General features: G+C 38.6%; 5 protein-coding genes across 6 annotated transcripts; 3 read left to right on the top strand and 2 right to left on the bottom strand.

Moving 5' to 3' along the window:
- Positions 1-8,845: 8,845 nt before the first annotated feature.
- LOC306867521 (fetuin-B-like) lies at positions 8,846-14,956 on the top strand (the record flags this gene model as incomplete). Its single annotated transcript, XM_079413198.1, has 7 exons — positions 8,846-9,050; positions 10,415-10,524; positions 10,641-10,722; positions 12,305-12,471; positions 12,544-12,657; positions 12,773-12,868; positions 14,816-14,956. 7 exons carry the CDS (start codon positions 8,846-8,848, stop codon positions 14,954-14,956), a joined length of 915 nt encoding a protein of 304 aa, XP_079269324.1.
- Positions 14,957-44,008: 29,052 nt separating this feature from the next.
- Positions 44,009-68,127, bottom strand: LOC306867657 (ELAV-like protein 2). 2 transcript variants are annotated; one of them, XM_079413451.1, is made up of 8 exons: positions 67,902-68,060; positions 59,083-59,172; positions 55,382-55,625; positions 48,398-48,501; positions 48,162-48,315; positions 47,190-47,415; positions 47,068-47,106; positions 44,009-44,837 (listed from the first exon to the last, which is right to left on the bottom strand). In XM_079413451.1, the coding sequence occupies exons 2-8, from the start codon at positions 59,152-59,154 to the stop codon at positions 44,525-44,527; spliced, it is 1,152 nt and encodes a 383-aa protein (XP_079269577.1). In that variant the 5' UTR covers positions 59,155-59,172; positions 67,902-68,060; the 3' UTR covers positions 44,009-44,524. The 2 variants fall into 2 exon arrangements, with proteins under 2 accessions (XP_079269577.1, XP_079269578.1); XM_079413452.1 differs by lacking the exon at positions 59,083-59,172 and having other exon boundaries at positions 44,010-44,837; positions 67,902-68,127.
- LOC306867658 (ELAV-like protein 2) lies at positions 44,117-119,321 on the bottom strand. Its single transcript, XM_079413453.1, has 7 exons — positions 119,084-119,321; positions 112,827-112,930; positions 112,591-112,744; positions 111,619-111,844; positions 111,497-111,535; positions 108,602-109,270; positions 44,117-44,560 (listed from the first exon to the last, which is right to left on the bottom strand). The coding sequence occupies exons 1-6, from the start codon at positions 119,310-119,312 to the stop codon at positions 108,961-108,963; spliced, it is 1,062 nt and encodes a 353-aa protein (XP_079269579.1). The 5' UTR covers positions 119,313-119,321; the 3' UTR covers positions 44,117-44,560; positions 108,602-108,960.
- Positions 79,726-85,816, top strand: LOC306867390 (fetuin-B-like; the record flags this gene model as incomplete). The annotated part of the gene is made up of 7 exons (XM_079413010.1): positions 79,726-79,930; positions 81,288-81,397; positions 81,514-81,595; positions 83,165-83,331; positions 83,404-83,517; positions 83,633-83,728; positions 85,676-85,816. 7 exons carry the CDS (start codon positions 79,726-79,728, stop codon positions 85,814-85,816), a joined length of 915 nt encoding a protein of 304 aa, XP_079269136.1.
- A 10,281-nt stretch (positions 119,322-129,602) lies between the features above and the next one.
- Positions 129,603-131,417, top strand: LOC306867520 (general transcription factor II-I repeat domain-containing protein 2-like; the record flags this gene model as incomplete). Its single annotated transcript, XM_079413197.1, has 1 exon — positions 129,603-131,417. The coding sequence occupies one exon, from the start codon at positions 129,603-129,605 to the stop codon at positions 131,415-131,417; it is 1,815 nt and encodes a 604-aa protein (XP_079269323.1).
- Between the last annotated feature and the right edge of the window lie 1,176 nt (positions 131,418-132,593).

Here is a 132,593-nt window from a genome sequence, read left to right as displayed (position 1 = left end):
TATATGGGATTACGCTGAAATGTTTTACATAAGACACAAATCGTCTAGAGATGTGAATGCAGCCCAATGGAGGACTCTGCTTCTGAGCCAGAGAGCGCCCTCTGAGGAAACATATATATATGATATAGTTCATAACAATCTACATTTACTACACAACCAGGAATGTGCTTTATAGTCTGATCAATATCACATGCCTCAGTCTTGTGACGATCAGCCCAAAAACATTAACACCTCAGACGTCAGTTCATGTTTATTAATCGAAAGTCAAATTAAGCTTTCTACTAAAAATATGTGTGAATCTTAAAAAAAATGTTAACTGTACTAACTTCCAGACAATACTCAGAACACTTTGGTTTTCATACCTGTTTTGTCACATTGTTTGTTATTTCTGGATGGATATCACAGGGAGAGGACACATTTTACCCAAAACAGAATGAAATGTAAGGCTGATGATACACGGGGCAGCTATATCTGAGCAGTGCTAGATAAAAATAGATAAAATATAGATTCAAATTAACTTTCTTGTGAAGCATAAAATGTGACCCTGGACCACAAAACCAGTCATAAGTGTCAATTTTCCAAAATTGAGATTTTTACATAATCTGAAACCTGAATAATAATAATAATAATCTTTCCATTGATGTATGGTTTGTTAGGATTGGATAATATTTGTCTGAGATACAACTATTTGAAAATCTGGAATCTGAGGGAGCAAAAAAATCTAAATATTGTGAAAATCTCCTTTAAAGTTGTTCAAATGAAGTTCTTAGCAATGCATATTACTAATCAAAAATGAAGTTTTGATATATTTACGGTAGGACATTTACAAACTATCTTCATGGGACATGATCTTTATTTAATATCCTAATGATTTTTGGCATAAAAGAGAAATGTATAATTTTGACCCATACATATGTATTGTTGTCTATTGCTACAAATATACCTGTGCTACTCATGACTGCTTTTGTGCTCCAGGGTCACATATGTGTATAAAAGCAATGTATTTGTGTGTATACTTACGTGCAATGACACCCAGTCATTTTTATGAGTTTTGTGGGGGTGCACTTGATTTATTGTGAATAAAACCACTTCTGATTAGGCAGTGAACACGACATGACAAATACTGGTGAAGTTCGTTGAAAATAAACTGGGAACTCACAGCTGCTGCATATCAATTTTAATTGACAACACATGTTTCTTGTTATTTTTATTGTTTCATTTTTTTGTGCTGCATACATTTAAATAATAAATTTTTTTTATATTTTGCTAAAAAAAAAAATAGCACATGACTGTCTGATGAAACGTTCACCACCAAAACCTCTTTCTATATAGCATTATCTGTGTTGTTAAGGGGTTTTAACGCATAAATAAATAGCCATATCACTTATTGGGTATTTTACTTTTATGGATAATTTCTCTGAAGTGTAGCATTAAATAATATATGGACATCAACAACCAGACACATGTTTAAAAAGAACTTATTTTTATTTATTATCTAAAAACCATAGAAATCACTCTATTTACTTGTTTTCTTTTTATTTATTATAAAAATTAACCCTCTAACACTAGCACTCTCTATTCTTTTTCTATTCTATTTACTTGTTTCCTTTTAACTATTAAAAAACTCTAGTATTGTCTATTCTATTTCTATTCTACTTGTTTTCTTTTTATTGCGTCTGCTTAATTACTAAATGCAATGTAAATGTAAATGTAAAGCTTAACAGATCATTAGAGACACAGCGCTGATTATGTCCATCATTAAAAGATACTTGAAAGCGTTGCATTCATATGAAAATCAGGACCAATTCAGTGCCATTCACAGCAAATAACACCAGGCCAGACCGAAACCGGAAAATGTGCTTTCCTTTGAAATATTGCAAAGCTGACCCCTCTATTCCATTATAAAGTTATTTACATTTTTTACAAATGGCCACACTGGTCCTTTAGAGGTCTGTTCGGGTTCATGAACTCCAGAAAATTTTGAATCATTTTGTCTCTTCTGGTTTCCATCTAGTCCAGTGTTCTTCAGCCGACTCATATTATTATATTACCATGTTGTTTATTCAGTTCAGTACTGTTCAATAACTGCTTCGTTTTCTGAACATAATTTAGAATTGAAAAATATGACAGTACTTGATCTCTATGGAGAATGATTACCTTACATCTGACCAGACACCACACCTGCCTTCACTCTAGAGCCGACTTTTGAACCACGGGTGCCGTAAGATATGCTCTAAAGTCGGCCGCTTCGCTGGATTGCGTTTCAGGCACTGGCCACTCAGATCACGGCATGCTGCAAAAGTTTGGAGGAGTTAGTCAAGACGTATGAAAATACCCTCTGATAATTTAGCATGGCATCTGTTTCCTCAGCGATGGATACGCTGGACTTCCAAGAATTAGGAGAGGCCTGTTCACCATCAAAAACAGTGTAATGCCCAGAGTTCGATCAGTCCCGACGAATCGTTGATGAACTTTCGCAGGACCATGCACGGTTGAGGGTATTCCAGAACAAGAAGATCTTGGGCCGATCAAACCACTCGTACATTTGTATTCCATACATAGGGGCTTACTGGAGGACACCTCAACATGAGCATCAGCGCCACTTCTGTAGAGGTCTGGAACAAACAGGCTAGAGAAAAAGACAACAAACGCTTAGTTAGCTATCCACCTTTTTCTTCAACGCGGAAGTAAGCCTATGGGCAAGACTTCCGGTTCATTAGCCGCTATAACGAGGAGAATAACAATGTGCAGTAAACGGTAAAACTGTTTGCACTACAAACAAGTGTGTTCATAGTGAAGATAAGACATTCAAATAATATGGTAAGACAGCATAAGCAGCAAAACAAACTGTTTTGTACAGATAAAAATAGCTGGACGCGGATGAGACCAGAAGCTAGACCCATAGAATTTACAAATGGCCCATTTTTACGGCAAGAAAAAGGTGGATAGATTTTACAATCAACAGAGCCTTTCCAGCTCAAAGTTCTTTGGTGCTTCGAGGCTTTACCTTTTACTTTTATTTGTGGTGTGTTAACGACAGTAAATACAGTAAAACTCTTAAGGTTCGGTCACATTAGCAGAAAAGAAGGTTCACTATTGTCTATATGTATAAAGTGCAGCTAAATTTCGCAGAGAATCTGTGTGCACCTTTAAATGTGTCAGCTAAGTATTCTTTAGTCTTTGCCAAATTACAATTTCAATACAACGGCTGTTGTTTCATTTGCACAGTCTTTTGATGGCAACCTGCAAAGATCTTTTTTTTTAATCAAATTCTTCATTATGTACTTTATTTTAAACATACCTCTTTGGATGGAGTGGAGTGGTTCTGTACATAAGGATAATGCTCAGTGAAAGCATGCTACCTCTTGGCCGTCGGATGTTCGTGTTGCCTTGAACACCTTGCCGAAGCTTCCCTTTCCGATCAAATCCTGCAGTGTGTAGAAACTGTGCAAAGACTCTGAAAAACACAAGTTGCTGCAGAATTACAGGTCTTAGCACTGCTGGCTGTAAATACAATCCATGTAAGGTATATGTCTCTTAGGCAACGAGCAAACTATATGCGCATGGTTAAAGTTTACATGTTAGGTGATATCAGAATTACAAAGTAAAAATAATACTTTAAAAATAATAGAAAATAAGGTAAACTACAATATTTGTCACAAAAAATATAATGCAAGTATTTTGTGACAATAAAATGTGGCTTATTTTACAACAATTTGAAAGTTAAGTTGTAATAATGTGACCTGTTGGGCTTTTCTGAGCAGAAGGCCGTGCACTCACTGCTTCTGCTGCTGAAGCCCTTGTTGACTGGACAGGCTGCTGTGAGTCCGCTTGCAGTGAATCCACGCTCAACTCTTCGTCTATCCACGTCCTTTTTTTTATTGTTTTGTTGTTGTTGTTTACGCCGTCGCTCCGCCATTTCTCTTGTTTTGAATCTGAATAATGTCTTCTGTTCATTTTGGTTACAGCTGTAGGCTATATTTGGAGCTGTATGATAATGTTTGATTATAACTATGTAAACATACATTGCAATATCCAGAGGTGGAGCTAGAGTTTTATTCATGGGGTGGCCAAGGCTAATTCAGGGGGTCCATGGACCGTGACAGAAAATCAGTGTATAACTCCAACATGGCATAAAAAAAGCATGAATAAATCCAACCAGTGGCACGCAGAGGGATAATCGCTGGCACGCGAGCAATAGGGAAAACTGCATACTCATGTACATTTTTATGCAATAACGTCTCATAGTCACAGCCTGTTAGAATCAGAATCAGAATGAGCTTTATTGGCCAGGTATGTTTACACATACAAGGAATTTGTTGTAGTGACAGAAGCTCCACAGTGCAACAGAGAGACAGCAACAGGACAGGACACAGATAATAAATAAATAATATACAAATATCCAAATAGGCAACGTACGAAGCAGCAAAAACACAATATATAATATAGACAACTATGTATGTACAGGTCAAGTATGTGCAAATTAGAAATGAGAAAATAAAACTAAAATAAGTGAGTGTGGTGAATGGATAATATATTATAGTTGTGTGTTCCACGTTTATTTATTGAGTGTTCATGAGATGGATTGCCTGAGGGAAGAAACTGTTCCTGTGTCTGGTCGTTCTGGTGCTCAGAGCTCTGTAGCGTCGACCAGATGGTAAAAGTTCAAAGAGGGAGTGTGCTGGATGTGAGGGGTCCAGAGTGATTTTACCAGCCCTTTTGCTCACTCTGGATGAGTACAGTTCTTGGAGAGTGGGGAGGGTTGTACCAATGATTAGCACAGCAGTCCGGACTACCCTCCGTAGTCTTCTGAGGTCAGATTTGGTAGCTGAGCTGAACCAGACAGTTATTGAGGTGCAGAGGATGGATTCAATGATGGCAGAGTAGAACTGTTTCAGTAAGTCCTGTGGCAGGTTGAACTTCCTCAGCTGGCGAAGAAAGTACAACCTCTGCTGGGCCTTTCTGACAATAGAGTCAATGTGAATATCCCACTTCAGGTCCTGAGAGATGGTGGTGCCCAGGAATCTGAATGACTCCACTGCAGTCACAGTGCTGTTCATGATGGTGAGTGGGGGGAGAGCAGGGGAGTTTCTCCTGAAGTCCACGATCATCTCCACCGTTTTGAGCGTGTTAAGCTCCAGGTTGTTAAGACTGCACCAGACAGCCAGCTCCTTAACCTCCTATAGGAGCTATAAATACTATTAAAGTGTGAGAATTAACTTGCACTAATCTACAGATGCGCGAGTGACTGCTGCTCTTCAGATCAAATCCTCAACAGCACTCGTCAATGTCAAAATGATTGAGATGGCCAATCAAATCAAAGTAGGCGGGGTTTACTGTAAAACGTCAAAAGAGAGCGAGGTAATAAAATCATGGTTAATTTCCATGTGTTTTCTGATAACCCTAAAACACAATGCAGTGCAAAATTCAAAATACATCATACTGAATTTATATAGGTTACACTGTCAACAATTTTGAAAGAATCTTTTTTTTAAATTAATTAAATTCTATTTATTATTTATTTAATATGGAGTGTATAGAAAACCCTGACACAAGTAGCCATTATATAAAATTGCATTGTTAAATAACATTACCTTGGACGTTCCCTGGTCTTTAGAAGAAGAAAAAAATCCTGTGAGCTGGGTGTGCTCCCCAAGAGGACTATATGGTCTATGGACTATTGTAAATTTATTAAAGTCTTATTAATTATATGGGCTATTATAAGGCAAGGTGTGCAGTTCTTCAAAGTAGCTAAAACAACTGTTAATGTCTTAATATGAAAGATAATAAGTAAAAGAAATGTAAAAACTTAATACTGATCTTCATTATGTTAACGTGCAGGGATAAAACACAAACTTCTTTTCTTGGTGTGTGTGCGCGCGCATCAATTAAAGCAGCGCATTAATGGTGATTAAACTGAACTCAGGTGTGTCTCACTCGTCCTTAAAAGTGAAGCTGCGGGCTCTTTGATCACCCCTGGTGGCCGGCTGCAGTACAGGTCATAAACCTCACCCTCTCCATATAAACGAATGGGACTTCCGTCAAAATAAAAACATTTACACTTCCAATACAATTTTCCCAAATATGGTTTTGGTCATTTAAGGTAGTTGTTATCACGCTGATATATGTTCAATTGTTCGTTTTTGTGATAAGGTTGATTTTAGTTAGTAATTTGATGCTATAAAAACGGGGCGTGTTGTTATGGTTGATTGGATCAGCGGGAGTTTGATTCTGCGGCTCCATCTCAATTGTATTGGAAGTGTAATCTCTCAGGAGTGCATTCTTATTGTGCGTGTGCGTGAGAGGCTAAAATAAATGCTTATTTCAGTATGATTTAACAAAGAAAATGAAATCATAGCATATTCATTTTTGGGGTGGCACCCAGGGTGGCTGATCCGATGTCAGGGGTGACACCCTGGACACCCCTCTGGCTCCGCCACTGAATATATCATGTGCTGGTCAATTACCTGCTCGCCAGTGCGGAGTAACATTTCCGGTGGCTTCACCGCTCGGAGTCGAGAAGGGATGGATTCAGTTCATTGAAATTGGGCTTCATAAGACCTCAATATATCGTCAGGAGCCACAGTTATTAATTTGGTCTTGCCTGGTAACATTATGCATTTTTGGACTCTAAAGTACTGGTAGCTGCTAACTTGCATTTTATGAATCACCAAGGACCATGACTTAAGCTAAAAATGGTGAGTACATTTCTATTTTTGGGTGATCTATCCCTATCTTTTAGTAAGTTCTGCTGTTCATTTTCTCATTCATTCATGATTCTTCACTCTAATGTGCCAATAACTTAAGTAGTCCTGCCCACTAAACAGTAGACCCTGACTGCAGAACAAAGATCCAGGGGGCGTGGTTGGATCCACATCTAGGGGGTGGAGATGGGTAGGTTTAGGGGTGGGGATGGGTAGGTTTAGGGATCAGGGGGTGGAGATGGGTAGGTTTAGGGGTGGAGATGGTTAGGTTTAGGGATCAGGGGGTGGAGATGGGTGGGTTTAGGGGTGGGGATGGGTAGGTTTAGGGATCAGGGGGTGGGGATGGGTAGGTTTAGGGGTGGAGATGGGTAGGTTTAGGGATCAGGGGGTGGAGATGGGTAGGTTTAGGGGTGGAGATGGGTAGGTTTAGGGGTGGGGATGGGTAGGTTTAGGGGTGGAGATGGGTAGGTTTAGGGATCAGGGGGTGGAGATGGGTAGGTTTAGGGGTGGGGATGGGTAGGTTTAGGGGTGGAGATGGTTAGGTTTAGGGATCAGGGGGTGGAGATGGGTAGGTTTAGGGGTGGAGATGGGTAGGTTTAGGGATCAGGGGGTGGGGATGGGTAGGTTTAGGGGTGGGGATGGGTAGGTTTAGGGATCAGGGGGTGGGGATGGGTAGGTTTAGGGGTGGAGATGGGTAGGTTTAGAGATCAGGGGGTGGAGATGGGTAGGTTTAGGGGTGGAGATGGGTAGGTTTAGGGATCAGGGGGTGGAGATGGGTAGGTTTAGGGGTGGAGATGGGTAGGTTTAGGGGTGGGGATGGGTAGGTTTAGGGGTGGAGATGGGTAGGTTTAGGGATCAGGGGGTGGAGATGGGTAGGTTTAGGGGTGGGGATGGGTAGGTTTAGGGATCAGGGGGTGGAGATGGGTAGGTTTAGGGATCAGGGGGTGAAGATGGGTAGGTTTAGGGGTGGAGATGGGTAGGTTTAGGGATCAGGGGGTGGAGATGGGTAGGTTTAGGGATCAGGGGGTGGAGATGGGTAGGTTTAGGGGTGGGGATGGGTAGGTTTAGGGATCAGGGGGTGGAGATGGGTAGGTTTAGGGATCAGGGGGTGAAGATGGGTAGGTTTAGGTGTGGAGATGGGTAGGTTTAGGGATCAGGGGGTGGAGATGGGTAGGTTTAGGGATCAGGGGGTGGAGATGGGTAGGTTTAGGGGTGGGGATGGGTAGGTTTAGGGGTGGAGATGGGTAGGTTTAGGGGTGGGGATGGGTAGGTTTAGGGATCAGGGGGTGGAGATGGGTAGGTTTAGGTAAATGTAGGGTAAATGTACAAATCTAGATCCAACCACGCCCCCTGGATCTTGTGTTCTGCAGTGAGGACCATCTCCCACTAAAAGCTGCACTTGCTACAGGAAACAATATAGCAAAATTATGATGCTAAATTCACAATTGTCATGTTGCCCAGGCCTAGTCCAACCCATGTATTAGCGTTACACAAAAACCCAATCGGATATTTTCATTGGCTTTTGGATGATTGGTTACAGACAATAAGCTCTTTGACCAACAAGCTTATGATTCTAACATGCTTTGTTCATGATAATCTTCACAAATGAACACAACTTTATTCATTTGATATTTTTTTATACATTTTGAAGAAGAAGTTAAAAAGCTAAATGGTCGCATGACTTCAACATCACTAAGTTTTCATCAACTCTTTATTAAAAAAAAAAAAAACTTTTCCCTGAAAGATTTTACTAGAAATTGTCAAAAGATAGAACTGCCAGAGTCACGTGATTTTAGTAAACAAGGCTTAGTGGAATATCCATCGGTAATTTAGTTAATGATGGAAAATGTTAGGTCAGTGCATGCTAATGTAATGACAGTTTTCTGGATATGACACACACGTTAATGGAAGGCGATAGCATGGCTGTGTCAGCTTCAACTCTTCACTTCTGTAGTTTTGACCTGTATTGCGTTACTGTTCAGAAGCAGGCAGACAGGAGCATATAGAGCAGTAGCAGATAAAAACTGTGTTTGCTGATAGCTGCAGGTGAAAGTTCAGTGCTTTGTGTAAGAGTTTAACTGTATTTTTCTTCTGCCTTCTCTTTCACGGCTCTCTAGCAAAAGTGTTCCAGAAACACAGAGATGAGGACGCAGCTTTTGCTCTTGGTGTTGCTGATGTGTGTGTTCTGGCAGCACTGCAGCGCCTCTCTCATGCCCGCTGAATGCCAAGACGCCGCTGTGGTGAAGGCCGCCGAGGAGACCCTAGAGCAGATAAACACAGACAGACAGGAAGGGTATGTCCTCTCACTCAACCGACTTTATGATGTCAAACAGGACATAAAGGTGAGTGTTGATACTAGTATATGGATGCTTTTGAATGAAAATGGTAAATGGGTCAGTGGTGAATAAAGATGTCCAAAATTACCAGGAAAAAACTTCTTGGAGCTTGGAAAAAGTGAAAGATAAAGGGATAATTGGCCCCAAAATTTAAATTCTGTGATCATTTACTCTCTCTCAAGTTGTTTCAAACCTATATGAGTTTCCTTCTTTTGCTGAACACAAAGATGATATTTTAAAGAACGTTGGTAACCAATCAAGTTGGTTTTAAATCAGTTAAAAAGTCGACTACATCTGCATCTCGTGTCTTTCATATCTAAAAACTGAAACTACTTTGTTTATCCTTTAATTGTGTTTTATTTACTAATTATTAACTTTTTTTCAAACAAAAAATTGTTTCCTGAATATATTTCAATTGCTGTCAAGTGCTGTCAAACCATAAATCACGATTTATCGCATCCAAAATAAAAGTTTTGTTTACATCATATATGTGTGTGTACTGTGTATATATAATGTATATATAAATACACAGACATGCTGGTATATATATATATAAATATGTATATATTAAGAAAAATGCTACGTTTATATATTAAATATATTTATATATGATATATTTTATATTAATATAAATATATACATGTAAATATTTTCAAAATATATGCTGTATGTGTGTGTCTTTATAGATACATAATAAATATACACAGCACACACACATATTATGTAAACAAAAACTTTTATTTTGGATGCGATTAATCATTTGGCAGCACTAAATTCAATATTGATTTTATAACTTTTCAAATTGTCTGTACATTGTTCATACATATATTATTTTCCTATCTGATCCTCTTCTTGGGTTCATACATGCTGTTATGTTAAAATACACTATATTAAGCAACAAGAATGATTGATTGATGCCCATGGTGGAGGGAATTGCATGCTGCAGCATTAAAATGAACTTCTGTGTATTGAAAGTACTCCCAGCACTAACAAATACATTCCAACACCACACAGGCTAAATCAACAGATTCCCATTAGAGCCTGAGTCCTGGTCCATCTCATGCTGACTCACAGCTGCTTCAAGGCATCAATCTAGTTGCTAGTGGTATCTTTTTTAAACAAAAACAAACCGCACTGGAAAAACTGCAGAGCAATCTATATCAAAAATATAATATATATGTTTATTTTTATTTTCAAAAAGATATGTAATAAATTTACAAACATTATTAGCTTTGGACCTCAGAATTGTAAAATTTTCATTTTTTTTTCCCCTTAAAAAAAGATACAATTATCATAACATTATAAAGCTTGGGTTATTGAACCATTATTTCATGATAGTTTGATTAATGTCATGTTTGCTTCTAACAAAGGCAGGAGGCGTGAACCATTTACACCTGTTGATAGATGTTCTGGAAACAGAATGTCATGTGATCAGCAGGAAAAAATGGAAATCCTGTGCTGTGAAGGGGATTGGTCATCTACCGGTATGTGTTTTACTCTATAGACCAGACCATTAGAACTTCACTGGCTAAGTCAAATACTTATATAATATACTTTAGTTTACATTTATATCCTGTTATAAATGTTTACTGTTATCTAGGTGTTCGGGACATGTGATGCATCCCTTGTTTCCCTTCAGAGCTCCATCAAAGTTAAGAATTACAACTGCACCATCCAACAAGGTGTGCTGTGACTGCACTAACTTCTCTTACTTTAATGGAATATTCTGATCAGTTACACAAAAAATAACAACAAATTGTCACATACCTTTAAAGTCTATGTGGAAAGGCATTCTGGAGAGTTGCAGAAATGTGCTGCTCATGTTTTTATCAAAGGGTTTAAATAACTTCTTCCATACAAAAATGTGTCATTTGCTTTGTGAAGTTACCTAAAATCTACTTGTAGCAGTTAAGATAGTACATGTTACCACATATATTTTTGCAGGCATTTATTTGAAAGTTACTACATGCAAGAAACCTTTGGTTAGATGTCTAGAAGCTCAGGAGTCCCCAGACGTATCTCGAAAATTAAAACATAACACAGCAGTAACTACAAAGAGATGTATAAAAGAAAATTGAACAGAGGAAAGCATGTTAGATGTTATTTAGGCCCAATCCCATTTCTACCCCTTAGCCCTTCCCCAGATAGCCCTTCAAACGAAGATGTTTCAGGACCACACTTCAAACGCAGGGGTATGAGCATACACTGTCTACAGCAGCAACATGACTGCCCGAGCGAACAAAAAGACACATAAATGTAAGCATTTTGGCAAGAATAAAGACTTTAATGAAAAGTAATAATTTGTTGTATGTCACATTCAAACGTGTTCAGGTACAGAAATTGAATAATTACTTATAAAATAACATTTGCATATTCTTCACTCTGTGTTGCACCTTGATTTTGCATTGCCATTTGAAATTAGTGGCAAGGCAACCACTGCATTTTAATCATGAATCAATCCAAAAACAAAAAAAAAAAGCAATGTTTTTAATTTATTTTAGACTGCATAATTTCAAAATCTGAAGAAACAGAATGGTGTGACTTTAGCTTTGTGAAATGATGCTACGTGAAACAGAAACAGAAACAGCAGACGGGCTGAATGAGACTCTGTGACAGCAGGTGGCGCTTATGGAACAGTGATACAGCGTTTCCTTGGTTACACTATAAACACAGCAGTGCTGGCGTATTAACACTCATTTAAATGCATTATACAGAGGCAAGATGAAAAGAAAACGCCGTCTAAACTTTTCTGAAAACAACCAGTTCCCCTCAGAAACACATTCAAATAAAATTCAATGTTTAGGATTCCTATATTTCGCACATTTTGAATCTTGTTCTGCCTGATATGGTATGTTCTCCTCTTTGCGTCCGTCTTCAGCATCTCTGGCCTCTGTTAATGGCCGTTTACAGACTAATTAAATCTAGATTAATCATTGTTAAAGCTACAAAGTTACTTGCCAAGACGGGCATTTTTATACTTTTGTATATATTTGTCCATTCAGGCGCAAGAAAGATGCTGTGAGAAACTCAATTCAGGGCTCGCGCGTGTCCGAGACGCTGCTGTTTACACAGGTCACAGCGCACAAGTACTGAATGGAGTTGACCAACAAAAATCCCTCATATTCCATGACTTGGACAAAAAATATATAAAATTCCCTGACTTTCAATGTCTGGAATAGACCTTTTAAAATTCCATGATATTCCAGACATTCCATGACCCGTGGGAACCCTGTAATATGCTGACTGTGTCTCTCTGTTTCACAGTGGCAGCTCGAGCGATAGTAAACACTTGCCCTGACTGTCCTACTGCAGAACGCTTAGATGACCCAGTTATATCTGAGACCACAAGACTGGCCCTGCAGAAATTTAACAAGGAGAACACTTCCCCACATGTCTTTGCTCTTCTGAATATAACAGCAGCCAGCATGCAGGTATGCCAACGCCAGTAAATCAGTCAATCGATTGGTCCTGTCCTGCATACATGTGTGTTGTGTGTGTCGCAGTGGGTTGTGGGTCCGTCTTATTTTGTGGAGTTCACCATTCAAGAGACTGACTGCAAGAAAAGCACTGCTGATGTCGAGCTCACGCAATGCAAGCTGAAGCACTCAGAGTCAGCAGTAAGAACTGATTCAGATCAAAATGAAATAAAGAACACTCTTTCAACTTGCTTTATATTGCCTTTGCCATTCAAATGTCTGTAAGTGCAGTAACCTTTCTTTCTGTTGGCTAAAGCACAAGGGCTTTTGCACTGGTTCACACATCAATGCTGATGACGGGCTGGAGATGAAGGTTCCTGTTGAGGTCAAATGTGAAATCTTTCAACCAATGGTGGGTGGTTTACATTGCTAAAGAGTGAGTAAAAGTAGCTATATTAATCATTTTAACCACGTTATACAGTACTTGAGATTTTTTTCAGTAACAAGGAAAGCAGCGTGTACATGTAGCTTGACAATGGCCCACCTGACATATTTACTTTAGAAACATGAAGTTTGGTGGGACATATCTATGAGAAAACAGTACCATTCAAAAGTTTGTGGTCAGTAGACAAGGTTAACGGAGGCCGTAAATGGTTTTTTGAGGGCGTAAACGATTGTACATTGCACGTTTTTCCGCACATACATGTGATATTCGTATCGTATGATAGACCTCCTCATTCCGAACAACTTTGCCTCTAGAACCACTGCTGTCAATCAAACCATTTATTATATGATTGAGAAGACGTGAAAAACCCACTTTTGAGAACTAGTCCTAGGTTTTTCGCTCAATCTGGAAAAAAAAACACCGCAGTGCAATTCTCTGGACTCTCTAGGCCTGGGGTCGCCAACAGTGACACACAGAGGGATTATCACTGGCACGCAAGCAATAGGGAAAACTGCATACTGATGTATGTTTTGATGTAATAACTTCTCATAGTCACACAGCCTGTTAAGGAAAGGAAAGGGAAGTGGTGTGTGGCCAAGTATGGTGAGCCATACTCAGAATTAGTGCTCTGCATTTAACCCATCCAAGTGTACACACAGCAGTGAGCACACACCCGGAGCAGTGGGCAGCCAATGCTGCGGCGCCCGGGGAGCAGTTGGGGGCTCGGGGAGCAGTCGGGGGTTCGGTGTCTTGCTCAAGGGCACCTCAGTCGTGGTATTGAGGATGGAGAGAGCGCTGGACATTCACTCCCCCCACCTACAATCCCTGCCGGACCTGAGACTCAAACCCACAACCTTCGGGTTACAAGTCCGACTCTCTATCCATTAGGCCACGACTGCTCCAGGAGCTATAAATACTATTAAAAGTGTGAGAATGAACTTGTGCTAGTCTACGGATGCGCGCGTGACCGTTGCACATACTAGGCACTTCAGATCAAATGCTCAGTGGTCTAACAGCGCTCATCAAAATGACTGAGATGGCCAATCAAATCAAAGTAGATGCTGAGCGCGAAGCGTCCGTTTGAAAGAGAGCGAGGTGAGATGAAGCTGCAAATCATGTAATATTAGTCAACTGTTTTACGATAGAAAGGTTAAATGACTGACAGATATATCCAGTGATGCAAACTACTTGAATTAGTTTTTTCTCGAATATGGCCATTTTGAGAGTGTGAGAGAGACAGATGTGAGATGTGTCTGTGTCTCTCTCTACAAAAAATGAAGCTGAGTTTATGTACTTTAAAAACAGAGATTTTACCCCCTCGTTGCTGAGAAATATAATGTAGCGATTCAGTATCGATTAATAACAGTCACGTGGCAGCACTGACAGAATATTAATACATATTCTGTATTTATACGGGGCTTGCACTGGCACAGTGGTTGACCAGAAAAATAAAAAATGGCACGCACGTCATGCCGAAAAGGTTGCTGACCCCTGTTCTAGGTCAATAATTATCAAAAACATGTTGACATTTACCCTTTGTGAAGCTATAATGGGGTCCTTTAGAAAAGGGGCCTGTCCAAATATACCCAAAAGCCTATAAAGCCTAAACAAAAACTCAAAACTTCACGAAACCCGCTGAGCACATGCAACAGGTGATTCTAAACAAGCATGAACAGTTTCAGGGAGATCGGACCACAGCTGGCGCTACAACAGTGATTAACATAAAGACATCATATTTCTATGGTATCACCTGGATTTGCCAAAAGTGCTTTTTTAATAATTGATTTAGGGGGTTACAGGCTTGCTAAATAATATGTAATGTCTTTTTCCTTATGTGCTTAAATACCTAAAGCGCTTGAACTCCGGTAATCGCTGCTTGCAGCTATATTTCATTTTTCTTTTGTTGTTCTCCAGGCTGTTCAACAAGGAGCTTTTGGATCAGTACATGTTCTCTCTCCTCCACCCATTCAACCTGCCCCCAGAGTCCAGCCCATGGCCAGCAGCTGCCCAGGGGAGAGACGACACAACCTTGGATTGACAGAGCTGAATCTCTGATTGAAATCACTTACAACCCAGCCATCCAGTCAAAACAAGCACTGCAGATGTTCACGTTTCCCAAAAGACAAATCTGCTTTTCATATTTGCATTTTCCCAGTATATCGTTTTTTGCCTATGCACAGTAATATATCAATAAAGATATGTCCAACTGAAGCACACTGCTGCTGGGTGAGTTTCATAAAACCTTTTCAGAAAGAAAAAATGAAATATTTCATATTTCACCTTAAAATTAAAAAATAAAAAAAGTTATTTCACTGAAAAATGAAGCCTGGTATTTATTTATTTTTTTCTTTTGCAGTGTGACGCTATTTTTATGAAATTACACCTAAACCCTTTACGTGTTCTCATTACTGTAATGCTAAAATATGTTGTCAGCGTCAATACTGTAAGTTGAAAATCAATTATCAATAGTCAAAAAAGTGATGGTAGTATTTAGTCATTTTTATATTGCATTTAAACTTAATTAGAATTCTGCTCATAATTATGAATTAATTATTAAATGTAACAATGGAATGATTGTATTAGAATAATGTATTAATAATATTTTTAATTGAATTGTTATCAGGCTAGCTAATCAAATAGCTATGTTTTTGTGATATTCACGCTTTAAAAAATAAATGGCTGAGGAACATACGGTATACTGTATGTACATACATACTTAAGAAAACCTGTAAGATTTGAATTGAATTATTATTTAGCAAAGTGGAATTGTGATTAGAAGACTATGCCAGTTGCTAGAAGACTATGTTAGATTTTGCTAGTTGCTAAATTTGGCTGATTCAATAAACAATGAAAGCAACCAATCAAAATTCAGGCTGTTTCTTCCTGTTCATCTGGACGATATCACTTCTAGTTGACAGTTCAGTTGAAATAGTGCCTTTGCAATCAAATTGACGATATCGCTGGAAATGAAGTGTCCCCAACTGAGCGAGCCAGAGGCGACCACGCGAAGGAACTAAAACTCCCTCTGTGACAGAATGGAGAAAAAACCTTGGGAGAAACCAGGCTCAGTCGGGGGGCAGTTCTCCTCTGGCCAAACGAACCAGCAGTTCAATTCCAACTGCAGCAACGTCAGATTGTAAGGTCTCAACTGGTTCCAGTGGTCTTTCCCGATGGCTGTTTAAGTGGCGGGGTCCTCACTGGGGATCTGTCTCTGGGGCTCATCTAGGTGTCCTGGTCTCCGCTGACGTTCTGGGCTGTAGAGGTCGTCTCTGGGTGCTGATCCACCATCTGATCTGGATACGGACTGGATCTGGTGACTGCAGTGACCATCTGGGTGGATACGGACCGGATCGGGTGGCTACGGTGACCTCGGAATAAGAGAGAAACAGACTAATATTAGCGTAGATGTCAATCTTCTTACGATGTAATGAGTACATCAGGTGTTTTGGGAAGTGTTCCTGGTTCCGGTTGACCTAATTAATGCAGCCTAACAATCCTTTAACGAATTTGAATTATAGAAATGCGATAGTGTGTTATGTGTAAACCAGGTTAAAGAGATGTGTCTTTAATCTAGATTTAAACTGACAGAGTGTGTCTGCCTCCAGAACAGTGTTAGGTAGATTGTTCCAGAGTTTGGGCGCTAAATAGAAAAAGGATCTGCCGCCCGCAGTTGATTTTGATATTCTAGGTATTATCAAACGGCCAGAGTTGTGAGAACGTAATAGACGTGGAAGACTATAATGTGATAAGAGCTCGTTCAAGTACTGAGGCGCTAAACCATTCAAGGCTTTATAAGTAATTAACAAGATCTTAAAATGTATACGATGTTTAATAGGGAGCCAGTGCAGTGTTAACAGAACCGGGCTAATGTGGTCATACTCCCTAGTTCTAGTAAGAACTCTAGCTGCTGCATTTTGAACCATCTGTAGTTTGTTTATTAAGCGTGCAGAACAACCGCCCAATAAAGCATTACAATAATCTAGCCTTGAGGTCATGAACGCAGGTATTAACATTTCTGCATTTGACGTTGAGAGCATAGGTCACAGTTTAGATATATTTTTAAGATGAAAAAAGCAGTTTTACAAATGCTAGAAATGTGGCTGTCAAAGGAGAGATTGCAATCAAACAGCACACCTAGGTTCCTGGCTGATGATGAAGAATTTACAGAGCAGCCATCAAGTATTAGACAGTGATCTAGGTTATTACTTTTGGGGGTTTTAGGTCCGATAATTAACACCTCTGTTTTTTTCAGAATTTAGCAGTAAGAAAATATTTATCAACCGTTTTTTGTTTTTTATCGACTATGCAGTCCGTAAGTTCCTCAATGTGGTGTGTTTCACCGAGCTGCGAAGAAATATAGAGCTGAGAATCATCAGCATAACAGTGAAAGCTTACAACGTTATTCCTGATGATATTTCCCAAGGGTAACGTAACAAATGTGGACAAATTTTATATTTAAATTTGTACATGCATTACAAAAGCATGAGCATATAACAAAAGCAGTATGTTAAATAACACTCAGGCTTTGCACAGTCTGTACATTAATTTGCTAGTTCTTATGACTTATTCAAGCGTAAAGACAGCAGCACTTAAAGAATCTAATTAGATGTGAGGACAGATGGGAGGAGTACGATCACAATAAAGGAAACCTGAAGTCATGGAAGGAAGGAGAAACCATAGAAGTGTTGCATTATTGAAGAACAATGCTGAAGATAAAGGTGCAGAGCGAGTGAGAAGAAGACAAAGCAGGTCACAGAGGAGCAGAATGGACACTCAAAATCAGGTGAGGGTCTTTTACAAATACACCTGATCAGATAAATGTCTCAGTTTTAGAAATCCATTTGTGTACATGTCATTCAGCTAAGTGCTTTATACCTGCTTATGTATGTATTCGACACAAGAATAAATAGTAATGTTCAGGTCTCTAAAAAGATCAAATAATTCCACAATGATTTTACTGATGTTATTTCATGAAGCAAACACTGACACGATACCTGTCAATCAGAGACGATCAAACATCCTCCAGATCCCACAGGTAATGTGTTGTGAATGCGCACATGAGAGGAGAACGTGGTAAATAACCTGCAGTCAGGTGGAGTTACACTGGTGTCAGTTTCCCTCACGACAGGCTTCAGTATGTTTGACATTGTTTACAGACTAAATCCACTCATGCTTTCCTTTTTCAAAGCATTTATAATTGCAGCAATAATACTCATACTTGAGACAATATGCATTTAAATCAATGCTACATCTCAATTTAATTTTGTTTGCTAGAGCATTATAGACAAGAACATGGAAGCAGATGAGCAGATGGAACGAACAGAACAGAGGTATGTAAAGTGATGAGTATTTATTTGAACTGAAATCATTTTTCTTTGGTTACGTTTTCCAGGCTTTAATGTTTTAATTTAATGTACGTTTTGGCTTTAATGTTTCTAGTTGTTACCATTCAAGATTTACGCTGAATATGAATAGGGACCATTTGTGGATGATTTTAAAGTAGAAATGTGAGGCTTAGAATTTTATAAAAGCATTTATGTTCATTTTTCAGTTAAAAGTTTATTTATTTATTTATTTATTTTCCCTTGGAGCTATACAGTTTTAGTTTTACACTCTAAAAATGCTGGGTTGTTTCAACCCAACCTTTGGCCAAATGTGGACTAACCCACCTTTTGGGTTAACTATTTAATGGAAAAATTTAAACCAACAGCTGGGTTAGTCCATATTTGACCCAAAGTTACATTGAAACAACCCAGCATTTTTAGAGTGTAGCTGTTATGTTGTCATGGCAACAGAACAGATCAGTAAAAAAAAAAAGAATTGTACTCTAAAATCATGTTGCCATGCCTGTTGTTTGTTTCTTTTATTGTACAATATTTCCAGTATTACTGCTTAAGCCCACATATTTATTAATATCTATTTATTATTATATTTATATTTTTATTTAATATATATATTAATTATTTTTAACTTGAGTTTGTCATGACATAGTTTGAATGATGTCTGGATTTGTGCTATACAGATACTGTAGATCTTTTATTCTTTTACAGGTCATGTTTATTTCCACCGCTGAGCTCTCATTTAGTTCAGAAACGAGAAGAACCAGCTTCAGTTACACTGAATGATCAGCAAAGAAACATAGAAGATCAAAGATGTTTGCTGGAAGAGGTAATACATTTTGATCAGTTTTTGAAAAACATTAAATGTTGGTTTAATAAAGAAAGTATAATTTTACTAGAAAGTCAGATGATAGATGGGCAATATTTATTTATTTTGCACTAGCTGAGAAATTTTCTTTTGCATGATTGGTGTTTCTGAACTCTTGATGTCTTTAAGAGACGTTTAGACAATGTTAAATAGACTGTGTTGTACAGCTGGCCCGCATAGAACAGGACCTGAAGGAAACCATTCGGAGAGAGGCGAAGAGACAACAAGAGCTGGACCAAGTAAGACGTGAAGAGAATCGGATCCACTGGAGAAGTCTGTTGTTCCTCAGCCTCAACCATCGGACAGCGAAGTATGAACCTTCGCCTGAACTATTCTCTCAAAAAATATAAAACATCTTTATAAGCTTTCACATATCGAATATAAACTATAGTACCTCTAATGAGCTAATGAATAGTCTGTGGTTTGGGGTGCTGTGGTGTAAATGTTTGCTACTCCAAAGCATCATAAATCATCACTATTATGCCTTTGAGCACTTAACACTCCTGTCTCTGTGATAAATTCATATGGCTGTAATATTATGTGCATCAATTTACATGACACACATACATGCATTTATCCATGAGACCTGAAACCAAAAGATTTCTGATGATTTCTGTGTTTCTTGCTATAGGCCCTGGGTGACAAGCTACTATAAGAACATACCGATGCACATCTATTGCCTTCCAATAGAGACTGTTGTCCGAAATCAAAATAAGAAGAAGAAGAAGAAGACAAGAAGATGAGGAAATTATGCTGTTACAGCAAACAGTTACAATCTAAAAGAAAATCAGAGCATCATGTAATCAAACAGACGGTGAACACTATTAACTGCAATGATTATATGTTGCGATTAAACTTATAGCAAAATTTGGAAGTTTTGTATGTTGTTTGAGGGTTGGTATCATCTGAGGTTCTCTGAGGGGTTACCATCATCTCTTCTCAGGTGTTCGAAAAGCAGAAAGCAGGCCATAGCAATGCCACATGTCAGCCAAGAGCAAGGAAATAAACCACACTGGACCTTATCCGAGTCACAAAATCTGTGTATATTAAATATGGAGTCATCTCAGCCTTAATAAGCCCATTAACAAGCAGAATCACTGAAGGAAAGAAGAGAACAGATACACAACAACAACTGACTGCAGCCACAGCCTTAGATGAATTCAGCTGAAGATAAAAGACATCACATCTCTGAAGATCTCAGCAGAGGAGGATTAAACAACTCCACAAACAGCAGCACCAGCTTCACTCATGATTGACTTTATTTCTGTTAGAGGTCTACAGAAGTTATTTATTAAGAATTAACAGGGGTTTAAATCTAATGTGTTTTATTTGAAGTCACCATAACATTGATTAGTGTTTCCATCAGTTGGGTTTGTTTTGTTTTTTACTGTGGCTGAATTGTTATTTTTTAGTTGGCTCAGCCTTTACTGAACTAGCTTTAAAGTCTGTTCAACTAAAATGTTTTAATTGGTTGAACATTTAGAAAACTACAGCAAATGATGTCAATTGATATTTAAAGATTTACTCCGTATTTTTCATGTTACCTTAACTATGATTTATTATTTGCGCATCATAAGAAATTGCTGTGGAACTATTTATTACATTTTATACTAAGTTTAAGATCATTAACTATCAACCAGTAAAAACACACACATTATACACATAATAGCCTTTATTTAATAACAATCACAGTAAATTCCCCGGTGTATCCCCACGGTGCAAGTTATCACTAACGCTTGATTGCAGTTGTTGCTGCTAAGGGTGGCCCAACCAGTTATTAGGTTTAGGGGGCAAACACTTTCACACAGGGCCATGTGGGTTTGGATTTTGTTTTCCCTTCATAATAAAACACTTCATTCAAAAACTGCATGTTGTGTTTACTTGTGTTATCTTTGATTAATATTTAAATTTGTTTGATGATCTGAAACATTAAAGTGTGACATGCAAAAAAAATAAAAATCAGGAAGGGGGCCAACACTTTTTCACACCACTGTATTTACCATGTGTATACATTAGTAAGTACAGTAAAGTATCTAATTAGTTACCATGTAAGGGCACTTCCTGTAAGTTACCATTCTTACCCACAATTGTCTGTACGTACAAACTAATAACCATGCATGTACGACTGTTAAGTACAGCCGTGTTTCTTATTTGTTACCATGTACATACACCTCAGGTAAGTACCTTGTGTTACCACTCTTTTGCCTGTAGGTACAATATATTTACCATGTATGTACCAGGGAAGTACACATACTGTAAAATAAAGTGCTACCGACATATCAATATACAAATACACAAAAAAAAAAGCTAAACTCAAACATAAACTACTGCCAGGTAAATTATGCTTTTATGAAAGCAACAATGACACTTTCTTAATATGAATTCACATGTTATATTGCATAAACTGTCCTTAACATGAAAATAATAACTTTCCGTCACTTACAGACAAATAGTGTCCCAGGAACATTAGATTAGATTAGATTCAACTTTATTGTCATTATGCAGAGTACAAGTACAGAGCTAATGAAATGCAGTTAGCATCTAACCAGAAGTGCAAGAATATAGTGTTTTATATACATATAAGTGCAGAGTAAATGAAGATATGATTTACAGAATGTACAGCGGAATTGCTATATACAGTATTGAGCAGAGTATATACAGAGTATAAATAGAAATGCAATGTAGGGATTGTATGTACATTATGAACAGAGCAATGTAGATTATATAGATTACAGATTATATATACACATTATGAACAGCAGAAACGTGAGAACAGTGGTAATAAATAAATACAGCTGGAAGAGTGTGCAAAGTATTGATAGAACAATGTATTCTATGCAAAATAGCAGTAGTGCAATATTTTATAGAAATAGTTTACTGTGCTTTGTACAGTAACAACTTTATACAGTTTATAGTGTAATAACTTTAACAATGTGCAGTCTGTGCAAAATATGAGTAGTGCAAATGCATGTGTGTAAAGTACTGTGACCAGTGCAGTAATAAGCAGGTGCAGGAGTTAGATTTGTGGTGTAGCGTTCAGAAGTGTCACAGCCTCGGAGAAGAAGCTCTTCCTGAGCCTACTAGTGCGAGAGCGTAGGCACCTGTAACGCCTGCCGGATGGAAGGAGGGTGAGAAGTCCATGGTTAGGGTGAGAGGCATCCTTGATGATGTTTCTTGCCCTGCCCAGACAGCGCTTATAATAAATGTTCTCAATGGAAGTTAACTGGGTGCCGGTGATCCGTTGAGCAGTTTTCACCACCCGCTGGAGTGCTTTGCGGTCAGATGCGGAACAATTGCTGTACCATACTGAGATGCAGTTCGTGAGTATGCTCTCGATGGTACAGCGGTAGAATTCCACAAGGGTCCTGGGATTCAGGTGAACTTTCTTAAGGCTCCTTAAGAAGTAAAGGCGCTGCTGTGTCTTTTTGACCAGAGTGGAGGTGTTATGGGACCAGGTGAGGTCATCAGAGATGTGGATGCCAAGGAACTTGAAACTCGACACACGCTCCACTACAGCTCCGTTGATGTAGATGGATGTGTGTGCATGACTCCTAGTCCGCCTGAAGTCCACAATGATCTCCTTTGTCTTCTGGGTGTTTAGTTGTAGATTATTGGTGGCACACCACACAGCCAGGTGCTGCACCTCATCCCTGTAGGCTGACTCATCGTCATCCTTGATCAGACCTACCACCGTGGTGTCATCTGCAAATTTGATTATGGTGTTGGAGCCATAAACAGGAACACAGTCATGGGTGAAGAGGGAGTACAGGGAAGGGCTCAGTACGCAGCCCTGTGGCACGCCGGTGTTCAGGGTGATGGTGGAGGAGGAGAGGTTATCTAACTTGACGGACTGAGGTCTGTTGGTCAGAAAATCTAGAATCCAATTGCAGATGGGTGTGCTGATTCCAAGCTGGCTGAGCTTGGAGATCAGCTTGGAGGGGATTACAGTATTAAATGCAGAACTGAAATCTATGAACAGCATTCTCACATGTGTGTTTTGACTGTCCATGTGGGTGAGGACAGAGTGAAGTGCTGTTGAGATGGCGTCCTCTGTTGACCTATTGTGGCGATAGGCAAATTGGAATGGGTCTAGTGTAGCAGGGAGACAGGATTTTAAGTGGGATGCAACCAGTTTCTCAAAACACTTGGCAATGATGGGGGTGAGTGCAACAGGACGGAAGTCGTTAAGGACCGAGGCAGTGGAGTGTTTCGGTACTGGTACGATGGTGGAGGTTTTGAAGATAGTGGGGACAGTTGTTTGGGCCAGGGACAGATTGAAAATGTCCGTGAAGACCTCAGCTAGCTGCTCCGCACAGGCTTTAAGCACACAACCAGGTATTCCGTCAGGGCCAGCTGCCTTCCGTGCATTCACCTTACGCAGAGTGGAGTAAACATCTGATGTGGAGAGAGTGAGAGGCAGTTCACCGGGTTGATGCTCAGCTTTGAGTGAGATCTCCTTATTTTTTTGATCAAAACGAGCATAAAAGTGATTGAGCTCGTCTGGGAGGGAGGCAGAGCTGGAGGGGGGCACAGAGTTAGGTGGTTTGTAATCTGTGATAGATTGTATGCCTTGCCACATACGCCGGGGGTCTGAAGAATTGAAGTGTTCTTCAATCTTCTGTTTGTGTGTGAGTTTGGCCTGGCGGATACCCTTCCTCAGGTTGGCTCTGGCTGAGCTGTAAGCCTCCTGGTCTCCAGACCTGAAGGCTGCATCTCTTGCTTTGAGCAGGAGGCGAACCTCTCTGTTCATCCAGGGCTTCTGATTGGGGAAGATTTTTATTTTTTTGTGTGTAGTCACTCTGCTCACACATCTGTTGATGTGCTCCATGACAGAGTTGGTGTAAATGTCAATGTTGATCTGAGAGTTTGTGGTGGCCTGGGCAGCAAACTCACTCCAGTCTGTGTGCTGGAATTGATGTTGAAGAGTGGAGTCAGCACCTTCCAGCCAGATTTTAACAGTCCTTGTTGTAGGTTTCACACATTTGATGACCGGGGTATACTTGGGGAGCAGGAACAAAGAGAGGTGATCAGACTGACCCAGGTGGGGGAGGTGTGTGACTTTGTAGGCATCACTCACATTAGTATAAACGTGGTCCAATGTTTTATGTCCCCTTGTAGTGCATGAGACATTTTGATGAAATTTAGGGAGAACAGATCTAAAAGTGCAGTGATTGAAGTCCCCAGCAACAATAAAGGCTCCATCCGGGTGCAGGGTTTGTAATTTGCTAATAGCAGCACAGAGTTCTTTCATAGCCACGTTAGCATTAGCGTCCGGAGGTACATAAACTGCAGCAGCAACAATGCAAGTGAACTCACGTGGTAGATAGAATGGCCTGCACTTCATAATCAGGAACTCCAGATCAGCAGAGCAGTAGGTATCAACAATGACAGAGTCTTTACACCATGATTTATTTACATAAATGCATACTCCACCACCCTTGTTTTTACCAGAGGTTGCTGCTACTCTGTCGGCCCTGAAGAGAGAGCGTCCATCCATATGCACCACGCTGTTTGGGACATCGTTGCAGAGCCATGTTTCAGTGAAGAACATAACATTACAGTCCATAAGCCGTTTCTGTGTGAGGGTCCAGATCTTTAGTTCGTCCATCTTGTTCATCAGAGACCGTACATTGGCAAGGAAGATGCTGGGCAGAGCTGGTCGATGTGGGTTTAGCCTTAGCTTAGCACGCAGCCCTCCACGCTTTCCCCGTCTTTGTTTACGGTCTCGACGCCGAGCACTTCCGGACGGTACGAGTGATCCGCTTGTCCGCAGTGATCTCAGTAGCTCCGGCGGGAGTTCGCTGAAGTCGAAAGGATGATCTAAAACTATGTTGGAACACCGTTTGTTGATGTCCAAAAGTGACTGTTTACTATAGCTGTAGTTCGCATAACTGGATCGCGCGAACACGAATGAAATAACCAGGTAAATTAACACTATTTTCCAAAATCTGGTAAGACGCTGAGCCTCGCGATGTGTTCGCGCCGCCATCTTTGTCGTAATGTAACATTATAGGTGCTCCATCTATCAAGCCGCGTGCTCTGGCTAATCCCTGCATTTAACTAAACAAATGGCTGAACAGCTACTTGATGGCAGTGTTACTCAAATAATTCCAAAATAAAAGTCATAAAGAAGGCAACACAAGCCCTGTTACAATATTACCAACGCAAGATGCACTTTTAAGTGTGTGGGAAAATGTATGGTTTATTCAAACACCCTAAAGCTTAAACACAATCTCGGAGATCATTCATGTTCTTCACCTCTCTGCAGACTGTGGAGCTGCAGTATTGGGGAGGAAGGCTGTGCTGCTATGATTTCAGCTCTGAGATCAAACTCTTCACACCTAAAAGAACTGAATCTGAGTGATAATAAACCAGGAGACTCAGGAGTGAAGCTGCTCTCTGCTCTACTGGAGGACCCACACTATAAACTGGATAAACTAGAGTAAGTTATTGAGTCAATGCTTTAATTTATTATATTGTTTTAAAGCAGATCTTTTAGTGTATTTTGTCTTCCTCTTTATTTTTTACAGTATTTGACTTATAACAGTCACACTCACAGTGGAAACAAGCTCTTAACAAGTGAATCAAAACAACATTTCCTGAACAAGATTGTCATCTGGACAAATGCAGATACTGATCCAGTAGTCTCATTTGTGATATATTTAAGCTGATTTGTTTCTTACTGTATATACAGTCATGGCCAAAAATATCGGCACCCTTGGCAAATATGATCAAAGAAGGCTGTGAAAATTAATCTGCATTGTTAATCTAACCTTTCATTGGATAATAATTTAAAATGGGGGAAATATCATTACGAAATAAATGTTTTTCTCAAATACACCTTAGACACAATTATTGGCACCCCTAGAAATTCTTATGAGTAAAATATCTCTGAAGTATATTCCCATTCATATTCACAATTTTGAGCACTCCAGGATGATTATGAACATGGCTTCATGGAAATCCAACCATGGCTTCCTGTTTCACAGAAATAGGAGGGAAAGCAAAGCCCAAATTCCCTTAATCATCCATCACAATGAGAAAAACCAAAGAATATATTTCTGATGTGCAGCAAAAGATAATTGAGCTTCACAAATTAGTGAAGTGGCTTTAAGAAAATAGCTAGAGAGCTAATTCCCATTTCCACCATCAGAGCAATTATAAAGAAGTTACAATCAACATAAAATGTTATGAAACTGCCTGGAAGAGGACATGGGCCTATATCGTCCTAATGCACGGTGAGGAGGAGAGTTTGAGTGGCTAAAGACTCTCCAAGGACCACAGCTGGAGAATTGTAGAAAATAGTTGAGTCTCGGGGTCAGAAAACCTTAAAGAAAAGTCAAACAGCCCCTACATCACCACATGCTGTTTGGCAGGGTTTCAAGAAAAATTATCCTAGCTCATCCAAAAACAAACTCCAGCATATTCAGTTATCAGACACGACTGGCACTTCAAATGGGACTGGCTTCTATGGTCAGATGAAACTAAAATATGAGCTTTTTAGCAGCAAACACTCAAGATGGGTTTGGTGAACACAGGGATAAAAAGTACCCCATGTGTACAATGAAATATACTGCTGTATTTGTGATGTTGTGGGCCTATATTTCTGCTGGAGGTCCTGGACATCTTGTTTAGACACATGGCATCATGGATTCTATCAAATACCAACAGATAAAAAATCAATAAGTGACTGACTCTGTTAGAAATCTTATAATGGGCCATGTTTGGATCTTCCAACCGTACAATAATCCAAACACAAACCTAAAACAACACACAAATGGGTCACTGAGCACAAACCCAAGCTTCTGCCGGCCATTCCAGTCCTCTGACCTGAACCCTGTAGAAAATGAGTGAGGTGAACTGAAGAGAAGAAGCACCGTCATGGAGCTGTGAATCTAAAGGATCTGGAGTGATTCTGGATGAAGGAATGGTCTCTGATCTCTTGTCAGGTGTTCTCTAACCTCATCAGGCATTATAGGAGAACATTTAGAGCTGTTAAACTGACAAATGGAGGTTTCAAAAAGTATTGAATAAAACGGTGCCGTTAATTGTGGCTAATGTGTATTAGAGAAAAACATTTATTTCATAATAATATTTCCCCCCATTTTAAATTCTTATAATCCAATGAAAGGTTAGATTTTTGTGAATTTTTAAAATAAAAGATCAAAAGGATTAACAATGCAGATTAATTTTCGCAACCTTCTTTGATCATATTTACCAAGGGTATATACAGGTCCTTCTCAAAAAATTAGCATATTGTGATAAAGTTAATTATTTTCTGTAATGTACTGATAAACACTAGACTTTCATATATTTTAGATTCATTACAACACAACTGAAGTAGTTCAAGCCTTTTATTGTTTTAATATTGATGATTTTGGCATACAGCTCATGAAAACCCAAAATTCCTATCTTAAAAAATTTGCATATTTCATCCGACCAATAAAAGAATGGCTATTATGTTAATTTATGCACTCAATACTTGGTCGGGAATCCTTTTGCAGAAATGACTGCTTCAATGCGGCGTGGCATGGAGGCAATCAGCCCGTGGCACTGCTGAGGTGTTATGGAGGCCCAGGATGCTTCGATAGCGCCCTTAAGCTCATCCAGAGTGTTGGGTCTTGCGTCTCTCAACTTTCTCTTCACAATATCCCACAGATTCTCTATGGGGTTCAGGTCAGGAGAGTTGGCAGGCCAATTGAGCACAGTAATACCATGGTCAGTAAACCATTTACCAGTGGTTTTGGCACTGTGAGCAGTTGCCAGGTCGTGCTGAAAAATGAAATCTTCATCTCCATAAAGCTTTTCAGCAGATGGAAGCATGAAGTGCTCCAAAATCTCCTGATAGCTAGCTGCATTGACCCTGCCCTTGATAAAACACAGTGGACCAACACCAGCATCACTGACTGTGGGTACTTGACACTGGACTTCAGGCATTTTGGCATTTCCCTCTCCCCAGTCTTCCTCCAGACTCTGGCACCTTGATTTCCGAATGACATGCAAAATTTGCTTTCATCCAAAAAAAGTACTTTGGACCACTGAGCAACAGTCCAGTGCTGCTTCTCTGTAGCCCAGGTCAGGCGCTTCTGCCGCTGTTTCTGGTTCAAAAGTGGCTTGACCTGGGGAATGCGGCACCTGTAGCCCATTTCCTGCACACGCCTGTACACGGTGGCTCTGGATGTTTCTACTCCAGACTCAGTCCACTGCTTCCGCAGGTCCCCCAAGGTCTGGAATCGGTCCTTCTCCACAATCTTCCTCAGGGTCCGGTCACCTCTTCTCGTTGTGCTGCGTTTTCTGCCACACTTTTTCCTTCCCACAGACTTCCCACTGAGGTGCCTTGATACAGCACTCTGGGAACAGCCTATTCGTTCAGAAATTTCTTTCTTTGTCTTACCCTCTTGCTTGAGGGTGTCAATGATGGCCTTCTGGACAGCAGTCAGGTCGGCAGTCTTACCCATGATTGCGGTTTTGAGTAATGAACCAGGCTGGGAGTTTTTAAAAGCCTCAGGAATCTTTTGCAGGTGTTTAGAGTTAATTAGTTGATTCAGATGATTAGGTTAATAGCTCGTTTAGAGAACCTTTTCATGATATGCTAATTTTTTGAGATAGGAATTTTGGGTTTTCATGAGCTGTATGCCAAAATCATCAATATTAAAACAATAAAAGGCTTGAACTACTTCAGTTGTGTTGTAATGAATCTAAAATATATGAAAGTCTAATGTTTATCAGTACATTACAGAAAATAATGAACTTTATCACAATATGCTAATTTTTTGAGAAGGACCTGTATATTGACATTATCAATTTTAATATACAATGTAATATTTTTGAGTTCTAGGATTTTTAATAACAGCTATGTCATAATTATTCAACAATTATTCGACTTTTCCTGCAGGACAATCATCCCAAAGTATGCATCCAAATCTACTTATGCTTGGTTCAGGGATCAGTCATTGAATGTTCTTGAGTGGCCTGTTCAGTCTCCAGATTTAATTCTCATTGGAAATATTTGGTTGAATTTGAAAAAAGCAGTGGTTTGGTTCTATTGTATGGAACATATTATCACATATTATTCTAGATATTACAAGTGCCAAGTGTTTAGGATAAGGTGTAAGAATAAGTATAAAAACAATGTTCAGGAAAAACTTCAACTGCAGGAAAGCAGGAATAACACCTTCAGGAGAATATGTATTTTTATTGTATTATATTCTCCCTTGCCTGCCTTTTGTTAGTTTTAATTATTAAACATATGAATTAGGGCTGTGAATCTTTGGGTAGACAGTGAATTGATACGATTCATGATTCATAGATTGATTCAAGAAGAATTTTTTCAAATTCAGAACGATTCGATTTGAGACGATTCACAATAAAAATCAATTCGAATCAATTAACAATTTGATTCTGCATTCTTTAAGTGTATTCACATGATTATTTAAATGTTTCCCCAAAATTCTTTAAACGCTTAGTCAGGGTGCAAATTACAGAGCAGCCTTTATGGAGTCAGAGAATGAGGGCAAAATTTTTTTATGTAAGCCAAGATTTAAAAAAGGCTTAGAAAGTATTATTTCATGTTATCTATTGTCTACAGTGTTAATATATAGGCTATTATTTTATGACTCACCTTTGCATGATGTGAGCTTCTTATTTTCAAAAAATAAAATGCTACAGTATTTAAACGAATAATTAATTAATAGCAGCAAGTGATGATTCTGAAAGAAAATGCCCAATGTCTGTTTGCTGTATTAACAAACGCAACTTTTATCCATCTGATTAACAGATAAACCTTTCGCTCTTATTTCAAGGCTGTTGTTAATGGTGTGGTTATTTTAATAGTTTCCTTCGTACTTTCGGTGTAACAACATTGTTAAAAGTAATTTGTATCAGTAAGAGCTACGAACAGAGCGAGAGCACAGTCTTGTTATAGGCGATAAATAGTGGAGCGTGTTTCAGAGAAATCACGATTCATTCGATTCTTAATGTCTTAAGTCGATTACTGGCCAAAATCAATGATTCACGATTCAAAAATCATGTTTCAATATGATTAATATGAACATATAGGGTAAACAAATGTGAAAATGGCGCCGCTGTGTTCGGACGCCGTTCGGGCCGCTCCGCTGAGATTTTGCTTTAACTTACTTTTTAACTTACTTTTACTTTCTCTTTTTACACATTTCACGTCGGCACTGATCGGCACTGATCACCTACAACATAGAAACACTTTTGGACATTGGAAACCGCTACACCAACCTGTTTCAGGACACTTTATCCAGGAATCCTTCATGGAGATTCTTCGGAACGCAGAGATGCATTAACATTGACAAACATCATGACGCTGCCTTCATCATCGCGGGGGACTTTAACAAAGCCAACTTCAAGCAGGTCATGCTGAACTTTCATCAACATGTATCCTGTCCAACTAGAGGACCTAACACACTGGATCATTGCTACACTCAGTTCAAGAATGCCTACAAAGCCCGCTCACTACCGGCTTTTGGCAAATCGGACCATGCCGCCATTTTCTAACACCGGGATACAAACAAAGGCTCGTTCAGGAACCTCCGGTGCAGAGAGTAGTGACGCGCTGGTCCTCCCACTCAGAGGCTATGCTGCAGGCGGCTCTTGATGACGTCGACTGGGACATGTTCCGGGCGAGTTCTTCTGACGTCAGCGAGTTCACGGATGTAGCATTGAGCTTTGTAAACACGCTAACCGAGCAAGCTACAGAAACAATAACAATAAGGACATTCTCCAGTCAGAAACCGTGGGTGGACAGATCAATCCGTGCTGCGGTTAACACACGCACTGCCGCTTACAATGAGGCTCTTCTGACCGGGAATATGAGAGAGTACAAAGCATCGTGCTATGCTCTCCGACACGCAGTAAGAGCCGCTAAACACAGATACAGAGAGAGAATTGAGTCTCATTTCCAGCTCAATGACTCTCGACGGATGTGGCAGGGACTGAGGACCATCTGTGCCTTTGGAAACAAATCCTCCGTGGAGATGAGAGCAGATCCGTTGCTGGCCGACGAGTTAAACATCTTCTTCGGCCGCTTCGATGGCAACGGCGGCGGCGCGTCTTTGCCGCCCAGCGCGTCAGGAAGCAGCAGGCAGAGCAGCGATGATCCTGTAATCACCGTGTTAGAGGATGAGGTTCGGAGGGCGCTAAAGAAAGTGAACGTCAGGAAAGCAGCCGGACCTGATGGGATAACCGGCCGTATTCTGAGGTCCTGCGCCGATCAGCTCGCTGGTTTGTTCACGTCTATCTTTAATGAGTCCCTTGCTACCTCCGTGGTTCCCACCGCATTTAAAAAATCTGTCATTATCCCTGTGCCAAAGAAAAATAAACCCTCTTGCCTGAATGACTATCGCCCAGTTGCCCTCACTTCTATAGTCATGAAGGTTTTTGAGAGACTTGTAAAGAGCCACATCTGCTCCTCCATCCCTGATACTTTGGACCCTCTTCAGTTTGCCTATCGCCCAAACAGATCTACGGACGATGCCATTTCTCACGTCCTCCACTCTTCCCTCACACACTTGGACAGCAACAATGGGAATTATGGAAGGCTGCTATTCACTGACTATAGCTCAGCTTTCAATACTATAGTCCCCATCAAGCTGGCCTCTAAACTCACAGACCTCGGCCTAAACTCCTCACTCTGTGACTGGATTCAAGACTTCCTCACCGGCAGACCTCAAGTGGTGAAAGTTGGCCAGTTCACCTCAAACTCTATCACTCTGAACGTAGGAGCCCCACAGGGCTGTGTCCTGAGTCCCCTGCTCTACTCTCTCTACACGCATGACTGCGTGTCCTCTCACAGCTCCACATCTATTGTCAAATTCGCTGATGATACTGTGGTTCTGGGCCTCATCTTCAACAACGATGAGACCGCATACTTGGACGAGGTAGAGAGACTCACATCATGGTGCCAGGACAACTGTGTCTCTCTGAATGTGAGCAAAACTAAAGAGCTGATCATGGACTTTAGGAAGAGACAGCAGCAGCCCTACACTCCTCTTATGATCAGTGGGACCCCTGTGGAGAGGGTGAGTAACTTCAAGTACCTCGGCGTAAACATCTCCGAGAACCTGACTTGGACTACACACATCCAAACACAGGTTAAGAAAGCCAGGCAAAGACTGTACCATCTGCGACAGCTGAGGAAATTCAGGGTCTCACCAGCAATCCTGAAAACTTTCTATTCAGGGACCATAGAAAGTGTATTGACTCAGTGCATCTCAGTGTGGTATGGAAACCGCTCCAATCAGGACTGCAAAGCACTACAGAGAGTTGTGCGCTTAGCTGAGCGCATCTCAGGGTCTGCTCTCCCCTCTCTGCAGGACATCTACCTCAAACGCTGCAAAAATAGAGCTGTCAAAATCATCAAGGACTCAAATCACCCTGGTAACCATCTATTCACTTTGCTTCCATCTGGTAAGAGCTTCCGTAGCCTGATGGCAAAAACTGAGAGACTTAGGAGGAGCTTCTTCCCCCAGGCCATCAGGCTCCTAAACTCTAACTCTGTGTCATAATATCACTTGACTCCATGTTAATATCACCATATCAATAAGCTATTCATAATTTTTTCTACCTCATATTGCTGCTATTTAAATACCCTGGACAACTTTTTTGCACATTCCTCTTATTACTATTTAAGTCAACAACATACTGACCTGCACATTTATATTTATATTTTATTCTCTTATTTTTTTCTACTTTTCTTTTTCTTAATACTTGTATTCTATATAATTGCACTGTCCTTGGAGCGGACCTGACTTACATTTCACTGCTGGTTATACCCTGTATAATTGTGTGTGTGACGAATAAAAATCTTGAATCTTGAATCCCACCTATTAAGCTCAACAAAATCTGCATTGAGACATTTTTAGTGCACAAGATATCGGTTTCAGTACAAGAAGTTGTTAAACTAAAATATTAATCTCTCACACAACATTTAGTTTTATTAAAAGTTCTTGTTTATTTTAAACACCCTTTTTAAAGAATGATTTATAAATGTTTTATTTGAAGGTATAGACTCAATTACAAAAAAAAAGAGAATACAAAAATCAAGCAACAAGGCATTCAATTTGATCAGTTATATTCATAGTGGGGTGTCATTCAAACACATTGCAACATCTAGACTTGTCACAAAGTCAAATAACAAAACAAACCAACAAAACTCAAGATTCTCAAAAAATTAGCATATTGTAATAAAGTTCATTATTTTCTGTAATGTACTGATACACATTAGACTTTCATATATTTTAGATTCATTACAACACAACTGAAGTAGTTCAAGCCTTTTATTGTTTTAATATTGATGATTTTGGCATACAGCTCATGAAAACCCAAAATTCCTATCTCAAAAAATTAGCAAATCATGAAAAGGTTCTCTAAACGAGCTATTAACCTAATCATCTGAATCAACTAATTAACTCTAAACACCTGCAAAAGATTCCTGAGGCTTTTAAAAACTCCCAGCCTGGTTCATTACTCAAAACCGCAATCATGGGTAAGACTGCCGACCTGACTGCTGTCCAGAAGGCCATCATTGACACCCTCAAGCAAGAGGGTAAGACACAGAAAGAAATTTCTGAACGAATAGGCTGTTCCCAGAGTGCTGTATCAAGGCACCTCAGTGGGAAGTCTGTGGGAAGGAAAAAGTGTGGCAGAAAACGCAGCACAACGAGAAGAGGTGACCGGACCCTGAGGAAGATTGTGGAGAAGGACCGATTCCAGACCTTGGGGGACCTGCGGAAGCAGTGGACTGAGTCTGGAGTAGAAACATCCAGAGCCACCGTGTACAGGCGTGTGCAGGAAATGGGCTACAGGTGCCGCATTCCCCAGGTCAAGCCACTTTTGAACCAGAAACAGCGGCAGAAGCGCCTGACCTGAGCTACAGAGAAGCAGCACTGGACTGTTGCTCAGTGGTCCAAAGTACTTTTTTCGGATGAAAGCAAATTTTGCATGTCATTCGGAAATCAAGGTGCCAGAGTCTGGAGGAAGACTGGGGAGAGGGAAATGCCAAAATGCCTGAAGTCCAGTGTCAAGTACCCACAGTCAGTGATGCTGGTGTTGGTCCACTGTGTTTTATCAAGGGCAGGGTCAATGCAGCTAGCTATCAGGAGATTTTGGAGCACTTCATGCTTCCATCTGCTGAAAAGCTTTATGGAGATGAAGATTTCATTTTTCAGCACGACCTGGCACCTGCTCACAGTGCCAAAACCACTGGTAAATGGTTTACTGGCCATGGTATTACTGTGCTCAATTGGCCTGCCAACTCTCCTGACCTGAACCCCATAGAGAATCTATGGGATATTGTGAAGAGAAAGTTGAGAGACGCAAGACCCAACACTCTGGATGAGCTTAAGGCCGCTATCGAAGCATCCTGGGCCTCCATAACACCTCAGCAGTGCCACAGGCTGATTGCCTCCATGCCACGCCGCATTGAAGCAGTCATTTCTGCAAAAGGATTCCCGACCAAGTATTGAGTGCATAACTGAACATAATTATTTGAAGGTTGACTTTTTTTTTGTATTAAAAACACTTTTCTTTTATTGGTCGGATGAAATATGCTAATTTTTTGAGATAGGAATTTTGGGTTTTCATGAGCTGTATGCCAAAATCATCAATATTAAAACAATAAAAGGCTTGAACTACTTCAGTTGTGTTGTAATGAATCTAAAATATATGAAAGTCTAATGTTTATCATTACAGAAAATAATGAACTTTATCACAATATGCTAATTTTTTGAGAAGGACCTGTATAGTAACATCTACATTTTATCTTGAAGCTGTTATAATAAGTTATTAATCATTTTATATGCCAGTGACTGACTTTGTTTTAGCAATTTTTGGCCAAATTAAGTTTCCATTCCTACATACAGTTAGCCGCTGATCATAGAGAGTTACATTTTGCATTGCACTGTGCAGACTTTCTTTAGTTTTCTATGTAAACATGCTCTAGACAATAACATCATATGCATCAGTAAAATCATACGAGAGAAAATATTAATTCCATATTGTAAAAACAACTGTAACATACAAACATACACATACAACATACAAAAAACATACAAAAAAATAAATGCACACAGTATAATAATGAATTCTGCAGCTTGAGGCTTATCCAGGAAGATGCCAATCAACAAAGGACCACAACAGACTTCCATCCCCAGGAATATACAGCTTCTCGAAAAAGTTGCCTATCTGCCATTGACCCAATATTACAATGAAATGAGTTTTTACAGGTTAAGTAACAATATTTAACTTGCCACTGTCACCTTTGGCTTGCTTAGTATTTGGCAATATTATTGACTTGATTGCACAGACACTATTGGATGAGAGCTGCTTCATAGATTTAAACTCATTCTATAATTGATGGATTTACAGAGTTATGAAAACAGTAGGAAAACAAAGCCAAACCCCAGACATTTTAGGAAATGTAGAAATCCCAGCCAGTGCATGTCTGTGAAAAAGAGGATGTATTGATCACCCTAAACCACACACACAAACAGCTCAAGCCCAAACAATGGACTGCAAAAGAAACTCTTAAATACAGGTACTTCCTTAAACATCTGAAACAAAGTATTAACAGACTAGAGCCTGGGACAGTTTAGTGCAGGGGTGCCTGTTCTGTACAATCATGTTTCTGGAGATCTACCTTCCTGAAAAGTTCCTCTCCAACTCTGATCTAAGGCCGTTTCTCAAACGGAAGGCTGCATCCTCCGGAGGTCGCATTTGTAGGGTGCATACGTCATAAAGATTATTATTTTAGAATATTAAAAATTATAAATCTGACCATTATTCTTAGCAAAGCGTAAATTGTTGTTATATGCTTATGACTCACGAATATAATGCTCAGTTAACTGAAATAAACCATGCTTGACGTATGCAGCCTACAAACACGACCTCCGGAGGATGCAGCCTTCTGTTTGAGAAACAGCTAAAGACAACTGAACCAGCTAATTAAGATCTTCAGGAGCAATTGATAATTACAGGTGTTTTATCATGACTGGAACTGAACTCTGCAGCTAGATCTCCAGGAACAGGTTTGGACAGCCCTGGTCTAGTTGTGGACTCAGCATAAAGTAAAGTCGTGACGTATTGTCAAGTATGGTGACCCATACTCGAAATTGGTGCTCTGCGTTTAACCCATCCAAGTGCACACACACAGCAGTGAGTAGTGAACAAATGCACACACACACACACACACACACACCTGGAGCAGCGCCCGGGGAGCAGTTGAGGAGCAGTTGAGGGGTTCGGTGCCTTGCTCAAGGGCACCTCAGTCGTGGTATTGAGGGTGGAGAGAGTGTTGGTTATTCACTCCCCCCACCTACAATCCCTGCTGGACCTGAGACTCGAACCCAAGTCCAACTCTCTATCCATTAGGCCACGACTGCCCCCATGTAGCCTCACACTAGCTGGCATGAGTGTAGACATGGTGTCTCACCCGCCAACTATTTTAATGTTGCTTAGTCAGAGATTTGGAATTTTCATTTTTTAATGACGGTTAGTGCGGTACGCTGAGAAGTCAGAAGAGCCCAAAGTGGAAAAAGTCATTATAGGATCAGCTTGGGACAGAGAACATAAGTGAGGATTTGCACAAAGAAATGAGAAATTCCCAAGGTAGTCCAGTGTAATAATTAGTAGGATAAATTTCCCACACGCACACAGTCTGTAAAAATGAGTATCAACTTATGCATACCGTGGTCAGTATCACTAAGTTTGCTTTATCATAACTTTCTTTATCAAAAGTTCTGTTCAATAATTTCTGTGTGGCTCAGTCCAGTAATCATCTGGGCCAAATTTGACGAGAAAAAAAAGGAAAGTTGCGAAAAAAATAAATAAAAATACAGTAAATTTGATAATGGAGACTACTGTAGTGAGCGGAGTCCTAATGTAAGACACTGTCTGTGTAACGACTGGACAAGTCAGACACATTATTATTTGTTATATTTAACAAATAATCCAACAGACACCTCACCCAACAACTGGACTGGGTGCGGGGATGTCTGTGAACAACCCCCCAGGACAGGTGAGCGTGATTTCACCAAGTACAACATGTTCCTGGACAACATTCCAATCAACCAATCAGAATTGAGAGATAACATTTCAGGAAATATCTGTTTTAGGCTTACGATCAGGGTTTAGTGCTTCGACACCCTTGTTAATCAGCTATCATTTCACACTGATTTTAGGAATAAAGTATGGGTAGGGTTAGGTTTAGGTTTAGGGGTAGGGATTGGGTTAAGTCTATATTTTTGGACAGTAATGTTGATCCAGGCTCAACAAAAGATCACAGCGACCAGTAAGGGTCTCCCTCTTACTTCATTCCCTCCGATACGGACACATACTGCTCATAGAAAAGGACTTATTTCATTAATTCGCAGACAAACCTTGCTATGAGTTAACATGCATATCCCCAGGATATTGTGTGTATTATTACTGTTGTTGTATATTGGTTTTTGTATTGTATACTGTTTTATGCACGTGTTATGATATTAGCTAATGTGATCCTATTGATACCATGTTTGTTACCAAAATAACCATTCATTGGTCCACTTTACATTGGTGTACATCACAGCCTCGTAGTGTGCATTGTATTCTTGTTAAATTAATTCAGAGCATGAAGGGACACAAACTGCCAGCATAGTCTAATATGCAAAACACCCTGCTAGAAAACAAAGGATCGTAAACTTTTCCTCTGAAAGCAGAATTCATTATTGCTCACTCACATCTTGAGGGTGACAAGTCAAGTCAAGTCAGCTTTATTTATATAGTGCTTTTAACAATACAGATTGTGTCAAAGCACTTAACCGTATCAAACTGGAGGATTGAGTGTCAGTAATGTATAAAAATAAGATTAAACATTCAATTTTCAGTTAAAGGCATTTCTTTATTGAGTTCAGTGATGTTATTGTCCAGATCAGTTTAAATAGTATCTGTGAAATCAAATTGATGATAATCGCTAGAAATGAAGTGTCCCCAACTGAGCGAGCCAGAGGAGACAGCGGCAAGGACCCAAAACTCTCTCTGTGACAGAATGGAGAAAAAACCTTGAGAAACCAGACTCAGTCGGGGGGGCAATTCTCCTCTGGCCAGGATATTATTGTTTACTTATTGTTTTAATTAAAATTTTAAATGTATAAATGTATTATATTTCTATTTCATATTGTTGCAATTTCTAACAATAATAGTATTATGTAGATAGGTATTTTATTATATTTTTAGTTATTTTCTTTTACTTTTATTTTTATTGTATATTATTTAAGTCGAGGTCTTCACTGGGGATATGTCCCCGGGGCTCATCCAGGTGTCCCGACCTCCGCCGACGATCAGGGAGACATCATCTCCCGGCGCCGATCCACCATCTGATCCGGACACGGACTGAGAAACAGAATCAGAAAGAAACAGACAAATATTAGCGTAGATGCCATTCTTCTTATGATGTAACGAGTACATCAGGTGTTATGGGGAATGTTCCCGGTTCTGGTTGATCTAATTAATGCAGTTTAACAATCCTTTAATGGATTTGAATAATAGAAGTGTATTAGTGTGTTATGTGTAAGCCGGGTTAAAGAGATGAGTCTTTAATCTAGATTTAAACTGACAGAGTGTGTCTGCCTTTTTTTTTACCAGACAGTGTTAGGTAGATTGTTCCAGAGTTTGGGTGCTAAATAGGAAAAGGATCTGCCGCCCGCTGTCGATTTTGATATTCTAGGTATTATCAAACGGCCAGAGTTTTGAGATCGCAGCGGACGTGAAGGACTATAATGTGATAAGAGCTCGCTAAGGTACTGAGGAGCTAAGCCATTCAGGGCTTTATAAGTAGTTAACAAGATTTTAAACATTATGTTTGAGAGGGAGCCAGTGCAGTGTTGACAGAACCAGGCTAATATGGTCATAATTCCTGGTTCTAGTAAGAACTCTAGCTGCTGCATTTTGGACCATCTGTAGTATGTTGATCAAGCGTGCAGAACAACCACCCAATAAAGCATTACAATAATCTAACCTTGAGGTCATAAACGCATGAATTAGTATTTCTGCATTTGACGTTGAGAGCATAGGTCTCAGTTTAGATATGTTTTTGAGATGGAAAAACGCAGTTTTACAGATGCTAGAAACATGTTATCAAACAGCACACCTAGGTTCCTAACTGATGAAGAAAAAAGGGAAAGGAAAGTGGTGTGTGGCCAAGTATGGTGACCCATACTCAGAATTTGTGCTCTGCATTTAACCCATCCAAGTGTACACACAGCACTGAACATACACCCGGAGCAGTGGGCAGTCAATGTTGCGGCGCCCGGGGAGCAGTTGGGGGTCTCACCTCAGTCGTGGTATTGAGGGTGGAGAGAGTGTTGGTTATTCACTCCCCCACCTATAATCCCTGCCAGACCTGAGACTCGAACCCACGAAATGACAGAGCAGAGCAGTGTTAGATAGTGTTCTAGGTTATTACATGTGGGGTTTTTAGGTCCAATAATTAACACCTGTTTTTTCAGAATTTATCAGTAAGAAGTTACTCGTCATGCAGTTTTTTATATCAACTATGCATTCCGTTAGTTACACAATTTGGTGTGTTTCACTGGGCCGCGAAGAAATATAGAGCTGAGTATCATCAGCATAACAGTGAAAGCTAACACCATGTCTCCTGATAATATCTCCCAAGGGTAACATGTAAAGCGTGAAAAGTAACGGCCCTAGTACTGAGCCTTGAGGTACTCCGTACTGCACTTGTGATCAATATGATACCTCTTCATTCACTGCTACAAATTGATGGCGGTCAGATAAGTACGATTTGAACCATGCTAAGGCACTTCCACTAATGCCAACAAAGTGTTCTAGTCTATTCAAAAGAATGTTGTGGTCGATAGTGTCGAACGCAGCACTAAGATCCAGTAGAACTAATAGAGAGATACAACCACGATCAGATGATAGAAGCAGGTCATTAGTAACTCTAATGAGAGCAGTCTCAGTACTATGATACGGTCTAAATCCTGACTGGAATTCCTCACAGATACCATTTTTCTCCAAGAAGGAATATAATTGTGAGGATACTACCTTTTCTAGTATCTTTGACAGAAAAGGGAGATTTGAGATCGGTCTGTATTAACTAGATCTTTGGGGTCAAGTTCTGTTTTTTTAATGAGAGGCTTAATTACAGCCAATTTGAAGGTTTTGGGGACATATCCTAATGACAATGATGAATTAATAATAGCCAAAAGAGGATCTATGACTTCTGGAAGCAGCTCTTTTAGTAGTTTAGATGGGTGTGACATCTTCACGCTTTTAAAAGATCCCAGATCACAAGATGACAGGCCATTTTCTGATGATGGTGAATCTTAATTAGGACTCTTTGCTCCTCTTCTGCACTCTTACCCGCAATTCCAACACCACTGAACCTTCAAACCCTCAAGACTTTCAACCAAGATTGCATCTGGACGCTTGTTCAATGGCCAAGGGAATGAAAGTATTGTACATTTAGCCAAACGAAACGGAGGTAAAGTATAAGCTGTAGACCCCATTGTAAAATGGCGCTTATGGTTCTGTGCAGATGGTTTTACTCATTCTTTTCATAGCTTCATTCCCTGTTTCTCTAACGATTTTCTTCATTCTCACACGCCCTTCCCTCATGTATGTTTGTGTAGACTTCCCTAGTGAAAAAATAGTACACTTAAGTACAATTTATTCATATGTACTTTAGTATAACTAAATATATTTGTAGCACACTATAAATTGCTATACTTGGTCTAATTTTGTACTAAATGCATTTTAGTTGTGCAAAAGCGGTGCTGAAATTCAACTAAAGTTGCATTAAAAATACTTGTTTGTGCTAAAGTGGAACTATTCCACGTATACTTAAGTACACTTCAAATATCCATTCTTTTATTTATTTTTTGAAATGCAGAATTCATTCAGCATAAACTTCAAATGTATTTTGGTGACATTACAATTGCAATTCAGTTACATTCAGTTACACTGTAAGAGTGTTGAACATACATTAATATAATACTAATAACAAACTGAGGTCATACTATCCCTTACTTTTAGTGACTTTTAAATGCATTGCAATGGCATTCCAACTATGAATGAATGATGATGCATTTATATAGCACTTGAGCTCACCACACACCGGCTACAGGTGGAGAGGAGAGAGTGATAGAGCCAATCAAGTGGATGGGGATTATTAGGAGGCCATGACTGACAAGGGCCAGTAGAGGGAATTTGGCCAGGATTATACCCCTACTCTTTACGATAATGGGATTTTTCCATGGGATTTTTAATGACCACAGAGAGTCAGGACATCTCATCCGAAAGACGGTGCTTTTTGACAGTATAGTGTCCCCGTCACTATGCTGGGGCATTAGGACCCACACAGATCACAGGGTGAGCACCCCCTGCTGGCCTCACTAACACCTCTTCCAACAGCAACCTAGTTTTTCCACTAGATGTCTCCCATCCAGGTACTGACCAGGCTCAATCCTGCTTAGCTTCAGTGGGCAACCGGTCTTGGGCTGCAGGGTGATATGGCTGTGGCTAAACTTAAAGTGTGCAAACAGGACAATTATTGTGTGCTTCTAATGCAATAAATTAAACTTTATAAATAATGGCACAGCTTAAAAAATTGCCATTTACTAACTGTCACGAATCTGGTTCATGGAGGTCGCCCCTCCATCATATTGACCCTCACACTACACAGACTGACTTCAGTTCCCACAATCCATTTCACTCTGATTACGCACATGGCTGCAGCCAATCACACTCTCTACATAAGGCATGGACTTCCTCTCTCTCACTGCCAAGTATTGTTAAGCATACATCACTCTTCTAGCGATAGCTACTTTACGGAGCCAGCTCCCGGTCTGGTTCATAGTTCCTAGTCTAGTCTTGCCTTGCCTGTTTTCCTGTGTGAAGATCCTTGCCTGTATATTTCGGATTGCCCTATTGTCTTGCCGTTTGGACTCTGTTTGCCCATCTGGACTATTGTTTGTTTACACAGATTACCCCTTTTGGCAAGCCCTCTGGATTCTGTTTGCCGATCGAAGACCCACGCTTGCACTAGGATTACTCTGTCTTGCCTGTGTTGTACCCATTTACCATTAACTGAATATTGCCTGTTTCATGACCACATCTCTGAATGAGCCTTGCAAATGGATCCACACGTCTCATTCGCCCCGTAACACCAACACCCTCAGCATACTAGTAAACTCAATTATCCAGAGAACATCAGTGGAACATTGGGCACAGACATTTGAACTTTGGCTGAAGGAAAAACCACAGACTGGATTCGGACCCGGGTCACTGCCACACACGTGTGTGTTATGGATTATGGTTTGTGTCCGTCGTGCTACTGAGAGGTTTGCGATTGTAGCTTCGCTTTTCGTTGAATCTCTCTTACTTTCACTCTCTGTTGTTTAAGTGGTAAAATATAACTTAATTCCCACCATATTTCTGATATTATCTATCAAACTAACCTGACTAATTTGATCGTTCGCTTTTAATCTAAAACGGAGAGTGTAGTGCGTTAGCATTTGTTAGCTTGTCATAAGTGTTTCTACTCGTGTCTATTGGGGACACTTAATTTCCAGCGATATCGATCTGATTGCAAAGACACTATTGAATTCAGTGATGTCATCATCCAGCTCAGTGCAGTTTAAATAATGAAATGCTTTTAACTGAAAATTGAGTGTTTAATCTTGTCATTTTACATTGACACTATTTTGATATTGTGAAGTTGCTTTGACACAATTTGCATTGTTAAAGTACTATCTAAATAAAGAGGACTTGACTTGCGTGTCTAAAGATTTCTTATCCATATCATGACTATGTCATGTCTGAAATGTCTGTGTGCATGTGTGTAAAACAACAAACTGATGATTTGTGTGTAATATACATTGTTGTGATTAATAGTGTCTGGAATTTCTAAGAACTTGGTAAGAAAGAATATTCAAACACAGAACATTCAAAATTACTTTCTGGAATTTTTATTTCTAGAAAATTCACATTTTACTTTAACTGTAACTTACATAATTTACAGGATGTACAGGTGCATGTCAAAAAATTAGAATATCGTGAAAAACTAAATTTTTTCTTGTAACTTATTTCAAAAAGTTAAACTTTCATATTTTAGATTCATTAGATGAAGTACAACATTTCAAAGTTTTGTTTTAATTTTGATGATTAGAGTTTACAGCTAAATATCTCAAAATATTAGAATATTTACTTTTGAGTTTCAATTAATGACCATGTCTACAGTATAAATTCTGGGTATCTCTTGTTCTTTGAAACCACAATAATGGGGAAGACTGCTGACTTGGCAATGATCCAGAAGATGAACATTGACGCCCTCCACAAATTAAATCCCCCATTGTTACAGTTTGGAGAAACTGCCCTTACGGCACCTGTTAGCAGAAACATACCGGATGTTTCAATTCATACCTCACATTTTCTTTGGTTTGCCCAAAAAGAAACTCTTATCTTAAAAAATTAATTACACAGCACCATCTTAAAGTCATTTAATCATTCTCAGATTTGAAATACATGGTGAGACTTGTGTCTTTAGCTCCCCCATGTATGTTTGTTTGTTTAGACTAGTTATGTGTTAGTGTTTAGTTAATAAAACTTTGGTGCACAAATTGCATGATGTTTTTGACATGACAAATTACATGAGTTGATTCAGTCCCTGCTGGCAGATCAATGTCACGTAAATGATGCCTGATCTTGCTACTCTAATGCATTAGTACTGGAAGAATGTTATTTTCTGTGACCACAAAAATAACATTTCTTATAGTTGATCTAAATTACACTGAATGTTCTCTGAACAAACAGATTAATCAACTGTAATATTAATTCTGCTACAATTCTGGCAAATGAGATCAAGAATTATAACCAATTACAATTTTTAAAAATCATAATTTTAATTAGATAACTGGATTTCGCCCAAATTGTGCAGCTCTAGCAGGCACAATAAAAATGATCATTAACCAAAATACAGAATGTCTTCCCTTCAATGTATTTATTGATGTACTGAACAATAAAAAAAACAAAACACAAATTTCAAACACAAATTAACATGTACATCTTGTTTTATACTTATTTAAATATTTAACATAAAGATAGTCATTAGCACAAAGAAAACTAAAAAAGATAAACTAAAGATTCATGCACACATTATGCAGTGGATTGCACCGCAGAAGCTCAGGAGGAGAGATGGGAACAACACGGGAAAGCTCTCCATCTCAGCCTCATGGAGCTCACCTGCCACATTATATACCAAAATAAACACTTAAACAGTCAGCTGTTAAATCTTTAACGCATGTTTTAAAACGTAAACTATTTTAAGAAAAAAAAAAAAACATGAAATATTTTCTTGTCATCTCTGTAAAGTCACGTTTGCATAATGTCACTCACTCAGATCTTGTGTGTTTTGTTTGTCTTGAAGGAGACCTGTAGAACCCGGTCCCCGAGCCGGTACCCATTCAAACTGGCGATTGCTAGAGCAGCCTCATCGTAGTTTGTCATGGTCACGAAGCCAAATCCTTTGCACTTGTTTGTGTTGAAGTCTCGTATGACCCTTACATTAGTCACAGCACCAAACGGGCCAAACATCTGCCAGAGGATGTTCTCGTCAGCATCTGGTGCCAGATTATACACAAAGATGCACCAGCCTGTGCCGGCGTGACCCGGGAGATTGATGCCGTCAATGGTCATGGGTGAGAATCTACTGCCAAAAACAAACAAAAACTGCATTTCAGCTAAAACAGTAGGCTATTTTCTATGCTAGTATGCCACCAAACATCTATACTGTTCCTTCAGTAGCGTGTAACACCCATTTACATCTATTAAATATATATATTGTATTAATGTGATGAATTATTAATATTTAAGAAACAAGTGTTGTATTTGTTTTTGATTGAAATGCAGGCAGTGTAATTTAGTGTTAATGCAGAGTCTAGAAAGGATCATTCATGAGCTCAGGCTGATCTGCAGTGATGGATTCAGGGATTATAAAGTGACGGTTAGGAGTAATTGTTTCATAATTTTCCATTCTGCTCAAAGGAATGTTTAGTCTGCTTTTTAGATTTGGCCCAGAATTCTCCATTTCAAACCACAAGTGTCTCTGTGATAAAACTAGTTTAGTGAGATGAAACGGCGCTGACATGCTTCACAGAACTGATGCTGAAAACTAGAGAAATCAATCCCACACTCATGGATTTACTGCAGTAAAACATTGCTACATTCATATTGAAAGCTACACATTAATAAATATATATTAATGAATGTATATTTTAAATGATTACACAAGTAATGGAATATAATGGAAGTGTATTTATTTAAAAAAAAAAATAGTTTTTGTGTTCAAACGGTTTCATAAATAAGTTTTATAGAAACAATGGGCCTCATTCATGAAACACGAGTAGAACGAATTTGTGTAAATCGTTCGTAAAGCCGTTCTGATGTAAACTTTCGAATTCATGAAAATTTACAAAATGTTAGTTGTTACGAAAGAAATGTACACCTGCTCCCTACCACGGCTAAATGGTGCGTAAAACGTTCTGTGCTCTTTTTGGCAAACTGATGACACTGAATTTTGATGCACTGCCAATATAATATTTTACAAGTTCGTTTGCTCTGGGGTTTTTTTTTTTTGGGGGGGGGGGGGGGGGGGGGGGGGGGGTTAGTTTTTTCTGAGATTTGATAAACTGTTTAGCTTTGGGTAGAACACAGCGCCCAATCAATGGAGGGGCGGGACAAATACCACACTGACCAATCATCCTACTTGTACAACTGAACAACAATAGAGAAGTTAATATTACTGGTTACTGCATTTTTATATTCAGTAATATTCTTCAAAATGAGATACTAGTAATATGTTACTGCTGTGGATATTCCACATCATCATAGCAACCAACGAGTGTCAGCTGGAAAAACGCTGTGCCACCAAACCATTCTCAAGCGCCACCAGCTGGCCGTTTTAAAAACACTTTGGTGGACAAACGTTATTGAATCTTTATTGTTAGCCATCTGGCCTATTAGTCTTTTTTGTAATATACTGGAGCCAAACCTATTCCACTGCGTTCCTGGACACGCAATTTGTGTAGCTGTAGTCATAGGCGGGGATTATGCTAATTGTCAATGAGCGTGCACAAGCGCCCTATTTACGAATGACTGGAATACATTAACATACAAGTTTAACTATCAAATCAGACGCTTACGAAGCGTTTGTGAATCCGGAGGAGAGTTTTCCGGAAGGTCCGTTTTTTTGTGCAAATTACTCAGAATTTACTCCTATATTTACAAATGTTTCATGAATGAGGCCCAATGTATTTTCCAGAATATTGTCAAATTCTGACATCTAAAACGCAGGGTTTTTCCTGCATAGAGAAATGAGTCTTAAATCTCTCTCTTTTGTAGAAAATCATACCGTGAAATCAGCATTGTGAATCATATCTCACTGTGTTGAGTGAATCGGTACATCCGTATCCATTACACTTCCACGTCATGTTCTGTACCCAGCAAACCCAGAGAACACATGAAATATGAAGCTAATAAACACTATTACTATAGTTTGTATGTGAGCTTTGGGGTATTTTCATAATTTATTTTGGAATGATGGGAACTAAAATGCATTGTTATAAATATTTAAAACAATTTAAATATTAAATATGTAATAATGTTTTTAATATTTACTAGTTTATCACTGATCATAAATCTCTAAATGTAATAAAATGTGATTTACACAACTGTTTTCTTTTTTACTTTAGCAATGCAATTTTGACCCAGTGAGACTCATATACTCAGAAAATATATCAGCTAGAATCAATATTGTTGCTTTTTGCGGTTCATAGTATGTAGCATACTATGAAAGTAGTTAGTCTGGAGCCCTGCCATTTCTAAAATCACCAACTCCCTGCTTTAATAGACTTCCCAAGCAGCTGCTCAAATGAACGTACCTCTTGACTCCATATGCCATGTTGAGCAGATTATCCAGCCTGAAACACACAAACACGCGCACAATGAAATCACACTCGAGTCAAAGTCAGTTCCAGCGCAGCGAGTGTGTGTCAGCGGGTACCTGAATCTCTGGGCCTGCTGCGCCAGCGGTCCTGGGTAGCGTCTGTTAGGCGACTGGTACAGGTGGGACAGCAGCGCCTGGCTGCTCTTCTGACTGGGGTTGTTGGCAAACTTCACTGTGATTGGCTCGGTGGCACCTGGTGGTTTCTGTCCGTTCAGCCCTTTAATCGCCTCCTCAGCCTCAACACGCCGGTCAAATCGAATGAAGCCCACACCTCTGGACACACCTGAACACCACAAAAAATGACTGTAAACCCGACTAGACTAGGATCTGTTTTTTGGGCTAAACTAAATCTTTCAATTTTGGTTTATATGTTAAAAAATTCCATTTGGGGCATCACTAATCACTACTCGCATCATACACATAAATAAATATATTATTATGTAATTAAGTTCTTTCACAATGATTTTCATAGCTATATGGCATAGTTGCCATAGTTTTAAAGTGCCCCTAATATGGATTTTTTACAATTTTGTGTGTAACACAGCTCTAAGTGAATGAAAACATCCTGCAAAGTTTTAAATCTGAAAGTGCACCGTGTATAAAGTTATTGTCTCTCAAAAGAAAGAGTCGACTCTGAATCATTGAAACGAGTCGTTTTTAAAACCAATCCCAAGCAGTTTCATGTTGTCGTCAACCTGAAACATTAGCATATTGCTGCCCACTTGTTGGTCTTTTTGCATTGGTCTGAATGAAAATGCAAATGCAAATTCATTCTTTGCCACTAGGTGCTGCTTTTGGAGCAGGAAAAATAGCCGTTTCCCTGGTAACACTGTACACTAAACAGCACTGCGCTCACAAACACTGCTTTAATTATGAAATGAAAATGAGACCAATCATATTGCATATTATTAGATAGTGAATGTGTTTTTTGACCTTGCATGCATGTCAACCTGTTGTTGGGGACTCCGAAACCAAAATATGAACCTTTCATAACCCATAATAAGGGCACTTTAATATAAAAGATCTCACCTGTGACCTGATCCACGAGGATCCTGGAGGTGATTATGCGGCCGTACTGAGAGAAGAGCTGCTCCAGCTCTTGCTGGGTCATAGTTTTAGGAAGACCGCTCACGTACAGATTAGCGTCACGGATGGAGGCCGAACTCGGTCGCGCAAACGACACCTGCTCACAAACACAAACATAGTACACGTCAACACACACGAGCAGTACCCGTGACAGCAGCCTCACTTCGGACAGACCTTACCTTGATGGTTTTAGTCTGCAGTCGGAGACCATTTAAAGTGTTGATGGCTTTATCTGCATCTTTGGGTTCTACATAGTTCACAAAGCCATAACCCAGACTCTGACCTAAGCACACAAACATTCAGGTGAGGATTTATGAGCACTGCAGTGCAACATGGATCTGACATCACAGTATCTAACACACAGGAAGTACGTTGACAGGTCTGTGAGGTGAGCTGCAGATGGTGACGTGTATAAAGCCTCCATATGAGAAGCATCAGGGTTACTGCAGACTCAGGTCTTTTGAATCCTTAAAGGTGCTGTATGTAGGATTAAACTAGGTATTAGGGATGCAGATAAATTATCGACCGATATGAGAGAAAATGACGTCATTTTTATTGCTCCGATAAATAAATGAAATCCGATAAAGTATGCTTGCTGGTAAATCAATCAATCAAATTCAAATTCAAATTTTATTTGTCACATACACAGTCATACACAGTACGATATGCAGTGAAATGCTTGTACGGCAGCCAGTGACCTTAAAAAATATTAATAAGAAGAAATACAAAGGAAAATAAATGTAACTAGTAAATAAACTGTACAAATAAGGGCATATATATATATATAAATTTTAAAGTGGCAATGCAAAAGTGACTTATGAAACGTTAAAGTGACTTATGAAGTGTCATGTGCAATGGTTCAGATATATAAATATGTATTGCATGAATGTGTCCATGATTGTCCAGTCAATGTCAATGTTTCAAAGATATTACTCCTGTGTGATGGTGTGATTGAGAGACCTTATCGCCTGCGGGAAGAAGCTCCTCCTCAGTCTCTCTGTGTTGGTCTTCAGGGAGCGGAATCGCTTCCCAGACCGCAACAGAGAGAACAGTCCATTGTTGGGATGGCTGAGGTCTGATTTATCTGAGATTCATCTTCTTTCCGAGTGCAAGTGATTGCAGCTTTAAACTGCAGTGACTCTCAGCATGTGTTGTGCTCATTACATCATTATTTGCGAACATGTCTTTCTCGAGTTTTTCTCGGTGGCAGAGGAGGACAATGCCATTGCTATTTCCAACGCATGTTCAGCAAGGATTCCGAAAGGAGGAAAAAAGGCATCAAGTAGGGTTGTGACTGAGGAAATTTTCCCACTGGTTAATCAACGTGCGTCAACTAGAGCCCTGCAAATCGGCCCGGGCCCGATGGGCCCCTACTTTTTTACGCCTCTAGGGCCGGGCTTCGGGACAATTTTCACGTCATAGTTCAGACGCAGGCCGTTTTGGGTTTCTTATTATTTTTATATTGTAGTCATCCATCGATTAGTGATGAAAAAAAATCACCGCGCTGGTGGAAACACCACGAGACCGTGCTGCGACTGAGAGCAACTCGATGGTGTTTAGTGTCCCGCAGCAGCAGGAGCGCAAGTGACGTCAGCGCAGATGAATAGTTCTGCGTTCAAATGCATACAATAGGCTAAAGCTTGCTGCAAACTCCCAGCAAACATAACCATGAATGTGTCTGCGGGAAATAGTAAGGAGATATTTGAACTATTTACTAATAAACTAATGTTTTCTGAGTCCGTGTCGCAAGGATGAAGCTGCTGATCCTGACTCGCCGTCTCCTCATTACACGTGCCTTTAGAGAGAAATGCATCTTTATTGATTATGATTAAGATTAGAATAAAAGAGTTTTTGTTTTCGATTTATTTATTTCTTTAAGTGATAATTTAAAGCTTTCTATAGATATATTTATCATGTCTGTGAGGCATGTATTCTCTCAGCTGAAGCTCCTGTTCAAGACGGCAGAAAGCGCATCATGTTTGTTTTCTTTGTTTTATAAAAGAACTACCTTTTGTTGGTATTGTGAGTGCACACAAATACAAGTAGACCCTTTACAGGTCCGAATGATGTATTACTCTTACCTTTATCAAAATTAAATTATTGGCAATTCGGCATCAATTGCTTGAATTCAATTCAAGCAACAACAAAATACAACATAGAACATATAGCTAACCTATATTAACAAAACAAATAAAAATACACCATGCTATATGCCTAATATAAAATAACAGATAACAGATCATTTTAAATATGCATGGTAGGCCTATACAAAACTGAAAATCAGTAAAGACTGAGGAACAAATAATTATAAAACGTAGAACGTTTATTAGTGAGATGGAAAGTTGAGGCACGGACTGCATACACCTTGATGTAAAATAATGGGGAAAATATCACAGTTTAAATAAAATAAAAATCAGCAAATACTGTAGAACCAAATAGGCTAAATGAGAAACGAATGATTAAAAAATAAATAAATAAATAGACCTTCCAATATCACCTTAGATAAATGGCAGGTCAACAGGCTTTTCAAAATCCAAAAATATTTTTAAAACAGGCGCTTTTACATTTGGTTTTGAAACTCTTGTGTTTTTCACCTCACTCTTGTCAGTCAGCTCGACTCACTCTCCTCAGGTGATAAATGAAATCTGATCTGTGATGCGTGACTGTCGTTCGTTTGGTGTGCTGCATTGAGCAGCCGCAGTTCAGTTTTAATTGTAGTGCCTGTTCTCTAACTGAACTAAATGATTTTTATTACTATTAAAAAAATCAAAATGACAGTGAGGGACGGTGCTGCGGTGGGCAAGTGATAGTGTTGCGACTTAAACTTAACTTGACTTAAGTGCATCCTCATACCAAGGTTGAGCATGCACTTTTGTTTTTCATTTTTTTCAAGGCTGACAAATGTCTTTTTTTTTATAATGTATTTGAAAACACGTGACTTAAAGACTATAACTTTCTCATCCTCGTGCACTAAAAACGTTGAATAGATGCATTTCTTTATGCATGAAATATTTGAATATAACTGTTGTTAAAAAGTTGTTAATTGCAGATAAACCATAGTTCTGTCATAATTCTGTTAAACCATTTCTGTTACAAAGTACACAAAAAATAAAAAAAATTTGAAGAGTCAGGACTGATGCTTGCTATAGTTAGGCCAGAGCTACTAAAATATCAGTTTAATCAGGGAATCTTAGATTTTGTATTCTCCTGGGTGCACAAACTGCAGATTATATGAAAATTATAATATAAAAATATGAACTTATCGGTATCGGCCATGAGAAGGACTTAATTATCGGTATCGGTTAAATTTTTTCATATCGTGCATCCCTACTAGGTATTGCAGTCCAAATTCAAAATACTGGAGGGTTTTTTTTTCACCGGCAGAGCTCTACACTTACTTTTCTTTTTAGGAGCGCTTGTGCTCCTAATTTTAAAACTTTAGGAGCACCTTCAAAACAATAACCAAACTCTGATCAAAAATGAACCTTCCCATTATGAGGTGATATTTGACTCCTTAAAGTGATTTACAGGGTATTTTGTTTTTACCTTTGTGATGGCATTTTTCTAACTTTATTAAAAGTATGTCATCTTTTATGTCAAATTAAAAAAAATCTATTTATAAGTTTATCATTTCTAATTAAAACAGAATAAAAACAAGTAGAATAAGATACCAATCAAATGAAATCAGTATTTAAGGAATAAATTTGTACTACAGAGGTGGCACAGAAGAACACAAGTTGCTTGTAGGTGTATTTTCAGATGTTTAATGAGGCTCAGAGGTTGCATAAGTGCAATAAAATTCATAAATTCATGTTGAGGTTAATGTTTTAAATATACAATTTTGAATGTATAAATATTAAATGATTTAAATAACAGAAGATACTTTCAAAATGTAATTAAAACCACCAGTAGGTGGCGGTATGTCACTGATTTTATCACTGAATCATTCATTTAATTGATTCATTCGAACAGCTGATTCAGGAACGAAGTAAGTGACTGTCTTTATGAATGGGTAATTGAATCATTGACTCACCAGTTCGCTGTGTTTGAATGGAGATGCACAGCGGCCTGGCTGGGACTTTGTTTGAAACTATTTTAGAGCAAAATAAGGCAATAGTGTTGTCGTCAGACAATATAAGTCACTTAATATTAACTTCTTGTTTAATGAACTGTTGTATTAAATCAATATCACATTTGCAAACTCCCTTAATAATCATTCAAATCTGTCACTCATCTTAGTTCATCGTGATCGAACAAAACTCTGAATCTCTTATTTACACCGTCTACACTTTTTTTGTTGTAATGAGAGAATACGTCTGTGATACATTACTCAACGCTGCAAAAACACGCAAGTACGTTAGAAACCTTTAAAGCTCCCTCAGCGCAAACACAAATATGCTGATCGGGTCAGTCGCACTGCTGCTCCTAAATATTATAGTCGCACGCAGTAGTTTTCGGTCACACTGTAGAGCCCTGACCGGGCCCCTCCTCCTCAGACTTAAGGCACACGCAGGTTGCCAGACTGACGACACCAACAGGAATGAGTGCACATGACGATGAATGACGTGAAATACGCTATGTTTTCCGCCAACTGGCAACCCGGCGTCGAAATATAATTGGGTAAACTGGCAGTGGGCAGGTTTCACAAACCAAAACAGAGACAGACATTCCGGCCCAGAATGCACATTTTGAAAGGAGAATAACTGACTGTAGCATTGTTTTCCAATAAACAAGTATGTGAACTTAGCATGTTTCTTAAATATCTGCAAACATGTTATGGTATTTTTATGCTTCAGTAGAGTCAAAAACTTACATACAGCACCTTTAACATAAGTGTCAGAAGTGGGCCTTATTTGACACCACTGAGAACTCAAGCTGCATTTTTAAAATTTACTGTAATTAAATATTTATTACATGTTTAAAGACTTTTTGTTTAATGTATGTCTAATAAACATTTGACAGTTAAAAAGTTAAATTCTATGAACCTTTTGCTTATGCAGCTGTTAGATCCTCTGAAGTATGCATTTGTAGACTGTCTAAAAACATTAGTACTTTGTGCATGATCCGGCCCGTGCAAACTAGAGCTTTAAATCATTTTAAACTATGCTGCGCTATATCCAGTTTGCCACTACTTTTTATATTTACTGTGTGCTGTATATAAAGTTACCATTACCTGTTTTTTTTTATTATTATTTGAGAAAATACGATTACCATTACATATCCACTTTAGACATGTTTTTAACAATTTCTTCATTTGTGACCCTGGACCACAAAACCAGTCATAAAGGTAAATTTTTCAAAATTGAGAATTATACATCATCTGAAAGTTGAATAAATAATCTCTCCAGTGATGTATGGTTTGTTAGTATAAGACAATATTTGAAAATATGGAATCTGAGGGTGCAAAAAAAAAAAAAAAAAAAAAAAAATCTAAATATTGAGAAAATAGTCTTTAAAGATGTCCAAATGAAGTTCTTAGCAATGCATAATACTAATCAAAAATTAAGTTGTGATATATTTACGGTAGGAACTTTACAAAATATCTTCATGGAACACAACTTAAATGCAATAAAACAAACTTAAAATAAAAGAAAATAACTAAAAATACCTAACTACATAATACTATTATTGTTAGAAATTGCAACAATATAAAATAGAAATAAATACATTTATACATTTAAAATTTTAATTAAAACATTAAGTAAACAATAAATAAACGATAATCTCCTGTCCAGAGGAGAACTGTCCCCCGACTGAGTCTGGTTTCTCAAGGTTTTTTCTCCATTCTGTCACAGAGAGAGTTCTGGTTCCTTGCCGCTGTCGCCTCTGGCTCGCTCAGTTGGGGACACTTCATTTCTAGTGATTATCGTCAATTTGATTTCACAGATTTAAACTAAACTGATCTAGACAATGTCATCTCTGAACTCAATAATGAAATGCCTTTAACTGAAAATTGAATGTTTAATCTTATTTCTATACATTACTGACACTCTATCCTCCAGTTTGATACTGTTAAGTGCTTTGACACAATCTGTATTGTTAAAAGCGCTATATAAATAAAGCTGACTTGACATGATCTTTACTTAATATCCTAATGATTTTTGGCATAAAAGAAAAATGGATAATTTTGACCCATACAGTGTGTTTTTGGCTATTGCTACAAATATACCCCAGCGACTTAAGACTGGTTTTGTGGTCCAGGGTCACACATGTGAAATGCAACAACAGGATTACAGAATCAAGTAGTAGCTATCTGAAATATAATTTATATTTGAATTTAGGGGTGGGCCATATACCGGTAGACATAATTAACAGGTAGAATCTTCTCAACTAGTAGAGATTTTGGACTACCATCTCTATCACGCTCATGTGATGTTGCTGTGCTCCGTTGTCACGAAAACATAGTTTGCGTGTGTTTTTAAGCATTGCGGTTTAAAAACCAACAATCAGCAGCAAAAGAGAACTGATTTTACTGTATGCACGCACTGTCTGGGAGACTCTTTCTGAAGAACAAGAAAGAGTTAAATACACATGTATGTGTCAAAATACCCATCTTTGAAACTATCCCCGTAAAGAGTAATTTAGGTCTTCAGTGAAAGCAAACAGCTGAGAAAGAAAACGCATGTAACAGTATATTGGATCCGGGCAGCTCTTAAAGTGACAGCAGTCTAATATTCCTGCTGTCTGCCATTCATGTTAATCAAACAACAAAAGAGAGAAAATCTCTCACTGCTCTTGACTTAATCACTTTTTAGTTTGTCCTATTGCTTGTAATTAGTTTCTTATTCTTATTTAATCGCTGAGCATTTACTTGTCTTCTGCGATCTTTTTTTTTTTTAGGCTAGTATTAGTTTTTTGTGATTGACACTGAAATTGACACATAAAATTTCTACCATATCAAAAAGAAAGACCTTATTGAAAGCAAAAATTACTATATTGTGATATATATAATTATCGTGAAATAAAATGACTCCTATCGTGATATAAGACTTGTCATATCGCCCAGCCCTAACTGTATTTATATATTTTTCCTTAAGTTTAATAGTGTGATATTATGAGCTTTAAATACCAACCATTGGCCACTCTGCTCTCTAATATCATCAATATCAATCAATCATAAGAGCCCTATTGGTCAAAAATCCTTAGGAGACCGCCATAAATACCAGTGATTTTGTCCCGCACGAGTTTGCAGGACTCGATCTCTCCGATGCTGCCGAACAGACTCTTGAGCTCCTCCTGCGTCATGTTCTGTGGCAGGTAGTTCACGATCAGGTTGGTTTTACTGTCCTCGGTGCCGTCGGACATCTCCACAGGTGACGTGCAGGTATTAGAGACGCTGTTGGGACCGTTGCTGGTGGTACAGCTCGGCCCGTTGGACAGCTGTGTCTCCATGGCAGCGATCACCTGCTATAGATTCAAACACACACAAAGTGAAAAAACAGGAACTCTTCAGATTATTTCAAATGTAGAATATAGTCATATATTAGTAATAATCTGTCCACAGTCTGTGTTCGTTTTAAATACATGTTTTGATTTTAGCATAGTTACAAAATCTATTGTTCAAAAAAAAAAAAAAAAAAAAAAAAAAAAGGATTTGTGCACCGTTTCCTCAATGTGTTTTAAATTAAATCAATAGAATCCATTCATAAGAGTAATTTGTTTTTTCTGAGTGCAGTGGCTATGATATATGTAAACCTACCAACATCCGTCACCATAAATTATCACGAGTGGAGGAAACAAATTATAAAAAAAAAAAAAGTTTCGTCGTGTAACACTGGTTAATGGAAACGCTGTCATTTCGCAATAGTTTTTTTTTTTTCCCCATTTAAAAATATCACAAAAGTTTTGCGCAAATCTGTAATGGAAGCACAGCTTGTGTCAGTAAAGATTAAGGTGACTTTTACCTTCTGTAAAAAGAGCCGGAAAAAAATACCTCAGGTATTGCTAGTCCTGTGCAAACAATACGTACATAAATATTCCATCATTTCCTGTTTAAAAGTAGTTTTACGCAGTTTTTCAAGCATTCATTTAAAAAAAAAAAAAAAAAAAGTGAAGTGGCTCAGGAGTCTTTGAGTGATGTGACTGATGTTTTTTTTAGATAATGTAGTCTTGTTAAAATAGATTTAATAAAATTGGTATCGAAAAAAAGTATCATTTAGGAACCGGCATCGAAGTCAAGGTATCGATATCAGTATCGATATTGAAAATTTTGGAACGATACCCAGCCCTAGATGATACAAATATAAAAGACATAAGAGTCATATACTGGAGTATTTTTGCCCCCTTATCCTGAATTTTGGGGAATTCTAAATGTATTTTAATAGACAAAATCACATGAAAACGTGCACTCTAAATGAGCTTGCGCAGTAGTCTAACCTACATCTCTGTGCACTCTGGGTGTTTTGGCAATATACTAGATAATGTCAAATCGCATATCATTTGATCAACAATTATGATATTATTGTAGATAATATATATTGCACACCCCTAATCCTTCCCCTAGTGGCTGGTGTCAAGTATCATTACGATTACTACAATATTTTATAATCAATTTTTTTCTAATCATGACAAAACATTGTTGGAAAGGTGCGAGTCTCAAGATTCCATATTTGGTGGTTATTTGTGATAGAAGTTTGTGATGGGAAAATGCTTTTTTTTTTTTTTTTTTAAATCAATGGAGTCAGGATGTCACCTGGTGGTTATTTTTGGTATACTGCCCAAACAAAACCTCACAGGAACCTCAATTTTTGTAAAATAAACTTCAAATGTTGAACATATCTTTAGGCATACAGCTTTGATTTTATAGCAAATTTAGATTCAAAAATATTTTGTAAATTATTCACTTTATACAAAATGAACTGTATCATACATATTCTTTATTAACACTTTCATTTTACATGCTTTCACTTACTGTTTGCCTTGAAAAAAACAAAAAAAACACATACACATAGGTCTACATTCCAAAGCATTAAATTACAACCATTTAAGTTTGGATAGTGCATTTTCACATCTGTGTACTGGTTGACCACTAGTGATATCCTTGAACATGGAAAGCAATACACGTACATTATACAACATTTTGGGAAATCAAGACAAAAAAAACAAAAATTAAGCTGTTGTATTGTTTACATTTTAAGGTAGGCCTACTTCGCACAAATAATACTGTATGTAACGGAAACCCCACGGGTGTGCATTACAAGATTTGAATGAATGCCACGGAAGCAAGAAGCCAGTCATTTTGGCAACAGTTCTTTAGATCTAGCATTCTGCACAGTTTAAATCACAGACAGATGAAGTAGTTTGAAAGGATAGCATGTATTTGAATACATTTGGTTTCTTCTTGTGGTTTAAAATCAGATTAATTTGTAGTGACATCTTTTTTTTTTGGGTGTTATCCCATAGAATTGTCATCATTGTTTCGGTAAGGTAGTGACAAAAGGGAACACATAATCCTCATATTTGGGGGAAATAAACAATTTTAACACTGTTTTGCCATTTGTTTTGTATTTTAGTATGTTTTAGTAGTGTTTTGGTATGCCAGTTAAAGTTCTGTAATGCGATGTGCTTGCAACAGAAAATGTGCAGTCACTACCAACCAAATGTTACATGCAGCGCTTCATTCACGAATCCGAATGAGAGGTATGTGAGCCTTCCATGAGATTCCGTTTCAGTTTAGGTTTAAAGCTGCAGTCCGTACGTTTTGCCTCTTTGTAGCCATCTCTGTTTGAAACCTGCAATTGCAGTCATTTGCTGAATTATTTTCTTTAAGTGGGCTGTGTGTCGGCACGGCTGCTCAGCGCGGATGAATCTAAGGTTTTGATGTGTGGCTGTCAGTCACTGCACTGGATACTGTACTTCGGAATCACAGATTCTACGTCTTTGAAGTATGTCCCAAATATGAATTGTCAAATTAGTTTCAACTACAAAGGTGGCACAGAAAAACACAAGTGGCATGTAGGTATATTTTCAGACATTTACAGAGGCTCAGAGATGGCATGGATGTTCGAAATTCATAATGTTGTGAGATTGTTTTAAATTAAAAATTTTATAAAAAAATATTTTAAATATTTTGTAATTAAAACGATTGATTGATATGATACTTAAAATAATAAAAATAAAACTGCCAGCAGGTGGCGGCAAGCCACTGCTTTTATCACTGAATCATTCATTCAATTGATTCGTTTGAAGAGCTGATTCATCTTTATGAATGGGTAATTGAATCATTGACTCAATAGATTCGTTTAAAAATGCAAGTTCATTCATAAACGAAATGTCGCCGTGTTTGCTTGGAGATGCACAGCGGCTCGGCTGTGACTTTGTTTGAAACTATTTTACTTGACGAAAGAGCAAAATCAGACAAAATTGTTAAAGTCATTCAATGTAAGTCACTGACTCTTAACTTCTAGGTTATTGAACTGTTGTATTAATTCAGTATCGCATTTGCATTCCCTTAATAATTTAATCATCTTTAAAAGCCGTCACTCACTTCAGTTCATCACAATCTCACAAAGTTCCATTATAATCAACAAAGCTCTCTACAGTGCACAACGAATCTTACACCCCATCTACACTTTGTTTATAACGAGAGGATTCGTGAGCTTGCATAACTCAGCACTGAACAAAACTCCAGTCATTTTGAGCAGTGAGTGGATTCTGATTAACATTGCATTCAAGGAATCGACATATGTCTGCGATACATTACACTACGCTGAAAACACTTCTGGCCTGATATTTGCTCAGCTGACAGTTGATCAAATTCATTTCCAAGCAGTTTTCCAACAAATAAGCAAAATCAGCACAGCTCTAGGATGTGACACGGTAATACTGGACTGACAGTGATGAAAGAAGAAAAAGTCCCACAAACCCCAGTCCACGGCTCGGCTGCCCACGAGCCACTTCTCAGAAGAGAAGCCACATCACACAGCCTGACTGCCATGACAGCTGGAGAGGACGTCTGCAAACAAGAGCACATCAGAGTCAGTCACTTACACACGCACACTGCTCCACCATCAGCTCCCTACTTAGGGAAACACTGCCACTCACACACACACTCATGAGTAATAGAGAGGCAGGCAGCTCACTCAGGCCTCTACATAACTGCAATGTTTAGCACAAAAATGTTTAGCAATATTAAAAGGTGCTGTATGTATTTGTTTGACTGTACTAAAGCATAAAAATACCATATGTTTGCCGATATTTAGGAAGCATGCCAAGATCACACAAAACAAGGCTACGGTCAGTTGCTCTACTTTGAAATGTGTGTTCCGTCTCGGAATGTCTGTTTTTGTTTTGGTCTGTGACTCCGCCCACTGCCAGTTTAACCAATAGTATTTCAACACCCCAGTGGCCTGTAGCACGAACCCGGTTTTGGTTTTTACCCAGGTAAGTTCACGTTTAGTTTGAGCAAACTCTGAGTTTTCGGGTTCAAGAAGATGGGTTGGTTTTGAGTGGGTTTCGTCACCATGGTAACTTACGCTACACAGCTACCCAGCTCCGAGATAGCAAACCCAAACTGGACCAATCAGCTGTTAGCAAAGTGACATATCTGATGCAATGAATGCACTCCCCCGTATCTCTCGTTCCAAATTAAAGCAGTTTACAGTCAAAGAATTTTAGAGACAAAATTGCCCAACTTTTGCAGAGCTTATATTTACATTATATTAATTGCAATTGCTTATAATTCATATAATTATTGTATGAATTCACAATTTTAAGCTTCATATTTAAATATATATATATATATATATATATATATATAGAGAGAGAGAGAGAGAGAGAGAGAGAGAGAGAGAGAGAAAAAGATAAGGTTTAATATATTCAAAGTTTAAAATGACTAAACTTATATGTTTTGGTTGTGAGCTCTGTGTGAAACTATATATTAATAAATTCAGTTGATTCCTTTGCATATTCATTTTCTTTCTGCTGTCAAACTTTTAGGGAAGGAAGGGAAGGGAAGTGGTGTGTGGTCAAGTATGGTGACCCATACTCGGAATTAGTGCTCTGCATTTAACCCATCCAAGTGTACACACAGTAGTGAACATACACCCGGAGCAGTGGGCAGCCAATGCTGCGGCGCCCGGGGAGCAATTGGGGGTTTGGTCTCACCTCAGTCGTGGTATTGAGGGTGGAGAGAGTGTTGGTTATTCACTCCCCCCACCTACAATCCCTGCCAGACCTGAGACTCGAACCCACAACCTTCGGGTTACAAGTCCGACTCTCTATCCATTAGGCCACGACTGCCCCATTGCTGTAGCGGAAGTGTTTATTCCTGCCTTGTAAATTTACATACATTTTATTTTTAATAATGACCTCTTAATCTTCAGCAGAAAGTGAAATTGTACAGACTCTCGCGAGAAGTGTAATCGAAATGACGCTTTGCTGACGCGCTGGGATTCGAGAGAGACTCAGGAAAAGGACTCACAGTCCTCCTCTCCCGAGCATTCTGCTCGCAAATGTCCAATCCTTGGAGAATAAGATGGACGATCTTAGAGCCAGGATTAGTTTCCAACGGGACATAAGGGACTGTAATATCCTTTGTTTGTCAGAAACATGGCTCACGCGCTCGGTCCCGGACACTGCTGTAATGCCAAGTGTGTGGACCCCCAACTGTGTCTCTCTGAATGTGAGAGAAACTAAAGAGCTGATCATGGACTTTAGGAAGAGACAGCAGCAGCCCTACACTCCTCTTATGATCAGTGGGACCCCTGTGGAGAGGGTGAGTAGCTTCAAGTACCTCGGTGTAAACATCTCCGAGAACCTGACTTGGACTACACACATCCAAACACAGGTCAAGAAAGCCAGGCAAAGACTGTACCATCTGCGACAGCTGAGGAAATTCAGGGTCTCACCAGCAATCCTGAAAACTTTCTATTCAGGGACCATAGAAAGTGTATTGACTCAGTGCATCTCAGTGTGGTATGGAAACAGCTCCAATCAGGACTGCAAAGCACTACAGAGAGTTGTGCGCTTAGCTGAGCGCATCTCAGGATCTGCTCTCCCCTCTCTGCAGGACATCTACCTCAAACGCTGCAAAAATAGAGCTGTTAAAATAATCAAGGACTCAAATCACCCTGGTAACCAGCTATTCACTTTGCTTCCATCTGGTAAGCGCTTCCGTAGCCTGATGGCAAAAACTGAGAGACTTAAGAGGAGCTTCTTCCCCCAGGCCATCAGGCTCCTAAACTCTAACTCTGTGTCATAATATCACTTGACTCCATGTAAATATCACCATATCAATAAGCTATTCATAATTTCTCTACCTCATATTGCTGCTATTTAAATACCCTGGACAACGTTTTTGCACTTTTTTTTGCACATTCCTCTTATTACTATTTAAGTCAACAACATACTGACCTGCACATTTATATTTATATTTTTTATTTTATTATTTTATTTTTTCTACTTGTCTTTTTCTTATACTTGTATTCTACACTATTGCACTGTCCTTGGAGTGGACCTGACCTACATTTCACTGCTGGTTATACTCTGTATAATTGTGTGTGACAAATAAAAATCTTGAATCTTGACTAGCATCACAAAAGTGATGCAATAAGCAAGTATGAGTAAACATGACAAAGTTTGTTAGTTTAAAAACATTGCTGATTTAAACACCGTTCAAAAACTATTTTCTGAGAAACTATTCAAATTATTTATTTGAAAAAAAGTCAAGTGCCTGTGGCACTAAAATAATTCAGTAAAAATATAGCGGTTTACAGCTTTTTACTCTTTTGGTACATATAAATGCATTAAACATTCTTGTACTCATTTTAGAGATGCGCCAAACTTTAATTCTGTGTATGTGCTTACATTTCAGGTCTCTTTTAAAATGCAGTACTTCAAAGCAGTGTTTTCTAAGCCTGGTCCTAAAGGTTAGTCAACACAGCAAGTTTTAGATGTCTCCCTAATCAAACACACCTGATTCAACTCATCCGCAGAGACCCCGTCAACAGGCGGGTCAGATAAGGGTGCTGTGTCTGGGTCCTCCAGAGTCAGTGTTTCACATTTAACGCACAAACACTCGCTCAGCCCTTGAAACATGAAGTCACACCACTATTGGAGGAAAGTGAATTGATGGTATCTATAAGCACTCACAGTTGGAGCAGACATATTAGGGGTCGACCGATATGTGTTTCAGGGCCGATGCCAATACCGATTATTACAGACCAAGTAGACCGATAACCAATATATTGAACCGATATATATGTCTGGTGTAAAAATGAAAATGAATGTCAAAATTAAGAATAACAAGGGCTCTGACAAAAATGGCCTTCCCTAGTGTTGGTTGCACTTCTTACTCTTGTCTTCCCCCATGCATCCATCTACAATAAGGGTAATATATAAAGAGAGAGTTAAAAGTAGGGCCACTGTATGCTTCATGATTAACCCTATGAATACTAAATACTACAGCTAAACAGCTTGGGGAAATGTAAGTATTTGGCTTCAATAATTTACATGTTAGAAATGTATGTGTAATAGCATAACCTCTCATAATTCTTCATTAATTATTTTCGGTTGACTAAATCATAACCTACAAGAGGTGACTATTCAATTCATCATCTAACGCACATCAATTGATTAATTTAAAAAGCGCAATGTATATAATACGTGTAAATAATTTAATTGTCTTCATAGCTCCATTGTAGAAGTTGCGAAGAAGACCGCAACTATTTTAATGAAACTATAACACTAATAGCCTGTTATAGGCTCACTTGGTTCAATAGCCTATTGAAATGTCCCAATTTCCGTCATCCTAATCTTGGCCTATGTGACAGTAACTTAATCTTGGCCTATGTGACAGTATCTTAGTCTTGGCCTATGTGACAGTATCTTAGTCTTGGCCTATGTGACAGTATCTTAGTCTTGGCCTATGTGACAGTATCTTAGTCTTGGCCTATGTGACAGTATCTTAGTCTTGGCCTATGTGACAGTATCTTAGTCTTGGCCTATGTGACAGTATCTTAATCTTGGCCTATGTGACAGTATCTTAATCTTGGCCTATGTGACAGTATCTTAGTCTTGGCCTATGTGACAGTATCTTAGTCTTGGCCTATGTGACAGTATCTTAATCTTGGCCTATGTGACAGTATCTTAGTCTTGGCCTATGTGACAGTATCTTAATCTTGGCCTATGTGACAGTATCTTAATCTTGGCCTATGTGACAGTATCTTAGTCTTGGCCTATGTGACAGTATCTTAGTCTTGGCCTATGTGACAGTATCTTAATCTTGGCCTATGTGACAGTATCTTAATCTTGGCCTATGTGACAGTATCTTAGTCTTGGCCTATGTGACAGTATCTTAATCTTGGCTTATGTGACAGTATCTTAGTCTTGGCCTATGTGACAGTATCTTAGTCTTGGCCTATGTGACAGTATCTTAGTCTTGGCCTATGTGACAGTATCTTAGTCTTGGCCTATGTGACAGTATCTTAATCTTGGCCTATGTGACAGTATCTTAGTCTTGGCCTATGTGACAGTATCTTAGTCTTGGCCTATGTGACAGTATCTTAATCTTGGCCTATGTGACAGTATCTTAATCTTGGCCTATGTGACAGTATCTTAATCTTGGCCTATGTGACAGTATCTTAGTCTTGGCCTATGTGACAGTATCTTAGTCTTGGCCTATGTGACAGTATCTTAGTCTTGGCCTATGTGACAGTATCTTAATCTTGGCCTATGTGACAGTATCTTAGTCTTGGCCTATGTGACAGTATCTTAGTCTTGGCCTATGTGACAGTATCTTAATCTTGGCCTATGTGACAGTATCTTAATCTTGGCCTATGTGACAGTATCTTAATCTTGGCCTATGTGACAGTATCTTAATCTTGGCCTATGTGACAGTATCTTAGTCTTGGCCTATGTGACAGTATCTTAGTCTTGGCCTATGTGACAGTATCTTAGTCTTGGCCTATGTGACAGTATCTTAGTCTTGGCCTATGTGACAGTATCTTAGTCTTGGCCTATGTGACAGTATCTTAGTCTTGGCCTATGTGACAGTATCTTAGTCTTGGCCTATGTGACAGTAATTTCCATTAGTTTTCATTTACAGAGCAGTGCAAATGAAGGCACAAAACATTAATTTAATTTATCTTTTAATCAAATGAGAGTTAAACTCTATTTTTTGGCAAACAAATGTGTTTACTATTAAAATTAAAACATGTAAGAAATAGCGTATTGTGTGATTGTTCTTTTAAACAAAAGTTGTAATAATTGTAGTAGCATTAGTAAATAAACCGAACTTTTATTTTGACGGGTTGCCATGAGGACCTCTTAAGTTTCTGTAGCCTATTTATGATATGATGATCGTTTTACTCAAACGAAACAGTCAAATGCTCATGAAGTAACTCTCAGAGCAGTTCTGGGGATGATGTTCATATATTTATGTCCTCATTTAGTGACATGGCAGATGCGGAAAACACCGTGAGCGTCGCGCACTTCAGTGTGTGTGTGTGTGTGTGTGTGTGTGTGTGTGTGTGTCAAAACCGCGCGTCTGTGCCTTCACATATACAGAGACACGCCGAACATGCAGAATTCATATTTAAATAGTCTTTTTGCAGCTTAATGTTTACAGATAGTCCATATTGCGAGTAGATTTAAGTGTACTGACCTACTTTTGATTAATTAATCCAAACTTTGACTAATTCCGTGACTCCGCGTTATACAGTAAACGCTGGATTCCGCGATTCCCCCGGCGTTTCCCCCATCTCGGAAACCATAAATAGATAATATTGAGGTTTTTACAACTTCAGTGTAGTGGATTGTAATTTATTGCAACTTGAGCAACGTCTGCTGCTGCCTTTGAGAGAGAACTGATGCGTGATGAAGCAGCACCAGTTAGCAAGCGCTTTCGGTGTGAGAGTGCCTTTAGTCTTCCATGTTGATTGGTCGGACTCCTGACTCTCAACAAATCAGATGCGCGGTGGGCGGAGACTGCTCTAGGCCACAGAGTGGTGAGTTCCGACAGGCTGCATCAGAGCCAAATAGCGCGTTTCATAATTAAATAATTTTATCGGCACATCGGTTCTGAAATTGACCGATACCGATTATCATAAAAATGCTTAATATCGGTGCCAATAATCGATAATCGGTCGACCCCTAAGACATATACTGCAACATTTGTACATTACAGATGTTTAAATAAATAAATAAATATATATATATATATATATATATATATATATATACACACACAGACACACACATATTAATTAAAGACTAGGGGTGTAACGGTACACGTATTCCTACCAAAAATGTTCGTAGTGCGACAAATCAAGCCTTAGCAGAGTGAGCGTCGGCACGATTATCTCTTCATCTTTACTACTAGTTTTAATGTGAAATAAACATGAATGAACATCTCAAGTAATCGCTCAATCTGTGCTTCACTCGCGGAAATACGTAATCAAAACAGCTTGTAAATAAAATGCCACGCAGCAAGTCATCATCTCGCTATTTCCTAGAGAAATGAAGTCTAGAGAAAAGCGTTTTGACAAATATTAGACTATTTTACTTTACCTGTTAGTGATGTCTTTTTTATTTTTTTTACATACGTTTAGATAAACCTTTTACTGTGTAAATGATTGTATTTCAGTAACAAATATAAATTGTACAATTTAGAAGTTAATTTAAAATCTGCATTATGTGCAATTTACATGTTTGCATGCACATTTTTAATTTGAGTTGATAATTAGTTTATTAATTGTAAAAAAAAAATAATTGTAATTTAGTTATTTTTTAAAGAAAAAGCTATCTGTTCAGTAAACCATTGTTCGATTTATTAAAAAAAATAAAATAATAAAAGTAGTTTTTTTTCCTCCTGCTGTACCGATACCATAAACGTCAAAAACCGAGGTGCGTACCGAACAGTCATATTTGTGTACCGTTACACCCCAATTAAAGACATTATATGATGCATCACTAAGCCTGGAAAACAAGATTCACTTGTGTACAAGCTCCTATATCACATAGCCTAGATTTAACACTGAATATAAAGGGATTATTTCCTCCTTTGTGCTAGAATGCACAAATTATGCACCTCCAGAACTACTACGGAGAACAATCATCTCATGAACACCTCTGAATGCAACAGATATCACACAACAACATGAACTCATGCAAGCATTCAGAGAATTAAACCGAACAAGTGAACTTCCAGTCTATGCAAAGATAATTTAAACTAATTTGACATTAATACATACACTGACCTACTGACAAAACTCAAGTAATCAGAAAGTGATATTCCTTGACATTGTGAAAGATTATTAGAGCAAACACACAAAGGCAGACGGACGTTTGTCAAATCTCAATCATGAGGAGCGTCTCTAAACCAGGGGTCTCCAACACGCCGCTCAAGCCTGATTGGAGGTAGCTCGCCGAGACATATCAGCCTTGAGGTTATTTTAATGATCCCGTTATGCATTTTAATTATCATTAAACTAAATACGAGGTCATGATAAAATGGAGTCAGATTAAATGATAAAATGGAGTCAGATTAGAGTTTAACTTAAATTGAAGAACTTTGCACATTTGGAAAGACCGAACACGCAGGAAACCTTCATCCACCATCGGAAACCTTCTTTGGGCCGGATGGGTGGAGCCTTACAGCATTATAAAGCAGTGTTTAGAAGCGCAGCGCAGTTTCATTTACTTTACCGTTGAAGCAGCTCTGTTCTGCAGTTCATAAGCACCCTCAGCCGTCAAACTGTGGATTTATACATTCATTCAGTCTGTCTGACACAGTTTTGTTCAGACCAATGTGAAAATCAGACCAAATTTCTGTTGTAAGTCTTAACCGGTCAACGCATATTTGCTCATGTAGAACTGTTTATGGGCCAGATAAAATTTAAATGTATCATTCTGACTCATCCTTTTATTAAAAACTGATTTAAAGGCGGAGGTGTTGTTTTATTTTTAAAAATGGTCAAAACTTTATTTGAACATGTAGTACGTCAGTAGATACCATGTTATGAATATTTTTTGTTAGTTTAAAATCTGCCATGATTTTTTAAAATGTTTTATTTCACCGTTTATACAAATAAAAAGTGCTGCTAATTTTATTTGTTGGCTTTTGTCATAAGACTTTGTAAAATGATTTAATTGTGTGTGTATCAGTACTTTAATATTTCCAGCTAATTGTATATATCGGTTTGGATTGATACATTAAGAGACTGTATAAAACCGGTAACGTTTGCTCTCAGCCGTTTTTATTTGAAGAGTATCTCCCGAGTGAAATAAACTGGGAGACCCCTGATCTAAACTATCAGGGGCTACGAGGTCAGAGGTCACTGGCGAATCACCAGCAGGTGAAGGCGCCCAGCTAAACTCTATTGTAAGCGAATAGAACTAACAGAAGGTCAACAGAAGCATACACTACTACACATGCAAATACAACTAACTTTAGACAAGTGTACGAGCTACAGAGACAAACCCATGATCATTTTACGACCTTATTAGGTTAACCTGCGAACTTAAATAGTTCGCAAACAAGTTTTTCCACAGAAACCGCGCGCGTTTAGTGTAGAAATATAACGACACCGTAAACATTAATGGACACTAATAGCCGAACATTGATTATTACAAGTTCTTACGAAGTGACACGCGCCGTTTCTTCATTCAACGCCGAAACAAACACAGCGTATCTGAGAAACGCTTAATACAAAATAAACGAGTGAAATAAAGCGTCTTTCTTACCTGAATTCGGTTTATAAAGTAACGGCGTATGCTGCGCGCTCACGCGTTAAGGGGGCGATGGCGGGAAACGGCGGCTCTATATAAACTGGCGTGTGCTTGAGCCAATCACGGAGCGCCGTGGCGAGTCTGTCGCTCGAGACTGAACAGTGAGAGGTCGGTGGCACGCGAGGGAGCGGGATCTCTGAGGAGCCGCAGGTGCTGCGGATCAAGCGGTGATGATGAGCGCGTGCTGCACACTGCTGTGAGTAGATACTACAGGTGCTGGTCATAAAATTAGAATATCATGAAAAAGTTGATTTATTTCAGTAATACCATTCAAAAAGTGAAACTTGTATATTAGATTCATTTATTACACACAGACTGATATATTTCAAATGTTTATTTCCTTTAATTTTGATGTTTATAACTGAGAATTAATGAAAGTCCCAAATTCAGTATCTCAGAAAATTAGAATATTGTGAAAATGTTCAATATTGAAGATGCGGGGAAGTCGTGGCCTAATGGTTAGAGAGTCGGACTCGTAATCCAAAGGTTGTGGGTTCGAGTCTCGGGCCGGCAGGGATTGTAGGTGGGGGGAGTGAATGTCCAGCGCTCTCTCCACCCTCAATACCACGACTGAGGTGCCCTTGAGCAAGACACCGAACCCCCAATGGGCGCCGCAGCATAAATGCTGCCCACTGCTCCGGGTGTGTGTTCACTGCTGTGTGTGTGTGTGTGTGTTCACTGCTGTGTGTGTGCACGTTGGATGGGTTAAATGCAGAGCAGTGGCTGAATGTCACTTCACTTCACTTCACCTCTGGTGTCACACTCTAATCAGCTAATTAACTCAAAACACCTGCAAAAGCCTTTAAATGGTTTCTCAGTCTAGTTCTGTAGGCTACACAATCACGGGGAAGACTGCTGACTTGACAGTTGTCCAAAAGACGACCATTGACACCTTGCACAAGGAGGGCAAGACACAAAAGGTCATCGCTAAAGAGGCTGGCTGTTCACAGAGCTCTGTGTCCAAGCACATTAATAGAGAGGCGAAGGGAAGGACAAGATGTGGTAGAAAAAAGTGTACAAGCAATAGGGATAACCGCACCCTGGAGAGGATTGTGAAACAAAACCCATTCAAAAATGTGAGGGAGATTCACAAAGAGTGGACTGCAGCTGGAGTCAGTGCTTCAAGAACCACCACGCACAGACGTATGCAAGACATGGGTTTCAGCTGTCGCATTCCTTGTGTCAAGCCACTCTTGAACAAGAGACAGCGTCAGAAGCGTCTTGACTGGACTGCTGCTGAGGGGTCCAAAGTTATGTTCTCTGATGAAAGTAAATTTTGCATTTCCTTTGGAAATCAAGGTCCCAGAGTCTGGAGGAAGAGTGGAGAGGCACATAATCCACGTTGCTTGAGGTCCAGTGTAAAGTTTCCACAGTCATTGATGGTTTGGGGTGCCATGTCATCTGCTGGTGTTGGTCCATTGTGTTTTCTGAGGTCCAAGGTCAACGCAGCCGTCTACCAGGAAGTTTTAGAGCACTTCATGCTTCCTGCTGCTGACCAACTTTATGGAGATGCAGATTTCATTTTCCAACAGGACTTGGCATCTGCACACACTGTCAAAGCTACCAAAAGCTGGTTTAAGGACCATGGTATCCCTGTTCTTGATTGGCCAGCAAACTCGCCTGACCTTAACCCCATAGAAAACCTATGGGGTATTGTGAAGAGGAAGATGCAATACGCCAGACCCAACAATTCTGAAGAGCTGAAGGCCACTATCAGAGCAACATGGGGTCTCATAACACCTGAGCAGTGCCACAGACTGATCGACTCCATGCCACGCCGCATTGCTGCAGTAATCCAGGCCAAAGGAGCCCCAACTAAATATTGAGTGCTGTACATGCTCATACTTTTCATGTTCATACTTTTCAGTTGGCCAACATTTCTAAAAATATTTTTATTTGCATTGGTCTTAATTGATATTCTAATTTTCTGAGATACTGAATTTGGGACTTTCATTAGTTGTCAGTTATAATCATCAAAATTAAAGGAAATAAACATTTGAAATATATCAGTCTGTGTGTAATGAATGAATCTAATATACAAGTTTCACTTTTTGAATGGTATTACTGAAATAAATCAACTTTTTCATGATATTCTAATTTTATGACCAGCACCTGTATATGATTGCACACTACACCAGTCGTTTCTCATGAGGATGGTTCTTCATTGACGTCTTTATCAGGGTCGGACATTAACGGGGGCTTGGGGCAAAAATGCCACCCAAATTCAAGATAAAAAATAAAATAGAGCCCTTGCGCAATTAAGCTAGATCTATTACGGTCACGATTAAATTAATGAAAAGTGTCTATTATACTACAATTACATTGATTGATTGTTCAAGTTGCATCAGCGTTGAACTTTATAACCAATCACACACATTTCTGTTGAGTTTATGAATGCAATGACCAATCAGAGGCGTTTTAATTCGGAGTTAACTTCTCTTCAATTCTGAAATTAACTTTCTGTTCTTTTCTGATATGTTTTGAAGTTCTGTTCTGAAGATGAATTCTGTTCTATTCTGTTGGCTATTAACATGCATCCCTCTTTTATTCTGAAATTAATATTCTATTATTTTCTATTATGTAAATGTTGTGTTTGGTTCTGTAATTAAATTGATGTTAATCTCTGTTCTTTTCTGATAATAACATTCTCTTCTTTTCTGAAACTAACATTTTGTTCTTTACCATGCTGTTCTGAAGTTAACGTTCTATTCTGAAATTAACATTCTATTCTGTTCTGAAATTAACGTTCTATTCTGAAGTTAACGTTCTGTTCGGTTCTGAAATTAACGTTCTGAAATTAACATTCTGTTCTGAAATTAACATTCTATTCTGTTCTGAAATTAACGTTCTATTCTGAAGTTAACGTTCTGTTCGGTTCTGAAATTAACGTTCTGAAATTAACATTCTGTTCTGAAATTAACATTCTATTCTGTTCTGAAATTAACGTTCTATTCTGAAGTTAACGTTCTGTTCGGTTCTGAAATTACATTCTGTTCTATTTACTACACAACGAAGAATGTGCTTTATAGTCTGATCAATATCACATGCCTCAGTCTTGTGACGATCAGCCCAAAAACATTAACACCTCAGACGTCAGTTCATGTTTATTAATCGAAAGTCAAATTAAGCTTTCTACTAAAAATATGTGTGAATCTTAAAAAAAATGTTAACTGTACTAACTTCCAGACAATACTCAGAACACTTTGGTTTTCATACCTGTTTTGTCACATTGTTTGTTATTTCTGGATGGATATCACAGGGAGAGGACACATTTTACCCAAAACAGAATGAACTGTAAGGCTGATGATACATGGGGCAGCTATATCTGAGCAGTGCTAGATAAAAATAGATAAAATATAGATTCAAATTAACTTTCTTGTGAAGCATAAAATGTGACCCTGGACCACAAAACCAGTCATAAGTGTCAATTTTCCAAAATTGAGATTTTTACATAATCTGAAACCTGAATAATAATAATAATAATCTTTCCATTGATGTATGGTTTGTTAGGATTGGATAATATTTGTCTGAGATACAACTATTTGAAAATCTGGAATCTGAGGGAGCAAAAAAATCTAAATATTGTGAAAATCATCTTTAAAGTTGTTCAAATGAAGTTCTTAGCAATGCATATTACTAATCAAAAATGAAGTTTTGATATATTTACGGTAGGACATTTACAAACTATCTTCATGGGACATGATCTTTATTTAATATCCTAATGATTTTTGGCATAAAAGAGAAATGTATAATTTTGACCCATACAATGTATTGTTGTCTATTGCTACAAATATACCTGTGCTACTCATGACTGCTTTTGTGCTCCAGGGTCACATATGTGTATAAAAGCAATGTATTTGTGTGTATACTTACGTGCAATGACACCCAGTCATTTTTATGAGTTTTGTGGGGGTGCACTTGATTTATTGTGAATAAAACCACTTCTGATTAGGCAGTGAACACGACATGACAAATACTGGTGAAGTTCGTTGAAAATAAACTGGGAACTCACAGCTGCTGCATATCAATTTTAATTGACAACACATGTTTCTTGTTATTTTTATTGTTTCATTTTTTTGTGCTGCATACATTTAAATAATAAAATTTTTTTATATTTTGCTAAAAAAAAAAATAGCACATGACTGTCTGATGAAACGTTCACCACCAAAACCTCTTTCTATATAGCATTATCTGTGTTGTTAAGGGGTTTTAACGCATAAATAAATAGCCATATCACTTATTGGGTATTTTACTTTTATGGATAATTTCTCTGAAGTGTAGCATTAAATAATATATGGACATCAACAACCAGACACATGTTTAAAAAGAACTTATTTTTATTTATTATCTAAAAACCATAGAAATCACTCTATTTACTTGTTTTCTTTTTATTTATTATAAAAATTAACCCTCTAACACTAGCACTCTCTATTCTTTTTCTATTCTATTTACTTGTTTCCTTTTAACTATTAAAAAACTCTAGTATTGTCTATTCTATTTCTATTCTACTTGTTTTCTTTTTATTGCGTCTGCTTAATTACTAAATGCAATGTAAATGTAAATGTAAAGCTTAACAGATCATTAGAGACACAGCGCTGATTATGTCCATCATTAAAAGATACTTGACTGAAGAATCTGGAAGCGTTGCATTCATATGAAAATCAAGACCAATTCAGTGCCATTCACAGCAAATAACACCAGGCCAGACCGAAACCGGAAAATGTGCTTTCCTTTGAAATATTGCAAAGCTGACCCCTCTATTCCATTATAAAGTTATTTACATTTTTTACAAATGGCCACACTGGTCCTTTAGAGGTCTGTTCGGGTTCATGAACTCCAGAAAATTTTGAATCATTTTGTCTCTTCTGGTTTCCATCTAGTCCAGTGTTCTTCAGCCGACTCATATTATTATATTACCATGTTGTTTATTCAGTTCAGTACTGTTCAATAACTGCTTCGTTTTCTGAACATAATTTAGAATTGAAAAATATGACAGTACTTGATCTCTATGGAGAATGATTACCTTACATCTGACCAGACACCACACCTGCCTTCATTCTAGAGCCGACTTTTGAACCACGGGTGCCGTAAGATCTGCTCTAAAGTCGGCCGCTTCGCTGGATTGCGTTTCAGGCACTGGCCACTCAGATCACGGCATGCTGCAAAAGTTTGGAGGAGTTAGTCAAGACGTATGAAAATACCCTCTGATAATTTAGCATGGCATCTGTTTCCTCAGCGATGGATACGCTGGACTTCCAAGAATTAGGAGAGGCCTGTTCACCATCAAAAACAGCGTAATGCCCAGAGTTCGATCAGTCCCGACGAATCGTTGATGAACTTTCGCAGGACCATGCACGGTTGAGGGTATTCCAGAATGAGCAAGAAGATCTTGGGCCGATCAAACCACTCGTACATTTGTATTCCATACATAGGGGCTTACTGGAGGACACCTCAACATGAGCATCAGCGCCACTTCTGTAGAGGTCTGGAACAAACAGGCTAGAGAAAAAGACAACAAACGCTTAGTTAGCTATCCACCTTTTTCTTCAACGCGGAAGTAAGCCTATGGGCAAGACTTCCGGTTCATTAGCCGCTATAACGAGGAGAATAACAATGTGCAGTAAACGGTAAAACTGTTTGCACTACAAACAAGTGTGTTCATAGTGAAGATAAGACATTCAAATAATATGGTAAGACAGCATAAGCAGCAAAACAAACTGTTTTGTACAGATAAAAATAGCTGGACGCGGATGAGACCAGAAGCTAGACCCATAGAATTTACAAATGGCCCATTTTTACGGCAAGAAAAAGGTGGATAGATTTTACAATCAACAGAGCCTTTCCAGCTCAAAGTTATTTGGTGCTTCGAGGCTTTACCTTTTACTTTTATTTGTGGTGTGTTAACGACAGTAAATACAGTAAAACTCTTAAGGTTCGGTCACATTAGCAGAAAAGAAGGTTCACTATTGTCTATATGTATAAAGTGCAGCTAAATTTCGCAGGGAATCTGTGTGCACCTTTAAATCTGTCAGCTAAGTATTCTTTAGTCTTTGCCAAATTACAATTTCAATACAACGGCTGTTGTTTCATTCACACAGTCTTTTGATGGCAACCTGCAAAGATCTTTTTTTTTTTTAATCAAATTCTTCATTATGTACTTTATTTTAAACATACCTCTTTGGATGGAGTGGAGTGGTTCTGTACATAAGGATAATGCTCAGTGAAAGCATGCTACCTCTTGGCCGTCGGATGTTCGTGTTGCCTTGAACACCTTGCCGAAGCTTCCCTTTCCGATCAAATCCTGCAGTGTGTAGAAACTGTGCAAAGACTCTGAAAAACACAAGTTGCTGCAGAATTACAGGTCTTAGCACTGCTGGCTGTAAATAAAATCCATGTAAGGTATATGTCTCTTAGACAACGAGCAAACTATATGCGCATGGTTAAAGTTTACATGTTAGGTGATATCAGAATTACAAAGTAAAAATAATACTTTAAAAATAATAGAAAATAAGGTAAACTACAATATTTGTCACAAAAAATATAATGCAAGTATTTTGTGACAATAAAATGTGGCTTATTTTACAACAATTTGAAAGTTAAGTTGTAATAATGTGACCTGTTGGGCTTTTCTGAGCAGAAGGCTGTGCACTCACTGCGTCTGCTGCTGAAGCCCTTGTTGACTGGACAGGCTGCTGTGAGTCCGCTTGCAGTGAATCCACGCTCAACTCTTCGTCTATCCACGTCCTTTTTTTATTGTTTTGTTGTTGTTGTTTACGCCGTCGCTCTGCCATTTCTCTTGTTTTGAATCTGAATAATGTCTTCTGTTCATTTTGGTTACAGCTAGGCTATATTTGGAGCTGTATGATAATGTTTGATTATAACTATGTAAACATACATTGCAATATCCAGAGGCGGAGCTAGAGTTTTATTCATGGGGTGGCCAAGGCTAATTCAGGGGGTCCATGGACCGTGACAGAAAATCAGTGTATAACTCCAACATGGCATAAAAAAAGCATGAATAAATCCAACCAGTGGCACGCAGAGGGATAATCGCTGGCACGCGAGCAATAGGGAAAACTGCATACTCATGTACATTTTTATGCAATAACGTCTCATAGTCACAGCCTGTTAGAATCAGAATCAGAATGAGCTTTATTGGCCAGGTATGTTTACACATACAAGGAATTTGTTGTAGTGACAGAAGCTCCACAGTACAACAGAGAGACAGCAACAGGACAGGACACAGATAATAAATAAATAATATACAAATATCCAAATAGGCAATGTACGAAGCAGCAAAAACACAATATATAATATAGACAACTATGTATGTTCAGGTCAAGTATGTGCAAATTAGAAATGAGAAAATAAAACTAAAATAAGTGAGTGTGGTGAATGGATAATATATTATAGTTGTGTGTTCTGCGTTTATTTGTTGAGTGTTCATGAGATGTATTGACTGAGGGAAGAAACTGTTCCTGTGTCTGGTCGTTCTGGTGCTCAGAGCTCTGTAGCGTCGACCAGACGGTAACAGTTCAAAGAGGTTGTGTGCTGGATGTGAGGGGTCCAGAGTGATTTTACCAGCCCTTTTGCTCACTCTGGATGAGTACAGTTCTTGGAGAGTGGGGAGGGTTGTACCAATGATTCGCTCAGCAGTCCGGACTACTCTCTGTAGTCTTCTGAGGTCAGATTTGGTAGCTGAGCTGAACCAGACAGTTATTGAGGTGCAGAGGATGGATTCAATGATGGCAGAGTAGAACTGTTTCAGTAAGTCCTGTGGCAGGTTGAACTTCCTCAGCTGGCGAAGAAAGTACAACCTCTGCTGGGCCTTTCTTACAATAGAGTCAATGTGAATATCCCACTTCAGGCCCTGAGAGATGGTGGTGCCCAGGAATCTGAATGACTCCACTGCAGTCACAGTGCTGTTCATGATGGTGAGTGGGGGGAGAGCAGGGGGGTTTCTCCTGAAGTCCACGATCATCTCCACCGTTTTGAGCGTGTTAAGCTCCAGGTTGTTAAGACTGCACCAGACAGCCAGCTCCTTAACCTCCTATAGGAGCTATAAATACTATTAAAGTGTGAGAATTAACTTGCACTAATCTACAGATGCGCGAGTGACTGCTGCTCTTCAGATCAAATCCTCAACAGCACTCGTCAATGTCAAAATGATTGAGATGGCCAATCAAATCAAAGTAGGTGGGGTTTACTGTAAAACGTCAAAAGAGAGCGAGGTAATAAAATCATGGTTAATTTCCATGTGTTTTCTGATAACCCTAAAACACAATGCAGTGCCAAATTCAAAATACATCATACTGAATTTATATAGGTTACACTGTCAACAATTTTGAAAGAATTTTTTTTTTTAATTAATTAAATTCTATTTATTATTTATTTAATATGGAGTGTATAGAAAACCCTGACACAAGTAGCCATTATATAAAATTGCATTGTTAAATAACATTACCTTGGACGTTCCCTGGTCTTTAGAAGAAGAAAAAAATCCTGTGAGCTGGGTGTGCTCCCCAAGAGGACTATATGGTCTATGGACTATTGTAAATTTATTAAAGTCTTATTAATTATATGGGCTATTATAAGGCAAGGTGTGCAGTTCTTCAAAGTAGAACAACAACTGTTAATGTCTTAATATGAAAGATAATAAGTAAAAGAAATGTAAAAACTTAATACTGATCTTCATTATGTTAACGTGCAGGGATAAAACACAAACTTCTTTTCTTGGTGTGTGCGCGCGCGCATCAATTAAAGCAGCGCATTAATGGTGATTAAACTGAACTCAGGTGTGTCTCACTCGTCCTTAAAAGTGAAGCTGCGGGCTCTTTGATCACCCCTGGTGGCTGGCTGCAGTACAGGTCATAAACCTCACCCTCTCCATATAAACGAATGGGACTTCCGTCAAAATAAAAACATTTACACTTCCAATACAATTTTCCCAAATATGGTTTTGGTCATTTAAGGTAGTTGTTATCACGCTGATATATGTTCAATTGTTCGTTTTTGTGATAAGTTTGATTTTAGTTAGTAATTTGATGCTATAAAAACGGGGCGTGTTGTTATGGTTGATTGGATCAGCGGGAGTTTGATTCTGCGGCTCCATCTCAATTGTATTGGAAGTGTAATCTCTCAGGAGTGCATTCTTATTGTGCGTGTGCGTGAGAGGCTAAAATAAATGCTTATTTCAGTATGATTAAACAAAGAAAATGAAATCATAGCATATTCATTTTTGGGGTGGCACCCAGGGTGGCTGATCCGATGTCAGGGGTGACACCCTGGACACCCCTCTGGCTCCGCCACTGAATATATCATGTGCTGGTCAATTACCTGCTCGCCAGTGCGGAGTAACATTTCCGGTGGCTTCACCGCTCGGAGTCGAGAAGGGATGGATTCAGTTCATTGAAATTGGGCTTCATAAGACCTCAATATATCGTCAGGAGCCACAGTTATTAATTTGGTCTTGCCTGGTAACATTATGCATTTTTGGACTCTAAAGTACTGGTAGCTGCTAACTTGCATTTTATGAATCACCAAGGACCATGACTTAAGCTAAAAATGGTGAGTACATTTCTATTTTTGGGTGATCTATCCCTATCTTTTAGTAAGTTCTGCTGTTCATTTTCTCATTCATTCATGATTCTTCACTCTAATGTGCCAATAACTTAAGCAGTCCTGCCCACTAAACAGTAGACCCTGACTGCAGAACAAAGATCCAGGGGGCGTGGTTGGATCCACATCTAGGGGGTGGAGATGGGTAGGTTTAGGGGTGGGGATGGGTAGGTTTAGGGATCAGGGGGGGGAGATGGGTAGGTTTAGGGGTGGAGATGGTTAGGTTTAGGGATCAGGGGGTGGAGATGGGTGGGTTTAGGGGTGGGGATGGGTAGGTTTAGGGATCAGGGGGTGGGGATGGGTAGGTTTAGGGGTGGAGATGGGTAGGTTTAGGGATCAGGGGGTGGAGATGGGTAGGTTTAGGGGTGGAGATGGGTAGGTTTAGGGGTGGGGATGGGTAGGTTTAGGGGTGGAGATGGGTAGGTTTAGGGATCAGGGGGTGGAGATGGGTAGGTTTAGGGGTGGGGATGGGTAGGTTTAGGGGTGGAGATGGTTAGGTTTAGGGATCAGGGGGTGGAGATGGGTAGGTTTAGGGGTGGAGATGGGTAGGTTTAGGGATCAGGGGGTGGGGATGGGTAGGTTTAGGGGTGGGGATGGGTAGGTTTAGGGATCAGGGGGTGGGGATGGGTAGGTTTAGGGGTGGAGATGGGTAGGTTTAGGGATCAGGGGGTGGAGATGGGTAGGTTTAGGGGTGGAGATGGGTAGGTTTAGGGATCAGGGGGTGGAGATGGGTAGGTTTAGGGGTGGAGATGGGTAGGTTTAGGGGTGGGGATGGGTAGGTTTAGGGGTGGAGATGGGTAGGTTTAGGGATCAGGGGGTGGAGATGGGTAGGTTTAGGGGTGGGGATGGGTAGGTTTAGGGATCAGGGGGTGGAGATGGGTAGGTTTAGGGATCAGGGGGTGAAGATGGGTAGGTTTAGGGGTGGAGATGGGTAGGTTTAGGGATCAGGGGGTGGAGATGGGTAGGTTTAGGGATCAGGGGGTGGAGATGGGTAGGTTTAGGGGTGGGGATTGGTAGGTTTAGGGGTGGAGATGGGTAGGTTTAGGGATCAGGGGGTGGAGATGGGTAGGTTTAGGGATCAGGGGGTGGAGATGGGTAGGTTTAGGGGTGGGGATTGGTAGGTTTAGGGGTGGAGATGGGTAGGTTTAGGGGTGGGGATGGGTAGGTTTAGGGATCAGGGGGTGGAGATGGGTAGGTTTAGGGATCAGGGGGTGGAGATGGGTAGGTTTAGGGGTGGGGATTGGTAGGTTTAGGGGTGGAGATGGGTAGGTTTAGGGGTGGGGATGGGTAGGTTTAGGGATCAGGGGGTGGAGATGGGTAGGTTTAGGTAAATGTAGGGTAAATGTACAAATCTAGATCCAACCACGCCCCCTGGATCTTGTGTTCTGCAGTGAGGACCATCTCCCACTAAAAGCTGCACTTGCTACAGTAAACAATATAGCAAAATTATGATGCTAAATTCACAATTGTCATGTTGCCCAGGCCTAGTCCAACCCATGTATTAGCGTTACACAAAAACCCAATCGGATATTTTCATTGGCTTTTGGATGATTGGTTACAGACAATAAGCTCTTTGACCAACAAGCTTATGATTCTAACATGCTTTGTTCATGATAATCTTCACAAATGAACACAACTTTATTCATTTGATATTTTTTTATACATTTTGAAGAAGAAGTTAAAAAGCTAAATGGTCGCATGACTTCAACATCACTAAGTTTTCATCAACTCTTTATAAAAATAAAAAAAAACTTTTCCCTGAAAGATTTTACTAGAAATTGTCAAAAGATAGAACTGCCAGAGTCACGTGATTTTAGTAAACAAGGCTTAGTGGAATATCCATCGGTAATTTAGTTAATGATGGAAAATGTTATTTAGTGCATGCTAATGTAATGACAGTTTTCTGGATATGACACACATGTTAATGGAAGGCGATAGCATGGCTGTGTCAGCTTCAACTCTTCACTTCTGTAGTTTTGACCTGTATTGCGTTACTGTTCAGAAGCAGGCAGACAGGAGCATATAGAGCAGTAGCAGATAAAGACTGTGTTTGCTGATAGCTGCAGGTGAAAGTTCAGTGCTTTGTGTAAGAGTTTAACTGTATTTTTCATCTGCCATCTCTTTCACGGCTCTCTAGCAAAAGTGTTCCAGAAACACAGAGATGAGGACGCAGCTTTTGCTCTTGGTGTTGCTGATGTGTGTGTTCTGGCAGCACTGCAGCGCCTCTCTCATGCCCGCTGAATGCCAAGACGCCGCTTTGGTGAAGGCCGCCGAGGAGACCCTAGAGCAGATAAACACAGACAGACAGGAAGGGTATGTCCTCTCACTCAACCGACTTTATGATGTCAAACAGGACATAAAGGTGAGTGTTGATACTAGTATATGGATGCTTTTGAATGAAAATGGTAAATGGGTCAGTGGTGAATAAAGAAGTCCAAAATTACCAGGAAAAAACTTATTGGAGCTTGGAAAAAGTGAAAGATAAAGGGATAATTGGCCCCAAAATTTAAATTCTGTGATCATTTACTCTCTCTCAAGTTGTTTCAAACCTATATGAGTTTCCTTCTTTTGCTGAACACAAAGATGATATTTTAAAGAACGTTGGTAACCAATCAAGTTGGTTTTAAATCAGTTAAAAAGTCGACTACATCTGCATCTCGTGTCTTTCATATCTAAAAACTGAAACTACTTTGTTTATCCTTTAATTGTGTTGAATTATTTACTAATTATTAACTTTTTTCTTGTTTCCTGAATATATTTCAATTGCTGTCAAGTGCTGTCAAACCATAAATCACGATTAATCACATCCAAAATAAAAGTTTTGTTTACATCATATATGTGTGTGTACTGTGTATATATAATGTATATATAAATACACAGACATGCTGGTATATATATATATATATGTATATATTAAGAAAAATGCTACGTTTATATATTAAATATATTTATATATGATATAATTTATATTAATATAAATATATACATGTAAATATTTTCAAAATATATGCTGTATGTGTGTGTATTTATATATATATAATAAATATACACAGTACACACACATATATTATGTAAACAAAAACTTTTATTTTGGATGCGATTAATCATTTGGCAGCACTAAATTAAATATTGATTTTATAACTTTTCAAATTGTCTGTACATTGTTCATACATATATTCTTTTCCTATCTGATCCTCTTCTTGGGTTCATACATGCTGTTATGTTAAAATACACTATATTAAGCAACAAGAATGATTGATTGATGCCCATGGTGGAGGGAATTGCATGCTGCAGCATTAAAATGAACTTCTGTGTATTGAAAGTACTCCCAGCACTAACAAATACATTCCAACACCACACAGGCTAAATCAACAGATTCCCATTAGAGCCTGAGTCCTGGTCCATCTCATGCTGACTCACAGCTGCTTCAAGGCATCAATCTAGTTGTATCTTTTTTAAACAAAAACAAACCGCACTGGAAAAACTGCAGAGCAAAAGACGCAATCTATATCAAAAATATAATATATATGTTTATTTGTATTTTCAAAAAGATATGTAATAAATTTACAAACATTATTAGCTTTGGACCTCAGAATTGTAAAATTTTCATTTTTTTTCCCCTTAAAAAAAGATACAATTATCATAACATTATAAAGCTTGGGTTATTGAACCATTATTTCATGATAGTTTGATTAATGTCATGTTTGCTTCTAACAAAGGCAGGAGGCGTGAACCATTTACACCTGACGATAGATGTTCTGGAAACAGAATGTCATGTGATCAGCAGGAAAAAATGGAAATCCTGTGCTGTGAAGGGGATTGGTCATCTACCGGTATGTGTTTTACTCTATAGACCAGACCATTAGAACTTCACTGGCTAAGTCAGATACTTATATAATATACTTTAGTTTACATTTATATTCTGTTATAAATGTTTACTGTTATCTAGGTGTTCGGGACATGTGATGCATCCCTTGTTTCCCTTCAGAGCTCCATCAAAGTTAAGAATTACAACTGCACCATCCAACAAGGTGTGCTGTGACTGCACTAACTTCTCTTACTTTAATGGAATATTCTGATCAGTTACACAAAAAATAACAACAAATTGTCACATACCTTTAAAGTCTATGTGGAAAGGCATTCTGGAGAGTTGCAGAAATGTGCTGCTCATGTTTTTATCAAAGGGTTTAAATAACTTCTTTCATACAAAAATGTGTCATTTGCTTTGTGAAGTTACTTAAAATCTACTTGTAGCAGTTAAGATAGTACATGTTACCACATATATTTTTGCAGGCATTTATTTGAAAGTTACTACATGCAAGAAACCTTTGGTTAGATGTCTAGAAGCTCAGGAGTCCCCAGACGTATCTCGAAAATGAAAACATAACACAGCAGTAACTACAAAGAGATGTATAAAAGAAAATTGAACAGAGGAAAGCATGTTAGATGTTATTTAGGCCCAATCCCATTTCTACCCCTTAGCCCTTCCCCAGATAGCCCTTCAAACGAAGATTTTTCAGGACCACACTTCAAACGCAGGGGTATGAGCATACACTGTCTACAGCAGCAACATGACTGCCCGAGCAAACAAAAAGACACATAAATGTAAGCATTTTGGCAAGAATAAAGACTTTAATGAAAAGTAATAATTTGTTGTATGTCACATTCAAACGTGTTCAGGTACAGAAATTGAATAATTACTTATAAAATAACATTTGCATATTCTTCACTCTGTGTTGCACCTTGATTTTGCATTGCCATTTGAAATTAGTGGCAAGGCAACCACTGCATTTTAATCATGAATCAATCCAAAAAAAAAAAGCTATGTTTTTAATTTATTTTAGACTGCATAATTTCAAAATCTGAAGAAACAGAATGGTGTGACTTTAGCTTTGTGAAATGATGCTACGTGAAACCGAAACAGCAGACGGGCTGAATGAGACTCTGTGACAGCAGGTGGCGCTTATGGAACAGTGATACAGCGTTTCCTTGGTTACACTATAAACACAGCAGTGCTGCGTATTTACACTCATTTAAATGCATTATACAGAGGCAAGATGAAAAGAAAACGCCGTCTAAACTTTTCTGAAAACAACCAGTTCCCCTCAGAAACACATTCAAATAAAATTCAATGTTTAGGATTCCTATATTTCGCACATTTTGAATCTTGTTCTGCCTGATATGGTATGTTCTCCTCTTTGCGCCCGTCTTCAGCATCTCTGGCCTCTGTTAATGGCCGTTTACAGACTAATAAAATATAGATTAATCATTGTTAAAGCTACAAAGTTACTTGCCAAGACGGGCATTTTTATACTTTTGTATATATTTGTCCATTCAGGCGCAAGAAAGATGCTGTGAGAAACTCAATTCAGGGCTCGCGCGTGTCCGAGACGCTGCTGTTTACACAGGTCACAGCGCACAAGTACTGAATGGAGTTGACCAACAAAAATCCCTCATATTCCATGATTTGGACAAAAAATATATAAAATTCCCTGACTTTCAATGTCTGGAATAGACCTTTTAAAATTCCATGATATTCCAGACATTCCATGACCCGTGGGAACCCTGTAATATGCTGACTGTGTCTCACTGTTTCACAGTGGCAGCTCGAGCGATAGTAAACACTTGCCCTGACTGTCCAACTGCAGAACGCTTAGATGACCCAGTTATATCTGAGACCACAAGACTGGCCCTGCAGAAATTTAACAAGGAGAACACTTCCCCACATTTCTTTGCTCTTCTGAATATAACAGCAGCCAGCATGCAGGTACGCCAACGCCAGTAAATCGATCAATCGATTGGTCCTGTCCTGCATACATGTGTGTTGTGTGTGTCGCAGTGGGTTGTGGGTCCGTCTTATTTTGTGGAGTTCACCATTCAAGAGACTGACTGCAAGAAAAGCACTGCTGATGTCGAGCTCACGCAATGCAAGCTGAAGCACTCAGAGTCAGCAGTAAGAACTGATTCAGATCAAAATGAAATAAAGAACACTCTTTCAACGTGCTTTATATTGCCTTTGCCATTCAAATGTCTGTAAGTGCAGTAACCTTTCTTTCTGTTGGCTAAAGCACAAGGGCTTTTGCACTGGTTCACACATCAATGCTGATGACGGCCTGGAGATGAAGGTTCCTGTTGAGGTCAAATGTGAAATCTTTCAACCAATGGTGGGTGGTTTACATTGCTAAAGAGTGAGTAAAAGTAGCAATATTAATCATTTTAACCACGTTATACAGTAGTTGAGATTTTTTTCAGTAACAAGGAAAGCAGCGTGTACATGTAGCTTGACAATGGCCCACCTGACATATTTACTTTAGAAACATGAAGTTTGGTGGGACATATCTATGAGAAAACAGTACCATTCAAAAGTTTGTGGTCAGTAGACAAGGTTAATGGAGGCCGTAAATGGTTTTTTGAGGGCGTAAACGATTGTACATTGCACGTTTTTCCGCACATACATGTGATATTCGTATCGTATGATAGACCTCCTCATTCCGAACAACTTTGCCTCTAGAACCACTGCTGTCAATCAAACCATTTATTATATGATTGAGAAGACGTGAAAAACCCACTTTTGAGAACTAGTCCTAGGTTTTTCGCTCAATCTGGAAAAATAAACACCGCAGTGCAATTCTCTGGACTCTCTAGGCCTGGGGTCGCCAACAGTGACACACAGAGGGATTATCACTGGCACGCAAGCAATAGGGAAAACTGCATACTGATGTATGTTTTGATGTAATAACTTCTCATAGTCACACAGCCTGTTAAGGAAAGGAAAGGGAAGTGGTGTGTGGCCAAGTATGGTGAGCCATACTCAGAATTAGTGCTCTGCATTTAACCCATCCAAGTGTACACACAGCAGTGAGCACACACCCGGAGCAGTAGGCAGCCAATGCTGCGGCGCCCGGGGAGCAGTTGGGGGCTCGGGGAGCAGTCGGGGGTTCGGTGCCCTGCTCAAGGGCACCTCAGTCGTGGTATTGAGGGTGGAGAGAGCGCTGGACATTCACTCCCCCCACCTACAATCCCTGCTGGACCTGAGACTCAAACCCACAACCTTCGGGTTACAAGTCCGACTCTCTATCCATTAGGCCACGACTGCTCCAGGAGCTATAAATACTATTAAAAGTGTGAGAATGAACTTGTGCTAGTCTACGGATGCGCGCGTGACCGTTGCACATACTAGGCACTTCAGATCAAATGCTCAGTGGTCTAACAGCGCTCATCAAAATGACTGAGATGGCCAATCAAATCAAAGTAGATGCTGAGCGCGAAGCGTCCGTTTGAAAGAGAGCGAGGTGAGATGAAGCTGCAAATCATGTAATATTAGTCAACTGTTTTACGATAGAAAGGTTAAATGACTGACAGATATATCCAGTGATGCAAACTACTTGAATTAGTTTTTTCTCGAATATGGCCATTTTGAGAGTGTGAGAGAGACAGATGTGAGATGTGTCTGTGTCTCTCTCTACAAAAAATGAAGCTGAGTTTATGTACTTTAAAAACAGAGATTTTACCCCCTCGTTGCTGAGAAATATAATGTAGCGATTCAGTATCGATTAATAACAGTCACGTGGCAGCACTGACAGAATATTAATACATATTCTGTATTTATACGGGGCTTGCACTGGCACAGTGGTTGACCAGAAAAATAAAAAATGGCACGCACGTCATGCCGAAAAGGTTGCTGACCCCTGTTCTAGGTCAATAATTATCAAAAACATGTTGACATTTACCCTTTGTGAAGCTATAATGGGGTCCTTTAGAAAAGGGGCCTGTCCAAATATACCCAAAAGCCTATAAAGCCTAAACAAAAACTCAAAACTTCACGAAACCCGCTGAGCACATGCAACAGGTGATTCTAAACAAGCATGAACAGTTTCAGGGAGATCGGACCACAGCTGGCGCTACAACAGTGATTAACATAAAGACATCATATTTCTATGGTATCACCTGGATTTGCCAAAAGTGCTTTTTTAATAATTGATTTAGGGGGTTACAGGCTTGCTAAATAATATGTAATGTATTTTTCCTTATGTGCTTAAATACCTAAAGCGCTTGAACTCCGGTAATCGCTGCTTGCAGCTATATTTCATTTTTCTTTTGTTGTTCTCCAGGCTGTTCAACAAGGAGCTTTTGGATCAGTACATGTTCTCTCTCCTCCACCCATTCAACCTGCCCCCAGAGTCCAGCCCATGGCCAGCAGCTGCCCAGGGGAGAGACGACACAACCTTGGATTGACAGAGCTGAATCTCTGATTGAAATCACTTACAACCCAGCCATCCAGTCTAAACAAGCACTGCAGATGTTCACGTTTCCCAAAAGACAAATCTGCTTTTCATATTTGCATTTTTCCAGTATATCGTTTTTTGCCTATGCACAGTAATTTATCAATAAAGATATGTCCAACTGAAGCACACTGCTGCTGGGTGAGTTTCATAAAACCTTTTCAGAAAGAAAAAATGAAATATTTCATATTTCACCTTAAAATTAAAAAATAAAAAACAAAGTTATTTCACTGAAAAATGAAGCCTGGTATTTATTTATTTTTTTCTTTTGCAGTGTGACGCTATTTTTATGAAATTACACCTAAACCCTTTACATGTTCTCATTACTGTAATGCTAAAATATGTTGTCAGCGTCAATACTGTAAGTTGAAAATCAATTATCAATAGTTAAAAAAGTGATGGTAGTATTTAGTCATTTTTATATTGCATTTAAACTTAATTAGAATTCTGCTCATAATTATGAATTAATTATTAAATGTAACAATGGAATGATTGTATTAGAATAATGTATTAATAATATTTTTAATTGAATTGTTATCAGGCTAGCTAATCAAATAGCTATGTTTTTGTGATATTCACGCTTTAAAAAATAAATGGCTGAGGAACATACGGTATACTGTATGTACATACATACTTAAGAAAACCTATAAGATTTGAATTGAATTATTATTTAGCAAAGTGGAATTGTGATTAGAAGACTATGCCAGTTGCTAGAAGACTATGTTAGATTTTGCTAGTTGCTAAATTTGGCTGATTCAATAAACAATGAAAGCAACCAATCAAAATTCAGGCTGTTTCTTCCTGTTCATCTGGACGATATCACTTCTAGTTGACAGTTCAGTTTAAATAGTGCCTTTGCAATCAAATTGACGATATCGCTGGAAATGAAGTGTCCCCAACTGAGCAAGCCAGAGGCGACAGCGGCAAGGAACCAAAACTCCCTCTGTGACAGAATGGAGAAAAAACCTTGGGAGAAACCAGGCTCAGTCGGGGGGCAGTTCTCCTCTGGCCAAACGAACCAGCTGTTCAATTCCAACTGCAGCAACGTCAGATTGTAAGGACTCAACTGGTTCCAGTGGTCTTTCCCGATGGCTGTCTAGGTGGCGGGGTCCTCACTGGGGATCTGTCTCTGGGGCTCATCTAGGTGTCCTGGTCTCCGCTGACGTTCAGGACTGTAGAGGTCGTCTCTGGGTGCTGATCCACCATCTGATCTGGATACGAACTGGATCTGGTGACTGCAGAGACCATCTGGGTGGATACGGACCGGATCGGGTGGCTACGGTGACCTCGGAATAAGAGAGAAACAGATTAATATTAGCGTAGATGTCAATCTTCTTACGATGTAACGAGTACATCAGGTGTTATGGGAAGTGTTCCCGGTTCCGGTTGACCTAATTAATGCAGCCTAACAATCCTTTAACGAATTTGAATTATAGAAATGCGATAGTGTATTATGTGTAAGCCAGGTTAAAGAGATGTGTCTTTAATCTAGATTTAAACTGTGTGTCTGCCTCCAGAACAGTGTTAGGTAGATTGTTCCAGAGTTTGGGCGCTAAATAGAAAAAGGATCTGCCGCCTGCAGTTGATTTTGATATTCTAGGTATTATCAAACGGCCAGAGTTTTGAGAACGTAATAGACGTGGAAGACTATAATGTGATAAGAGCTCGTTCAAGTACTGAGGCGCTAAACCATTCAGGGCTTTATAAGTAATTAACAAGATTTTAAAATCTATACGATGTTTAATAGGGAGCCAGTGCAGTGTTAACAGAACCGGGCTAATATGGTCATACTTCCTGGTTCTAGTAAGAACTCTAGCTGCTGCATTTTGAACCAGCTGGAGTTTGTTTATTAAACGTACAGAGCAACCACCCAATAAAGCATTACAATAGTCTAACCTTGAGGTCATGAACGCAGGTATTAACATTTCTGCATTTGACGTTGAGAGCATAGGTCACAGTTTAGATATATTTTTAAGATGAAAAAAGCAGTTTTACAAATCCTAGAAATGTGGCTGTCAAAGGAGAGATTGCTATCAAACAGCACACCTAGGTTCCTGGCTGATGAAGAAGAATTTACAGAGCAGCCATCAAGTGTTAGACAGTGATCTAGGTTATTACTTTTGGGGGTTTTAGGTCCGATAATTAACACCTCTGTTTTTTTCAGAATTTAGCAGTAAGAAAATATTTATCAACCGTTTTTTGTTTTTTATCGACTATGCAGTCCGTAAGTTCCTCAATGTGGTGTGTTTCACCGAGCTGCGAAGAAATATAGAGCTGAGAATCATCAGCATAACAGTGAAAGCTTACAACGTTATTCCTGATGATATTTCCCAAGGGTAACGTAAAAAATGTGGACAAATTTTATATTTAAATTTGTACATGCATTAACAAAACCATGAGCATATAACAAAAGCAGTATGTTAAATAACACTCAAGCTTTGCACAGTCTGTACATTAATTTGCTAGTTCTTATGACTTATTCAAGCGTAAAGACAGCAGCACTTAAAGAATCTAATTAGATGTGAGGACAGATGGGAGGAGTACGATCACAATAAAGGAAACCTGAAGTCATGGAAGGAAGGAGAAACCATAGAAGTGTTGCATTATTGAAGAACAATGCTGAAGATAAAGGTGCAGAGCGAGTGAGAAGAAGACAAAGCAGGTCACAGAGGAGCAGAATGGACACTCAAAATCAGGTGAGGGTCTTTTACAAATACACCTGATCAGATAAATGTCTCAGTTTTAGAAATCCATTTGTGTACATGTCATTCAGCTAAGTGCTTTATACCTGCTTATGTATGTATTCTACACAAGAATAAATAGTAATGTTCAGGTCTCTAAAAAGATCAAATAATTCCACAATGATTTTACTGATGTTATTTCATGAAGCAAACACTGACGCGATACCTGTCAATCAGAGATGATCAAACATCCTCCAGATCCCACAGGTAATGTGTTGTGAATGCGCACATGAGAGGAGAACGTGGTAAATAACCTGCAGTCAGGTGGAGTTACACTGGTGTCCGTTTCCCTCACGACAGGCTTCAGTATGTTTGACATTGTTTACAGACTAAATCCACTCATGCTTTCCTTTTTCAAAGCATTTTATAATTGCAGCAATAATACTCATACTTGAGACAATATGCATTTAAATCAATGCTACATCTCAATTTCATTTTGTTTGTTAGAGCATTTTAGACAAGAACATGGAAGCAGATGAGCAGATGGAACGAACAGAACAGAGGTATGTAAAGTGATGAGTATTTATTTGAACTGAAGTAATTTTTCTTTGGTTACGTTTTCCAGGACTGTTTTGGCTTTAATGTTTCTAGTTTTGTTACCATAAAGTAGAAATGTGAGGCTTAGAATTTTATAAAAGCATTTATGTTCATTTTTCAGTTAAATGTGGACTAACCCACCTTTTGGGTTAACTATTTAATGGAAAAATTTAAACCAACAGCTGGGTTAGTCCATATTTGACCCAAAGTTACATTGAAACAACCCAGCATTTTTAGAGTGTAGCTGTTATGTTGTCATGGCAACAGAACAGATCAGTAAAAAAAAAGAAGAATTGTACTCTAAAATCATGTTACCATGCCTGTTGTTTGTTTCTTTTATTGTACAGTATTTCCAGTATTACTGCTTAAGCCCACATATTTATTAATATCTATTTATTATATTTTTATTTTTATTTAATATATATATTAATTATTTTTAACTTGAGTTTGTCATGACATAGTTTGAATGATGTCTGGATTTGTGCTATACAGATACTGTAGATCTTTATTCTTTTACAGGTCATGTTTATTTCCACCGCTGAGCTCTCATTTAGTTCAGAAACGAGAAGAACCAGCTTCAGTTACACTGAATGATCAGCAAAGAAACATAGAAGATCAAAGATGTTTGCTGGAAGAGGTCATACATTTTGATCAATTTTTGAAAAACATTAAATGTTGGTTTAATAAAGAAAGTATAATTTTACTAGAAAGTCAGATGATAGATGGGCAATATTTATTTATTTTGCACTAGCTGAGAAATTTTCTTTTGCATGATTGGTGTTTCTGAACTCTTGATGTCTTTAAGAGACGTTTAGACAATGTTAAATAGACTGTGTTGTACAGCTGGCCCGCATAGAACAGGACCTGAAGGAAACCATTCGGAGAGAGGCGAAGAGACAACAAGAGCTGGACCAAGTAAGACGTGAAGAGAATCGGATCCACTGGAGAAGTCTGTTGTTCCTCAGCCTCAACCATCGGACAGCGAAGTATGAACCTTCGCCTGAACTATTCTCTCAAAAAAATATAAAACATCTTTATAAGCTTTCACATATCAAATATAAACTATAGCACCTCTAATGAGCTAATGAATAGTCTGTGGTTTGGGGTGCTGTGGTGTAAATGTTTGCTACTCCAAAGCATCATAAATCATCACTATTATGCCTTTGAGCACTTAACACTCCTGTCTCTGTGATAAATTCATATGGCCGTAATATTATGTGCATCAATTTACACGACACACATACATGCATTTATCCATGAGACCTGAAACCAAAAGATTTCTGATGATTTCTGTGTTTCTTGCTATAGGCCCTGGGTGACAAGCTACTATAAGAACATACCGATGCACATCTATTGCCTTCCAATAGAGACTGTTGTCCGAAATCAAAACAAGAAGAAGAAGAAGAAGACAAGAAGATGAGGAAATTATGCTGTTACAGCAAACAGTTACAAACTAAAAGAAAATCAGAGCATCCAGAGCATCATGTAATCAAACAGACGGTGAACACTATTAACTGCAATGATGTTGCGATTAAACTTATAGCAAAATTTGGAAGTTTTGTATGTTGTTTGAGGGTTGGTATCATCTGAGGTTCTCTGAGGGGTTACCATCATCTCTTCTCAGGTGTTCGAAAAGCAGAAAGCAGGCCATAGCAATGCCACATGTCAGCCAAGAGCAAGGAAATAAACCACACTGGACCTTATCCGAGTCACAAAATCTGTGTATATTAAATATGGAGTCATCTCAGCCTTAATAAGCCCATTAACAAGCAGAATCACTGAAGGAAAGAAGAGAACAGATACACAACAACAACTGACTGCAGCCACAGCCTTAGATGAATTCAGCTGAAGATAAAAGACATCACATCTCTGAAGATCTCAGCAGAGGAGGATTAAACAACTCCACAAACAGCAGCACCAGCTTCACTCATGATTGACTTTATTTCTGTTAGAGGTCTATTTATTAAGAATTAACAGGGGTTTAAATCTAATGTGTTTTATTTGAAGTCACCATAACATTGATTAGTGTTTCCATCAGTTGGTCTCTGAGTGAGAATTATATAAACACTGGGAGTGTTAGTTTAACACCGGGGGGTTTGTTTTGTTTTTTACTGTGGCTGAATTGTTATTTTTTAGTTGGCTCAGCCTTTACTGAACTAGCTTTATAGTCTGTTCAACTAAAATGTTTTAATTGGTTGAACATTTAGAAAACTACAGCAAATGATATCAATTGATATTTAAAGATTTACTCCGTATTTTTCATGTTACCTTAACTATGATTTATTATTTGCGCATCACAAGAAATTGCTGTGGAACTATTTATTACATTTTATACTAAGTTTAAGAAAATCATTAACTATCAATCGGTAAAAACACACACATTATACACATAATAGCCTTTATTTAATAACAATCACAGTAAATTCCCCGGTGTATCCCCACGGTGCAAGTTATCACAAACGCTTGATTGCAGTTGTTGCTGCTAAGGGTGGCCCAACCAGTTATTAGGTTTAGGGGGCAAACACTTTCACACAGGGCCATGTGGGTTTGGATTTTGTTTTCCCTTCATAATAAAAAACTTCATTCAAAAACTGCATGTTGTGTTTACTTGTGTTATCTTTGATTAATATTTAAATTTGTTTTATGATCTGAAACATTAAAGTGTGACAAACATGCAAAAAAAAAAAATCAGGAAGGGGGCCAACACTTTTTCACACCACTGTATTTACCATGTGTATACATTAGTAAGTACAGTAAAGTATCTAATTAGTTACCATGTAAGGGCACTTCCTGTAAGTTACCATTCTTACCCACACTTGTCTGTACGTACAAACTAATAACCATGCATGTACTACTGTTAAGTACAGCCGTGTTTCTTATTTGTTACCATGTACATACACCTCAGGTAAGTACCTTGTGTTACCACTCTTTTGCCTGTAGGTACAATATATTTACCATGTATGTACCAGGGAAGTACACATACTGTAAAATAAAGTGCTACCGACATATCAATATACAAATACACTAAAAAAAAGCTAAACTCAAACATAAACTACTGCCAGGTAAATTATGCTTTTATGAAAGCAACAATGACACTTTCTTAATATGAATTCACATGTTACATTGCATAAACTGTCCTTAACATGAAAATAATAACTTTCTGTCACTTACAGACAAATAGTGTCCCAGGAACATTATAGGTGCTCCATCTATCAAGCCGCGTGCTCTGGCTGATCCCTGCATTTAACTAAACAAATGGCTGAACAGCTACTTGATGGCAGTGTTACTCAAATAATTCCAAAATAAAAGTCATAAAGAAGGCAACACAAGCCCTGTTACAATATTACCAACGCAAGATGCACTTTTAAGTGTGTGGGAAAATGTATGGTTTATTCAAACACCCTAAAGCTTAAACACAATCTCGGAGATCATTCATGTTCTTCACCTCTCTGCAGGCTGTATAACTGCAGTATTGGGGAGGAAGGCTGTGCTGCTCTGAGTTCAGCTCTGAGATCAAACTCTTCACACCTAAGAGAACTGAATCTGAGTGATAATAAACCAGGAGACTCAGGAGTGAAGCTGCTCTCTGCTCTACTGGAGGACCCACACTATAAACTGGATAAACTAGAGTAAGTTATTGAGTCAATGCTTTCATTTATTATATTGTTTTAAAGCAGATCTTTTAGTGTATTTTGTCTTCCTCTTTATTTTTTACAGTATTTGACTAATAACAGTCACACTCACAGTGGAAACAAGCTCTTAACAAGTGAATCAAAACAACATTTCCTGAACAAGATTGTCATCTGGACAAATGCAGATACTGATCCAGTAGTCTCATTTGTGATACATTTAAGCTGATTTGTTTATGTGAATCTTTGGGTAGACAGTGAATTGATACAATTCATGATTCATAGATTGATTCAATAAGAATTTTTTCAAATTCAGAACGATTCGATTTGAGACGATTCACAATCAAATTCAATTCGAATCGATTAACAATTTGATTCTGCATTCTTTAAGTGTATTCACATGATTATTTAAATGTTTCCCCAAAATTATTTAAATGCTTAGTCAGGTGCAAATTACAGAGCAGCCTTTATGGAGTCAGAGAAAGAGGGCAAAAAAATGTTAGTTTAATTATGCTATAGCATGGCATACGTAGAAATTTATGTAAGCCAAGATTTAAAAAAGGCTTAGAAAGTATTATTTCATGTTATCTATTGTCTACAGCAGGGTTCTTCAAATCTTACCCTGGAGGTCCAACCTGCTTCAGAGTTTAGCTCCAACCCTGATTAAACTCATCTACCTGTGATTTTCTAATGATCTTGAAGACTCTGATTAGCATGCTCAGGTGTGTTTGATTATGGTAAGAGCTAAACTCTGCAGGAATGGTCCAGATTTGAGGATCCCTGGTCTACAGTGTTAATATATAGGCTATTATTTTATGACTCACCTTTGCATGATGTGAGCTTCTTATTTTCAAAAAATAAAATGCTACAGTATTTAATAATTAATTAATAGCAGTGAGTGATGATTCTGAAAGAAAATGCCCAATGTCTGTTTGCTGTATTAACAAACGCAACTTTTATCCATCTGATTAACAGATAAACCTTTCGCTCTTATTTCAAGGCTGTTGTTAATGGTGTGGTTATTTTAATAGTTTCCTTCGTACTTTCGGTGTAACAACATTGTTAAAAGTCATTTGTATATCATTAAGAGCTACGAACAGAGCGCGAGCACAGTCTTGTTACAGGCGGTGGAGCGTGTTTAAGAGAAATCACGATTCATTCGATTCTTAATGTCTTAAGTCCATTACTGGCCAAAATCAATGATTCACGATTCAAAAATCATGTTTCAATATGATTAATATGAACATATAGGGTAAACCTACCTATTAAGCTCACCAAAATCTGCATTGAGACATTTTTAGTGCACAAGATATCGGTTTCAGTACAAGAACGTACTCTCGCACAATAACATTTAATTTTATTTTAAATGATAAAAGTTTTTCAGTTAAGATGTACATAATTCCCAATAAGCTCACATCATGTTTTATTAAAAATTCTTGTTTATTTTAAACAACCTTTTTAAAGAATGATTTATAAATGTTTTATTTGAAGGTATAGACTCAATTACAAAAAAAAGAGAATACAAAAATCAAGCAACAAGGCATTCAATTTGATCAGTTATATATTCATAGTGGGGTGTCATTCAAACACATTGCAACATCTAGACTTGTCACAAAGTCAAATAACAAAACAAACCAACAAAACCTTTCATTCATGGGGATGAACACATTCATTATGAAGCCTCTTATTAAATAGATGTCAACTTATTTTTATTCTCTTACAGCTGGAACACACTACATGAATTTTGCCCCAATTTTCCACCGATTTACGGTCTGGAGAAGTTGACCCTAGTTGCCAAAAGTCAAAGCCAATCTGTAGATTTGAGTTGACAGATTCTATAGAAAATTGCGTAGTGTAAGATGGTCCATCCAGTCGGAGGGTATCAAACATGTTTGATATTTTCAACCGATTTTAGAACACATTGTTTTCATTTGTCAAGCGTCTCCTAACAACAAGGCACACGTTTCTGTGTGAGTTTGTTGTAATCGGAATTGATTTAAGTCTGGTAGTGTGTGATCTTCAGTTGTGTAGTGTATGATGCCCATTTTTCTTTTGTGACCATTTACAAAGTCGGTAAGTGTATGATGTCTGGTGTTTTAAAAATCTGTTCAGATTTTAAAAGTCGTGTAGTTTATTCTAGCCTTTAGTCACTTTTTTCCTGGACAGATACAACAGGTTTCTGATGGCTCCTTCTTTCTACAGATGACATGTCTCTTTCATAAACTATAGTAACATCTACATTTTATCTTGAAGCTGTTATAATTAGATTAGATTAGATTCAACTTTATTGTCATTTATGCAGAGTACAAGTACAGAGCTAATGAAATGCAGTTAGCATCTAACCAGAAGTGCAAGAATATAGTGTTTTATATACATATAAGTGCAGAGTAAATGAAGATATGATTTACAGAATATACAGTGGAATTGCTATATACAGTATTGAGCAGAGTATATACAGAATATAAAATAGGAATGCAATGTAGGGATTGTATGTACATTATGAACAGAGCAATGTAGATTATATAGATTACAGATTATATATACACATTATGAACAGCAGAAACGTGAGAACAGTGGTAATAAATAAATACAGCTGGATGAGTGTGCAAAGTATTGATAGAACAATGTATTCTATGCAAAATAGCAGTAGTGCAATATTTTATAGAAATAGTTTACTGTGCTTGTACAGTAACAACTTTAGACAGTTTATAGTGTAATAACTTTGACAATGTGCAGTCTGTTATTAATAAGTTATTAATCATTTTATATGCCAGTGACTGACTTTGTTTTAGCAATTTTTGCCCAAATTAAGTTTCCATTCCTACATACAGTTAGCGGCCGATCATAGAGAGTTACATTTTGCATTGCACTGTGCAGACTTTCTTTGGTTTTCTATGTAAACATGCTCTAGACAATAACATCATATGCATCAGTAAAATCATACGAGAGAAAATATTAATTCCATATTGTAAAAACAACTGTAACATACAAACATACACATACAACATACAAAAAACATACAAAAAAATAAATGCACACAGTATAATAATGAATTCTGCAGCTTGAGGCTTATCCAGGAAGATGCCAATCAACAAAGGACCACAACAGACTTCCATCCTCAGGAATATACAGCTTCTCGAAAAGCTTCTGCCATTGACCCAATATTACAATGAAATGAGTTTTTACAGGTTAAGTAACAATATTTAACTTGCCACTGTCACCTTTGGCTTGCTTAGTATTTGGCAATATTATTGACTTGATTGCACAGACACTATTGGATGAGAGCTGCTTCATAGATTTAAACTCATTCTATAATTGATGGATTTACAGAGTTATGAAAACAGTAGGAAAACAAAGCCAAACCCCAGGCATTTTAGGAAATGTAGAAATCCCAGCCAGTGCATGTCTGTGAAAAAGAGGATGTATTGATCACCCTAAACCACACACACAAACAGCTCAAGCCCAAACAATGGACTGCAAAAGAAACTCTTAAATACAGGTACTTCCTTAAACATCTCAAACAAAGTATTAACAGACTAGAGCCTGGGACAGTTTAGTGCAGGGGTGCCTGTTCTGTACAATCATGTTTCTGGAGATCTACCTTCCTGAAAAGTTCCTCTCCACAGTGTGGTATGGAAACAGCTCCAATCAGGACTGCAAAGCACTACAGAGAGTTGTGCGCTTAGCTGAGTGCATCTCAGGGTCTGCTCTCCCCTCTCTGCAGGACATCTACCTCAAACGCTGCAAAAATAGAGCTGTTAAAATGATCAAGGACTCTAATCACCCTGGTAACCGTCTATTCACTTTGCTTCCATCTGGTAAGCGCTTCCGTAGCCTGATGGCAAAAACTGAGAGACTTAGGAGGAGCTTCTTCCCCCAGGCCATCAGGCTCCTAAACTCTAACTCTGTGTCATAACATCACTTGACTCCATGTAAATATCACCATATCAATAAGCTATTCATAATTTCTCTACCTCATATTGCTGCTATTTAAATACCCTGTACAACGTTTTGCACATTATTTTTTGCACATTCCTCTTATTACTATTTGTCAACAACATACTGACCTGCACATTTATATTTATATTTTTTTTATCTTATCTTATCTTTTATTTTATTTTATGTTTGTACTTCTTCTTAATATTTGTATACTTTATAATTGCACTGTCCTTGGAGCGGACCTGACCTACATTTCACTGCTGGTTATACTCTGTATAATTGTGTATGTGACAAATAAAACTCTTGAATCTTGAATCAACTCTGATCTAAGGCCGTTTCTCAAACGGAAGGCTGCATCCTCCGGAGGTCGCATTTGTAGGGTGCATACGTCATTATTTTAGAATATTAAAAATTAGAAATCTGACCATTATTCTTAGCAAAGCGTAAATTGTTGTTATATGCTTATGACTCACGAATATAATGCTCAGTTAACTGAAATAAACCATGCTTGACGTATGCAGCCTACAAACACGACCTCCGGAGGATGCAGCCTTCTGTTTGAGAAACAGCTAAAGACAACTGAACCAGCTAATTAAGATCTTCAGGAGCAATTGATAATTACAGGTGTTTTATCATGACTGGAACTGAACTCTGCAGCTAGATCTCCAGGAACAGGTTTGGACAGCCCTGGTCTAGTTGTGGACTCAGCATGTAGCCTCACACTAGCTGGCATGAGTGTAGACATGGTGTCTCACCCGCCAACTATTTTAATGTTGCTTAGTCAGAGATTTGGAACAAAATGAGGAATTTTCATTTTTTAATGACGGTTAGTGCGGTACGCTGAGAAGTCAGAAGAGCCCAAAGTGGAAAAAGTCATTATAGGATCAGCTTGGGACAGAGAACATAAGTGAGGATTTGCACAAAGAAATGAGAAATTCCCAAGGTAGTCCAGTGTAATAATTAGTAGGATAAATTTCCCACACGCACACAGTCTGTAAAAATGAGTATCAACTTATGCATACCTTGGTCAGTATCACTAAGTTTGCTTTATCATAACTTTCTTTATCAAAAGTTCTGTTCAATAATTTCTGTGTGGCTCAGTCCAGTAATCATCTGGGCCAAATTTGACGAGAAAAAAAAGGAAAGTTGCGAAAAAAATAAATAAAACAGTAAATTTGATAATGGAGACTACTGTAGTGAGCGGAGTCCTAATGTAAGACACTGTCTGTGTAACGACTGGACAAGTCAGACACATTATTATTTGTTATATTTAACAAATAATCCAACAGACACCTCACCCAACAACTGGACTGGGTGCGGGGATGTCTGTGAACAACCCCCCAGGACAGGTGAGCGTGATTTCACCAAGTACAACATGTTCCTGGACAACATTCCAATCAACCAATCAGAATTGAGAGATAACATTTCAGGAAATATCTGTTTTAGGCTTACGATCAGGGTTTAGTGCTTCGACACCCTTGTTAATCAGCTATCATTTCACACTGATTTTAGGAATAAAGTATGGGTAGGGTTAGGTTTCGGGGTAGGGATTGGGTTAAGTCTATATTTTTGGACAGTAATGTTGATCCAGGAACATGTCTTACTTGGCAAAATCACAGCGACCTTCGCAGACAAACCTTGCTATGAGTTAACATGCATATCCCCAGGATATTGTGTGTATTATTACTGTTGTTGTATATTGGTTTTTGTATTGTATACTGTTTTATGCATGTGTTATGATATATTATGGGGAAGTCGTGGCCTAATGGTTAGAGAGTCAGACTTGTTATCCAAAGGTTGTGGGTTTGAGTCTCGGGCCGGCAGGAATTGTAGGTGGGGGGAGTGAATGTCCAGTGCTCTCTCCACCCTCAATACCACGACTGAGGTGCCCTTGAGCAAGACACCGAACCCCCAACTGCTCCCCGGGCGCTGCAGCATAAATGCTGCCCACTGCTCCGGGTGTGTGTTCACGGTGTGAGTGTGTGTTCACTGCTGTGTGTGTGTGTGTGTTCACGGTGTGTGTGTGTATGTTCACGGTGTGTGTGTGTGTGTTCACTGCTGTGTGTGTGTGTGTGTGTGTGTTCACGGTGTGTGTGTGTGTTCACGGTGTGTGTGTGTGTTCACTGCTGTGTGTGTGTGTGTTCACGGTGTGTGTTCACTGCTGTGTGTGTGTGTGTGTTCACGGTGTGTGTGTGTGTGTTCACTGCTGTGTGTGTGTGTGTTCACGGTGTGTGTGTGTGTTCACGGTGTGTGTGTGTTCACTGCTGTGTGTGTGTGTTCACGGTGTGTGTGTGTGTGTGTGTGTGTGTGTGTTCACGGTGTGTGTGTGTTCACTGCTGTGTGTGTGTGTTCACGGTGTGTGTGTGTTCACGGTGTGTGTGTGTTCACGGTGTGTGTGTGTGTTCACTGCTCCGGGTGTGTGTTCACGGTGTGTGTGTGTTCACTGCTGTGTGTGTGTGTGTGTGTGTTCACTGCTGTGTGTGTGTGTGTTCACGGTGTGTGTGTGTGTTCACGGTGTGTGTGTGTGTTCACTGCTGTGTGTGTTCACTGCTGTGTGTGTGTTCACTGCTGTGTGTGTGTTCACTGCTGTGTGTGTTCACGGTGTGTGTGTGTTCACTGCTGTGTGTGTGTGTGTTCACTGCTGTGTGTGTGTTCACTGCTGTGTGTGTTCACGGTGTGTGTGTGTTCACTGCTGTGTGTGTGTGTGTTCACTGCTGTGTGTGTGTGTGTGTGCACGTTGGATGGGTTAAATGCAGAGCACGAATTCCGAGTATGGGTCACCATACTTGGCTGAATGTCACTTCACTTCACTAATGTGATCCTATTGATACCATGTTTGTTACCAAAATAACCATTCATTGGTCCACTTTACATTAGTGTACATCACAGCCTCGTAGTGTGCATTGTATTCTTGTTAAATTAATTCAGAGCATGAAGGGACACAAACTGCCAGCATAGTCTAATATGCAAAACACCCTGCTAGAAAACAAAGGATCTGGGCCTGGGGGGCTTGGGTCCTGGTTGGTGTGCCGCCGGGAGCATGGGTTGGTGCAAGCGCTTGGGCCCGGCCCTGGTGTGGGGGTCTTCAATGCATCGGTGCCTCCGCGGGGGGGATCCAATAGAGGCAGGGAAAACGGGCCTAACCTGGGTGTCTTATTGTCTTATGTAGTCTGGGAGTTGAATGAGTGATGGGGTGGGGTAGTTTTTCCTCTGCTGTGGGGTCTGGTGGGCTGCCCCGGGCTGCCATGGGCCCTGGTCTGGATGGGCCTGGGCCCCCCGCCCTGGGCAGATTTGGGGTAACGGGGGTGCCTATGGGGGTCAGCGGGGGAGCTGGCTCCGAAGGGGGGGGTATTTTGCCCCCTCTGATGCTTTCCTCCCCATCCCTAAGGCTTCACTTCTCCCGCCCCATCACACCAACACATAGGTAGGGTTTTGAGGTGCGGGTGTGTCGCTGGGATGCGGGGGAGGTGGTACTCCTCTGTCTCCTCGTGGCCACCTGCATCTCAATCACACATTACAGCTTAGACATTCTCATTACTTACTGTCACATGACACATACATATAGGGCCTTGGGGGTGGGCACACTGAATGGCATCCGGAGGGCGGTCTGTTCATTCAGCCTTCCCTCTGGTGCCAGTGCCCACTTCTCAATTTTAAGTTGCACATAGACATTGAGGGCTCTAGGGAGGGGACGAGCTGACACAAGCTTGTGGAGGGTGCCCCTCCCCTGTTTTAAAGCACCCCTGTTTTAAAGCACCTTAGAACAACACACACCAACACTACATTTGAGCGGGTGAGGTGAAGCATGGGGTCTCTTTTTTTTTTCTTTTTTTTTTTATCTCACACCCCTGTTCTCTGTTCTCTGTCCGGGGCCGGGGGCTGCGAGGATGAGCTGGCCGCCCGGTCGGGGTCTGGGCTGGTGGTCTTCTCTGCTGCTGCGGGGACCGGGGTGGTCTTCCTGTCCCCACGCCAGAGCGAAGGGGGTTCAGCTCCGGGATCGGGCGCTGATTACCCCTCTGGGGGTGGTGGTGCCTGGATCTAGGAGTATAGAGTGCATATAGGGAGTGTGAGTGTGGGTACCATGTCCATTTTTGTGTGTCTACATGTGGGGCGAGGGTGAGAATATTCGTTGCGTGCTTGAGGGTGGGAACGTATGCTTGTGTATATGTGTGCTTGTTCGTCTACGTCTATGTGTCAGGTCGGGCCTTAGACTCCACCTCACTCATCATCTCAGTCGACCCCCACCCCACCACCATGCCCTGCCGGTGGAGGATGCCGCCGGTGCATTGGTGGTTTCTCGCGCCGGGGTAGGATGCTCGGGTGAGCGCTGGCCCACTCTCGGCGGTCGCTTGGCGGGGCCTGGCCCTACTGGCCTTGCTGGGCCCCGGTTGGGGGGTGGGGGGCCCTTGGATCTCCGGGCCCAGGGCTCGGTCTGCCCTGGTGTGGTCGGCTGCCGGCGGAGCCTGCGGGCTTGCCGCCACGGCACCCTGGGGTGTCTACACTGTGGCTGTCGGATGTCCCACCTTCGGGCTCTCCTCTGCCCTTTTCTGGGTGGGGGCCGCAGTTGTCCCTGCGGTGGTTCCCCTGGGGGCCCCGTGACCTGGGGGGCCTCCGGATGTTTGGGGCCTGGGTCTCTTCCATGCCTGCTTCATGCCTTGCGGGATGGGGCTGTTGTTCCCCACACACACACTATTAAACATTTACATGGAGGAACCTTATGAACACAAGCGCGCTCACACACACAGGTGTACACTCAAGCATTCACATTGGTGTAAAAACGGGTGCTCACAGACACACATTGTTCTGATCTGCTGTTGCTTCAAAACTTACTTTGTAATATTAGTTATGCGTGTTGCTCAATAACATTTAACATTTAGAATTTATTGTGATTCATACAGATGTTGGTTGTTGCTGCAGTTTCTCTGATGTTGTGTCTTCTGTTGTGTCTTCTGTTGTTTTCTCTTTTTGTCAGCAGGTATCGAAGCAAATTGTCTGTTTTTTTTTTTTTTGTCTTGTTTTTTCCTCTCTCTCTCTCCCCCTTCTCTGTTGACTTTATCCACAATTTTTTTTTTTTTTTTTTTTTTTTTTTTTTTTATTATTATTATTATTTTTATTATTATCATTATAATTATAATTATTATTTTTTTTTTTTATTATTATTATTATTATTATAATTTTTTTTTTTTTTATTTATTTTTTTTCTCTCTCTCTTGTTTCCTCTGTCCCCTGGTCTTGTCGGTCATAGTATGGTTAAATAAAAGGGTATATAAAATTTAATTAATTAATAAAAAATAAATAATATAAAAAAAAAAAAAAAAAAAGGCTGTGAATGATGATAGCATAACTACACATACGTACTGTCATGTGTTATCTGTGTTACTGACAGGCCAAAAAAAAAAAAAAAAAAAAAAAAAAAAAAAAAAAAAAAAAAAAAAAAAAAAAAAAAGAAAACAAAGGATCGTAAACTTTTCCTCTGAAAGCAGAATTCATTATTGCTCACTCACATCTTGAGGGTGACAAGTCAAGTCAAGTCAGCTTTATTTATATAGCACTTTTAACAATACAGATTGTGTCAAAGCACTTAACCGTATCAAATTGGAGGATTGAGTGTCAGTAATGTATAATAACAAGATTAAACACTCAATTTTCAGTTAAAGGCATTTCATTATTGAGTTCAGTGATGTCATTGTCTAGATCAGTTTAGTTTAAATAGTATCTGTGAAATCAAATTGATGATAATCGCTAGAAATGAAGTGTCCCCAACTGAGCGAGCCAGAGGCGACAGCGGCAAGGAACCAAAACTCTCTCTGTGACAGAATGGAGAAAAAACCTTGGGAGAAACCAGACTCAGTCGGGGGGGCAGTTCTCCTCTGGCCAGGATATTATTGTTTACTTATTGTTTTAATTAAAATTTTAAATGTATAAATGTATTATATTTCTATTTCATATTGTTGCAATTTCTAACAATAATATTATGTAGTTAGGTATTTTATTATATTTTTAGTTATTTTCTTTTACTTTTATTTTTATTGCATTTAAGTCGAGGTCTTCACTGGGGATATGTCCCCGGGGCTAATCCAGGTGTCCCGACCTCCGCCGACGATCAGGGAGACATCATCTCCCGGCACCGATCCACCATCTGATCCGGACACGGACTGAGAAACAGAATCAGAAAGAAACAGACAAATATTAGCGTAGATGCCATTCTTCTTATGATGTAACGAGTACATTGTGTGTTATGAGGAGTGTTCCTGGTTCCGATTGATCTAATTAATACAGCCTAACAATCCTTTAACGGATTTGAATAATAGAAGCGTATTAGTGTGTTATGTGTAAGCCGGGTTAAAGAAATGTGTCTTTAATCTAGATTTAAACGGACAGAGTGTGTCTGCCTTTTTTTTACCGAACAGTGTTAGGTAGATTGTTCCAGAGTTTGGGCGCTAAATAGGAAAAGGATCTGCCGCCTACAGTCGATTTTGATATTCTAGGTATTATCAAATGGCCAGAGTTTTGAGAACGCAGCAGATGTGGAGGACTATAATGTGATAAGAGCTCGCTAAGGTACTGAGGAGCTAAGCCATTCAGGGCTTTATAAGTAGTTAACAAGATTTTAAACATTATGTTTGATAGGGAGCCAGTGCAGTGTTGACAGAACCAGGCTAATATGGTCATACTTCCTGGTTCTAGTAAGAACTCTAGCTGCTGCATTTTGGACCAGCTGTAGTTTTTTTGATCAAGCGTGCAGAACAACCACCCAATAAAGCATTACAATAGTCTAACCTTGAGGTCATAAACGCATGAATTAGCATTTCTGCATTTGACGTTGAGAGCATAGGTCTCAGTTTAGATATGTTTTTGAGATGGAAAAACGCAGTTTTACAGATGCTAGAAACATGTTATCAAACAGCACACCTAGGTTCCTAACTGATGAAGAAAAAAGGGAAAGGAAAGTGGTGTGTGGCCAAGTATGGTGACCCATACTCAGAATTTGTGCTCTGCATTTAACCCATCCAAGTGTACACACAGTAGTGAACATACACCCGGAGCAGTGGGCAGTCAATGTTGCGGCGCCCGGGGAGCAGTTGGGGGTCTCACCTCAGTCAAGGTATTGAGGGTGGAGAGAGTGTTGGTTATTCACTCCCCCACCTATAATCCCTGCCAGACCTGAGACTCGAACCCACGAAATGACAGAGCAGAGCAGTGTTAGATAGTGTTCTAGGTTATTACATGTGGGGTTTTTAGGTCCAATAATTAACACCTGTTTTTTCAGAATTTATCAGTAAGAAGTTACTCGTCATGCAGTTTTTTATATCGACTATGCATTCCGTTAGTTACACAATTTGGTGTGTTTCACTGGGCCGCGAAGAAATATAGAGCTGAGTATCATCAGCATAACAGTGAAAGCTAACACCATGTCTCCTGATAATATCTCCCAAGGGTAACATGTAAAGCGTGAAAAGTAACGGCCCTAGTACTGAGCCTTGAGGTACTCCATACTGCACTTGTGATCGATATGATACCTCTTCATTCACTGCTACGAATTGATGGCGGTAAGTACGATTTGAACCATGCTAAGGCACTTCCACTAATGCCAACAAAGTGTTCTAGTCTATTCAAAAGAATGTTGAGGTCGATATTGTCGAACGCAGCGCTAAGATCCAGTAGAACTAATAAAGACATACAACCACGATCAGATGATAGAAGCAGGTCATTTGTAACTCTAATGAGAGCAGTCTCAGTACTATGATACGGTCTAAATCCTGACTGGAATTCCTCACAGATACCATTTTTCTCCAAGAAGGAATATAATTGTGAGGATACTACCTTTTCTAGTATCTTTGACAGAAAAGGGAGATTTGAGATCAGTCTGTATTAACTAGATCTTTGGGGTCAAGTTCTGTTTTTTTAATGAGAGGCTTAATTACAGCCAATTTGAAGGTTTTGGGGACATATCCTAATGACAATGATGAATTAATAATAGCCAAAAGAGGATCTATGACTTCTGGAAGCAGCTCTTTTAGTAGTTTAGATGGGTGTGACATCTTCACGCTTTTAAAAGATCCCAGATCACAAGATGACAGGCCATTTTCTGATGATGGTGAATTTGAGCGAGAAGTCTAAGTTTGTACCAGGCTGCAGCCTTTCCTTTCCATTCATCAGACCTTCTGCATCAAACCAGCAAAGATCAACTGGATCCTCAAAGAATTTAATTAGGACTCTTTGCTCCTCTTCTGCACTCTTACCTGCAATTCCAACACCACTGAACCTTCAAACCCTCAAGACTTTCAACCAAGATTGCATCTGGACGCTTGTTCAATGGCCAAGGGAATGCAAGTATTGTACATTTAGCCAAACGAAACGGAGGTAAAGTATAAGCTGTAGACCCCATTGTAAAATGGCGCTTATGGTTCTGTGCAGATGGTTTTACTCATTCTTTTCATAGCTTCATTCCCTGTTTCTCTAACGATTTTCTTCATTCATTCTCACGCGCCCTTCCCTCATGTATGTTTGTGTAGACTTCCCTAGTGAAAAAATAGTACACTTAAGTACAATTTATTCATATGTACTTTAGTATAACTAAATATATTTGTAGCACACTATAAATTGCTATACTTGGTCTAATTTTGTACTAAATGCATTTTATTTGTGCAAAAGCGGTGCTGAAATTCAACTAAAGTTGCATTAAAAATACTTGTTTGTGCTAAAGTGGAACTATTCCACGTATACTTAAGTACACTTCAAATATCCATTATTTATTTTTTGAAATGCAGAATTCATTCAGCATAAACTTCAAATGTATTTTGGCGACATTACAATTGCAATTCAGTTACATTCAGTTACACTGTAAGAGTGTTGAACATACATTAATATAATACTAATAACAAACTGAGGTCATACTATCCCTTACTTTTAGTGACTTTTAAATGCATTGCAATGGCATTCCAACTATGAATGAATGATGATGCATTTATATAGCACTTTAGCTCACCACACACCGGCTACAGGTGGAGAGGAGAGAGTGATAGAGCCAATCAAGTGAATGGGGATCATTAGGAGGCCATGACTGACAAGGGCCAGTAGAGGGAATTTGGCCAGGATTATACCCCTACTCTTTACGATAATGGGATTTTTCCATAGGATTTTTAATGACCACAGAGAGTCAGGACATCTCATCCGAAAGACAGTGCTTTTTGACAGTATAGTGTCCCCGTCACTATACTGGGGCATTAGGACCCACACAGATCACAGGGTGAGCACCCCCTGCTGGCCTCACTAACACCTCTTCCAACAGCAACCTAGTTTTTCCACTAGATGTCTCCCATCCAGGTACTGACCAGGCTCAACCCTGCTTAGCTTCAGTGGGCAACCGGTCTTGGGCTGCAGGGTGATATGGCTGTGGCTAAACTTAAAGTGTGCAAACGGGACAATTATTGTGTGCTTCTAATGCAATAAATTAAACTTTATAAATAATGGCACAGCTTAAAAAATTGCCATTTACTAACTGTCACGAATCTGGTTCATGGAGGTCGCCCCTCCATCATATTGACCCTCACACTACACAGACTGACTTCAGTTCCCACAATCCATTTCACTCTGATTACGCACATGGCTGCAGCCAATCACACTCTCTACATAAGGCATGGACTTCCTCTCTCTCACTGCCAAGTATTGTTAAGCATACATCACTCTTCTAGCGATAGCTACTTTACGGAGCCAGCTCCCGGTCTGGTTCATAGTTCCTAGTCTAGTCTAGTCTTGCCTTGCCTGTTTTCCTGTGTGAAGATCCTTGCCTGTATATTTCGGATTGCCCTATTGTCTTGCCGTTTGGACTCTGTTTGCCCATCTGGACTATTGTTTGTTTACACAGATTACCCCTTTTTGCAAGCCCTCTGGATTCTGTTTGCCGATCGAAGACCCACGCTTGCACTAGGATTACTCTGTCTTGCCTGTGTTGTACCCGTTTACCATTAACTGAATATTGCCTGTTTCATGACCACATCTCTGAATGAGCCTTGCAAATGGATCCACACGTCTCATTCGCCCCGTAACACCAACACCCTCAGCATACTAGTAAACTCAATTATCCAGAGAACATCAGTGGAACATTGGGCACAGACATTTGAACTTTGGCTGAAGGAAAAACCACAGACTGGATTCGGACCCGGGTCACTGCCACACACGTGTGTGTTATGGATTATGGTTTGTGTCCGTCGTGCTACTGAGAGGTTTGCGATTGTAGCTTCGCTTTTCGTTGAATCTCTCTTACTTTCACTCTCTGTTGTTTAAGTGGTAAAATATAACTTAATTCCCACCATATTTCTGATATTATCTATCAAACTAACCTGACTAATTTGATCGTTCGCTTTTAATCTAAAACAGAGTGCAGTGCGTTAGCATTTGTTAGCTTGTCATAAGTGTTTCTACTCGTGTCTATTGGGGACACTTAATTTCCAGCGATATCGATCTGATTGCAAAGACACTATTGAATTCAGTGATGTCATCATCCAGCTCAGTGCAGTTTAAATAATGAAATGCTTTTAACTGAAAATTGAGTGTTTAATCTTGTCATTTTACATTGACACTATTTTGATATTGTGAAGTTGCTTTGACACAATTTGCATTGTTAAAGTACTATCAAAATAAAGATGACTTGACTTGCGTGTCTAAAGATTTCTTATCCATATCATGACTATGTCATGTCTGAAATGTCTGTGTGCATGTGTGTAAAACAACAAACTGATGATTTGTGTGTAATATACATTGTTGTGATTAATAGTGTCTGGAATTTCTAAGAACTTGGTAAGAAAGAATATTCAAACACAGAACATTCAAAATTACTTTCTGGAATTTTTATTTCTAGAAAATTCACATTTTACTTTAACTGTAACTTACATAATTTACAGGATGTACAGGTGCATGTCAAAAAATTAGAATATCGTGAAAAACTAAATTTTTTCTTGTAACTTATTTCAAAAAGTTAAACTTTCATATTTTAGATTCATTAGATGAAGTACAACATTTCAAAGTTTTGTTTTAATTTTGATGATTAGAGTTTACAGCTAAATATCTCAAAATATTAGAATATTTACTTTTGAGTTTCAATTAATGACCATGTCTACAGTATAAATTCTGGGTATCTCTTGTTCTTTGAAACCACAATAATGGGGAAGACTGCTGACTTGGCAATGATCCAGAAGATGAACATTGACGCCCTCCACAAATTAAATCCCCCAGTTTGGAGAAACTGCCCTTACGGCACCTGTTAGCAGAAACATACCGGATGTTTCAATTCATACCTCACATTTTCTTTGGCTTGCCCAAAAAGAAACTCTTATCTTAAAAAATTTATTACACAGCACCATCTTAAAGTAATTTAATCATTCTCAGATTTGAAATACATGGTGAGACTTGTGTCTTTAGCTCCCCCATGTATGTTTGTTTGTTTAGACTAGTTATGTGTTAGTGTTTAGTTAATAAAACTTTGGTGCACAAATTGCATGATGTTTTTGACATGACAAATTACATGAGTTGATTCAGTCACTGCTGGCAGATCAATGTCACGTAAATGATGCCTGATCTTGCTACTCTAATGCATTAGTACTGGAAGAATGTTATTTTCTGTGACCACAAAAATAACATTTCTTATAGTTGATGCAAAATTACACTGAATGTTCTCTGAACAAACGGATTAGTCAACTGTAATATTAATTCTGCTACAATTCTGGCAAATGAGATCAAGAATTATAACCAATTACAATTTTTAAAAATCATAATTTTAATTAGATAACTGGATTTCGCCCAAATTGTGCAGCTCTAGCAGGCATAATAAAAATTATCATTAACCAAAATACAGAATGTCTTCCCTTCAATGTATTTATTGATGTACTGAACAATAAAAAAAAAAACACAAATTTCAAACACAAAAGAACATGTACATCTTGTTTTATACTTATTTAAATATTTAACATAAAGATAGTCATTAGCACAAAGAAAACTAAAAAAGATAAACTAAAGATTCATGCACACATTATGCAGTGGATTGCACCGCAGAAGCTCAGGAGGAGAGATGGGAACAACACGGGAAAGCTCTCCATCTCAGCCTCATGGAGCTCACCTGCCACATTATATACCAAAATAAACACTTAAACAGTCAGCTGTTAAATCTTTAACGCATGTTTTAAAACGTAAACTATTTTAAGAAAAAAAAAAAAACATGAAATATTTTCTTGTCATCTCTGTAAAGTCACGTTTGCATAATGTCACTCACTCAGATCTTGTGTGTTTTGTTTGTCTTGAAGGAGACCTGTAGAACCCGGTCCCCGAGCCGGTACCCATTCAAACTGGCGATGGCTAGAGCAGCCTCATCGTAGTTTGTCATGGTCACGAAGCCAAATCCTTTGCACTTGTTTGTGTTGAAGTCTCGTATGACCCTTACATTAGTCACAGCACCAAACGGGCCAAACATCTGCCAGAGGATGTTCTCGTCAGCATCCGGTGCCAGATTATACACAAAGATGCACCAGCCTGTGCCGGCGTGACCCGGGAGATTGATGCCGTCAATGGTCATGGGTGAGAATCTACTGCCAAAAACAAACAAAAACTGCATTTCAGCTAAAACAGTAATAAAGGCTATTTTCTATGCTAGTATGCCACCAAACATCTATACTGTTCCTTCAGTAGCGTGTAACACCCATTTACATCTATTAAATATATATATTGTATTAATGTGATGAATTATTAATATTTAAGAAACAAGTGTTGTATTTGTTTTTGATTGAAATGCAGGCAGTGTAATTTAGTGTTAATGCAGAGTCTAGAAAGGATCATTCATGAGCTCAGGCTGATCTGCAGTGATGGATTCAGGGATTATAAAGTGACGGTTAGGAGTAATTGTTTCATAATTTTCCATTCTGCTCAAAGGAATGTTTAGTCTGCTTTTTAGATTTGGCCCAGAATTCTCCATTTCAAACCACAAGTGTCTCTGTGATAAAACTAGTTTAGTGAGATGAAACGGTGCTGACATGCTTCACAGAACTGATGCTGAAAACTAGAGAAATCAATCCCACACTCATGGATTTACTGCAGTAAAACATTGCTACATTCATATTGAAAGCTACACATTAATAAATATATATTGATGAATGTATATTTTAAATGATTACACAAGTAATGGAATATAATGGAAGTGTATTTATTTAAAAAAAAAAAATAGTTTTTGTGTTCAAACGGTTTCATAAATAAGTTTTATAGAAACAATGGGCCTCATTCATGAAACACGAGTAGAACGAATTTGTGTGAATCGTTCGTAAAGCCGTTCTGATGTAAACTTTCGAATTCATGAAAATTTACAAAATGTTAGTTGTTACGAAAGAAATGTACACCTGCTCCCTACCACGGCTAAATGGTGCGTAAAACGTTCTGTGCTCTTTTTGGCAAACTGATGACACTGAATTTTGATGCACTGCCAATATAATATTTTACAAGTTCGTTTGCTCTGGGGGTTTTTTTTGGGGGGGGGGGGGGGGGGGGGGGGGGGGGTTAGTTTTTTCTGAGATTTGATAAACTGTTTAGCTTTGGGTAGAACACAGCGCCCAATCAATGGAGGAGCGGGACAAATACCACACTGACCAATCATCCTACTTGTACAACTGAACAACAATAGAGAAGTTAATATTACTGGTTACTGCATTTTTATATTCAGTAATATTCTTCAAAATGAGATACTAGTAATATGTTACTGCTGTGGATATTCCACATCATCATAGCAACCAACGAGTGTCAGCTGGAAAAACGCTGTGCCACCAAACCATTCTCAAGCGCCACCAGCTGGCCGTTTTAAAAACACTTTGGTGGACAAACGTTATTGAATCTTTATTGTTAGCCATCTGGCCTATTAGTCTTTTTTGTAATATACTGGAGCCAAACCTATTCCACTGCGTTCCTGGACACGCAATTTGTGTAGCTGTAGTCATAGGCGGGGATTATGCTAATTGTCAATGAGCGTGCACAAGCGCCCTATTTACGAATGACTGGAATACATTAACATACAAGTTTAACTATCAAATCAGACGCTTACGAAGCGTTTGTGAATCCGGAGGAGAGTTTTCCGGAAGGTCCGTTTTTTTGTGCAAATTACTCAGAATTTACTCCTATATTTACAAATGTTTCATGAATGAGGCCCAATGTATTTTCCAGAATATTGTCAAATTCTGACATCTAAAACGCAGGGTTTTTCCTGCATAGAGAAATGAGTCTTAAATCTCTCTCTTTTGTAGAAAATCATACCGTGAAATCAGCATTGTGAATCATATCTCACTGTGTTGAGTGAATCGGTACATCCGTATCCATTACACTTCCACGTCATGTTCTGTACCCAGCAAACCCAGAGAACACATGAAATATGAAGCTAATAAACACTATTACTATAGTTTGTATGTGAGCTTTGGGGTATTTTCATAATTTATTTTGGAATGATGGGAACTAAAATGCATTGTTTTAAATATTTATAAATATTTAATAATGTTTTTAATATTTACTAGTTTAATCACTGATCATATATCTCTAAATGTAATAAAATGTGATTTACACAACTGTTTTTTGTTTTTTTTTACTTTAGCAATGCAATTTTGACCCAGTGAGACTCATATACTCAGAAAATATCAGCTAGAATCAATATTGTTGCTTTTTGCGGTTCATAGTATGTAGCATACTATGAAAGTAGTTAGTCTGGAGCCCTGCCATTTCTAAAATCACCAACTCCCTGCTTTAATAGACTTCCCAAGCAGCTGCTCAAATGAACGTACCTCTTGACTCCATATGCCATGTTGAGCAGATTATCCAGCCTGAAACACACAAACACGCACACAATGAAATCACACTCGAGTCAAAGTCAGTTCCAGCGCAGCGAGTGCGTGTCAGCGGGTACCTGAATCTCTGGGCCTGCTGCGCCAGCGGTCCTGGGTAGCGTCTGTTAGGCGACTGGTACAGGTGGGACAGCAGCGCCTGGCTGCTCTTCTGACTGGGGTTGTTGGCAAACTTCACTGTGATTGGCTCGGTGGCACCTGGTGGTTTCTGTCCGTTCAGCCCTTTAATCGCCTCCTCAGCCTCAACACGCCGGTCAAATCGAATGAAGCCCACACCTCTGGACACACCTGAACACCACAAAAAATGACTGTAAACCCGACTAGACTAGGATCTGTTTTTTGGGGTAAACTAAATCTTTCAATTTTGGTTTATATGTTAAAAAATTCCATTTGGGGCATCACTAATCACTACTCGCATCATACACATAAATAAATATATTATTATGTAATTAAGTTCTTTCACAATGATTTTCATAGCTATATGGCATAGTTGCCATAGTTTTAAAGTGCCCCTAATATGGATTTTTTACAATTTTGTGTGTAACACAGCTCTAAGTGAATGAAAACATCCTGCAAAGTTTTAAATCTGAAAGTGCACCGTGTATAAAGTTATTGTCTCTCAAAAGAAAGAGTCGACTCTGAATCATTGAAACGAGTCGTTTTTAAAACCAATCCCAAGCAGTTTCATGTTGTCGTCAACCTGAAACATTAGCATATTGCTGCCCACTTGTTGGTCTTTTTGCATTGGTCTGAATGAAAATGCAAATGCAAATTCATTCTTTGCCACTAGGTGCTGCTTTTGGAGCAGGAAAAATAGCCGTTTCCCTGGTAACACTGTACACTAAACAGCACTGCGCTCACAAACACTGCTTTAATTATGAAATGAAAATGAGACCAATCATATTGCATATTATTAGATAGTGAATGTGTTTTTTGACCTTGCATGCATGTCAACCTGTTGTTGGGGACTCCGAAACCAAAATATGAACCTTTCATAACTCATAATAAGGGCACTTTAATATAAAAGATCTCACCTGTGACCTGATCCACGAGGATCCTGGAGGTGATTATGCGGCCGTACTGAGAGAAGAGCTGCTCCAGCTCTTGCTGGGTCATAGTTTTAGGAAGACCGCTCACGTACAGATTAGCGTCACGGATGGAGGCCGAACTCGGTCGAGCAAACGACACCTGCTCACAAACACAAACATAGTACACGTCAACACACACGAGCAGTACCCGTGACAGCAGCCTCACTTCGGACAGACCTTACCTTGATGGTTTTAGTCTGCAGTCGGAGACCATTTAAAGTGTTGATGGCTTTATCTGCATCTTTGGGTTCTACATAGTTCACAAAGCCATAACCCAGACTCTGACCTAAGCACACAAACATTCAGGTGAGGATTTATGAGCACTGCAGTGCAACATGGATCTGACATCACAGTATCTAACACACAGGAAGTACGTTGACAGGTCTGTGAGGTGAGCTGCAGATGGTGACGTGTATAAAGCCTCCATATGAGAAGCATCAGGGTTACTGCAGACTCAGGTCTTTTGAATCCTTAAAGGTGCTGTATGTAGGATTAAACTAGGTATTAGGGATGCAGATAAATTATCGACCGATATGAGAGAAAATGACGTCATTTTTATTGCTCCGATAAATAAATGAAATCCGATAAAGTATGCTTGCTGGTAAATCAATCAAATTCAAATTCAAATTTTATTTGTCACATACACAGTCATACACAGTACGATATGCAGTGAAATGCTTGTACGGCAGCCAGTGACCTTAAAAAATATTAATAAGAAGAAATACAAAGGAAAATAAATGTAACTAGTAAATAAACTGTACAAATAAGGGCATATATACATATATATATATATATATATATATAAAAATTTTAAAGTGGCAATGCAAAAGTGACTTATGAAGTGTCATGTGCAATGGTTCAGATATATAAATATGTATTGCATGAATGTGTCCATGATTGTCCAGTCAATGTCAATGTTTCAAAGATATTACTCCTGTGTGATGGTGTGATTGAGAGACCTTATCGCCTGCGGGAAGAAGCTCCTCCTCAGTCTCTCTGTGTTGGTCTTCAGGGAGCGGAATCGCTTCCCAGACCGCAACAGAGAGAACAGTCCATTGTTGGGATGGCTGAGGTCTGATTTTTCTGAGATTCATCTTCTTTCCGAGTGCAAGTGATTGCAGCTTTAAACTGCAGTGACTCTCAGCATGTGTTGTGCTCATTACATCATTATTTGCGAACATGTCTTTCTCGAGTTTTTCTCGGTGGCAGAGGAGGACAATGCCATTGCTATTTCCAACGCATGTTCAGCAAGGATTCCGAAAGGAGGAAAAAAGGCATCAAGTAGGGTTGTGACTGAGGAAATTTTCCCACTGGTTAATCGACGTGCGTCAACTAGAGCCCTGCAAATCGGCCCGGGCCCGATGGGCCCCTACTTTACGCCTCTAGGGCCGGGCTTCGGGACAATTTTCACGTCATAGTTCAGACGCAGGCCGTTTTGGGTTTCTTATTATTTTTATATTGTAGTCATCCATCGATTAGTGATGAAAAAAAATCACCGCGCTGGTGGAAACAACACGAGACCGTGCCGCGACTGAGAGCAACTCGATGGTGTTTAGTGTCCCGCAGCAGCAGGAGCGCAAGTGACGTCAGCGCAGATGAATAGTTCTGCGTTCAAATGCATACAATAGGCTAAAGCTTGCTGCAAACTCCCAGCAAACATAACCATGAATGTGTCTGCGGGAAATAGTAAGGAGATATTTGAACTATTTACTAATAAACTAATGTGTTCTGAGTCCGTGTCGCAAGGATGAAGCTGCTGATCCTGACTCGCCGTCTCCTCATTACACGTGCCTTTAGAGAGAAATGCATCTTTATTGATTATGATTAAGATTAGAATAAAAGAGTTTGTTTTCGATTTTTTTATTTCGTTAAGTAATAATTTAAATCTTTCTATAGATATATTTATCATGTCTGTGAGGCATGCATTCGTTCAGCTGAAGCTCCTGTTCAAGACGCAGAAAGCGCATCATGTTTGTTTTCTTTGTTTTATAAAATAACTACCTTTTGTTGGTATTGTGAGTGCACACAAATACAAGTAGACCCTTTACAGGTCCGAATGATGTATTACTCTTACCTTTATCAAAATTAAATTATTGGCAATTCGGCATCAATTGCTTGAATTCAATTCAAGCAACAACAAAATACAACACAGAACATATAGCTAACCTATATTAACAAAACAAATAAAAATACACCATGCTATATGCCTAATATAAAATAACAGATAACAGATCATTTTAAATATGCATGGTAGGCCTATACAAAACTGAAAATCAGTAAAGACTGAGGAACAAATAATTATAAAACGTAGAACGTTTATTAGTGAGATGGAAAGTTGAGGCACGGACTGCATACACCTTGATGTAAAATAATGGGGAAAATATCACAGTTTAAATAAAATAAAAATCAGCAAATACTGTAGAACCAAATAGGCTAAATGAGAAACGAATGATTAAAAAATAAATAAAACATTCCAATATCACCTTAGATAAATGGCAGGTCAACAGGCTTTTCAAAATCCAAAAATATTTTTAAAACAGGCGCTTTTACATTTGGTTTTGAAACTCTTGTCTTTTTCACCTCACTCTTGTCAGTCAGCTCGACTCTCTCCTCAGGTGATAAATGAAATCTGATCTGTGATGCGCGACTGTCGTTCGTTTGGTGTGCTGCATTGAGCAGCCGCGTTCAGTTTTAATTGTAGTGTCTGTTCTCTAACTGAACTAAATGATTTTTATTACTATTAAAAAAATCAAAATGACAGTGAGGGACGGTGCTGCGGTGGGCAAGTGATAGTGTTGCGACTTAAAAATAAAGTGCATCCTCATACCAAGGTTGAGCATGCACTTTTGTTTTTCATTTTTTTCAAGGCTGACAAATGTCTTTTTTTTAATAATGTATTTGAAAACACGTGACTTAAAGACTATAACTTTCTCATCCTCGTGCACTAAAAACGTTGAATAGATGCATTTCTTTATGCATTAAATATTTCAATATAACTTTGTTGTTAAAAAGTTGTTAATTGCAGATAAACCATAGTTCTGTCATAATTCTGTTAAACCATTTCTGTTACAAAGTACACAAAAAATAAAAAAACATTTGAAGAGTCAGGGCTGATGCTTGCTATAGTTAGGCCAGAGCTACTAAAATATCAGTTTAATCAGGGAATCTTAGATTTTGTATTCTCCTGGGTGCACAAACTGCAGATTATATGAAAATTATAATAAAAATATGAACTTATCGGTATCGGCCATGAGAAGGACTTAATTATCGGTATCGGTTAATTTTTTCATATCGTGCATCCCTACTAGGTATTGCAGTCCAAATTCAAAATACTGGAGGGTTTTTTTTTCACCGGCAGAGCTCTACACTTACTTTTCTTTTTAGGAGCGCTTGTGCTCCTAATTTTAAAACTTTAGGAGCACCTTCAAATCAATAACCAAACTCTGATCAAAAATGAACCTTCCCATTACGAGGTGATATTTGACAAAGTGATTTACAGGGTATTTTGTTTTTACCTTTGTGATGGCATTTTTCTAACTTTATTACAAGTATGTCATCTTTTATGTCAAATTAAAAAAAAATCTATTTATAAGTTTATCATTTCTAATTAAAACAGAATAAAAACAAGTAGAATAAGATACCAATCAAATGAAATCAGTATTTAAGGAATAAATTTGTACTACAGAGGTGGCACAGAAGAACACAAGTTGCTTGTAGGTGCATTTTCAGATGTTTAATGAGGCTCAGAGGTTGCATAAGTGCAATAAAATTCATAAATTCATGTTGAGGTTAATGTTTTAAATATACAATTTTGAATGTATAAATATTAAATGATTTAAATAACAGAAGATACTTTAAAAATGTAATTAAAACCACCAGTAGGTGGTGGTATGTCACTGATTTTATCACTGAATCATTCATTTAATTGATTCATTCGAACAGCTGATTCAGGAACGAAGTACGTGACTGTCTTTATGAATGGGTAATTGAATCATTGACTCACCAGTTCGCTGTGTTTGAATGGAGAATATCTGCAATATCTGCAAACATGTTATGGTATTTTTAACTTACATACAGCACCTTTAACATAAGTGTCAGAAGTGGGCCTTATTTGACACCACTGAGAACTCAAGCTGCATTTTTTTAATTTACTGTAATTAAATATTTATTACATGTTTAAAGACTTTTTGTTTAATGTATGTCTAATACAAATTTGACATAAGTTAAATTCTATGAACCTTTTGCTTATGCAGCTGTTAGATCTTCTGAAGTATGCATTTGTAGACTGTCTAAAAACATTAGTACTTTGTGCATGATCCGGCCCGTGCAAACTAGAGCTTTAAATCATTTTAAACTATGCTGCGCTATATCCAGTTTGCCACTACTTTTTATATTTACTGTGTACTGTATATAAAGTTACCATTACCTGTTTTTTTTTTTTATTATTATTTGAGAAAAAGAAATTATTTGAGAAAAAATACGATTACCATTACATATCCACTTTAGACATGTTTTTAACAATTTCTTCATTTGTGACCCTGGACCACAAAACCAGTCATAAGGGTCAATTTTTCAAAATTGAGAATTATACATCATCTGAAAGTTGAATAAATAATCTCTCCAGTGATGTATGGTTTGTTAGTATAAGACAATATTTGAAAATATGGAATCTGAGGGTGCAAAAAAAAAAAAAAATCTAAATATTGAGAAAATCATCTTTAAAGTTGTCCAAATGAAGTTCTTAGCAATGCATAATACTAATCAAAAATTAAGTTGTGATATATTGACGGTAGGAAATTTACAAAATATCTTCATGGAACACAACTTAAATGCAATAAAACAAACTTAAAATAAAAGAAAATAACAAAATATAAAATACCTAACTACATAATACTATTATTGTTATACATTGCAACAATATAAAATAGAAATAAATACATTTATACATTTAAAATTTTAATTAAAACATTAAGTAAACAATAAATAAACGATAATCTCCTGGCCAGAGGAGAACTGGCCCCCGACTGAGTCTGGTTTCCCAAGGTTTTTTCTCCATTCTGTCTCAGAGGGAGTTTTGGTTCCTTGCCGCTGTTGCCTCTGGCTCGCTCAGTTGGGGACACTTCATTTCTAGTGATTATCAATTTGATTGCACAGATACTATTTAAACTAAACTGATCTAGACAATGACATCACTGAACTCAATAATGAAATGCCTTTAACTGAAAATTGAGCGTTTAATCTTATTATTATACATTACTGACACTCTGTCCTCCAATTTGATACTGTCAAGTGCTTTGACACAATCTGTATTGATAAAAGCACTATATAAATAAACCTGACTTGACATGATCTTTACTTAATATCCTAATGATTTTTGGCATAAAAGAAAAATGGATAATTTTGACCCATACAGTGTATTTTTGGCTATTGCTACAAATATACCCCAGCGACTTAAGACTGCTTTTGTGCTCCAGGGTCACATTTGTGAAATGCAACAACAGGATTACAGAATCAAGTAGTAGCTATCTGAAATATAATTTATATTTGAATTTAGGGGTGGGCCATATACCGGTAGACATAATTAACAGGTAGAATCTTCTCAACTAGTAGAGATTTTGGACTACCATCTCTATCACGCTCATGTGATGTTGCTGTGCTCCGTTGTCATGAAAACATAGTTTGCGTGTGTTTTTAAGCATTGCGGTTTAAAAACCAACAATCAGCAGCAAAAGAGAACTGATTTTACTGTATGCACGCACTGTCTGGGAGACTCTTTCTGAAGAACAAGAAAGAGTTAAATACACATGTATGTGTCAAAATACCCATCTTTGAAACTATCCCCGTAAAGAGTAATTTAGGTCTTCAGTGAAAGCAAACAGCTGAGAAAGAAAACGCATGTAACAGTATATTGGATCCGGGCAGCTCTTAAAGTGACAGCAGTCTAATATTCCTGCTGTCTGCCATTCATGTTAATCAAACAACAAAAGAGAGAAAATCTCACTGCTCTTGACTTAATCACTTTTTTGTTTGTCCTATTGCTTGTAATTAGTTTCTTATTTAATCGCTGAGCATTTACTTGTCTTCTGTGATCTTTTCTTTTTTTTTATATTTAGGCTAGTATTAGTTTTTTGTGATTGACACTTGAAATTGACACATAAAATTTCTACCATATCAAAAAGAAAGACCTTATTGAAAGCAAAAATTACTATATTGTGATATATATAATTATCATGAAATAAAATTCCTCATATCGTGATATAAGACTTTGGTCATATCGCCCAGCCCTAACTGTATTTATATATTTTTCCTTAAGTTTAATAGTGTGATGATATCAGCTTTAAATACCAACCATTGGCCACTCTGCTCTCTAATATCATCAATATCAATCAATCATAAGAGCCCTATTGGTCAAAAATCCTTAGGAGACCGCCATAAATACCAGTGATTTTGTCCCGCACGAGTTTGCAGGACTCGATCTCTCCGATGCTGCCGAACAGACTCTTGAGCTCCTCCTGCGTCATGTTCTGTGGCAGGTAGTTCACGATCAGGTTGGTTTTACTGTCCTCGGTGCCGTCGGACATCTCCACAGGTGACGTGCAGGTATTAGAGACGCTGTTGGGACCGTTGCTGGTGGTACAGCTCGGCCCGTTGGACAGCTGTGTCTCCATGGCAGCGATCACCTGCTATAGATTCAAACACACACAAAGTGAAAAAACAGGAACTCTTCAGATTATTTCAAATGTAGAATATAGTCATATATTAGTAATAATCTGTCCACAGTCTGTGTTCGTTTTAAATACATGTTTTGATTTTAGCATATCAGTTACAAAATCTCTGTTCTGAAGTAATTCTCTCTGCTATTTCTACAAATTATACAAAGAGAATTATGATGTGGTACATTAGGGAAAGGTGAATTTAAAATGTAAAAAAAACGTGCACCGTTTCCTCAATGTGTTTTAAATTCAATCAATAGAATCCATTCATAAGAGTAGTTTGTTTTTTCTGAGTGCAGTGGCAATGGTATATGTAAACCTACCAACATCCGTCACCATAAAATCACGAGTGGAGGAGAAAAAAAATAAATAATTTTTTCGTCGTGTAACACTGGTTAATAGAAATGCTGTCATTTTGCAATAGTTTTTTTTTTTTTTCCTATTTAAAAATATCACAAAAGTTTTGCGCAAATCTGTAATGGAAGCACAGCTTGTGTCAGTAAAGATTACGGTGACTTTTACCGGAAAAAATTACCTCAATTATTGCTAGTCCTGTGCAAACAATACGTACATAAATATTCCATCATTTCCTGTTTAAAAGTAGTTTTATGCGGTTTTTCAAGCATTCATTTAAAAAAAAAAAGTGAAGTGGCTCAGGAGTCTTTGAGTGATGTGACTGATGTTTTTTTTAGAAAATGTAGTCTTGTTAAAATAGATTTAATAAAATTGGTATCAAAAAAAGTATAATTTAGGAACCGGCATCGAAGTCAAGGTATCGATATCAGTATCGATATTGAAAATTTTGGAACGATACCCAGCCCTAGAGGATACAAATATAAAAGACATAAGAGTCATATACTGGAGTATTTTTGCCCCCTTATCCTGAATTTTGGGGGAATTCTAAATGTATTTTAATAGACAAAATCACATGAAAACGTGCACTCTAAATGAGCTTGCGCAGTAGTCTAACCTACATCTCTGTGCACTCTGGGTGTTTTGGCAATATACTAGATAATGTCAAATCGCATATCATTTGATCAACAATTATGATATTATTGTAGATAATATATATTACACACCCCTAATCCTTCCCCTAGTGGCTGGTGTCAAGTATCATTACGATTACTACAATATTTTATAATCAATTTTTTTCTAATCATGACAAAACATTGTTGGAAAGGTGCGAGTCTCAAGATTCCATATTTGGTGGTTATTTGTGATAGAAGTTATATTGTGACAGGAATTTATAGATTTGTGATGGGAAAATGCTTTTTTTTTTTTTTTTAATCAATGGAGTCAGGATGTCACCTGGTGGTTATTTTTGGTATACTGCTCAAACAAAACCTCACAGGAACCTCAATTTTTGTAAAATAAACTTCAAATGTTGAACATATCTTTAGGCATACAGCTTTGATTTTATAACAAATTTAGATTCAAAAATATTTTGTAAATTATTCACTTTATACAAAATTAACTGTATCATACATTCTTTATAGTCAATTTAAAATTCTTTATTAACACTTTCATTTCACATGCTTTCACTTACTGTTTGTCTTGAAAAAACAAAACAAAAAAACACATACACATAGGTCTACATTCCAAAGCATTAAATTACAACCATTTAAGTTTGGATAGTGCATTTTCACATCTGTGTACTGGTTGACCACTAGTGATATCCTTGAACATGGAAAGCAATACACGTAAATTATACAAAATTTGGGGAAATCAAGACAAAAAAAACAAAAATTAAGCTGTTGTATTGTTTACATTTTAAGGTAGGCCTACTTCGCACAAATAATACTGTATGTAACGGAAACCCCACGGGTGTGCATTACAAGATTTGAATGAATGCCACGGAAGCAAGAAGCCAGTCATTTTGGCAACAGTTCTTTAGATCTAGCATTCTGCACAGTTTAAATCACAGACAGATGAAGTAGTTTGAAAGGATGAGAGGTATGTGAGCCTTCCATGAGATTCCGTTTCAGTTTAGGTTTAAAGCTGCAGTCCGTAAGTTTTGCCTCTTTGTAGCCATCTCTGTTTGAAACCTGCAATTGCAGTCATTTGCTGAATTATTTTCTTTAAGTGGGCTGTGTGTCGGCACGGCTGCTCAGCGCGGATGAATCTAAGGTTTTGATGTGTGGCTGTCAGTCACTGCACTGGATACTGTACTTCGGAATCACAGATTCTACGTCTTTGAAGTATGTCCCAAATATGAATTGTCAAATTAGTTTCAACTACAAAGGTGGCACAGAAAAACACAAAAGTGGCATGTAGGTATATTTTCAGACATTTACAGAGGCTCAGAGATGGCATGGATGTTCGAAATTCATAATGTTGTGAGATTGTTTTAAATCTAAAAAAATTTTATAAAAAAATATTTTAAATATTTTGTAATTAAAACGATTGATTGATATGATACATAATAAAAATAAAACTGCCAGCAGGTGGCGGCAAGTCACTGCTTTTATCACTGAATCATTCATTCAATTGATTCGTTTGAAGAGCTGATTCATCTTTATGAATGGGTAATTGAATCATTGACTCAATAGATTTGTTTAAAAATGCAAGTTCATTCCTAAACGAAACGTCGCCGTGTTTGCTTGGAGATGCACAGCGGCTCGGCTGTGACTTTGTTTGAAACTATTTTTGTTGACGAAATAGCAAAATCAGACAATATTGTTAAAGTCATTCAATGTAAGTCACTGACTCTTAACTTCTAGGTTATTGAACTGTTGTATTAATTCAGTATCGCATTTGCATTCCCTTAATAATTTAATCATCTTTAAAAGCCGTTACTCACTTCAGTTCATCACAATCTCACAAAGTTCCATTATAATCAACAAAGCTCTCTACAGTGCACAACGAATCTTACACCCCATCTACACTTTGTTTATAACGAGAGGATTCGTGAGCTTGCATAACTCAGCACTGAACAAAACTCCAGTCATTTTGAGCAGTGAGTGGATTCTGATTAACACTGCATTCAAGGAATCGACATATGTCTGCGATACATTACACTATGCTGAAAACGCTTCTGGCCTGATATTTGCTCAGCTGACAGTTGATCAGATTCATTTCTAAGCAGTTTTCCAACAAATAAGCAAAATCAGCACAGCTCTAGGATGTGTGACACGGTAATACTGGACGGACAGTGATGAAAGAAGAAAAAGTCCCACAAACCCCAGTCCACGGCTCGGCTGCCCACGAGCCACTTCTCAGAAGAGAAGCCACATCACACAGCCTGACTGCCATGACAGCTGGAGAGGACGTCTGCAAACAAGAGCACATCAGAGTCAGTCACTTACACACGCACACTGCTCCACCATCAGCTCCCTACTTAGGGAAACACTGCCACTCACACACACTCATGAGTAATAGAGAGGCAGGCAGCTCACTCAGGCCTCTACATAACTGCAATGTTTTAGCACAAAAATGTTTAGCAATATTAAAAGGTGCTGTATGTATTTGTTTGACTGTACTAAAGCATAAAAATACCATATGTTTGCCGATATTTAGGAAGCATGCCAAGATCACACAAAACAAGGCTACGGTCAGTTGCTCTACTTTGAAATGTGTGTTCCGTCTCGGAATGTCTGTTTTTGTTTTGGTCTGTGACTCCGCCCACTGCCAGTTTAACCAATAGTATTTCAACACCCCAGTGGCCTGTAGCACGAACCCGGTTTTGGTTTTTACCCAGGTAAGTTCACGTTTAGTTTGAGCAAACTCTGAGTTTTCGGGTTCAAGAAGATGGGTTGGTTTTGAGTGGGTTTCGTCACCATGGTAACTTGCGCTACACAGCTACCCAGCTCCGAGATAGCAAACCCAAACTGGACCAATCAGCTGTTAGCAAAGTGACATATCTGATGCAATGAATGCACTCCCCCGTATCTCTCGTTCCAAATTAAAGCAGTTTACAGTCAAAGAATTTTAGAGACAAAATTGCCCAACTTTTGCAGAGCTTATATTTACATTATATTAATTGCAATTGCTTATAATTCATATAATTATTGTATGAATTCACAATTTTAAGCTTCATATTTAAATTATATATATATATATATATATATATATATATATATATATATATATATATATATATATATATATATATATATATAGAGAGAGAGAGAGAGAGAGAGAGAGAGAGAGAGAGAGAGAGAGAGAGAGAGAGAAAAAGATAAGGTTTAATATATTCAAAGTTTAAAATGACTAAACTTATATGTTTTGGTTGTGAGCTCTGTGTGAAACTATATATTAATAAATTCAGTTGATTCCTTTGCATATTCATTTTCTTTCTGCTGTCAAACTTTTAGGGAAGGAAGGGAAGGGAAGTGGTGTGTGGTCAAGTATGGTGACCCATACTCGGAATTAGTGCTCTGCATTTAACCCATCCAAGTGTACACACAGTAGTGAACATACACCCGGAGCAGTGGGCAGCCAATGCTGCGGCGCCCGGGGAGCAATTGGGGGTTTGGTCTCACCTCAGTCGTGGTATTGAGGGTGGAGAGAGTGTTGGTTATTCACTCCCCCCACCTACAATCCCTGCCGGACCTGAGACTCGAACCCACAACCTTCGGGTTACAAGTCCGACTCTCTATCCATTAGGCCACGACTGCCCCATTGCTGTAGCGGAAGTGTTTATTCCTGCCTTGTAAATTTACATAAATTTTATTTTTAATAATGACCTCTTAATCTTCAGCAGAAAGTGAAATTGTACAGACTCTCGCGAGAAGTGAATCCAAATGACGCTTTGCTGACGCGCTGGGATTCGAGAGAGACTCAGGAAAAGGACTCACAGTCCTCCTCTCCCGAGCATTCTGCTCGCAAATGTCCAATCCTTGGAGAATAAGATGGACGATCTTAGAGCCAGGATTAGTTTCCAACGGGACATAAGGGACTGTAATATCCTTTGTTTGTCTGAAACATGGCTCACGCGCTCGGTCCCGGACACTGCTGTAATGCCAAGTGTGTGGACCCCCAACTGGGTCTCTCTGAATGTGAGCAAAACTAAAGAGCTGATCATGGACTTTAGGAAGAGACAGCAGCAGCCCTACACTCCTCTTATGATCAGTGGGACCCCTGTGGAGAGGGTGAGTAGCTTCAAGTACCTCGGTGTAAACATCTCCGAGAACCTGACTTGGACTACACACATCCAAACACAGGTTAAGAAAGCCAGGCAAAGACTGTACTATCTGCGACAGCTGAGGAAATTCAGGGTCTCACCAGCAATCCTGAAAACTTTCTATTCAGGGACCATAGAAAGTGTATTGACTCAGTGCATCTCAGTGTGGTATGGAAACAGCTCCAATCAGGACTGCAAAGCTCTACAGAGAGTTGTGCGCTTAGCTGAGCGCATCTCAGGGTCTGACTCCCCTCTCTGCAGGACATCTACCTCAAACGCTGCAAAAGTAGAGCTGTTAAAATCTTCAAGGACTCTAATCACCCTGGTAACCATCTATTCACTTTGCTTCCATCTGGTAAGCGCTTCCGTAGCCTGATGGCAAAAACTGAGAGACTTAGGAGGAGCTTCTTCCCCCAGGCCATCAGGCTCCTAAACTCTAACTCTGTGTCATAACATCACTTGACTCCATGTAAATATCACCATATCAATAAGCTATTCATAATTTCTCTACCTCATATTGCTGCTATTTATATACCCTGGACAACTTTTTTGCACATTATTTTTGCACATTCCTCTTATTACTATTTAAGTCAACAACATACTGACCTGCACATTTATATTTATATTTTATTCTTTTATTTTTTCTACTTTTCTTTTTCTTAATACTTGTATTCTATACACTTGCACTGTCCTTGGAGTGGACCTGACCTACATTTCACTGCTGGTTATACCCTGTATAATTGTGTGTGACAAATAAAAATCTTGAATCTTGACTAGCATCACAAAAGTGATGCAATAAGCAAGTATGAGTAAACATGACAAAGTTTGTTAGTTTAAAAACATTGCTGATTTAAACACCGTTCAAAAACTATTTTCTGAGAAACTATTCAAATTATTTATTTGAAAAAAAGTCAAGTGCCTGTGGCACTAAAATAATTCAGTAAAAATATAGCGGTTTACAGCTTTTTACTCTTTTGGTACATATAAATGCATTAAACATTCTTGTACTCATTTTAGAGATGCGCCAAACTTTAATTGTGTGTATGTGCTTACATTTCAGGTCTCTTTTAAAATACAGTACTTCAAAGCAGTGTTTTCTAAGCCTGGTCCTAAAGGTTAGTCAACACCACAAGTTTCAGATGTCTCCCTAATCAAACACACCTGATTCAACTCATCCGCAGAGACCCCGTCAACAGGCGGGTCAGATAAGGGTGCTGTGTCTGGGTCCTCCAGAGTCAGTGTTTCACATTTAACGCACAAACACTCGCTCAGCCCTTGAAACATGAAGTCACACCACTATTGGAGGAAAGTGAATTGATGGTATCTATAAGCACTCACAGTTGGAGCAGACATATTAGGGGTCGACCGATATGTGTTTCAGGGCCGATGCCGATACCGATTATTACAGACAAAGTAGACCGATAACCGATATATTGAACCGATATATATGTCTGGTGTAAAAATGAAAATGAATGTCAAAATTAAGAATAACAAGGGCTCTGACAAAAACGGCCTTCCCTAGTGTTGGTTGCACTTCTTACTCTTGTCTTCCCCCATGCATCCATCTACAATAAGGGTAATATATAAAGAGAGAGTTAAAAGTGGGGCCACTGTATGCTTCATGATTAAGCCTATGAATACTAAATACTACAGCTAAACAGCTTGGGGAAATGTAAGTATTTGGCTTCAATAATTTACATGTTAGAAATGTATGTGTAATAGCATAACCTCTCATAATTCTTCATTAATTATTTTCGGTTGACTAAATCATAACCTACAAGAGGTGACTATTCAATTCATCATCTAATGCACATCAGTTGATTAATTTAAAAAGCGCAATGTATATAATACGTGTAAATAATTTAATTGTCTTCATAGCTCCATTGTAGAAGTTGAGAAGAAGACCGCAACTATTTTAATGAAACTATAACACTAATAGCCTGTTATAGGCTCACTTGGTTCAATAGCCTATTGAAATGTCCCAATTTCCATCATCATAATCTTGGCCTATGTGACAGTAATTTAATCTTGGCCTATGTGACAGTAACTTAATCTTGGCCTATGTGACAGTAATTTCCATTAGTTTTCATTTACAGTGCAGTGCAAATGAAGGCACAAAACATTAATTTCATTTATCTTTTAATCAAATGAGAGTTAAACTCAAATTTGGCAAACAAATGGGTTTACTATTAAAATTAAATCATGGAAGAAATAGCGTATTGTGTGATTGTTCTTTTAAACAATAGTTGTAATAATTGTAGTAGTATTAGTCAATAAACCGAACTTTTATTTTGACGGGTTGCCATGAGGACCTCTTAAGTTTCTGTAGCCTATTTATGATATGACGATCGTTTTACTCAAACGAAACAGTCAAATGCTCATGAAGTAACTCTCAGAGCAGTTTTGGGGATGATTTTCATGTATTTATGTCCTCATTTAGTGACATGGCAGATGCGGAAATCACCACGAGCGTCGCGCACTTCAGTGTGTGTGTGTGTGTGTGTGTCAAAACCGCGCGTTTGTGCCATTCACATATACAGAGACACGCCGAACATGCAGAATTCATATTTAAATGGTCTTTTTGCAGCTTAATGTTTACAGATAGTCCATATCATGAGTCGATTTAAGTGTACTGACCTACTTTTGATTAATTCATCCAAACTTTGACTAATTCCGTGACTCCGCGTTATACAGTAAACGCTGGATTCCGCGATTCCCCCTGCGTTTCCCCCATCTCGGAAACCATAAATAGATAATATTGAGGGTTTTACAACTTCAGTGTAGTGGATTGTAATTTATTGCAACTTGAGCAACGTCTGCTGCTGCCTTTGAGAGATAACTGATGCGTGATGAAGCAGCACCAGTTAGCAAGCGCTTTCGGTGTGAGAGCGCCTTTAGTCTTCCACGTTGATTGGTCGGACTCCTGACTCTCAACAAATCAGATGCGCGGTGGGCGGAGACTGCTCTAGGCCACAGAGTGGTGAGTTCCGACAGGCTGCAGAAGAGCCAAATAGCGCGTTTCAAAATTAAATAATTTTATCGGCACATCGGTTTTGAAAATGACCGATACCGATTATCATAAAATGCTTAATATCGGTGCCAATAATCGGCCAGGCCGATAATCGGTCGACCCCTAAGACATATACTGCAACATTTGTACATTACAGATGTTTAAATAAAATAAATGAAATATATATATATATATATATATATATATATATATATATATATATATATATATATATATATATATATATATATATATATATACATATACACAGACACACACATATTAATTAACCCCTTAAGTGTCACCCCCCCCTTTTTGCGGGTAGAGCTGAAAAGGGGGTGTCCAGATTCAAATTAATGTAATTCTGGAACGGTTTGGAATATGAACCTAATTTTGGGCTCGTTTTTTGCAAGTTTCTTGTACAAGTGAAAGAAGTTGAATAAAATGTTTAATAAAAAAGTTATAGGTGTTTAAGTTTGTTGTAATAAAAAAAGTAATTTAATATTTATTTATATTTCATAAAAAAAATAAAAAATTAAATATGTGGTGAATTTAATTTCATGTCAAATGAAAGGCCTTCAGTCTAAAGAAGTTGTGTTCCAAATTTGACATTGATATCACAAAAAATGAGGTTTCTGTGTTATTTTTAGTCGCTATACCAACAATGTCCACTAGGTACTAGTCATGCTCCTTGTATGATTTGTAATGGACGACTGATTTGATTTACAATTTTTGTTTTATTCAAACAGCAATAAAACATGTCTAGATAGGTTGTAAATGATTTTTTAAAAACCATAAATATGACATAAAAAATGTAATATGACCATATACAATAAAACAACTACTACTGAAAACACATTGGTCTTAGAAACAGCTCTGGCTGCTTACTGAGACTTATCTGCATATCTCCCCTGTTCATTACTGCATAAAGTTATGAGGATGGGCTCTTTCTAATCAGAAATCTTAATCAAACATAGCTACTAGACTGTTGTTACAGAAACTTCACAAAAAAAAAAAAAGTTTATTTCATGTATGATCATACATGAACTTGACATGCATTACATTTTTTACTGAATACTTGCAACATCAATCATATACAAATATACATATTCAATTTATTCTCAAAGTTTTAGATAAAAACTAGAAAATATGTTTTGGCTGAATTATTGGCAGCCAAAAAAAAATAAATACTTTCGTGATTGTATGTGTATGTATCAACTTTTTGTAACAAAAGCCAACTTCTTGGTGTTTTTTTTTTTTTGCTAAATTTTCTTGTCACAAATTAATGAATTTCTGTCACTACATAATTTTAAATATAAAACAGTGGTCAAATATGCAAAATACAATCTCTAAGGTTTCCAATGATATATAGTTTGTCAAGATTAGTTTAGGTTTAGTATAGAATATTACGGTTTTAAATATGTAATGGCTTTGGGCCCACCGGTGGGCCGGTGACACTTAAGGGGTTTTAAAGACTAGGGGTGTAACGGTACACGTATTCCTAGCAAAAATGTTCATAGTGCGACAAATCAAGCCTTAGCAGAGTGAGCGTCGGCACGATTATCTCTTCATCTTTACTACTAGTTTTAATGTGAAATAAACATGAATGAACATCTCAAGTAATCGCTCAATCTGTGCTTCACTCGCGGAAAGACGTCATCAAAACAGCTTGTAAATAAAATGCCACGCAGCAAGTCATCATCTCGCTATTTCCTAGAGAAATGAAGTCTAGAGAAAAGCGTTTTGAGAAATATTAGACTATATACTTTATAAATTTTACTTTACCTGTTAGTGATGTCTTTTTTATTTTTTTTACATACGTTTAGATAAACCTTTTACTGTGTAAATCACATATGTCAGAGTCAAGGCCCGCGGGCCACATCCGGCCCGCGAGAAGGTTTTTTACGGCCCCTGGGATGATCTTGATTTATTATTAGAACCGGCCCGCAGACCGCAGCAAGCCGGCAGCCCGCAGATCTTTTACACGCACCAATACTACATTTCCCACAATGCAACGGTGACGCACCGAGCAGTAGGCTGCTTCATTTCAATATTTATTGGCACAGCAGTCGTCAGCATCACAGTAAAATTAACTTTCAGATACCCATCAAAAATGGCAAAACGGAAGGTGGACACTGAGAACCGGGGGTTTCAAACAAGGTGGGAGTCGGAGTATATGTTCACGGAGGTAGCTGGAAAACCTGTGTGTCTTCTGTGTGGAGAAAGTGTGGCGGTACTGAAAGAGTATAATCTGAGACGACATTATGAAACGAAACACGCGGACAAAAACAAGAATATGGACATGGAACAAAGGCTACAAAAGGCAGAGGAATTAAAACGAGGCCTCAAATCTCGACAGGCTCTGTTCAAAAAAGCCAAATCACAAGGCCAGGCTGCTGTCAAGGCCAGTTTTATTTTGGCAGAAGAGATCGCTAAATCAGCCCGGCCATTTACGGAGGGGGATTTCATCAAAAACTGCATGATTAAAGTTTGTGACGAAGTTTGCCCAGAAAAAAGGCAACTCTTTTTAAATGTGAGTCTGAGCAGAAACACCATTGCCGAGAGAGTAGACCAGTTGTCTATCAATCTAAAAGAGCAGCTTGTGAAAAAGGGAAAAGATTTCATTGCATATTCCTTGGCTGTGGATGAGAGCACCGACATTTCTGACATTGCCCAGTTGTCAATTTTCATCCGCGGAGTGGACTCCAGCCTAAGCGTGACAGAGGAGTTTTTGGCTTTACGTCCTATGCATGGCACAACTACGGGGCATGATTTGTATGAAGAGGTGTCAAGATGTGTAAATGAGATGGAGCTGCCTTGGGAAAAACTCGTGGGTTTGACAACCGACGGAGCACCTGCGATGTGTGGACACAGGAGCGGACTGGTGGCGAAGATACGGGAAAAGATGCAAGAGGAAAACGCGACAGGTGAGCTGACAGTTTATCATTGTATCATACACCAGGAAGCGTTGTGCGGTAAAGCCTTGAAAATGGAGCATGTAATGAGCATCATCACGCGCACAGTTAACTTTATCAGAGCCAAAGGTTTGAATCACCGCCAGTTCAAGGCATTTCTGACGGAGTTAGAAACGGAGCATGGTGATTTGCCTTATCACACAGAGGTGCGATGGCTAAGCCAGGGAAAGGTGCTTCAAAGATGTTTCGAGCTTCGTGAGGAGATTTGTCTGTTCTTGGACAGCAAAGGGAAAGACACAACACAACTCCGAGACGAAATGTTTCTGTGTGAAATGGCTTTTCTGTGTGACATTACGAGTCATCTGAATGCAATGAACTTGCAGCTGCAGGGTCGGGATCATGTCATCTCTGATATGTACAGTACAGTGAAGGCATTTAAAACCAAACTGACTCTGTGGGAGACGCAGATGCGGAAAGAAAATTTGAGCCACTTTCCCAGCTGCCAGACCATGAAAGAGAAGCACTCTACCAGTGCGTTCCCGAGCGCACAGTTGGCTGATAAAATAGGTATGCTTGCCGCTGACTTTCGACGCCGATTTGCTGACTTTGAAGCACAAAAAAGCAGGTTGGAACTGCTCGGTAACCCATTTGCTGTTGACGTGGAAAGCTCACCACCAAACCTCCAAATGGAGTTGATTGACCTCCAATGCAATGATGCACTGAGGGCAAAATATGCGGCAGTGGGTGCTGCGGAGTTCGCCCGTTTCCTCCCCGACACAATGCCCCAGCTGCGCATCCAGGCTGCTCAAACGTTGTCTATGTTTGGCAGCACATACCTGTGTGAACAACTGTTTTCTTTGATGAACCTGAACAAAACATCACACAGAAGTCGACTTACTGCTGAACACCTCCACTCAATTCTGAGGATTTCCTCAGCTCAGAGCCTTACCCCGAACATTGATGAACTTGTGGAAAAGATGGGACACCACCAAGTATCAACCTCAAACAAGTGAACATTACTGTGCAATCACATATTTAGAGTTTTTACTCAGTTCAAGTTTAAAAGTTAAAGTTTAATATTTGTTTTCACTGCATGTTACTTCTCCTTAAACAAAGTGTTGTTTTTGATTAATAGATTTTTGCACTTTATTTTATTGTATTTCAATCCAATTATATTTTAAAAATATTTCAGTTGAGTGGATGATAGAAAATTGCTATTATTGTTTTTTTCTTTGAAGTAAATTTAGCCCACTTTTGCTAAAATAGAAAATATAGGCTACTGATGGTGCCTTGAATACCGGTTTCTTTCATTTAATGTTCATGTTATGGGGATTTTTATATAAAGGAAATTTGTCTTTTGTGTCTGTTGAAAATTAAAGATTACTGACAGAGCCATAAGAAAATATTGCTTTATTTATCTGATCATATTGGAATATATTTGTTAGGTTTTCAGTAGGTTCAATTAGGTTCACTAGACTATATGCGTCATTTAAAAATTTTTCAATGAACATTCGAACAGTCCGGCCCTCGGCTTGTAGCTAAATTTTTTATTTGGCCCTCCGTCCATTTGACTTTGACACCCCTGGTGTAAATGATTGTATTTCAGTAACAAATATAAATTGTACAATTTAGAAGTTAATTTAAAATCTGCATTATGTGCAATTTACATGTTTGCATGCACATTTTTAATTTGAGTGTTGATAATTAGTTTATTAATTGTAAAAAAAAATAATTGTAATTTAATTATTTTTTAAAGAAAAAGCTATTTGTTCAGTAAACCATTGTTCGATTTATTAAAAAAAAATAATAATAAAAGTAGTTTTTTTTCCTCCTGCTGTACCGATACCATACCGCGTCAAAACCGAGGTGCGTACCGAACAGTCATATTTGTGTACCGTTACACCCCAATTAAAGACATTATATGATGCATCACTAAGCCTGGAAAACAAGATTCACTTGTGTACAAGCTCCTATATCACATAGCCTAGATTTAACACTGAATATAAAGGGATTATTTCCTCCTTTGTGCTAGAATGCACAAATTATGCACCTCCAGAACTACTACGGAGAACAATCATCTCATGAACACCTCTGAATGCAACAGATATCACACAACAACATGAACTCATGCAAGCATTCAGAGAATTAAACCGAACAAGTGAACTTCCAGTCTATGCAAAGATAATTTA

Source organism: Barbus barbus, assembly GCF_936440315.1.
Source record: "Barbus barbus genome assembly, chromosome: 49".
NCBI classification, from domain to species: Eukaryota; Metazoa; Chordata; class Actinopteri; order Cypriniformes; family Cyprinidae; genus Barbus; species Barbus barbus.
Note: the sequence above shows the minus strand (reverse complement) of the source record. Positions and strands in the feature narration are given on the sequence as shown.

What these genes read in the sequence shown, in the direction of transcription:
- LOC306867657 (XM_079413451.1), bottom strand. Translation starts at nt 59,154, where the DNA reads ATGGCAGTCAGGCTGTGTGATGTGGCTTCTCTTCTGAGAAGTGGCTCG. An exon ending in CAGCCGAGCCGTGGACTGGG is followed by an intron (nt 55,626 to 59,082) that starts GTTTGTGGGACT and finishes TTGAATCTATAG; the next exon opens with CAGGTGATCGCTGCCATGGA. An exon ending in CAGCAGGCCCAGAGATTCAG is followed by an intron (nt 47,107 to 47,189) that starts GTACCCGCTGAC and finishes TGTGTGTTTCAG; the next exon opens with GCTGGATAATCTGCTCAACA.
- LOC306867658 (XM_079413453.1), bottom strand. Translation starts at nt 119,312, where the DNA reads ATGGAGACACAGCTGTCCAACGGGCCGAGCTGTACCACCAGCAACGGT. An exon ending in CGTGCGGGACAAAATCACTG is followed by an intron (nt 112,931 to 119,083) that starts GTATTTATGGCG and finishes TTGTGTGCTTAG; the next exon opens with GTCAGAGTCTGGGTTATGGC. An exon ending in CCTCGTGGATCAGGTCACAG is followed by an intron (nt 111,845 to 112,590) that starts GTGAGATCTTTT and finishes TGTGGTGTTCAG; the next exon opens with GTGTGTCCAGAGGTGTGGGC.